The 144,179-nt window shown below is 42.0% G+C and overlaps 2 protein-coding genes across 3 annotated transcripts; both read left to right on the top strand.

Moving 5' to 3' along the window:
• Positions 1 to 42,137: 42,137 nt before the first annotated feature.
• CPB1 (carboxypeptidase B1) lies at positions 42,138 to 73,162 on the top strand. Its single transcript, XM_040974758.1, has 11 exons — positions 42,138 to 42,208; positions 42,315 to 42,390; positions 48,222 to 48,346; positions 54,514 to 54,613; positions 54,699 to 54,800; positions 55,645 to 55,746; positions 57,563 to 57,673; positions 57,765 to 57,855; positions 58,479 to 58,681; positions 69,977 to 70,061; positions 72,804 to 73,162. The coding sequence occupies exons 1-11, from the start codon at positions 42,138 to 42,140 to the stop codon at positions 72,989 to 72,991; spliced, it is 1,254 nt and encodes a 417-aa protein (XP_040830692.1). The 3' UTR covers positions 72,992 to 73,162.
• A 4,857-nt stretch (positions 73,163 to 78,019) lies between these two features.
• CPA3 (carboxypeptidase A3) lies at positions 78,020 to 106,666 on the top strand. 2 transcript variants are annotated; one of them, XM_040974759.1, is made up of 11 exons: positions 78,020 to 78,104; positions 78,188 to 78,263; positions 80,888 to 81,012; positions 92,481 to 92,583; positions 92,677 to 92,778; positions 93,760 to 93,861; positions 95,217 to 95,327; positions 96,640 to 96,730; positions 98,004 to 98,206; positions 100,163 to 100,247; positions 105,912 to 106,666. In XM_040974759.1, the coding sequence occupies exons 1-11, from the start codon at positions 78,037 to 78,039 to the stop codon at positions 106,097 to 106,099; spliced, it is 1,254 nt and encodes a 417-aa protein (XP_040830693.1). In that variant the 5' UTR covers positions 78,020 to 78,036; the 3' UTR covers positions 106,100 to 106,666. The 2 variants fall into 2 exon arrangements, with proteins under 2 accessions (XP_040830693.1, XP_040830694.1); XM_040974760.1 differs by lacking the exon at positions 100,163 to 100,247 and having other exon boundaries at positions 105,912 to 106,037.
• Positions 106,667 to 144,179: the final 37,513 nt, after the last annotated feature.

The raw sequence follows: 144,179 nt of genomic DNA on the forward strand, positions 1-144,179 counted from the left end.
GTCTCGCCAAAAGGGTCTTTTACAATTCATGCTGTCTCCCCTGACCCCATTGACCATTTGGCTGGGAGAGCTCGAGAATGTTTTTAAACTCACATTGTAAATCATGCTAATCTAGGCCGTTTAGTCCATGGGTGTAGTGGGAATCTATGTTTAGGGTTTTCTTTCCTTGATCTTTAGATTTCTCCTTCTTTGCTGCCTTTCTTCCCTTAACTGATTTAAGATTAAGTTGTAGAATGAGGGTTGTAGTAGGAATGTGTTTCTGATTGATATGAACTTCCTAATCTCAGGATCTGGATAGATAATGTCCTGACTTACCTTGAAAAAAAAAAAAATGGCAGAGTTATCTTTAGAGACGCCAGCTTGACCATGACAAGAAAAGTCTGTGCGAGAGTTTGTGACAGTTTCTGTACAAATAAAGAGGACAGCTTTCTTGCATGGTCCATTATGACCCTAAAATTGTACTGGTCCATTTCTTTTTACACCAACTCAACACACCCTTATCGAGTTCGTACTCGGCTGGAGCTAGCCTCCGACAAAGTGCTATAAAGGGCAGTAATCCAGGGAGAAGCAATCATGACCACTGAACTGAAGAGTGAGAGCAGGAATTCATTTGAATGTAGGATGGCATCAGGAAAGACTTCATTGACACAGTGAGCTTGAACAAAGATTTCATGTTATAAGAGTGAGCTATAGGACCCTGCACTATAGCCTCATGGCTAAAGCCCTCACCTTGACCTCATGGCTAAAACCCTCACCTTGAAAGTGCCAGCAGCCCATTTGGGCACCAGTTTGTGTCCTGGCCTCTCCACTTCCTTTCCAGCTCCCTGCTTGCAGCTTGGGAAAGTGGTCGAGGACAGCCCAAAGCCTTGGGGCCTTGCACCTGTGTGGGACATGCGACTCCTGGCTTTGGATCAACTCAGGGCTGTTGCAACCTGTTGGGGAGTCAATCAGTGGGGAGAAGATCTTTCTCTCTGTCACTCCTCTCTGTAAATCTGACTTTCCAATAAAAATGACAAATAGATCTTTTTTAAAAAGCTGTGAGTTGTAATAATATCTGAAGGTGAGAGAGGAGTTAGACTGGGTAGTAAACAGGGTATTCTGGGTCCCCAAGTCATCATTTTTTTTTCTCAAATACAAAAGGGTATTTTCCCTACCATATCTTGGATCCACCAGAGCACATTTCTCCAGAGACAAGTGCATATTTTAACATATCAAGAACATGCTTCACCAAGAGACAAGGGCAACATTAACATACCAACTGTGGTTGGCTTTCAGATAAAAATATTTGTGAAAGAGAATTGCTAAATTAGATCTTCTATTTTGATTTAAATAAATCTTTGAGATTAGGACCACAGAGAAATCTCCCAGCTTCTTAAAATGCTTGAGGAATGACTCTGAGTATATTTCATTAGATTCTATGTGGAGAAGAATGGGTGATGTATAGATAACAGATTCTTAACTGCCCTGGACATTAGGATAGAACTTTAGAGACTTACAAATGGGACCTGAAATTACCCTGATATCCTCTTAAAGGGGTCACCATGGTCTTTTACCTCAGAAACCAGGAGGGCATCCCATGGCAAAGCAGGATGAGAGAGGTGTGTGCTCCTGGTTCCAGCGAGACCCCTGGAGGCCTCCCAAGTGCTCTTCATTGCAGAAGCAATGGACATACTTCACCAAGGATCATCAGAAAGGACACCATGTCCCAATACCTAGGAGGCCATTGGAGATTTGACTGTCCTCGAAGGCCAAGTACTTCAGGTCAATCATTTCCCATTGGATCACCCCCATGAGATGGAAGCAACCCAGGAATTTCCACAGCCTCAAGGCTATCCACAGGCTTTGGTGACACCTCAGAACAGCACCCAAGGGCCCTGGGTGATTCTCACGATGGAAGAGAAAACTGTAAGATTCCTTCCGGAAACTATCTTCTCTGTCCTAGCTAGATTTGGCTTCTTCCCTCTCTTACAGCGACCATCAGGGTCTCTCAGGAACCCCAAATTAGCTTAGGTGACAGAATGACTAATCTAGAAGCTCAGAAAAGAAGCTTTACTAGGGAAAAGTTAGTTAGCCTGTAACTGCTCAGCCTGCAGCACTGACCAGGCTCCCAACATGGCATGTTTGCCACCTCCCTTGTCAGTTTTTACTAGACATCACTAGGTAGGGCACCATCACTATTCTGAGGCAGGGTTCACGTCTTCCTCATTTACTAAATTATTCAGAATTTCTCTGTCTATTAGAGACTCTTCTGTTCTTCAATTGTCAACTATAGGACTAGTTCATTGCGTGCCTTTGCCTTAAGGTGTAAAGTTTTATGAATTCTTACTAGAATGCCATAAACTGCTGGGTTATTGTAACCCACAACTAGTTTAATCTCTTGCCATCTATGCCATGACCCAGATAAGTCTTGTAATAAAATGTTTTCAGTGTTGTGCTTTATGTTCTAGGCTCAATGTCTCCTGAGACTCTTAGGATTTCCAGCATCTGGTAACCTACAATTGTTATTCTAAAAAAAAATTCAACACTTGTATACAAAACTGTAGCATTTTCAAACGTCAGGTAAGTTTAAATCTTAATTCAAAATTGTCAATGCTAGACAAAATTGTAACTCTATGTACAATTAACATTTACCTGTCCTGTATGGGTTTATGTCCTAATGCCATATGTTAATCCTTTTATTGTTTCTGTGCCTTCTAATGGACCTAGATAACAATTTCATATAGCTCTATTGTTCTATTATGTTCATTGAGTTTAACTGTTTCAAAACTTGAGCTTAAAACAGATAATTTAAACTAATAAATCTAGTTCATAGCCTTAAACTAAACTGCTCAAGTCCAACATTTACTCTGAAAAAGTGCTTCTCTTATCCAAGTTCTAAAACTCAAGTATTCAAATTGGTGTTTCCAATTGATCACATTACACACTAGGATAAGAGATTATAATTGTCTTTGTTTTGCCATCTAGACTTCAACAAGAAGGAACACTCAGAGCCCAATCAACCTGCCAGGCACCTCTGATGACTTCTGCATTCTACTGGAAACCTCTAGACCACCCCCTACAGAACCCCCTACTGCTGGGGTTCCACAACAATGCCCCCTGTCAGCAGGAAGTAGCCAAGAGCAGTTGCCCTTCCATTTCCCCTAACAGCAGTTAGGGTTCCTTCTTCTGGGAGGTGGAATGAGAGAGGAGACAAGAGACAAGGGCGACATTAACATATCAATCCCTCACCTGAAATGTCAGCCCAGTTCTGTCTCTGGCCACTGCCAAGGGGGAGGGCCTCAGACTGTCTCCTTATCATTAGAAAGGGACCAAGGAAGTTAGCTCGTGACATCTTTCTGGGCCTTTTGTCCCAAGACTAGGTACCATGGAAACCAGAATTCTCCTTTGTTTATGGAGAAACATCTTTGAGGGGAACCTTTAAAAGATGCTTTCCCCATCATTAATACGGGTCTTCCTTTTCCACTTTTCCTGCTGCCACTATGGCAGAGGTCTAGGGTTTTTCCTCTCTTTCCTCCTCCTGCCACTATGGCAGGAGGTATGGGTCTTTTCTATCTCAGACCACCCTCCCATCACTAGGATGGGAGCCTTTTTTCTCAGCTTTTCTAATAAATCTTGCTTTAAAACTAAACTGTGTCCACATGAAAATGTTTCTTTCCTGTGAGACAAGAATTGAGGTTGCTGCCATATTCGGGGTCAAAAACCCTACAACAATATGACGGGTACCAAAACAATGTTTTCAGAATATTTTAAAGTTTCACATTTAGCAAAGTGGTTTTTAAAAGAACAAGAAAATTCAGTAACTGTATTATTCAAAAGACAATGGCATAATTTATGAACATATCGATTTAGGTTGTACCCCAAAGGATCCAGTAATAGAACACAGGGCAATCTGTATTTGAGTGAATTTTTCATGAAGCCTATCTCAATATATGTGACCATATCCATAATCCTTTTTAGAAATAATAGTACAGATCTGCATCCAAGAACCTGCAGATCAGGAAACATGAAATGAACCACCAATTTCTCTACCCTAATTTTCTGTGCCAAATGCCCAACCAATAATTAGCCAGTGTGGATCACATTTTTCTTCCTTTTGTTATGGAATATTGCAAATCTGCATTGAGCCAAGAGTTCCTTTTGTGGTACTATTGTAAAGCTATATTCTGAAATTGCATCAGTCTTCTTGAATATGACAGTCACATCTGATACACATAAAAAAGTCAGTAAGCCTCTGTTATGCAAATTGAACAGATAAGCACCCAATTACCCAATACATTTGCACAAAGCACAGGTTTTGCATATAAAAACACTACCAAAGTGTCCTAGAGGTCTGGAAGGAGGAGTTCCCTGGCAGAATTGTCTTGAAGGGAAGCCCAAGGCAGCCTGCTACATGCACACCCCATGTTGCCTCTGTCTCAGCTGCCATTGGTTACCTTCGAGGTAAGCAGTTCCCATGGAGACCACCTTCCCTGTCAGTCCCTCATGCTCCAGAATGACATGGGAACAAATTAAATGGATAAGGGTAAAAAGCTGCTATGGGATTAGAAGTGTGCCTTTCAAAATGACCTGTATCAGTTAAGTGCCCTCTGTCTGTCATGTCCCACTCAGATTCTCAGCCAAGAGGGCAGGTTGGTCTATTTCAAGCTAATATCAATGACAAAAGTTCCATTTTTTCCTGTTGTGATATGCCCAACCAGATAGATGCTAGCCCTGTGTGGGTGCCTTGAGAGGTTCATGTTTAGGTCACAGCAGGAAATGATGATACAGTCATTCAGTCATTGTTCTGTAGTTCATGAACCACCCAACCTCTATCAAATAGGGATATAGCAAAGCCTCAGATTTATCAGGGATGTGAGGAATTAGACAGACAGTAGGCAGTCAGGGTCTCTGCAGTTACCTTTAAAATGTAAGAATGGGGTTTTTCCCCATTTTCATACTTGCTGGAGTACTTTCTCCCTCTGGGGAGGAAAGAAAGGGAGGCTGGTCCACTTTGGTCGCTGTCAAAGCAGTGACACCCTAGTCATCTTCAGGAGGAAGCTACAGGTCTCACCTTCTGTTTCAGGGCGAGGGTGTAGACTCTGCTGCCCACCCAAATAAGTTTTTTTCCTTTCTGTCCTTAGGGTGATTCATATAACCCCCTCCCTGAGATGGTGCATTAAAGACCCCATCTCCACCCTTTCCTCAGGTCTTTCCTACCTTGGAGCTCCCTCTTGACACTAAGAGAGGAGTTCTCTGTCTTTCTTCCTAAATAAATCATACTTTGCAAACTAGAGTTTGTCTGCATGGAAATTCTTCTTTTGTATGAGATAAGAAAGTGGGTTGCTGCTGCATTTGTGTCAAATTCCCTACAACATTAGGAAAACAGAGTGAGGTATTGCCAAGTGCCTGGCTCATATTGGTTCTCTTAGTAAATACTGATGGTGTTGATGAGACTTGCTGGTTTCAAGTAAGAGTCAGAGGAGAGCATTTTCCTGGATGTGCAGTTTGTAAAACATCCATACATGGGTGGATCTAGAGAATGGTAAATATGTCTTTTAAACTTTCCACTCACACTCACTGAGACTTCCTGGTTGAGTTACTATCTTACCATACTTTCCTAATTTCAGAAAAAATGGAATTACCTCCTCATAAATTTCCCACCACTGTGCTAAGTCAGGAGGTAATTTGACCCTCACAACCAATCACTGTAACAGGTAAAAACAGACAAAACCTTGAACCTCTGAATGGGTGGAAAACAGTCAAACCTTGTGTTTTACTTGGTGGAATATAAAACCTCACGTCCCTTTTCTTCTATACCACACTGCCTCACATTTCATACTGTTACCAACAGCCCCCTACAGGCAGCTCAAGAATCACTAGTATGTAAAATGCACTATATATGTGTAATTTTTGTGTCTCTTATCTATATTAAACTATATAATTTCTATAACAACCCGATTCATATGTAATAACGTGATATAAGTGAATCTTGTCCTCATAACTGAAATTTGTAAATTGAGCCCAAAAATTCACACAAAAAAAATCACAAATAAAAGATATATTCTTTTGGCAGAGAATCAAGATGACAGAATAGGGTAAGGACACATTTAAATGGACAGAGAAACATTGCCCAGTGTGAAGCGGAAAGGGCACATTCCAGGAAATAGGAGAAAATAAAACAACACCAGAGGGGAACCTGGAGACTGATAGACCAGAAAGCAGTGGACACAACAGTGTGGCATTGCAGTAACTGATACTCCAGCAACATTTAGCAAGTGGCAATCTGAATTGTAGCAGCAGCCAGAAATCCACCAGCACAAAGGTGGGAAGGGACGTTCACTGGGAGATCAGGAGGTGAACCCAGACAAAGAGCTACATGTCCTGCTGGTCTGTTTTATCTGACCAGGAGCAGAGACAGAGCAGCAGATCCCAGACAGGCATTGAAGAAAGAAGGTGGATTTCACAGCCCAGTCTGCCCCCAATATCCGAATCAGGTGCCATTTTGTTTAAGAAGGCATGGGCTATGAGGCAGGACTGCCCATGCACTGAGCTGGGAGTGAACTCATTTCTGGTTCAGTCAACTGCAGTAACATGACATCCTATATGTTCTACCCAAGATAGGTCTGGGTAGCCCTCAGAATTGATGGCCAGCAGATCAAGAACTAGTAGTGGCACATCAAGCACCATTTTGTACGTTGTGGCAAAAGCTTTAATACTGCAGGGGCAGTATTAAAGTGAGCTCAGTGGGAAAATAATACAGACTTTGTCATTTTATGGATCCAAATAGGTCCATGTGACCCTCAGACCCAGTAACCAATAGGTTCCTACAAGATTACCAACAACAACAACCTAGCTATATAGGACACCTAGTGTCTCCTTAATCTTCAGACCTGCTCCAACCAGAAGTGGGAGGAAGGTTGTACAGACAATGGTGCAGCCTCAGCACAGTATCACAGGAGGTAGAAACTGGTGAGTCAGGAGCTGAGGCTGTGGAGACCATGGTGGAAATCTAACATAAGAACCCAGACATGGAACTCACTGGAGGGAGTAGCACAATTGACTGCAAACAAATAGCTATGTGCCAGCTACAATAAGTAAAATTGAACTGTAGACCTGTGGGTAATAGAGTTTAGAAACCTGCCACAAAGAGAAGACCCTGATAATCAGAAGTACAATGATCAAGAGCAAAAGAAGAGACAAAGACACAATGAATATTACTGAAAACTCCCCTGCAAAGGAACAAAAGCCTTTACCAACCTCAGAGTTCACTGAGGAAGACATCTAGAAAATGGGAGATACAGAATTCAAAACACTTGTTATAAAACTTCTTATCAACGAGAAGCACACAAAGCAGGTGTTCAAGGAATGTAAGGAATAGTTGCAAGGAAATGAACCAAATAAAAGTGGATACATTAGAAATAATACAGTGTAACAAATTGAAAGTAAAGTGGAGAGTCTCCAAAATAGAATGAAGGAGGCAGGAAAAAAAATCACAAAATTGGAAGATATTTCCGGTCACCAGAGGGAAACAAACAAAAAGCTGGAAGCAGAGCTGGGTAAAACTTAAAAAAAGTATTCAAGAACTGAAAGACACTATTAAAAGGCCAAATATAAGAGCTATGGGAGGCACAGAAGGTGCAGAAAGAGCAGCTGGTATTAAAGGTGTATTCAATGAAATAATAAGGAGAAAGAATTGGGAAACAACATCAAGGAGGGGCACAGCACTCTCAACAGGCTTGATCAAAAGAGATCTCCACCACAACATATGATCATCAAGCTCTCTTCAATTGAACATAAGGAAAAGATCCTTATATGTGCACGTGAAAAAAATCAACTGACATATAAGGGAATGCCAATTAAACTCACAGGAGACCTCTCACGGGAAACTCTATAGGCAAGAAGAGCATGCAGTGACATATTCCAGATTCTAAAAACAAAAACTTGTCAGGCCAGGATAGCATACCCAGCAAAGCTTTCCTTTGTCTTTGAAAATGAAATAAAATTCTTCCAAAATAAGGAAAAGTTGAAATAAGAATACTTCAAGATGTTCTCTTAACAGAGAAGAGGAATAGCAACCACCAATACCAAAGGTAAATGTGGAGAACATTCCAGGAAAATGACAACAGAAAACTAAACCAAAGAACAAACCATTCCTAAAATGACAGGACCAAAGTACCACCCATACAGATTAACCCTGAATGTAAATGGCTTAAGCTCAAACAAACATCACAGATTAGTAGACTGGATTAAAAAACAAAACCCATCTATTTGTTGTCTACAGGAGATACATTTCGTCCATAGCCTCCAATCCATCCCAGCCTGATCGACTAAGTAAATATTATCAAAAATTTTAAAAATTTAAATAAATTTACAACCTTGGGCCCAGCGTGATGGCCTGGTCGTTAAATCCTCACCTCGTATATGGTGGGATCACATATGGGTACCAGTTTGTGTCCCAATTGTTCCATTTTCCATCCAACTTCCTGCTTGTGGCCTGGAAAAGCAGTTGAGGATGGCCCACAGCCTTGGGACCCTGTACTCAAGACCAAGAAAAACCTCCTGGTTCCTGATTTCCAGATCAGCTCAGCTCCAGCCATTGTGGCCACTTGGGGAGTGAACCAACTGATGGAAGACCTTTCTCTTCTGTAAATCTGCCTTTCCAACATAAATAAATAACTTAAAAAAAATAGAAACAAAATAATTTATGTCCTTGATCTTATCACAGATACAGCTTTTCCATTCATTAGCAAGCAAATTGAAGTTGTACCTAATTTATTGTATTATTTAAAACTAAAATCTCATGCCATGTTCCACTTACAGATACTCCTTTTACTCGTCCTCCCCTTTCCCATGTCTGGTTTGCTTTCCGATTTCCCCAGAGCTACCCTTCATAAACTGGTCTGTTTAGTTCTTCCAAGAATTCCAGTTTAGGAGTAGCCCTTGCCGGGAGAGCACCTGCTGAGGAGTACACAATCGCACCCTGTGTAGAAAACTTTTCATGAGTTACTCTCCTAACACTGAGGAGTTTTAGTATCACCTTAGCATTAATATAAGCATATTTTCTCTCTTGACACACTGTATTTGATTTTTTCTTTTATAAATCAAGCTGTTAAGAGCTAATACAACACCTAATAAAAAGATTAACAGGTTCTGTATTCATCTTAAACACTGCTGTCTGTAGTATAGATTTTAAAGCTATATTCTCAAACTCTATAAGCCCATGGGACTAGCAGTCAATGCCTTTTGTACATAAGAAATCCTCATAGTGTCTCTTCTATAACTTAGAATCTGCTTTCTTTTGAAAAGCAACGACAAAAACTTCTCTACTGGTCTTTGTGAGGTTGATTCTGGTGAAAGGAGCCACACATCAAGACTGCTCGTGACCTCAGCTTCATAATGGGGTGGGGAAAAAAAATTCTTATATCATGGGTATACCTCACGTTCACCTCCAGAATTTGACATAAGCAATCCTCTACCTTTGGAAAGGTATTCAGCATGGAGTGACCTTGGCCCTCACGATGCAATTGCTGAGAGGTGTCTGGTGGCAGCCTCTGAGCTTGAGCTTGTGAGTTTTGAAAGCTATTAGCCATGTCTGTAGCATTTAGGATCTACAGCGTGTCTTACACGACTTTTTCTTCATCATAATTCCTAGCACTGCTGAAGGAGGCAGTTGCTGCCATCCTCGCTTTACAGCATGGCTGCTAATCCCTGCAAAGGTTATATAGCGTTTCCAGTGCACAGTGAGTGTTCCTGCCAGCCCTGCTTCAACATTTCACCTCCGCTGGCAGCGAGCTCCAGGGAGAAGCAGAGGAGGAGAAGAGAAGCCCTAAGCTGCGACGGGAACACCACATCAGAAACACGTCACCGCGTATAACCTTTCTCACATGTCACAAAGGATGATGCCACCACCAAATGCCTGACTATATCTGATTCTGGCTAACGTTAAGTAACGTCATCCTCAAATGCCTGGGACACAACAAGGCTTCCGACTGGCCCAACATGAAAGCTGGAGGCACAATGTCTTTGTTCTTAGGCTTATATCATGTTGATGCTTACACTTGTAGCTTGTACTTGCAAACACTCATGGAGCCCTGTCACATGTGCTAGGAGCATTCAGAATTGTTTGATATTTCTGTGTGTCACAAATAGGATTTTATTTTCCAGGAAATGCTCTCGCTATTCGGAGTAGTGGACAGGGCACCAAAAGGTTAAGCAACACAGGGAACATCACTCAGCTAGCAAGTGCGCTTTGTCCCCAGCTTCTGCTGCTCTTCCCCAAGCCCATGTTTTCTTCTAGGCATTGTCTGGTGGGCACTACTTGTCTCTGTGTCCATGAGAAAATGTTAATTCAGCGGAAGGCATGAGTGTAAGATATCAGCAACAAGAGTTACGTATCAACTGCAGGGGATTGGGACAAATATTGAAAACACGTGATCTGAAGACTTTAAAAGAAAGGAATTCATTGCTCAGTAATCGCCAATCCCAGTCTGCTACTTATCCTAAAGAACATGAACAAAGAGGAGGCTGGAAATGCAGATTAGCTCTGGAAGCTGGCTGTGACTCCAATTCCAGGCTCCCATCCTTTCAACCATTCGTTTAATCAGACTGCCTTGTGCACATGCAAGGGTGCACTAATGGCTATTTCTCAGCAAGAAAGCAGAGTAGTCAAGTACAAAATAGATCACTAGCTTTTCCTCTGCTTGCTGCAAATACCGATGTATCTCCATTACAGAATGGTTCGTGAGCACATTCGTCATAACAACTTGGCAGATCCAGGAGCTCATGTTGTCTGACCTGGAGTAGAATGTGTGGCATTCAACAAACTCCTTTTAATCACACCGTTCTCCAGGAAGGGGCTAAGCCTCTAATGTCAGCAGCTACGTTCAGGAACAAGCCAAAGCTTTGCCACTGTAGCCTATTGGGGTTTGATTGTTTTTTTCTTTGCCCAATGAATATGATTTTCCTTGCATGTAACAGAGCCGGTTGTCTTCCTGTCGTGCTCCCCAGTTGGTCCCCACAGAATAGATTTGGCACCCATGATAACATAAGCAGACCACAAAGTCTACAGAATGAGGAAATGTCGCAAGCAAATAATACATTCAGCTGAGCTATCTTCCTAGCAGTGAGAATGAGAACCCAATTTGGACCCTGAAAACCTTAGTGGCAACAACAAAAGGGCATTGGCCTGGCAAATTCGCTTCCTCTTAGGCCAAATAAGACAGGTGATGTAAAAAAAAAAATCTGAGATATTTACAAAATGTCACTATATTAAAGAAAAAATGGCCACAGCCCCATACAGGTCTTTCTCATAGACTCAGTCAGTATGCATCCCTTGGGTATCATTCAGAGTTCTTTGCATCTTTGACTGCCTCCCAGCACCTGAGGGTCATGTATCCCACTGAGAGCTTGGAAAGAGATGCCAAGAAGATTTGGAGCTGATGCGGACGACTGTCGAGCACAGATGGCCACTTATCGACGTAATCTGTGTGTCTGGGAGGCATGTGCTATAAGGAGGCAGCTGCTAAACCAAATGAATCAAACCACAGTTTTTAAGAAGGGACAGAGTATGCACTGGGAAAGGACACAAATTTAGAATGTATGCAGCTGTATAGGGCTATGGTGGATGGCTAGAAAATCTGGACTCTAGACACTGATTGATTGAGGGTTTTTCTCAAATTGCAGCTCTAGGGTGGATCACAGAAACAGTCCTTTCCATTGGAAGGGGAAAGCAGAGGGAGTAACTTGGCAAGGTCAGCTTTCACAATGCTTTCCTGGCATGCCAGGTACTCCTGTGTTACAGTCCTACTGGCATTCTGGTGTTTTGGAATAAGGTAGAGATCCAAACTTCAAAGAAGGCATTGGTCTGTCATTCTTCCTATGGAGGAGGAACAGAGAATACTTTTACTCCAGGTGTTATCTAGGTGTCTGCAAGGCTGGATAAATCCTGAATCTCCTATCTACCAATGGTGTAACCCACAATGGTACTGCAAAACAAGTCAACATTGCTTTGTTCTGCTGTGTACACAGCGCTGGATTCTAATTGTGTTTCTCTATCTAAACCCAGACATGGAAACTGCCAAGATCAATTCATTTTGATAAATCAACTGTTTCTGATGGCTATCTACCCTGAACTGCAGCTGCTCTGTTTTTTTTTCTAACAGAATGATTATGAAGTATCTGTGTTCCAACTACTGCTCTCATTGTTTTATTGAACAAATGAATTGCTCTGGGAAGCCTATTATGAAGAGTTGTGATCAATTGTTGTATATAAATTGTTTAAAGGAAATGCATCATAATTAGGCTAACCAATCTACTGTAATACTGCCTCTCCTGATGCATGAATTCCTTGGAGGAGAGGCAAGGGGGGAGCAGACACATAAGAGTATTTTGCATTTTTCTGCTTATTGATTTTCATACACAGTAATATGATGGACTCACAATTGCTCTTTGTCCAGCATTTAATAGACGGGAAAAAATAGCACTTTTTGATCTCCTCAGAAACTCTCCTTGAAGTGTGGGAGGGATAAACATATGGTCATCAGGCAATACTACTGAGAACATTCACCTAGATCAAAATGAGGAAATGCATTTCAGCTGTCATTACCATGTCATTACAGCCCCTCCTCGGCGGCATGGACGTTGCCAACAAGAATCCTCACCAGATCAAAACGATTGGAATCAGGCCCAAGACAGCTGTGGCCTAGATAAAGAAAACCAAATCATTTCCAGTCTCCTAGATACCAACAAACAGGCTGTGTTGTCGATGGCCAGTTAGTGACCGTGTTCCGCACGTCACTTCTGCTTATCTGAGTGTGACACTTTTCATGAGAGTCTTTGGACTATCATTGCTCATTACAGTTTAGAGGGAAAAGAATTTCATTTCCTTGAAGACCTTCTGCAAAGGTTCGGACTGATGGAGTCAGAGAAGGCTTCAGAAGTCTATTCTGAAACAACATCAACCCAATCAATTATAGAAACCTTTTTCCATTTTGTTGCTGAAAAGCAAGAGAAACTGGCGTGCCTGTGGATTGCTGGGTGGTAATTTGTGAATCTGGATTTATTAAAATTTAACTATATAGTATATAAAGGTGGGAAATGACAGAGAGAGAGAAGTTATTAGTCAAAAATTGCACAAGAGGTTTGGGACATTGATAAGAAATCAGCCCTTCATAGTTTCCTGTATTTAATGCTTTATCAATTGAAATTGTATCCATTAGAGAAGTGCCAACTTGAACAAAAGGATGTGAGAGTTTTTGCCCAAATAGGAGCGCCTGGACTCTGGGGTATTTTTCAGGAAGAATAAGCTTATCATCTCCCCTGTCACATGGAAGAAGATGGAAAGAGCCCCCTTTCCTTTTATTTTTTAAGATTTATTTTATTTTATTATTGGAAAGGCAGATCTACAGAGAGAATGAGACATAGAGAGAAAGGTCCTTTACCTGCTAGTCCACTTCCCAAGTGGCACCAACTAGAGCTCACCAATCCAAGGCTGGGAGCTATGAGTTACCTGCAAGTTTCCCACACAGGTGCAGGGTCCCAAATCCCTGGACTGTCCTCTATTACTTACCCAGGCCACCAACAGGGAGCTAGACTGGAAGTGGAACAGCCAGGATATGAACTAGCACCTATATGGGATCCTGGCAGATGCAAGACAAGGATTTAGCCACTGGGCTATCATACCAGTCCCAAGAGTCCCCTTTGAATCCCCAGGTATCCTGGCCAGTGAATGGTATTGTCAAAACAGATGTTTCTGTCAAGTCTGCTAGAGTTTCTGATTTCTCTATGCATTATTCTTTTCTGTAATACAGCTTCTCTCTCCTGAAAATAAATCTAACACCTTCAAATATATACTAACAAGAAACAGTGTTGTGGCTTAGCAAGTAAAACTACCACCTGTGACCCTGGTGTCCGCTGGTGTGGGCTGCTCCGGGTCCAGGCAGATCCACTTCTTTTTTTTTTTACATTATTATTATTATTATTTTATGATACAGTTCCATAGGCTCCTGGTATTTCCCTAATCCCAGCCCCAATTCCCCCACCCCTGCTACCTAGTTCCTCTATATCATTACTAAAGTATAGTTCTTCATACACAGGCATATGTCCATCATTACAGGCATGGACAATGGCAGAGTCCAGCATCTTATTGTCAAGATATAGTAAACAGTTTCATCGTAAGTCCATCTCTGTCTGGAAGTAGAAATGCATAACTACATTGTATACCCCCATCTGGATATGTCAGTCTCCATTTCACAGTTACCGTACATCCCCTCAAATGAAAAGTCATGACAAAAAAAATCAACAACAGGAGGAAAAATAGAAATTTACAATGCCATGAAGTTAAATGACATGTTACTAGATATGACAATCTCCATTACACAGCTACTATACATCCCCTTAAATGAAAAGCCACCAAACAAAATCAACATCAGGAAGAAAAAAAGAAATTAACACCACCATGAGTTAAACAGCATGCTACTAAATGACTAACGTGTAGCTGAAGAAATGAAAATCAAGAACGTTCTTGCAGAAAATGATGCTACTGTATGATCTATGAGTCACTGAAGAATTTAATGAGAAGAAAGTGTTTTGAAGAGGTGAAATTAACAGAAAACATCAAAATCCATGCAAGATATAATTCCAGCTGATTTTTGCTAGTGAAATGTGTCTCTTCAAGACAACAAATAAATGGAATTTGTGTTTTGATCCAGTCTACTAATCTATGATGTTTGAGCTTAAGCCATTTACATTCATGGGTGGTACTTTGGTCCTGTCATTTTAGGAATGGGTTATTCATTGGTTTAGTCTTCTGTTGTTTTTCTGGGATGTTCTTTTCATTTGCCTTTGGTTTTGTTTGGTGCTATTCCTCTTCTCTGTCAAGAGAACATCTTGAAGTATCATTTGTAAGGCAGGTTTGGAAAAGACAAATTCCTTGAACTTTTCTTTACTGTGGAAGAATTTTATTTCATTTTCAAAGACAAAAGAAAGCTTTGCTGGATATGTTATCCTAGGCCGACAATTTTTTTCTTTTAGAATCTGGAATATGTCATTCCATTCTCTTCTTGCCTGTAGTTTCCTATGAGAGATCTCCTGTGAGTTTAGTTGGCATTCCTTTATATGTCAACTGATCTTTTTCACGTGCACATTTAAGGATCTTTTCCTTATGTTCAATTGAAGAGAGCTTGATGATCACGTGTTGTGGTGAAGACCTCTTTTGATCAAGCCTGTTGGGAGTCTGTGCCCCTCCTGGATGGCAGGTCCATTTCTAATCGAACTGCCTGCTCATGGTTTGAGAAAAGCAGCAGAGGAAGACCAACATGTTTGGGCCCCGGCTACCCCGTGAGAGACCTGACTTAAGCACCTGCTCCTGGCTCTGGTCTGGCCCAGCCCTGGCCATTTTGGCCACCTAGGGAGCAAACCAGTAGGTACAAGATCTCTCTCATTCTCTCTCTACTCCTCCCTCTTTTTCTCCCTTTGTAACTCTTTCAAAATAAATAAATAAAATATTTTATTTTTTTAAAGTATACTACATAAAGTGAGTCATAGATTCAGTGCAATCCTCATTAAAATTCCAAATGTTACTCTTCCGAAAAATAGAAAAAAAGGATCCTGAAAACTGAGCAGAAAAGGAAATCTGAAACAAAATAGATAAATAATCTGGAGCATCACACTACTTGGTTTTAAAATATGGCACAAAGCTAAACTTGCCAAAACAGTGCTCATATGGAATGGTGATATTACAGGCAGAGGTTTAACCCACTACACCAAAAGGCCAGCCATTTATTTTTAGGTATTTTTTTAATAGATGCTAACTGCAATTAACTTGTGAAAAAGAAATAATATTTCAAGATACCTACAGTAATTACATTGTGCTATGTAAAGGTTCATTGCTTCTTGCAAAGACAAATTCATGAGTGTTAACAATACTACAAATTTGGTCAAAAATATCAAATTTCAGTTAAGAATGAGCAAAAGCAAGGATATCGTTTTTTCCAGATTCCAATGAAGCAATCCCTTTATTTTTCTCCTTGCGTCCCAGTTTACGAACATAACTGCAGAAGAGAGAAACCTCAGCAAAAAGTTTTTGACTGGGAATTTCTGTTTTTCCCCCTTTCCAAACTTTTCTGGAGTCATTTGTAATTCCCTTTCCTTATCCCTACATTCTGCAATTTGCGTTTCTTATTTCTGAATCAGTCTTTCCATAATTCTAGCCTTGTTTCTTCATTCTCTTCCTTGACTTTGTGCTCCTTTTCTTTGTCCATTATCTACGCAGTGCATGCAGGGGTGAGTGGGCAGCCCCAGTAGGGAGCTGACCCATGAGTAGGTTTGTTCATGACAAATGATGAGGATTTGGGCAATGAGGGGAGCACAGCAGAAATGCAGCCATGGTGTGGGTTAGAACCAGCTGGTCCAGGACAGGAGTGTCCTAACCACAAGGAAGGCAGCTTTCAGGTTCACAATGAAAGCAGACAATTGTCCACTAAGCTTAGTCAGGGCACAGTGAGTAAAGTTACTCCATTTCCAAAATAGAATATTTACACACCTAATTTCTGTCACTTAAATATCAAACATAGAATTAAGCTTCTATTACTGATCCCATATCTTAAGTGAAATTAGTGTCAACAAAACCCTAAAAATCTTTATAGTCAAGAAAATAGTAGGAAAGTTCAAGTTCAAAATCCTTATCCACATCCCTCAAATATAACAACCATACTCAAGGATGTGACAGCATTTCACACACCTGCCTACTGCCCTTCTATTCTTCATGCAACTTATGCAATTCCTGATACAGCCTAAACAAAAATTACACCCACTTAAGCTATAACATTGTTTCTTTTAGGAAGAACAAATCAAAATTTTGCAATTTATTTACTTTGAAATCCAACTTTAAAAGAAAAAAAAGAAGGAAGTCAAATACAAGGTCTTTACCTGGGAGCTTCCAGAAATAGTTTTTGAAAGTAGCAATGATTTTTAAAACTTGAAATATGATTAAAACTCCATCTCCTTTATGTAGCCCGTTCAAATGTCATACCTGGAAGACTTTGTGTCATAGTAATAATCTTTCATTATGTTCTTTCTGTCTCTCGTCTTGTTCTTTTCATTTATTCATTTCCCATCAATCATGAAATTGAAATAAAAAGAGATTGCATCTTTCAGTCACTTTTCATTCTGGGTGTTTGTTAATTTCTTCTAAGTGAACTTTAGTACTAATCAATTTGTATTGAGGGATAGTGTGCTGTTATTGTACTATTTGCTTATTTCTCCAGAAAGAAGCAAGTAGCCTGGCTAGCCAAATCGTACACCTGGCCGCCTGGCACGGCACTAGGAGGAAATAGGAGGCTAATGTTCCTTTGGGAATGCTTCCTTTGGGATTCAAAATTGTCACTTCCTCCAGGGGGCCTGTTGAAGGGTAGTCTAAACTAAGGAATATATCCAAAACACCTGTTTTACGACAAACCAACATGCATCCCTATGTTCATTGCAGCACAATCAGTAATTCCGAAAACATGGAAGCAACCGAAATGCCCATCAGCAGAAGATTGGATAAGAAAGCTTTGGTTCATCTACTCCATGGAATACTACTCAGCTATTAAAAAAAACAAAATGCAGTTCTTTGTGGCTAAATGGGCACAACTGGAAACTATAATGCTAAGGGAAATGAGCGAATCCCAAAAGATTAGATACCACATGTTTGCCTTGATTTAACCTGTAATTTTTTGTTTGGTTGTTTGTTATTTTTTGAACCTGTCATTGATACTGTCTCAACCCAGATGTTTCGAAGAATGGAACTTGCATTATTTTTAACATATTGTTTACCCAATACTATGTCAATTAATTCCATAATGTTGTATAATGATACTGAGGCCTTGTTGGGGCTTTTAACTGACTGGATCTTTACTCTGTTAGACCTATCTTCAGACCATAGAAGGTCTCCCCAAGAGGCCACTGAACTTAACTGGACAATAAGACGCTGAACTTTATGCTAGGCATGTGTTTGCAAGCAATGAATCTCAACTGAACTTGAACTATGGTTATGCAACAAGGTGGAGGAATCCACCATGGGGGGAGGGGTATGAGAGGGGTGGGGGGGATCCCCAGCGCCTATAAAACTGTACTACATAATATAATGTAAGCAACAATAAACTAAGGAACTTAGATCACTGCAGTTTCACCCAGGCAGGCAACAAATGTAGCTGTTTCCAATCTGATATTTTAATTATAAATTACACCCTATTTAAAAGCCATTGCAGTAACAAATAAGGAATCACTAAAGTACAAGTCCCAGTCCTGCATTGGTTGGTACCAAAACTGAACGTTTTGTAAATGTAATATAAGAAAAATCTGATCAGAAATTAGAATGATCTTAGTGTGGTTCAACCAGGATTATGAACACAACACTTTAGAAAATGCACACAAATTAGTCCAAGTTGATACCGACTTTTTAGAGTCACTGGACAATATCCCTGTAGGTCAGTGAAATTTGATAAATATTCACATTCAAAATGGTTTTGGGGGAGCTGGTGCAGTGTGGCTCTGGTTCCAGTCCTGGCTACTCCACTTCCCATCCAGCTCTCTACTTTCGGCCTAGGAAGGGAGCGAGAAAAGGACCAAGTCCTTGGGTCCCTGCACCCGTGTGGGAGACCAGGAAGAAACCCCTGGATCCCTGCTTTGGACTGGGCTAGCTCTGGCCTTCACAGCCACTTGGAGAGTGAAGCCATGGATGGAAGATCCACTGTGACTCTCAGTAATACTAATTTTCAATTAGATACATATTTAAAAAAGAAAGAAAATGACTTTTCTCAAGCCTATGCTTGTTTCCACCCGTGGTTTCAGCATCCCATGTGGGCACCATTTAAAGTCCGATCTGTCACCCTGCTACTGCGCCCAAAAAAAGCATCAGAAGATGCTCCAAACACCTGCATCAGATGCAGCTCCTAGCCTCTGGCTTCAGCCTGACCCAGCCTCAGCTGTTGGGGCCACTGGGACAGTCAATCAGCGAAAGGAAGATCTCTCTTTCTCCCTCTCTTTATGTAACTCTGCCTTTCAAACAGATAAAATAAATAAATCCCACTTTAAAAAAAAAAAAAGAAAATGGCTTTCCCTTTGATTGCTAGCATCAGTACTTTCTAACTTCTCTTCCCAAAACTTACCAGAGCATATTTTCTAATATATAAGTTTCAAACCCCCCAAAGGAGAAATGTCCCCTTTTCTTTGTTTTACAACTAATATATAGACTGGAAAAATGTAAGGTATATGAGTAAAACTGACATCCGGAGGTTTGATTATTGTTTATAGTTCTTGTCTATATTCTTGGGGAATCGTGATCTTTCTACTTTGTACTTGTTACTTGTGGAATTCTTCACTTAGTGGCAGATTAACATGTGACTATAAAGTAAATTCAAAGTATGTTACTGTCGAACTTAGAAGAATGAAAAAGAAAGGAAAGGAGAAGGGAGAGAGGATAGTAAATATCACCATGGGCTTGAAATTTTATATGTGAAATATATGAAATCAGTTCTCTTTAAATTTTAAAATTAAAAAGGACTTTCATTCTCTAAATGTCAAAATACACAGGATTGTTCAACACAGAAGAGTTTAGATTTAAAAATCAAGTCATTGGGCCCTGACCTTGCACATGCCGGGGTCCCATATGGGCACCAGTTCTAACCCCAGTGACCCTTCTTCCCTTCCAGCTCTCAGCTTGCAGCCTGGGAAAGCAGTGGAGGACGGCCCAAAGCCTTGGGACCCTGCACCTGTGTGGGATACCCGGAAGAGGTTCTGGGTTCCTGGCTTCGGAACAGAGCAGCTCCGGCTGTTGCAGCTACTTGTGGAGTGAATCAATGGACAGAAGATCTTCTCTGTCTCTCCTTCACTCTGTATATCTGACTTTCCAATAAAAATAAAATAAATCTTTAAAAAAAATCAGGTAATTATTAGTGATGTGAGGCAATATGTGACGAGTTTAAATGAATCGGGCACTGTAAGTACTTGTAATTACCCTTGTACTTTTATTTGTGAAGTAGGCTTACATGTCTTCCTTTATGTGAAATTGAACAAGAAATGTAGGATCTGGAGGACCTCTCCCCCACCCCCCTGGGAGGTTTGGGAACTTTGATCTTACAGAAGGATTCTTGTCCCTGCTTATGTTTCTCCAGCTAAGAGCAGAGGCGAATCAGCAGAGATGTCAAACCAGCATCGAAGTGTGAGAGTAAGTATCAGTTAGCCAAAGTCACAAAGGTCTTTTTTCTAAAGGAAAGGAACTCTTTTTCATAACTAGATGGGAAATCCACCTCCGTTCTTGCTTCGCTGCATAAATCAAACAGCTATTCACAGTTGCACTTAAGGTGCCTCGCACAGTGCCTGACACAGAAAAGGGACGAAGCAGCCATCCTGAAAACAAGTGGCTAGTTTAGTGCATTAGTTGATGGCTGAGCTCTGAAATTGAATCTATCACCACTGATTCGGCAAAAATCCCTCAGACACGCTCCTGATATAATTCTTACATTCCTCATTATCACGTTCTTCCTTGCAAAGTATTAGGAATTTTCAACTAGAGAATTACATTCTAGGTTCCCTTATAGGTCAAGGAGCAGCACAAATCAAGACAGGGGAAAGACCCGGCATTGTTACATTCTCTGGCAAATGAGAACGAGTCCTGCCTAGTGTCCTGGGTTTGACAATTTTAAGACAAATGACTTTGTTCCTCTTGGCTCCTTTAAAACTCAACCACAGTCCCACTTTCCAAATATGAAATTTCTACCAAATTTTTAGAAAAGGCCAGAAAAGGAGGGGAGGAAGTGCTATATTCAAGGACAGACTTTTGGAGAAGGAGATTGCTACATTGCCTCCCAAAAGAGTCTGGAAATGAAGACTGCTAGCTTTTCGCCGATATTAGCAAAGTAGGAGGTAAAATGGATATGTCATTCTCATTCCAGACAAGGAGAGTAGAGACAGCTATCAATGAATGGCAGTAAATTGTACCAGATGCCAAGTAAATTTTAACAGCTTTTTATCTGCACTTTCCATATTCCCATACTCATTAGTAGTTTAATTTTTTAGACATAGAATTCATGGTTCGCTACAATGCAATACAGTGTAATATGATACAATGTAATACCACATAAAAACGGCATTTCAAAGTGTCTGTGTAAGAACATCTTTTTCTTGAGAAAGAATACATAGTTTGACCAAGAAAGTATCCTACACCATGCTCCAAAAATAAAAACACATATTTACACACATACTTAAGTGTGAGTGCTCATAGAAGCATTATTCATAATAATCAAAAATTTGAAACAATTCAAATACCAATGAACTGGAGAACAAATCAAAATGTGGTCCACCCAGGCAATGAAATATTACTATATGAAATGAAGGAAGAACGTCACAAGCGTGATGTTAAACGATATAACCCAAATAAAGAAGATTACACATTGTTTTATATCATCTATATAAAATGTTTAGAAAGCAGAAATCGAAAGAGAGAAAACAGATTGGCAATTTTCTGGAGCTGTAGACAGAGGTGCAAAAACACATGAAAAATCTTTTTGAGTGATAAGTTTCTAAAAGTGGGTTTAGAAAAAGTTACACAACTTACAACTTCTTAAAAGCAATTCATTTATTTTTACTGGAAACTCAGATTTGCAGAGACAAGGAGAGACACAGAAGAAGACCTTCCATCTGCTGGTTCACTCCCAGGTGGTCTCAACATCTGGAGCTGAGCCAATCCAAAGCCAGGAGACAAAAGTTTCTTCTGAGTCTCCCATGTGGGTGCAGGGTCCCAAGGCTTTGGGCCGTCCTCCACTGCTTTCACAGGTCGTAGGATGGAAGCTGGATGGGAAGTGGGGCTCCTGGGATTAGAACTGGAGCTCCTATGGGATCCCAGCATGTTCAAGGCAAAGATTTTAGACGCTAGGCCACCATATCAGGTGCCCTGTGTCTTAAACATGCTAAATTATTAATACATGAAAATGAATAAAACAGCTGAGATCATCAAGGCCTCTTTTCTCTTGAGCTTTTCCATCACACTTCTCTGCCCTCACTGATTCAGACTGTTCCCCAGGGTGTGCACCAGCTCACGGTAACTTTGGGCTTCCTAACTCCTGTCCTCACATCAGTGTGGGTCCTCACCCCTTCTACACACCGCACTCTACCAGCTCCCTTCCAACCACATCCCCCATTGTGTGCGGCAAGACTCATTCTACTTCAAAGAGAAAACAGACTACGCTACAGAGATCTCTTCAGTTCTCTCAGCATTGCTCTGCGGACAAACCCTCCTGCTTCCCTCCGCTTCGCCCTCAGCCAATCCCTCAGAGACCAGCACTGTTTGCTCTAACACCTTCAGCCTCTTGCTAATTCGTCCATGTCCCTTGTAATTCTGACATGTCTTTCATCAGTTTGAAAGCAAACTTGCAACTTCACAAACGCTTTAGCTGCTTCCCGCTTTCCTTCCATGTGGCCACTTGCTCGAAAGCTCCAAGACTCCTCCTTCTGTTGGAATTCTGCATGAGGTCTGCAGTGACATCGTGGCTGCACTGTCATGGGCTCCAATCACTCCTTCGCTTATGTGGTCCCTTCACGGTACGACCTTTAATCTTTGAGCTTACACTGCGATGTGTGCAGGTTTGGAGAGTGCTGGGATGCTGCCCGTTGTTTTAAACCTCCCCATCTCAAAGACCAAGATTGTCCTCAGTTTGTGCACATGAACACTTGGAAAACATGTTGGCAATGTCAATTTTTATGTTATCTTGCCAAATCTAAATCTCCATCAATTATAAGATAAACCATGACTTTATGTATTGTCAGGCAATAGTCCCTAATTGAATTATGCTACTTCTATTCATTATAAGAATGATGGCAGACAGAGTTATTAAACATGGAGAAAACAAAACACACCTTGTAGTGGGTGAATTGCAAAAAGGAAGTGGAGGAGTCCACTAGCTCAACTCCCAAAAGGAGGATGTTTTAAGCAGCTGACAAACATAAGCAAAAGCATTCAGATATTTGGAATGGCTGGATCTGCTTGAGCAGCCATGACATCACATAAGGAAAGACCCAGCCAAGCATGAGACAGTCTGCTATTCCAATAAATAAGGGAATGATCAGCCTCCAACATGTAGGAGAAGGAAGAATGGGCATAATTTCCAAGTTGCAGCAGGACTGTAAAAAGATTAGCAAGAAGGGACCAGCACCGTGGCATAGTAAGTTAGGACTCTGCCTGAAGAGCTAGCATTCCATATACGAACAGCTTCCATTTCCAGCTGCCCCACTTCCAACCGAGATCCCTGCTAATGTGCCTAGGAACACAGCAAAAGGTGGTCCAAGTCCTTGGGCCCCTACACTCAGATGCAGAAGAAACTCCAGGCTCCTGGCTTACAAACCAACAAGCCCCAGACATCTGGGGAGTGAACAGCGTTTAAATCTCTCTCCCTCTGTCTCTCCTTTTCTTTCTGTAAACCTGTCTTTCAAATAAAATTGAATAAAAAATTTTAAAATACTATTTAAAACACAGAGGTTACTAACATGTCTATTTAATATTCAGGGAGTGAGTAGTTCTCAAATGGGTGGTCTCGACTCATAGTTTATAGAAGCATCTTCAACCACCAAAAAAAAAAAGTGCATTTTTCAACAAGTGACAATGAAAAAGAATTTGGAGTCTCTCAGGGCAACAACTTGACAGAAAGTAAATAACTAAATTAAGATTTAGTCAAGCTTATTAATAGAAACTCCTCCAGACCCACTTCAGGATGATGAATGTCTCCAGCAGTCCTCGTGCGCTAACCTCTGCTCTCCCTGTTGGATGGGGAGTTGAGAACAGCTATGTTTTTTTTTTTCTTTGTATATCTATGTCCTATTTTTAGGCAAACAGAACAAAGGCAGAGAGCTTGCCTGTATTGCTTCTTAATTGCCTTCAGATCAATTTTTAATATTTTAGAGCAGTATATACTGATCTCTCACAGTCCTTCCTTGTAAACTTTATAGAACTTAAAAAGAATTTTTATAAAAACGGGGTCTGGAGGGAGAAACTGTGAGTACTTGGGGCATACCTTACGAATCCATTTCTTGGTCCTGATAATTGGTGAGTTCTGTTTGACAGTGACAGCTCATCTCAGGAAGCAGTGTTGTATGTGGCATTGATTCAGGTGTAAGAGAAAGATGAATAGTAACAGCAAATTATAAACCTATTTCTGGGACCAGAGGGCAGTCACTGAAGAAATTTCTAGATGCTGAGCTCAAAACATCTTTGGCAGTTTGAACACCTCCAGCAACAGCTGAGTCACCCCCAGGCAGCTGGCATGAAAAAGGTCTGCATATCAACAGCTTACTTTGCCTTGGCTAACAGTTTCATCAAATTATGCTTTCTTGTAAGAGTTCTGGAAATTCTTACTCAGTTCAATGGTAAAATCGTATAACCAAAAAGAAATGTGTACTTGTCAAAGTCATTTCCACAAATTTCCTTGAAGATGAAACAATGTAGAAATAGTTACCTGCTAAAATACCTTCAGGAAAATACCATAGTAAAACAATTAAATTTCTATTGATGAAAAAACAAAAAATGGCACGATGTGTGGGCATATAGCTCATGCTTAATTCATCACTCTGGACATTTGCGTTCACATTTCAGAGTGGCTGGTTTCCACGCTTGCCTCAGTTCCCTGTGTCAGTTTCAGGATGGTGTGCAGCTGGAGAACACCAGGTGGTGGCTCAAGTAACCGGGTCCCTGCTGCCCATGCGCAACTCTGGTTGGAGCTCCGATCTCCTGATTTCACCCTGGCCTATCCCCAGCAATGGTGCGCGTTCAGGAAATTGAATAAGCAATAAAACATCTGTTCTCTCTCTCCCCTTCACTCTCTATCTCGTGTGTGTGTGTGTCTGAGTGTGTCTGTGGTTATGTCTCTCTGTGTGTATGTTTGTGTGTGTGTTCTTCTGCCTTTATAAATAAACTCTAGATCTTTTTTTCCAAAGGAGTCTGGGAGCATACTTGCCTCCAGCCAGGAGTCAAGTGTGTGGCCTATACTTTAGTTGCAACTGCTTTTCCTTTACAGCTTCCGGGAGGTGCTTTCAGGGGATCCCTAAGCTCGGGAGCTCAAAGGACTGAGCAGGATTGTGAAAAGGCCAGCAGGTCAGAAGAGGTAAATGTATTTGTTTGTATTTGAAAGATTTAAGGAGAGAGAGATCTTACATTTATCTGCTGGTTCACTCCTCAAAGGGCCATAACCGCCAGGGTTCAGCCAGGTCAGTCAGGAGTTTAAAGCTCCATGTGGCTGTCCCGTACAGTTGGCAGGAGGCCAACCACTTGGGCTATCTTCTGCTTTCACAAATACATTAGTAGGGCTGTCTTTCTATTCAGAAGTCAGATTTACAGAGACTGGAGACTCAGAGATAAGGATCTCCCATCATCTGGTTCGCTCCCCAAGTGGCCATATTGGCCGGAGCTTGGCTGATCCGAAGTCAGGAGCCAGGAGTTTCTTCCAGGTCTCCCATGCAGGTGCAGGGTCCCAAGGCATAGGGCCATCTTCTACTGCTTTCCAAGGCCACAGTCCAAGGAGCTGGAAGGGAAGCGGAGCCACTAGGATACAAACCTGAGCTAATATGGGAATCTCAGCCTGTACAATGCCAGGACTTTAGCCACTAGGGTACCGTGCCAGGCCCAAGCCAAACATTTTTAAATCATACTTTTTAAAATTTTATTTTTGATGATGTTTACATAGTTGATTAGGGTGGGAAGGGTCCAGTATCAGGGCAAAGTTGGCGAGACCATTGTTTCCACGTTTTCTTTCCTTCTTCCTGTGTCGGGGGAAGGGGAGAGATAACAGAGAAGTCACACCCAGCCTCCGAATCGTCTCAGTACCCAGGGATGGGGAATGGCCACCTGGTGTCATCCCCAGGTCCCCGATGTGCAGCATGCTCCGAGGGTTCTGCTCACGTGGTTGCAATAGTTATAAAATGCTGTTGATCTCACAGATGCAAGGATGAATAAATCCTTCCAAGATCCACTGGCTGACACAGTCCACCGTAGAGACTCCACTCACCCAGATACTTGCTGTCAACACTTGGCTGGGAGAGTTGTCCAATTCGTTCTGCTTTCCTTCCCCTCCTATGGCACTAGATGCCCCCTGCAGTTTCCAATGGTCTGACATATTCTCCATGCTAAAAGTGTGTACTTTTTAACTTCAGATATTCCTACTACGTAACTCTTGAGTAAAGATCAATTAGCCTTTTCTGACTTAACCATAGAGGAATCCCCAAAGACATGCTAAAACATTGTCCCACAGTCCTGAAGTTCATTCCCAGAGATAACCTTTAAAAAAAAAACACACTTTTTGTTTTTAAAAAATCGCCACCAGTTATTAAAGACAATATTGGTGTAACGGAAGTCATAGTAACCAGTATACCCAGTATTTTCCTAGCACTAACCAAAAGAAATAAAGAGTTGGACAATGAAAGCTCTTCCTATACTGAAATCTTTAATTAAGACAAACTCTCCTACAAGCTGGCACAGTCAAGGAGCAGTTGGCGTCTTAGTTCTAGCATGTCAGATTGGCCACCCAACACAAACCGACATTTGCTCCCCTAGGCTAGAGACCAAAGAGAACTTTTTCACTCTTCACAAAAGTGAGCTCTCAGGACATAATCAAGATAATAAGAAAAACAATGGCTATGCTTGGAGAAGAAATACTTTTTAACAAATGCATACCCTAAGACAAAAAGAAGTTCACAGTTCGAACTAATTCTTATGAATTTTATTCTCCTACTAATCTTAATTTGGAAAGAAAAGAATTAGGAGAAAATGTCACTTCATCTCTCAATTGGACACCTCAGAGATCCAAAAAAGCTATCTTAAAAAAAGGAAAGAAACCTTATTCTTTTCCCAGCTTCCCTTTGTTTTTTTCAGAATCCCACTTGGAGCAACTGGAAAATCCAGATAATTCCATTGTCAGAATAGCAGACTCTATGGGTTTTTAGTTACAAAAAACTCACTACAAAACAGAGTAAGAAGAGAAAATCAGGAGACAGCACTGTGGCTCACAGACTAGTCCTCCACCTGCTAGCTCCTGGATCACACCGGTTCGTGTCCTGGCTGCTCTACTTCCCATCTCGCTTCCTTCCTGTGGCCTGGGAAAGCAGAAGATGATGACCCAAGTTTTTGGACCCCTCATCCGCATGGAAGACCTGGAAGAAGATCTTGGTTGACTCAGCTCTGGTCATTGTGGCCGTTTATGGAGTTAACCAGCAGACAGAAGATGGTTCTCTCTGCTTCTTCTCTCTGTAACACATGCTCAGGGTTAGACCAGGCAGAAGGCAAGAGCACAGAATTCTGTCCAGGTTCCCCTGTGAGTGTTAGGGATGTGAGTGACTGCTTCCCAGGATCACTTCGCAAGAAAACAGATCTGAAGCAATGGGGACTCAATCCTGCACCCTGATGTGGGATGCAGGCATCTCAAGCAGTTTAACCTGCCGTATTACAGCGTCCACCCCTTCAGTCTCATTTTAAACAAGGATGTATCATTCACTGAGCAGTTGCACATTTTTGAAATTTCTGTAACTACAGAAACATGGCTCCGTAGAATTCAAAAGATATTTCTATTTTACAAGATGCTTTAAAGAAGGGGGAAATATAAATAAGGACATTATTTAATGCTTGCACTTATTTTCACTAGTAACATCAGGCAGATCAATATGCCAGGTGTATTAACATCTATAGAAAATGTCAGGCATCACAAAACCATTTAGATGGGTAAAAAGAAAGCACAGCAAGGAAAAAGATGGGTCTCTCCTCCTCTTCATTTCATCTGGAAAATATGGCATCATAACTAAAACAGGAAGATAATAGGACTAGTTGTCCCTGCCCAGTTTACTCAGTCTTGGAAAAGGAAAAGGGAATTGAACCCAAGAGGGATGTGGAATAGTAAGAAAGTGTCTAGTCCCATTAACCATGGTCACAGCTTCTGGGCCCAGCTGGACTGTGCAGGCAACTCACATATCATAGGAAAAAGGAAGCTTCTACAGATGGTCAGAAAAGCAAATGCCAAGGAATGGTAAAGAAATCAAGTCAGGGCTATTCAGAGAAAGCCTCCCACTCATTAATGGCTGCCCTCTTAGTAGGCCATCTCAACTCCTCAGGTAGTGCTCCAGCACTTCTTGCGTCCTGGGTACAGTGGTTCCACTACACCTCATAAAACCAGAACTGCCTTCCAGGCTGCCAACCTCTGCTCTGCACAGTTCCAGACAATCTATTGCAGCAAGCGTTGTTTTCATGCTGGCATTTCACTACCTCGCTCTCTCTGATGCTGTCTTCTTAGCCAGCACCTTCTTAGTTTTGTTAGGTTCCTACGAATGCTAATGGAGCCACTCAAAGAACCATGGTTAGTGTCTATTATAAATACTCCACCTAAACCTTTCTCCCTCATCTCTCTCTTACTTTGGGTTCACAATCTTAACAAGAATGGAATCCATAATTTGATTGGAAAGCAAGATGATTCAGTCAGCAGAGAAGTGGATCAATGGTTCCCAACAGGAAAGAGACAGTCCCATGGAAATGTCTGACCATGTCTAAACACAAATTGATTATCCCAACTTCAGCAGGATTTAGTACAGGACTTGTGATACTGCAGGCACCTAATTGGTAGAGTTTACGGATAAAGCTAAACGCCCTACAGTGCACATGGCAACCACCACAATGATGGATAATCTAGGCCAAGCTATCAATGGTGCTAATGCTGATGCATTCTACAGGAAACTAATAAATGTTAAGGAATTCCATGGAAACAATCTGCTTTCTCATTTAACACAAATTGTTGGTGTATAGAATTACAGTACCTGTCCTTAACATAGCGTCAGACACAGTAGCCTAGTGGCTAAATCCTCTCCTTGCATGCTCCAGGATCCCATAGGGACACCAGTTTGTGTCTCAGCTTCTCCACTTCCCTTCCAGCTCCACACTTGTGGCCTGGAAAAGCAGTGGAGGATGGGCCTAAGCCTTGGGACCCTGCACCCACGTGGGAGACCCAGGAGGCTCCTGGCTTTAGATCGACTTAGCTCTGGCCATTGCAGCTGCTTGGGGAGTGAAGCAGCTGACGGAAGATCTCTCTCTCTGTCTCTCCTTCTCTCTGTATATCTGCCTTTCCAATAAAAATAAATCTTAAAAACAAGGTTTAACATAAAACAGCTAGAATATAAGCCTGTTCTGCATACCTACAGGCATACATTTAAATTATTTGGAGTTCACCAGCATCGGTAAAATAATGTTTATCAAAAACATTGCCATAAGCTATTAATATGCATAAACTAATAACAGTTCATTTCAAAGGTGCATAAAAAGGCAAGGCCACTGACAGTTCTAGCCATTCTTTACTTTTGAACCATTCTCCAGATTGTTTTTCAGCCTTATTAAAAGCTCATCTGGGCCAAGCACAGTAGCCTAGCTGCTAAAGTTTTTGCTTGCACATGCAGGGATCCATAGGAGTGCCAGTTCTAATCTCAGCGGCCCCGCTTTCCATTCAGCTCCCTGCCTGTGGCCTGGGAAAGCAGTGGAGGATGGACCAAGGCCTTGGGACCCTGCACCTGCCTGGGAGACCCAGAAGAGGTTCCTGACTGCTAGCTCCTGGCTCAGTTCGGGTCAGCTCCAACTGTTGCTGCCACTTGGGGGACAGAAGATCTTCCATCAGACGGAAGATCTTCCTCTCTGTCTCTCCTGCTCTCTGTATATCTGAGTTTCCAATAAAAATTTTTAAAAATAAACTTTATAAAGTTTATTTGCATTAAACATAAAATTGATTCTCCATAAGCAGAGAGAATCTATGGAATCTCTCCTTGGCCTCAGCATAGCCTACTCCTGTGTAACCAGGAGGGACATCATATCCCAGAACTTTCTGGCATTCTATGCAATTCCTCCACTGCAGTATTAACTGCCATGGACATTTTAATTTGCAGACATTTGCTAGACAAAATGCTAAGAAAACACATGTATAAACAGACAGTTCTAAATACAGGCATGAAAGGACCTATGTTCAGAAACAGAACAGTAAACTTAGTTCGGGACTAGGGAGAGGAGCTTTCTCTGGTCCTAAATTAGTTCCAACTTTGCATCCCCACACTCTCTTGCAATAACCATCAGGGTCACGCCAGAGCCCCCCAACCCAAAACACACACACACACACACACACACACACACACACACACACACACACATTAGAATAGATAGGCAGAGAACAACAAGGAAAGCTTAGAACCAGACAGAAAATGGTCAGCATGGACTCACACATACCTTACTAGGTAGCACACAAATATTAATTACTCCTCACCAAGGTATTGAAGATTTCTCTGCATACCCTCCTAAAGCTGTTCTGTACCTCAACTGTTGACATATACCTTGTTAGAGTTACAAGCCAGTTTGGACTATCCTAAAATCTACCAAGTTCAGCAAAATTATGCTCCAACACTATAAAGTGCTAAATATAAAAATGAAAATAGACACAAGACAGCTGAATAGTACCCTATAACCATTCTAAGGTGTATAGCAACTGGTTGTATATAAACTAAAATTGAAAAGTCAATGAAATAGCCACAGGACATGGTTAAGAACTTGCATTTTTTTAACATATTGATTACTCTATACCATGTCAATTAATTCCATAATGTTATAAATTGTTGTTGATGTCACGTAGTGGCTTTTCATTGAAGGTGATGATATTCTGCCAGTTCTGCCTTCAGACCAGAGATGGTCTCCCCAAGAAACCGTTCAATTTATCTGGACAATAAGATGCTGGACTCAATGCTTGGTATACTCTTGCAATGAAAGAATCTTGACTGAATTTGAAATGTAATAGAGCAACAATGTGGAAGAATCCACCATGGGGGAGTGTACTGGGAGGGGTTGGGGGATCCCCAGAGCCTATGAAACTGTATCACATAATGCAATGTAATTTATAAAAAATACATAAATTAAAAAATAAAAAATAAATTGAAAAAAAAAAGGACCTGTGTTGCAGCACAGTGAGCTAAGCCACTGCTTCAGGCATCAGCATTCCACATCAGAGCACCAGTTCCAGTCCCAACTACTCCTCTTCCAATCCAGCCTCCTGCCAATGTGTATGGGAAGGCAGTGGAAAAGGGCCCACGTCCTGGGTTACCTGCCACTGTGAAGGAGACCAGGTAGAGGTTCCCAACTTCAGGCTTCGGCCTGGCACAGACCTGCTTGCTGCAGCCCTTTGAGCAAACCAGCAAATGGTGGAATTCTGGGGCAGGGGGAGGGTGTCTGTGTGTCACTCTGCTTGGCAAGTATCTAAATATCTAACTAATAGTATCTAAATATCTAATTAAATATCTAATTAAAAAATAATAAAGGAATGCAATGCTGGCTTGAGGGTAGAAAGGGGAAAAAAAACAGGAATAGGAACAGTAAGACATGCTCTTGTTTTCTTTGTTAATTATCAAGGCCATGCCAGAGTTGGCAAAAGGAACTTCAGCTGATCCCCCACCCTGCCCCCGAAGCCTGCCGTTGTCCACCATTTATGATTTGGTCTGATGTTTCCTTTGGTCAACCTGTTAAAATCTGCCATCAAACACAGCTTTACCAACTGCTACCCTTCTGCCCACTGGACTTACACCAGCTACTCTTTTCCCAATATTTTATACTCTGAACTAAACCATGCGTGAAAATTACCTTATATTGACTTTAGTGAGTGCCTTATACAAACAACTAAAGGCCAGTTTCAACTTCTCCCTGCCAGAATAGCCCTCTGTCCCATCTGTTGGATGCATACACCATTCAAACTTTTATTAGCCTCAGACATGGAGGATTCATTTGACAGTGCTAGCTCAAAACCCATCACAGGCTCTAAAAGGCAGCTTTGCTAGTCCTGGTGAGTTACCACCATGACTGTGATCCAGGTGGATCTCACTAACGTCACCATTAAAAGGCAAATTTCCTCAAACTGAGGGCATCACAGTAGCTTCACAACCACAACTGTCTATTTTATGTTAAAATTCCTCCAAAAAGTATAACTATTACTTCTCAAAACATACAGACCTATTATAATATAGGTTTAGAAATAAGAATAAGATCTTCCAGCTCTACCTTCAGAACAGAGATGGCCTCCCCAAGAAACTGTTGAATTTATCTGGACAATAAGATGCTGGACTCTATGCATGCTACATGCTTACAATGAAAGAATCATGACTGGATTTGAACTGTACTACTGTAACAATGTGAAGGAATCCACCATGGGGGGAGGGTAGGAGGGGTTGGGGGAATCCTGGAGCCTATGAAACTGTCATGAAACGAAATGAAATTGCTGTTTTCACACACACACACACACACACACACACAAAACAATAAGAAACATCTCTTCTAATAATCCTGACTTAATAAGAAAACTGCCAAAGGGCACAAAATTTCAATTAGACCAAAGAAAGAGGTTGGAGAAACTTGTTGCACATCAAGGTAATGGCAGTCATGAACAATATATTGCCCGCCTGAATTGTTAAGGGGGCTACTGCTATGACGTGGCAGGTTAGGATGCCATTTAGGATACCAGCTACCCAGCACCAGTTACAGTCCTGACTACTCCATGTCTCGGCCAGCTCCCTGCTAATGCACATGGGAAAGTGCCAGGAAGGAGCGCAAATGCTCCAGCACCTGTTGCCTGTTGTGGTAGACTGGACACAATTGCAGGTTCTCGTCTTCATCATCGTCCATTGTGACAGCTGTTGTGAGAATCTAGGGTGTGGACAAGTGGATGGGAGATATTCTCTCTCCCTCCTTCCCTCCCTCCCTCCTTCACTCTACTTCCCCCTCACCACCACATAACTCTTTCAAATAAACAGATAAATCTTTTTTAAAAAAAATTAAAATTTGCTGAAAGTCCATCTTAAGTGTTCTCATCACAAAAAGAGATATGATGTTAAACAACCATATTTAGCCCATCCACTAATGTACTTCACATTGTAAACCATAAAAATATACAGTTTTTACCAGTCAATTAAAAATCAATGAGGGGAAAGAATTCCATAGAATCCTCTTAAGGAAAGCATTGTGCAGAATAAGCAGAGGTCACCATCAGGAGAACATCCATGGAAAAGCAGTAGGAGGCTTTTCTAGGGGCCCCAAAAGAAGTAATGCACTTCTACCACAGGAAGAGACGAAGTCGTGGCAGCCTAATATGGCTTATTGCAGTTCTGTTTACAATTACACATTAAACAATTTACCCCTTGTGGATGAGTTCCTGAAGCCTGCTGAGCTGCTGCACTCGGAGAGACGAGTACATGCTGTTTTTCTTCTGTTGTGGCTTATTTTTATTAAAACACAGAAACTTAAAAAACAACTTTAAGAAAAATACATACACAATTCACCTCTGCTGCATTTTACTCTCTCCAAGAAGACTGACAGCCCAGAAGAGCATTTGTCCAATGTGCGTAGCAAGCCCAGCCATAAAAGACAATGGCTTACACATTCATGCCCAGTCAATGTCCTGTGGTCTAGAATTCATAAAATAGACACGGCAGATGGCATACCTAAATTTAATTTGCTATTTGATTTACCCCTTGTGTTACCATTCTGAAATGCAGAGAGTGAATGTTTAATGCTGTTAGAAAATGCAGGACTGTGCTTTGAGCATGTAACCTGATGCTAAATTATCGGTGCAGGGTGGGAAGACAGCCCATCCACGCCCGGCTGTGCTCTCCTCTAAGTGGGACTCGTCAACAGCCAATAATCCTTGTCTCAGGGATGGCGTGTCCCATGCTTCAGGCCACTCCTCGTGGCAGGAAAGCAATAACAGAGGCCACGAAGAGGAAGGATGTGCCTCTGATTCCTTTGTATTAATAAGACCTTCGAGGGGCTCTGTGGACATGTTTCAGCCTACCTTCCCTCCACGCCCTGGGAAAGCTGAGGTTCTATTTCAGTGTGCTGATCACAGTGAGCAACACTGTGCACCTTTGATTGAACTCTGTGTGTCTTGATTGTTGTGCATCTTTCATTGTTCATTAGCATGAATACATCGAGCCAATATTCTGGACCACCACATGCTACAATGGAAACTTCTTAAGTCCCTCTTACTGCTCCTGGCAGCTGTCAAAACAGTTCCTGCTGACATCACGTTTAACAGCCTTGCCTCTGAGTCAGATCAATGGCAGGGAGCAACACGCAGTGCTGCAAAATTAGGTCATTAATTGTGAAGCAAGCTCAAGTCCTCTTTTACTTGGAGACCAAAACTCTGAAGTTAAAGGGAATTGCACAATCAAGGATTCTGAAATCATCTTTTTAAATCTCAAACAAGGTGTCAATTTAGCAATTTAATTCTCAGAGTTCTTCAGAAGGATTTTATTACTTAAAAGCAGAGTGATATAATAGCCTGTCTCCCAAAGCAATGGAACATTCCAATGTTAAAAGAAAATGCTCTCTTCGAAACAGTGAAAATGCAAGCCTTACCACCACCCATTACACTGATCAGCTCCAAGCACTTACATGTCATCTTATTCAAACAACCCCAGGAGGGTCTACTGTCAACTTATTTAAAGTATGAGCCTAGGATTCGCCTATATAATTACCACATGGCAATCGAGGAGGCAGAACACAAGAATCTCAATGATTTAGAATCTGGGGACAAAAAAAAAAGGGCCAATTTGGTGGTCAGAACCAGATTGTCAAGTGACAGCATCACTGTGTTTCTGCGTGCCTGGAGGCTGCCCTTCCAAATGAATTTGAAGAACAAATGGAGGTTGAACTAGAGCCACACAAAGCAGAACGCAGCCCTTTTAGGAGACTCCCATCAGGTAAACAATAAACAGGTTGTCAGAAAACAGCAACATTTGAGTTCATTTTATGCTTTTATTTCCCTACCATATGGCACTTTGTATTATCAGCATTTTTTCATTAAAAACCTAACCATTCTTCAAAAGATTTTCAGAGGCTTTAATGTTCTTCTGTAGCATTTTAGGAATAAAACAATACCCTGTGATCTTATAAACTTGAAGAAAACAAAAATTGTTCCTATTCAAATTAAGGGTAGCATTATTGATTTTGTTATCATTGATTTCCAATGAAAATGTAAAACTAAGTCATTTATTTATCCTTAAAAAATCAAAATATCTCAGTCATGCTCCTAAGATCCATCATGTCAAGCACAAATCAAAGATCAGAATATTAAGATGGCTTATGAGAATTCACAAAGATAAATGTAGGAACAAAACCAGGTTGATGTGTTTGGCACCACTCCAACTTTCCTCCTTACTCTTCCGTCCTGATTAATTGCCCTCAGCAAGGGGCTGCGGACCAGTTATGCTGTTTCCCTAATTCCTGTTGATGGAGCGTTGATAAAAGGATAGAACCAAAACCAACTGCCTTTTTACTAACTCATTCTTCATGTGCTCATCCATCATAACTTGTCCATTTTAATTATCCCCCAAATTCCAAATAAAGATACGCTTGCAGTTTCCAAATATTTGCGTGATAAAAGATGTTTTCCTTGTTTCAACAAAGAAGCTCAAATTGATGACTCAGATGGTAAGATTTATGAGACGAAGTAGTTGCGTTTATCTTCCAGCTTTCAAACACTGGTCTGCAACTCAAGAACAGCCCACGTTCCCTCCAGAGACACGCCGACTACGCTCATTAATAATGATGAGCATGTTAAAAAAAAACCATAAAAACATATACCTGCATCAGGAAACGCCAGAACGAAAAGCCAGCCAAGGAGAGGTGTACTAGCATCTTCCTTCAAGTCCATAGCAACCAAGTTTTTTTTTCAAGTAGTAAATGTAACTGCAGAAAGCTAGTAGGCCATAGGTGCACCTGCCGAGCATTTTCAGGTTCTCTTGCTCCTCCTGGAGCACACTGGGCTATCAATCAGTTATACTCACCAAGTTAAAGGGAAATTTTGGCTGCTTCATGAATAACTTCAGTTAGGAAAAGGTGGTGAGAATTTTCATAGACTTGATTGAACCAATCAGTTACTGTGATTGGAAGCTAACAAATGCACAAAGTGACTCTTTGGAAACACCTGCCCCATCTAAGAGAGGCTTCCTTTAGCAGCATACAAAATCTGCATTTAACATCAGCATTGCAGCCATGGGGCAGGTGTTGTGCTGCGTGTTTAGATCGTCGATTGAGACACACGCATCCCAGGTGAGAATGTCTGGGTTTGGATCCTGCTTCTGTTCCTGATTTCATGTTCCAGTCAGTGAGGAACCTGAAGGCAGGGACAGTGGCTCAAGCAGTTGGCTCCCTGCCACCTTCGTGGGACAGCTTTGTTGAATTCCTGGCCCCCAGATTCAGCCTGACCAAGCCCTAGTTGTTTAGTGAGTGTACCAATGAATGCAAGCTCTCTGTTTTACTACCAAATAAATAAATAAATACCAGAACGATGATGAAAATAGTCTAGCAACTGATTACTGATGAGGAACCTGCAAAGGAAACCAATGTTTCTGTTTGAGAAGAAGTAAAAAATCTATAAAGAGTAAACTAGAGACGTGTGTTCAAATGGTCACCTCATGCACACACAGGAGACACCCATGGTAAAATAAACAAATCTCTAAGAGATGGTTTTAATACCATCATCTGCTGAAACCGAGGAAGAAGGCTATGGAGGAGACTTAGTTACGATAGGGTGACGGAGAACACGGTCATCAAGGGTAAGGTTTATTGTGTAGATCCAAGTCTATGCCTTCTCTCCTAACGAGTTCTGAATGGCGTAAGGTCTTCGTTCTCCTGGTACACGCGAGGACATCATCACAGGAGGAGCCTTCCCCCACACTGGACGTAAATTTTTCTCAGCAAAGGACATATGTGCGCTTTTGCCGAGTTTCTCCTGTTGCTTCTGCGAAGCAGTCTGACTGTATTTTCTGTTCTCCCACAGTCGTGTTTGAGGGTGGTGACTCCCTCAATGGCAAGAATGATGATACAGAATTTCTGAGGCAATCATTTTTATACAAAATTTTTTCCATTCAATATCCAACAAACACAAATGCAAGCACAAAGTACTTGAACGGCTTCCTTTTGCTTCCCTTTTACCTCTCTGATCTTTCAACCCTGAGAAGGAGGAGCTTCTACAGAATTCTTCAAAAAGTCCGTAGAAATTAGCATTGAATCTATGAATTTGTGTTGGTATAAAATATTTTTTAAACGCATGTATAGTTTTTCACATAATATTATGTGGAAAAATATGCCAAAATAAATTTGCTTTTGATTCTGTTTTTTGATGAAAAAATTTTAAAGATTTATTTAATTTTATTTGAAAGTCAGAATTTACAGTGAGAATGAGAGACAGCCTTCCATTCCGTGGTTCACTCTCCAAATGGCTGCAACAGCCAGAGCCAAGCTGATCCAAAGCTGAGCCAGGAGCCTGTTCAGGTCTCCCACGTCGGGCCCCAGGACTTGAATCATCTCCCATTGCTTTCCTAGAGAGCTGGATGGGAAGTGGAGCAGCTGAGCCAGGAACCAGAACCCATATGGGATGTGCCAGGTGAAGGATTATCCTGTTGAGCCATCACATTGGCCATTTCCGGAACTTTTTGAAGTACCCTGCATTACCTCTCACCCATCAATTTCACATATCATTCAAGTTGAGACTACGTTTTATCCAGAATCGCCATTTGATCCAAATGTTAAACTCATATGCCAAAACAATTAGAAAAAATGTCAAGGAAATGGCTCACTTAGTAATTTGGCTTATTTGCATGCCTGGCAAAGCAGAGCTTTTCATCTATGAATACCCTTATGGCTCTTAGCCCAACAGCTTTAACATAAAAATCCAATACATACATACATACATACACCACCATACATAAATAAATTACAACAAATAAATCACAAAACAGACCAGGGATCCTGAGAGTCAAATCTTCAGATGAATGTCATTCCAGAGCAGACATTGTGGCACAGTGGGTTAAGTCACTGTTTGAGATACATATAGCTAGACCAATTCCCTGTTTACTTACAGTCCAGTTTCTGAGTAACATGCACTCTGACTTGAGTCCTTGGGTAGCTGCCACTCACTTAGGAGACTTAGGTGGAGTTCCTACTACAGGTGTGGCCTAGCCCAAGCCTAACTATCGCAGGCCTTTGAGAAGAAAGGCAGTAGATGAAGGACCTCTCGTGTGCTCTCTCTCCTGCTCTCTCTTCCATCCAGTGTGGTTGTGTGTTTGACTCTGCCTTTCAAATAACTGAACTTCTAAATTAGTGTAATTCCAGCCATGAACTCAGTCTACAGCTTCCCAAAATGCACTCGCAAGAATTGCTGTTCAAAATGGTGTTTTCAAAAAATAATATCCCCTAGCCAAAGTCATGGGAAATGTCAAAGTGGCCCAAAGTCTTCTCATTGTTAACCGGACCTTTACTGTGACATGTGTTGGGCAATACTGTGTGATAGAGCCCATTTTTCATAGCTTACGACACACAGCAAAGTCTTCAAGAAACCCTATTCCAAAGCAACCCTTCTTAAAGCAAGCATATTTGACCTCAGGATCATTTTCCACTCAGTTCTTTGGCAAAATTCTCTTATAGGAACTGAGATATTATATGCATGAATTGTTACACGACAGAGCAGTTTACACTCTTCAAAATCTCACACTGTTACATGGAACACCGATGCAAGAGCCCATTTGCGTAGCTCATCACCAAAGCTATGCAGAATAAAGGCAAGCTTCAAAGCATAAATGGTAGACAGTAGAAATCACAAAACCTAATAAAAACTATTGTATATAACCAAAACAAATCTTAATTACTAGCCAAAAATCCTAATTACCTTCCACTTGAATTTACAAAGCATCATTTGAGAAAAACCCTCCAGTATGCTTCTAGTTCCGGGTATACCACAACGCATCTAGTACAAGTGATAACATCTTTCTTCAGGTAATATTTGTCATTCTTGTTAGGTATCCATGTTTAAATTCCTTTAAGAGGAAGAGACCCTGCCTAATACTAACACTAAAAGTCAGGCTCTCGGACACAGCCTGAAGTTTGAGAGCTGAGAGGCGCATGTCTCTTATCAGAATGCTTGTTGCTGACACCAATTCCCTGCCGATGCATCCCCTGGGAAGTCATCTGTGATCAGTCAAGTAGTAGAATCCCTGCTACCTGCGTGGGAGTTCTCTACTGACTTCCCAGTTCTCACCTTTGACCTGCTCAATACTAGTCATCGAGGGCATTTGGGGAGTGAATCAGTATATGGGAATGCTACCTCTCTTTCTCTTTCTCTCTCTATCTCTGTCTTTCTTTCTCTCTCTTTCTTTCTCCCTCCCTCTTTCCCAAATTATAACATTTTTTTTTTAAAGTTTGACAATCACTTTCTTAACCACTCTTGTAACAGAGGCACTGGTCAATGAACTTGACTTTGACTTAACAAGTGACAACTACACAAGACAAGTCCTGAAAAGAGTGGCAATAATTATATTAAGTGTTTTTATGGACCTTATGTATCCTAGGGGTCGGCAGCATAACCCAGGCTTAGTTAATCAGCGCATCCCATCATCTTGGTGCATGTCTCAACTCAATGCACTAAGATTCAAGTTGAAGATTTGAATTAGAATTCTTTGGGAGAAGACATTATTCTTCCAATCGGGGCACTAGCCAACCAGGCTGCAAAATTGTCTCCATTAGTGACTATCCTATTACCACAAGCCAGGCTTAACAAGTACCATCAATAAAGCCGTGAAGCCAGCCCTAATGTCGAATTTTTTCAGCTGCACAAATAACAAATTTCCACTTCCGTTTAACTAGTTCAGTTTTATTTTTAGTCACAATCAAGAAGGAATTTAGGACAACCTAGAGGAAGTGCAGAAAGAATCCAAGTCGGGATGGATGGGCTACAAAGGTTGAGGTTAGGGAGAAATCAATAAGGGTCAAATTCAAAAGGCAAGGTCAGTGGGGAGAGGAGCCGGTGGAAACAAAACAGCAAGCCATGAGATCCAAACTTGGAAGAATCAGAAGCAAAACAAAATGTGGTGTATATATAGAAGATTGGATTAGGACAGTTTATAATAAATCCACGAATGAGGATTTGCCACATATGTGATCCCCATAATGTGGAAAGGGTTTCGTGCAGTATTCAAAAAGCTGTCTGATTCAGACATCACTTGAACATTCATTCTTTTTTTTAAAAAAGATTTGTTTATTTATTTTAACTGAGAGATGAGATTTACAAAGAGAAGGAGATTCAGAGAAAAAGATCTTCCATCTGCTGACTCATCCCCCAAGTAGCAGCAACAGCCAGAGCTGAGCTGAGCTGATCCAAAGCCAGGAGCCAGGAGCTTCTTCCAGGTCCCTCATGCAGGTGCAGGGTCCCAAGGCTTTGGGCCATCCTCAACTGCTTTCCCAGGCCACAAGCAAGGAACTGGGCAGGAAATGGGGCAGCCGGGACACAAAGCAGTGGCCATAAGGGATCCCACTACATGCGAGGCAAGGACTTTAGCTATTAGGCTACCGTGCTGGGCCCAAGCATTCATTCTTAATCTAAGCAGGATATGAGAAGCAAGAGTTCCCTCAGAAGAAACTGATGATTGTAACAACACCATGGGGAGGGAAGGAAATGTTATGATTTTAGATGAGTTTATAGCCTTTTTACATGAATTATAGACATAAAAGGGAATTGTAGGGGGTCTTTTTGTCATTAAACCAAGGGAAGAATAAAATTTAACCTCCGCAAGAAAATATTATCTTAATACTAATCTCACCATAAGGTAGTTATTGAGCAATGCCAAAAAACAAACAAATAAACAAAAAAAAACCCCACCTGGGCATTCATGTGAAAATGACAGGTTGTCATTATGTCTTTGTCCTTCTACCCTATATGCCAGCTATAAGACAAATAAAAATTAATATGGCACAGTTTGATAGCATAAAGAGCTAGCAATCCTAGCAAAAGGAGAAAGATTCACAAATATTAAGCTAGACTAGAATACAAAAAAAAAAACCTTCAGCAATAAAAACAAAGCATTCTTAGAGATTCAGAGTTGAGAATAATTGACAACACACACAAAAGAGCTAGTCTAGGCAAGGTCAAAGTTGAAGAACTTCCTAAAAGTTCATCTTACTAATCAGTTGTGTTGTTGAAGCTTTGTAGACTATGCATACCCTTTATATTCAGAAGGTTATGTAATTGGGCTCTGTTTTCTTAAAAGCATTTTAATGGAACTGTGAGGAAATAGGAAGATGAACTAAATTGAAGAACATTCTACACCACAATGAATTTAAATGTTTTAAAATTTATGATGAAAGCTAATTAAAAGTTGAGGTGCAAGTCCAGATCAAAGGAGACTTAAAATAATACAAGGACAATGATAAAATCTTGGGCTGGGTCTCACGATGTCAAGCTCCCGGCAGATACTTACCTCCATTCAAATGATAATATATGTAAACCAAAAAAAAAAAAAAAGTTCAAAAATGTTCAAAGCAGCCTTATCCATAATAACACAAAATTGGAAACAATATAAACATCTATTAGCAGGAAAATGGCTAAACAAATTATAGCGGATTAATAAAACAAAGTATGGCTTGTGAATAAAAAAGGCACAAAGTAATATTGCCAACAAAAATGCTGACAAATCTCAAAAAACATTACCTTAAATGAAAGAACCCAGACACAAAGGAATCTATAGTACATTTAAATGGACTACAGTAAGGGAATCTATAGACCCCATATAAATGAAATGTGTGCAAGCAATAATAGTGTATAAATTTAGAAATTAAAACGGAAGTTGCCTGAAGAGGGTACAGAAATAGATCCATAAGCTTCTCAAGAAGATTTCCTATGGTAAGACACGTTCTTTCTTGTAATGGAATGTTTATGATATGAAGACAGAGATTTGTTAAGATTTTTCAAACTTTACATTGAAATCTGCATAAACAATTGCATAGAATTCTCAGTTGAACTGGAAATAAAAAGACTATAAACAGGTTTCATTTAAAGGTTATTTACCCATAGACTAGCCAAGGTCTGATATCCAAAACAAATAGGTTGAACTTGAGATTATTTGGTATTTCCACAGGTGTTGAGAACGATATTGTCTCAGACTTTACATAGCTACTAAGGCAACAATGCCAGGAAAAGCACGAAATCTCTATCAAGGTGTGATAGTGCCTATTTGCAGTCGGAAAAGTGAACAAAGAACAGTTGGGATTATAAAAGCAGGTGAGACCAAGCCAGCACAACTGGTCAGACACCATGTTGGCCATCCTGGTTCTGGCGGCCGTGGCCCTGGCCTCTGCTCACCATTCTCATGAGCATTTTGAAGGGTAAGTCAGCTTTTCCTGAAAAAAAAAAAAAAACAGGTCATTCCTCCCAAGCGTGCACACTTTGCCAATTTTAAATTTTCTGTTGTTCTGCTATTTCACTTTTCAGTGAGAAGGTGTTACGTGTCAATGTTGAAGATGAAACTCACATCAACTTAATCCAAGAGTTGGCCAGCGTCAACCAGGTAAGGAATGCTTATTTTAAAATTTTTGTATTGTGATTCCATCAAGGTAAGAAAGACATGAAAGATAAACTCTACTGATAACACTTTGGGCAATAGGAAATAAGAACTTGAGAACCATTTAGAAGCACCATATTTTCTTTTTCTGCCTCCATTAAATTGCCATAAACCCTATAGCATTATAAATCTGTGCTGACTTTTAAAAGAATTGGCAGAGCGTAACAACTGGATGAGTTGTAACTGTTACAAAGAATGTAGAGGCACTCACTTGCCTACCAAAGCAAAAGATAAAAATGATCAACATGGATATTCCTGAGAAACTGGGCTTTTGTCCAACTTCAAACTCATTTTCACATCCCATGTATCATCTGTTCTCTTTGATTTTCTTTCATTCCAAATCAAACAGCTTGAGTTTTCATGACCTTGATTTTGAGTTCCATTAATGATACCATAGTGGGGGAGGGGGATAAGAAAAAGGGATACAAGGTAAGTTTGTTTTTAAGACTCTGAAATCTCTGTGTTCCTTAAGAAAAAAAAAAAATCACTAAATGTGGAATGAGAACTGGCATTTCTAATTATATATGTAATGTGTGGCAGCAAAATATTATTGACCACAAATGGCTTCACTTGGGCTAATGCTGTTACTTCAGGAACCTAGAAATTAAAATACTTTTAGCTCATATATACGTAATTTCTCATGTCTAAGGTGTGGGGAAAAGAAAAAGGAAGGAAGATCGTAGGAAGCATCGTAATTTCAGGGTCAGAAGGTTAGCCTTGCAGCAGTCTATTCCAACCTTCCAACCCATTCTGGGAATTTCATATTCCTCCCTCGAAGCAGCATCCTCAGTTGCTGATCCTGACAAAGCCTGCTGGGGTATTCCCAGAAGTAATAGATATGCTACTTCTCAGGACAGGCCATTGCCTTCGAGTTTTCTTTCTCGCCCTGAGTATTTTGAACATTGCCCTCCCTAACCTACCTAAACCAAGGACTGTGTTCATCCTCTGGCCTCCCTGATGTTCCTTAACTCTGATTTCAGACTCTTGATCATTCTAGTCATTTCTAGATACAGCCTGATCTTTCCATTTCTGGTTCTGCTCTCAGTGCATAGTTACTGGAATTGATGGTCAAGTCTAGTGTTCTCTGATTAATACATTCTACAGAGCCATCGCTTGCCTTCATCTGTAAAGCAGACACTTATTAACAAAGATCTAAGATTGTTCTTAGCATCTTTAGAAATCATAGGACACTTATAGCTAACATGAAATCTGTATTCCATCAGGTTTTACTTCTTGACAAGAACCTCCCTCAAACAAGTGATCATTCCCATATGCTTGCCCAATTCATGTTTCAAGCTAATACATTTTAAGTGTCTGCTGTTAAAATGTATCTTACTAGGCTTTTTCAGCATGTTGAGATCTTATTCAGCTATCTAGAAAAGTAATTATTTCCTATAACTTTAGAACATCAGCAAATCTGGTAGGCATCACTGCCAAACAGCTACCTTTGTCACAGATAAGGAAACATTTGAAGTGACTCAGGGGTCAGCACAAACCCGAATTCTGCTTCATGGTTCATTCATTCAGTATTTAGTCATCGTGAATCTTCAAACGCCCAGAACCAATGCTAAGCTCTGAAAGAGATTCATTAACCTGTGCGCCTCAGCCACATGGTTTTCAACAACTCTAAGGTAGAGGGCTAATCCCACAGAGTTGACACTGGGCCACTTTCTGGCTTATTCAAAAGGATGCCAGTGCAGACACTTCATCAGATGCTTTGCTGGGATCAAGACTCAGCATTCTCCGAAGTTAGCAGTCTCTTCCAATACGGTGACACTAATTGAGCCTGACTTACTCTTGCTCTGAACCGTGCTGGCTCCCAGAGATCACAGCTTCGTTTTCTGAGCATTCACAACCCATCTGCTTCGAGTTTACTCTGCAGCTTTGCTCACTCCACGCCAGGGCCCCAGAGCTCCAGCTCCTGGGCTTCACCTGTTCTACCACTTACAGGATCCAAGACTTGCCCCCTCCATTCCAGAGTGAGCTCTTCAGGCTTTGATTCTTCCAAGATTGCTAAGACAGTTCCGCTACCACATCTGTGGCATTTTTAAAAGTTCCCTAGAATTCAGCACTTTATGATCATCGGAGAGGAATCTAGACTGATGCTCTCTGAGTTCAATTCCTGGCCTTATCTTCTGGCAAATGAAACAGGGACACCTTGTAGGATGGTTGGCATATTTTAAAAGGGTTAATGTAAGTCAAGTATTTATAAATAATAACAAAGCTAAGTAAGCTTTTGTTACTATTAGCGCCATTAGTTCTGGGATTTTTAAATCCTATTTACATGGACTAGAATCCTCTTCATGCCTTGGACCTCAGTATTTTCTTTCCAGAGAAGGTGTTTTGTTTAAATTATAACACGTGAAACATTCTTTGCTTATCTTGCTGATAAATTCACCTCTCAGCACAAGAAGAAGCAAGAGACAGCGCAATTCCTTCTTGGGAAAGGCAGCAGACAAACAAGAGCGACCTCTCTGTCTTCCTGTGGCTTTATTCTTTTCTCTTTCCAACAGAATTGAAGAGTTTCATTCTCCTTAGCAGTTGTGAGGTTGCAGCATGATCTAGGCCATAGCCTTCCTGATAAGATCAGTGCAAGGCCATCCCGTCTTTGTATTCATCCTTGGCCATGTGTCCTTCCTCCTAGCTTTTGAACATGTCCTTTTGAGAGCTAAATGTACTGATGAGACCTGCGACCACGTTGTATTCTACCAGCCTCTCCTTTGTCATCTACATTTGGACAGCAGGGATTTTTTTCATTGTTATTATTATTTTCTATGATGCAATTGGGTTGATATAGGGGTTCCTCTGTCACCCCTATCTTCCTCTCTTGCTATCTTCCCCTCCCATCATTTTGCCCCATATTATCATAGTAGTAGTATCTTTTAGAAATAGTTACAAGTCCAACATTCTGCTATTTATGTGTATCATGACAATGTGGTTGTAGGCAAAGGAGAAAATCCAAAATTATACTATCTAGGTATATTTAACTGACTCATTGAGAGCCCTCCTTTTATTCAGGAGTAGAGATGCACACTGCCATGTATCTTCACTTCTTGGCATGCTTGTCTCGTTTATATAACTCATCTATTTCTTTTGTATTTTGTATGAAGGTTGTCTTGTATCAGAGAACATACGATATTTGTCCTTTAGAGACTGGTTATTTCTCCAAGTGTAATGGTCTCCAGTTGAGACCACTTGGTTCATTCTTTTATGGCTGTGTAGTATTCCGTGAAGTAGATGTACCACGGTTTCTTTATCCATTCCTCTTTCAATAGGTCTCTGGGTTGTTTCCATGTCTTCACTATTGTGAATTGTGCTGCCATGAAAGTAGGATGGCAGTCACGTTCTCATATGCAGATTTCATTTATTTGGAAATATTTCCAGGAGCAGGATAGCTGGGTCATATGATATCCCAATTTTCAATTGTCTGAACACTCTCCCTACTGACTTCCATAGTGGTTGCACTAGTCTGCACTCCCACCAACTACAGAGTAGAGAACCTTTCTCCCCACGTCCTTGCGAGCAGTTGCTGTTGGTTGACTTCTTTACGTAGGCCATTCTCATTGGAGTTAAGATCAATGTCAGCTTTTGTTTGCATTTCCTTAATATAGAGAAAATCTGAGCATGTTTTCATATGCCTATTAGCCATCTGAATTTGGAAAACACCTGCTCGTTTTCTTCAACCATTTCTTAACAGGGTTGTTTGCTTTGCTGTTATTGAGTTTTTGAAGCTCTTCGTAAATCCTAGGTATTAGTCCCCTATCAGTTGTGTAGTATGCAAAGGTTTTCTGCCATTCTGTTGGCTGTGTCTTCACTTTGTTGATTGCCTCCTTTGCTGTGTGGGGTTTCTTCGTTTGATATGGTTCCCTTTGTTTCTTTTGACTTTCTCTGCCTGTACCTTGGTGACCTTTCTCCTTGTAATCAGGGTTGTACTTGTCTTGTCTCACCGCACACATTCCCTATGGCCTTGTCTCACAGCCCAGCACCCACTGGACAGCCTCAACAATTGGAAGATTATCAAGACTGGAAATAGGATTCTGGATTTGGGCATCTGAAACTGAGTTTTCTTAAAATTTTACTTCATCAGCTTTTGCTGTACAGTTTTCTAATTCTGTCCTAACTCTTTTCCAAATTTCCAATCCATGATCACAAACATCATCACCACTACCTGAAGTTAGCTCCCAGCTAGTCAAAGAACCAATGTTGGATGGGCCCAGCAAAATAGCCTAGTGGCTAACATCCTTGCCTTGCACATGCCAGAATCTCATATGGGAACCAGTTCTAATCCTGGCAGCCCCACTTCCCATCCAACTCCCTGATTGTGGCCTGGGAAAGTGGTGGAGGATGGCCCAAAGCCTTGGGACCCTGCACCCATGTGGGATACGCGGAAGAGACTCCTGGTTTCAGATGGGCACAACTCCTGCCATTGTGGTCACTTGGGGAGTGAATCAATGGGCAGAAGATCTTCCTCTCTGTCTCTCCTCCTCTCTGTAGTCTTTTCAATAAAAATCAATAAATCTTTTTAAAAAGGAAAAGACCCAATGTTGGGCTCATCTCAGCCTCCTAGACCCTACTCAACAGAAGGCCCAGGAAAACAGATATCCCTACAGGATCAGCATACTCTGGCTGGAATTTATGAAAAGAGGATTTTTAAAAAGATTTTTTTATTTTTATTACAAAGTCAGATATACAGAGAGGAGAAGAGACAGAAAGGAAGATCTTCCATCTGATGATTCACTCCCCAAGTGAGCGCAACGGCCGATGCTATGCCGATCCAGAGCCAGGAGCCAGGAACTTCTTCCGGGTCTCCCACACAGATGCAGGGTCCCAAAGCTTTGGGCCATCCTCAACTGCTTTCCCAGGCCACAAGTAGGGAGCTGGATGGGAAGTGGAGTTGCCGGGATTAGAACCAGCACCCATATGGGATCCCAGCGCATTCAAGGCGAGAGGACTTTAGCCACTAGGCCACGCCACCAGGCCCGAAAAGAGGATTTTAAAGACCACATATCCACAAACAAAACTGATAGAATCACCAAATATGGCATCCTGTTATGCTGCGTTTAACTTTATCCAAAGCCCCCTAAGTACCCCCTAAGGACAGTAGCCAGGTTTTGATTTCCCACTAGCAGATCTTCGGCACAGGCTCAGAGCCCAGCTAGTATGAAACAGGTCCTCAAACACACTGAATGAATGCATGAACATGGCAGTTCATGGTTAGACTCCCAAGAGTATTTGGTTTCCAGGCACAGGGCAAGAATCTGTATTTTGGAAAATATCTTTTTTCTTCCTTACTGACCACATTTCAGGACTGCAACTTGCACAGATTAAGTTGCAAGAAAAAATTAATAAAACACAGTAGTTAAAACAAAAAGGGAAAACAGAATTTCCCACTGTTCCATTTTGTGTCTTTAGTTAGTTCAACAGCATTTACCCAGAACATTGTTGCACTACCACAAACTCTACAAGTCCTCCAGAAAAACCAATACATATACCAAAGCAGTTGTGGATTACCATATAGTTAACTAAAAACATGAGGAAAGATGATATATTCTTCATATATTTTCTTGCTGGTAACCAATCAATGTCATATGTATAAGCATTTCCATGAATATCTGTTTGGTCCTAACCCTTGTTCACTCAAAGGAGGTATTTTAAAGAAATCGCTTGGATAACTTGATTTAGAAAACAAAAGGAGTAGAGCATTCATGTGCTTTCAGATGATAATTCACCCACACAGTTACCAGAGTCCCATGTGATGTATTTTAATTTTTATACAGATTGACTTCTGGAAACCAGATTCTGCCTCACAAATCAGCCCTCACAGTGCTGTTGACTTCCGTGTTAAAGCAGAAGATATTGACTCTGTCGAGAACTTTCTGAATCAGAATGAACTTCAATACGAGTAAGCTCATGTTTTACAGCTGTTGAAATTCTCTCCCATGCGGCTATGCCATTCTTAACCTCAGAGACTTTGAATAACTTTAGGAAGCAAAAAAAAAAATAGACCACGATCATGACCCCAGTAGGGTTTCACAGACAGTGGCACAGTAAGGCCTCAGCTCCAAACATGAAGACTTCAATCCTGACGATGTTTGGGCTTCATTATTCCTAACGTAAAGATGGAGTTCAGTTTTGAACCCCAATTTTCAGCCAGATATCTACCCTGCTTCTGTCTTGTATGATAGATAGAGAATGAGCCAAAACAATGGAAAGATACTTGGACGCAGTGTCTGGTCAAGATCGTACCAGCTCTGCTTCGTAGGTGATCAACAAGCCCATGAAGAGCATAACTTAAGTTGGCCCGATTTACCCCACTGATTGGGTTTTGGGTTTCTGTTTTGTTTTTTTTTCATAGCCAGGTCCCATCACTATCTCTAGTGATAGGAAACAGAGAGAAGAAGTCAGAAAAAGCATGATCTGCCAAAACCTGGAGTCAAGCTGTTTAAGCAGGTGATCCCACATAAACTCTCCCCAAGTACTCTGCTCGTCTAGCTAGTCCTTTCAAGATGATCAGTACAGGCAGTAGTTCATTTGTTAATCCAACAAATAGATCATGGATGCCCACATGGATTAAACACTGAAAGGGCTAAAAATGGTCCATCTTCTTAAGGAGACAATAGATTGGGGATTAAGAATTTGGGAGAATAGACCAAACGTAGCAGAGAGTTCTGTGCTAGGAAATGAAGCTTCAGCTGAGAACTCCAGGCAGGGAGGAGTCAGCCGGGGTGAGAAAGCCTACTCTGGTCAAAGAACAAAGCTTAGAAGTGTGAGAGACCATGCTGACCTGGAGGCACAGGCACTGGGGGATAGAAATGCCTGAAGCCCTCAGTGTAAAGTGCAGGTCCTCCTTGAGCAGTAGACAGGGAGCACTAAAGAGCACATTTGGGTTCCAGTTCTGAATATTCAAATATTTATCCAAAATCTTCAATATGTGTTCAGAAAATATGACCTAGAAAATTTTTCAAAGAGTTATTTATTTTTAGTGGTAAGGCAGAGCAGATTTGCAGACCCAAGCCAATCCAAGCCAGGAGCTTCTTCCAGGCCTCCCATGCAGGAGTCCATAGTTTTGAGCCATCCTTTGCTGCTTTCCCAGGTGATATGCAGGGAGCTGGGTGGGAAGTGAACCAGCCAGGACACAAATCAGTGCTCCTTGAAGATAACTGTAAGAATTGTCACCTGTAATGTCTTAATTTCCATCAAGAGAAGTAGTGTAGCATTATGCAACTTCTAAATGCGTTGGAAGGAAAATTAAGACTGAATCCCAACCCTGGCTCCGAATCCTCCTGACTGTCACATGCAGTAATAATGGTCGTCATCCTTCCAAGCTAAGGTTTCAAAGAGTTGTAGTGATACTGAAATTTAAAAATGTGAAAATAAATTGCAGCTGACACTCTTACTGCTGACAATGTTGCTATGGTTGACAATCGCAGAAACAGAAACTATTTGGGTGGGTTTTTTAGTTCTTAAATTGTTTTATTACTTACCTTGATACAGCTTGATAGGTATGGGAAATTCTCCTCCTCTTCCCTTTCTTCCCTCCTCATGCCCCCCGCCCACTTATATACTGTTTTCCTCTGTATTATTGCAATAGTATGGTCCTTCAGCAACCGTTACAAGTCCAACATTCTGCTATTTTTGTGTATCATGGCATTGTAGGAATACACAAAAGTAGAAAATCTAGTATCATATTGTCAAGGTATATTTAACAGTTTCACTGGGAGTCTTTCTTTTATTTGGAAGTAGAGATGCATACTGCCATGTATCTTCACTTCTTGGCATGCTTGTCTCGTTTATATAACTCATCTATTTCTTTTGTATTTTGTATGAAGGTTGTCTTGTATCAGAGAACATACGATATTTGTGCTTTAGAGACTGGTTATTTCTCCAAGTGTAATGGTCTCCAGTTGAGACCACTTGGTTCATTCTTTTATGGCTGTGTAGTATTCCGTGAAGTAAATGTACCACGGTTTCTTTATCCATTCCTCTTTCAATGGGTCTCTGGGTTGTTTCCATGTCTTCACTATTGTGGATTGTGCTGCCATGAAAGTAGGATGGCAGGTCACTTTCTCATATGCAGACTTCACTTTATTTGGAAATATTTCCAGGAGCAGGATAGCTGGGTCATATGGCTTCTCAATTTTCAATTGTCTGAACACTGACTTCCATATCCGTTTAGCCATTCTCATGCCTCACGTAGCTTAACTGTCTGCTTTTGCCTGGGATAAATATCAAAACATGACCTTAAGCACTGGCTGTCTTTAAAACAGAAAGATAACCTAGTCAATTTCAGAAAGTGATCAAGATGCATGCCTATGACATTTTGCTCTTCTTACACTGGGAAGAACTTCTAACATCTGAGCCTTTAGGAGCCTTCGGTAGCATTTACAAGATGGCTTCCTTATTATTCTTTTTTAAAAAGAGATCAGAAACCAACCCTAGCCACCTGGATGATGTCTTCATTGGACTCAAATCACAAAACAGTGAAAGGCTTTTCTGTCACCTGCCAATCACTCACAGAGCTAGCAGGAAATTCACCCTTTTTTCCAGTGGTAAACTTTCACAAAGTCTTGGATGAACATTGCCTCATCCAGAACGTAGGATCTTCCGTGAGGACTAAGATCTTGTTAATTTTTGCTTTTCTGTTCACTGCTGAGCTCATTTATACCCTATAACTTTCTAAATATTAAATAATAATAAGTCCCTGGAAATCTTGAAGAAACGCACAAGCAATATCCTTGCTTGGGCTGTGAACAGTCCCTGTGCATCCCATTATTACTTCAGATGGTAGCAAATTCGTATTTGGACAGTTCCCTGCTGTCAAGGACTTGCAGTTGTGTTTGCTATAGCCTGAACCACTCGCTGTACTGTGTCCACCAAAATAACGTTTAGGATCTTCCCTCGGTTCCTACTTCCTCAGCAAGACAAGTGTCATTTACTGTCAGCTTTTAAATCAGATCCTGAAGTATGGAAGAAATTTAAAGTGTTTGCAAAAGGGAAGGTAACTAGTTTTGAAGGTCTAAGTTGCACCCTTAGTTGCAGAAGTAGTAGAAATCTGCTGGTGTGATCTCCAGCTTTGAATTCTGAGCCTAAGTTGACTGGGCAGCCATAAGAATGCTTTCCTACAAATGGCAGAAAGATTGTCTTCGTGTTTTCCCGGAGAGAGACTGAGTGCTGCCAGCCATCAACACCATCATTCTTCTATGTATGTCAACAACATTGTTCTCTGTTACGCTGGCCCATGCCCTCCAGTAGCCATGGCTCTTAGAAGTGTCTTTCAATAGCACAGGGCCATATTATCCAGGAATTGGAAGTAAATCAAGTCTCCCCTCCCCTCTCAGACAGCCTATTCCAGCTTTGTGGGGAGTCTTGGTTATCTAATTTGCTTGCATGTTTAAAAAAGGAAAAGGGAAGAAGTTGGATGGCACCATAAAGGCAGCGATTGGAAGTATGAAATAATACACATGCCTCTGCACTTTGGAGCCATAATGCAATCCCTATTACATAAAGAGGCATTGTTTTAATCTTCTAGGAGAGAAGCTCATTATTTAGTAATAATATTCTATAATACAGCAGAAATAGCACTTTGTCCTAAATCTAATAAAATAAAATAATCATAAGGCTAGACAGGATCATCTGAGGTCAATTTCTTGCCTTCAAGCAAAAGTCAGCACCACAATTCAACATCATAATGGCGCTCTTTTGTAAGTTACCGAAGAAACTTACTCTTGGGTATCATCTTAAATTTAACTAACTGTGCTTTATGGTTCTTTGTCCTGGCTATTGATGAAAAATCTTTTAATATTTAACACAGCAGCAACTCTAACAGATTCTCTCAATATCAAACAAAACACTACCCTTCATATCATCGCTGATTCTCCTAAACAGCTTGAACTTGAGGGCAGATGTCATTAACTATTACCTCTTATGATGTTGTTGGTTTGGTTGGTTGATTGGTGGGTTGGTTCTATTTTTTGTCCTGTCGTTCAGAGAGTAAGGTAGAATGCTTTTGTTTTTGTTTTTTTGGATTAATGTGGAAATGTTGCTTTTTTTCAATGTGTGTTGAGTATTTTTTTCACAGGTCCAGGTTTTCGTTTCACTTGCTTTGCTGTACTTTTTGGCCTATTTCTATTTTTTTGTTATCCTTGAACGTGATTTTCCTTATCTTTATTCTGGCTTTAGTTCCTGCATGTTCTCTGTCCTTTATGAAGGTGTTCACTGGCAAATTTTTTATTTTTTCATAAAAACCTTAGAAAACAATTGTATGAATTATTAAGGCCACCGAGTTTAAGTCAAGTCACTGCATTTGAGAAATGAAGACGTTGATTCTCTACTAAGCAAATGGCCCTATTCCATTTATGAAATTAAGGAAGAGGGATAAATGACTTTTTTACATCAATTTATGAATCACATAAAACTATTTTTTGACCTTTTAGTTCCTAGTTCATAATTCTTTTTGCTTCTGACCTATCTTATAACAACCTATTTCATGTGTTAAATACAGGACCTACTCTAACCACTGAGCAGGCCAAACAAGAGTCTCCTGAAAATATCTACATCCTAAACTGAATGTTACATTGCAAACAGGCCTTGTGATTATAGGTGGAATTAAATTCCCTGATCACCTGGTTTAAAGTAGGGAGATGATTCTAGGTTATTCAGATAGGTACAAGAGAAACACCAAAGTCTTTAAAAGTGAAGAGCGAACAGCGCTGTGGTGCAAGAGGCTAAGCCACTGCTTGTGAGGTGAGCATCCTATATGGGAGTGCCGGTTGCTCCACTTCCAATTCAGGATCCTATTAATGTGTCAAGAACAGTGGAAGATGGCCACATGCCTGGGTCTCTGCTACTCACACGGGAGACCTGGAAGAAGCTACTGCCTCTTGGCTCCTGGCTTCAGCTAGGCCCATCCTGGCTATCTTACCCATTTGCCAGCAAATGGAGGGTCTCGGTCTCTCTCTCTCTCTCTCTCTCTCTCTCTTCCTTTCCAGTAAGTAAATAAACCTTTTTTTTTTTTTTTTTTTTTACTGTTTTAAAGAAAAATCATCAGTGCAGAAGGAAGCAGAGAACAGTCGGACTGACTGGCTCGGAGAGGGAAGGCGTGTGCTCCTGCTAGCTTGGAAGCTGGAGGGGAAAGGCTGCAACTGAGGACAGCAGGCAGCCATAAGGAGCCAGTGAGGTCAAGGAAGCACTCTACCTGGAGCCTGCAGAAAGGCCCCAGATTCCCTGCTCCCAGCCCAGGGAGACCTGCCTTGGTCTTCTCGTCTAGAGAATTGTAAAATGATTCACGCTGTACTAAACCACTGAGTTTGTGGCCTTTTGCAACATCCACAGAAAGCTTACAAAGTACTGATGACTGCCCCAAAGAAACTTTTCTTTCTAACAAAATAAACATTCAAATCGGCTCCCTTTTAAAAATACTCTCTTAAAACAGTTAAGCGATTAAGACAGTGTTTGCATTTAGTGAGAGGCAGATATCACTTTTTAGCAATTTATCCCATTTTCCATAAATGGACACAAGTTCATACTCAAGTCCACCAAAAGAAGGCGTGACCAGAAGGGGGAATCACAGGATGTCCCTGGCAGATGACATCAGAGTGGCCTTGGGGCAGCTGGATGAAAAGCAGACTTTTGATGTTTGGCTGCTGTTCCCTGTGTGTCCGATAAAACCTTTTCAAGGCTTGGCTCTATGTAGTACAAGTTTCTGCAAGCTAGTCTGTACTGTTCATTGTTGTCTTCGAGGCTGTGGGTGCCCAAATTGTCCGTCCCTTCCACACACACTCCCATCTCACAGTAACAGTGGAAAATCAAGTCTTGCACATTCTCACCTTCAAGCATGCCTCAGAAAATTATTTTAAAGTTCTTCAGAAACTTTGAATCATGCATTTAGTGACTAACTCTCTGCCCTGAGCAGCTCAGGTTGAAGGTCATCAGGCACGCTCCGAGGTCAGCATGGGAATCCTTGGAGAATGCCCTCTACCAGCTACTGAAGCCCTGGTTTGGGGGTCACCTGTGTGTTCACTGGAAAACTGCTCTCTTGTTTATAGCAGCCCCCACTTTGATTCCTCGCAGGGTACTGATAGATAACCTGAAGCATGTGTTGGAGGAGCAATTCGACAGCCAGGTCCGAGCTACTGGACACAGCTACGTGAAGTACAACAACTGGGACACGGTATGACACACACATTTAGAAAGATGTTGCTTTGAAAATTGGACCACGATTATCCCATTAATCCAAGAACGTTTCTGCTTGGTAGATAGAGGCTTGGACCAAAGAAGTGGCCGCTCAGAATCCAAACCTCGTCACTCGCAGTGTCCTCGGAACCACATTTGAAGGGCGCTCTATTTACGTCCTCAAGGTAATTGTTTTTTTAACCATGACCTTGCCACGTCTGAGGGCTTTAAATCAACGGACTTGAACACATTAACATCTGTTTCACAGGCATGCTAATCCCAAGCACCGTTATAACTCTTTCCCAGCCCATCTCCCCCAGGGACTCAAACTGAGTCTCCAGCTTCTCCCATCATACGTGGATTTTTAAATCATTATTTTGATTTATTCAAAAGAAAAGAATGCAATAAAATAAGAGCAGTCCTATAAATTTCACCACATTCCTGTAAGCAATGTAAATGATCATCTACCTTGATGAAATTCTTCTCTCCCAGCTGTTGTTTGCAAATCCATTTGCTAAAGAGGTTCATAAACTTCACGTCTATCAGACAACATTACACCACGTATCAACAATTTGTTTCTGTCATCTAACACCATTTTTGTCACGTAATTCTAATGAAGGAAATAAAAAGACGAATAAGCAGAGAGAAGGAAAAACTCTTACAGGATTAGCAACAATCATGATTACTTCTAATTACTCATCCAGTTGTCTTGGTCATGTCACCCAATAATAGCAGCTGGAAATAACCTCCACGTGAGTACAATTAAGCTGGGTAATCAAGCATCTTTTGAAAATATGAGCTTGTCAGGCTTAATAAAAATAATAAACAGCCATGTAAGCCCTGAGCTCCAACTTTGTGTCTAGAGGCAAGAACACGCTGTGCTGGTGTAGGATTTTAATTTAATCATGGGCTGTATCTCTTGCTGGTGTCAAGTTTCGCCTGTTGAGTACAACACCCAGAAGGTAGTGAGTGTTAACCCCTGAGTGCTACATGATAAATCAGTTTCCCTTTTCCTTTTGTTTGCAATAGGTTGGCAAAAGCAAATCAAACAAGCCTGCTATTTTCCTCGACTGCGGCTTTCATGCCAGAGAATGGATTTCTCCTGCATTTTGCCAGTGGTTTGTGAAGGAGGTCAGTATGTACAAGCGGTCGTTGGCAAAGAGAAGTAGAAAGCGGTTTTAATTTCCTTTCATTTCTGATAATCTGGCGAAAACAAAGGAAAATAACACAGAAAAAAAAAAACATGTACACAATTCCAAGTTCCCATTTGTTTGTTTATAAACAAACAAGATTTTTAAAAGGAAACTTCCTTTATTTGAATCTCGCCTATTGAATAGCTTTGTCACCCACATTTTAGAGGAGAAACGGACAGTGACTATAGTGAGTTAGCCATCCTAATGCTTGCTGGTCTAGTAGCTGAGGCATTCCTCAAGACACCCGCACCCCACACTGGAGTGTCGGGATCCGGTTCCTATATCTTGCTCCCAATTACATCTTCATGCTGATGCAACTGCTGTTCAAGGAACTGAGTCCCTGACAATCACATGGGAGAACTACCTTGAGTTCTTGATGACCTTCTGTGTCCTGGCCCAGTCTTGAGCCATTGCACATATTTGAGACTAAGCCAATGAGCAGAAGACACTAGCTTGTCCATCTATTCCCATGTGTGTTTGTGTGTATCTCTGTCTCAAATTTTAAAATTAAAAAAAGGTAAACAGCTGTGAATAAATCATCAACTGGACCATGATAATATATTCCAGAGTAAAAGAAGAAGTACGTCATGGTCTCTACTGCAAATGATAGGATTTTTCATTCTGTATTAATTCCAATGATATAGCAGGTGTAAATCCCTTTAAAAATGAAATTTTAAAATATCCATGAGTTCACACTGATCTAAACAGATAATACAATCACTTTTCTCTTATAAAATAATTACAGCTAATACATGTACAAAGAATGAGTGAGATATAAAATCACCAATAGAATTTCTCAGTAATTAGCATTTCAGGTAAATCCAGAGATGACTGCAAAATGAGCAAGTGAAAGTTTAAAGAGAAACAAGATATTTGCATAGTCAGAAAGTCAGTCCCATCAAAGTATAGTAACTATAAAGGAAAGACTGAACAGTAGAGACACCTGGCAGAAATTCCCTTAACCAAATATTCAGGGTCAACATCACCAATACAAAACAAGACATACTTGGGTCACTGCCACCTGTGTGTAAGAGCTCAATGCTTGCTCCTGGCTTCCAGCTAGCCCAACTCTGGCTGTTGCTCACATTTGAAAAGTGAAGCAGTGATGAGAGATTTCTCTCTGTGTCCCTCTGCCACTAAACATAAATAAATGTATGAAAAAGTTGAAGTATATAGATGGTGCTATAGCTCCCCAGCAGGACAAGCACAGGCTCCATTGTGTGCAACTGTAACAGATACACACATGTGTGAGTGCAGAGTCACAAAGAAAACAGAAGAACTCTTCACACGTAGAAGACCTACACATTGTAAAGATTATTCCAACCAGCTCATAAAAGGCTTGATTGTTATTCAACATGGTTCCAGAACAGAAAAACTCTAACTAAGAAAGTAGAGCTAATGAGGTGATTGATAGATAAGTGACCACATTGCTTAGCAGAAGGAATTGGTCCCGTAGAGTTCCTTCTTAAGAAAGGGGATGCAGACAGAGATTCCCACCATTGGACTGCTTGAAGAGTTGGCTACAGCAAATCCCAAATCCACTGGTGTGAGTTCATGTAACGTCAGGGGCATCCTCACTCTTCTCGCAGGCTGGAAATTCCTCTTAACCAAAGCTCTAGTTTTTAAATAGTGAAGTTGCCTACCTCAACAGGGGACACTGGTCTCATTATACAAGTCAACATCCACCTCTGCTAAGTTTTTCAATGTTGTAAATTCCGTCTTCCATGAAATTCTGTTTTGTAATTTACGTACAGGCTGTTAACAACTATGGAAAAGATACGGTCACGACAAAACTTCTTGACGGGTTAGACTTTTATGTTGTCCCTGTGGTCAATATCGATGGCTACATTTACACCTGGACCAAGGTAAATGGAGCAATATTTCTGAGCAGGCCTAATGAGATTCAAATCAACCACTTTCTATTAGATATGTCCTAACTCCATAATCCACTTTCAGAACCGGATGTGGAGAAAAACTCGCTCTACTAAATCGGGGACATCCTGTGTTGGGGTGGATCCCAATCGAAACTTTAATGCCGGTTGGTGCCGTAAGTATCAGAACAAATATTTTGTCAATGTTAGCTGAAAAATGTGAGGGAAAATACATTAAAAGCAATAGGATCTACAAACAACAAATGTCCATAGTTTTAGAGTTCTAACTTTCTAAAGGCACACGACAGTTTGCTAACACATGCAGTCAAAATATATTGAACACTCAGCAGTGCCACATGATGGAAATAAACTGAATGAACAAGATGTAACCCTATAATTCACAGGATGTACAATCCAGAAAATCTAGTCTAATGACTGTCTAGAGATAGCTGTGATATTAGCAATTACTTAAATAAAACTCTGATAAGAATAATCAAAGTAAAATAATAAATATATTTTTATAAAGAAAAATTGCCCCTTAGTATTAATTTTCTTAGCCTGCAATGATCCCATTGTGTAATATTATACAAGGACTCATGGGTGATTTTACATGCAGCTTCTTACCATGTTAGGCAAAACATATAATCCTAATAGTGTGACTAAAACGTATACACACTTTAAAACACGGTGTCGTTGAGAATGATGACAAGGACTCCTATGAAAAGCAGCTTACTCCTTAACTTGAAAGTTTGCCAAGTTTCCTGAGAGAACTGCTACAGGTCATCACTTGTCTTTCCAGAATTGGGAGCCTCCAGTAGCGCTTGTGATGAAACTTACTGTGGATCTGCCCCCGAGTCTGAAAAAGAGACCAAGGCCCTGGCCAATTTCATCCGCAAAAATCTCTCTTCCATCAAGGCGTATCTGACAATCCACTCCTACTCCCAGCTGCTGCTCTACCCTTACTCCTATTCTTACAAACTGCCTTCAAACAACGCAGAGTTGGTAAGTAGCCATGATAGCCCTCATGGCAAGTTGCTGGTGGGACGGTTCTAAATTCTAATCTAGAAAAAAGTGTGAGGATAACAACTTCTAGCAGTTCCTTCATTTATTTTTGACAGTAGGAGTGAAATACGTACTAAAGATTTTAAGAATAGCTGTATATTTTGGCTAAAAGAAATGGGATTTTGAAGAAAGGACTGGACCTTCCTCTGGTTTATTCAATGATCTTCAAAAATGACGGTCATTGCATTCCCTCTGGGCTCATCACAGCACTGACTCACAGGTCAGTTTCAGGTGATTGGGGTAACTGACAAAGTATCAGCTGCATCCATAATCCTTAGCACGGTCCATTTGGTCAAGTCATCACGAGCTGTCTTTGATGATTTGTAGAGCATAGATGCTGTCGTTAGAAAGTTGGTTCATTTGATTCATATGGAATACAACCTTGTCATCATGAGGCCTAAAATCATTCCACTGTTTGAGCTGATGGGTCACAGAAAGACGACAGTGACCACAAGACGTGACTCAGTCCTTACCAGATAGAGAGAAGAACACCAAGAGATTTAAGTACCCCTGACAAAACAATTAGCAATCTTGTTTGGTAACCAAGATCACCAAAATTACATGAGCAACTAAATAATAGGAGCTTGGCACTAGTCCGCATGAAAATATACCACACACATCAACACCCACATTTTTAAAAAGCAGATCTGAATCCTTCAAACAATTTTTTTTTTTTAATTTATGAAACATCTGACTGCCAGAAGTTAAGTCCAGGAATATAAAAGAACAAACAAGACTTAAAATATTTCAGCTATGTCACCAAAAAAAACAAAAATTCTTTCACGTAGCCAAGCCAGTGACATAGCCATGTGCCTGCCTAGATGCATGAATCTGAAGATCCAGTAACCTTAAGCTCTGAAACTTATTTTGTGGTCTCACATTCAGTTTTTCGGAGATCAAATAAAATAGGCAATGCTTTTACAATTTTGTGAAGAACTAAATCAGAAAAATACCAAACTCTGCTAGAAAATCAATAGCTCATAGCTGGTCAAAAATATTCAAAAAGCTTCCATTTTCCTTATCTGTATCTAAAACATAAAGAAAATACAGTTAGCTAGAACCACTAAACATTTGCACTTTCCAGTTACACTGAGTGTTTGTGCATTCGCAGTGGGCACTCCTAGCCCTGCTACCACCACCGCATGGGCTTGGTCAATATCTCCTTTCTGTCCCAGATTTTAACCATCATAAATGAACAGGAGAGAGTATGTGGCTTGCTTAATGTCTATGGGCATATTTAAATAGTATCACATCAGGAGCGAAAAAGTCAGCCATAATAACTAAAGGCTAATGAGTTAGTGATGTAAATGTCAAGGCTAAAATTGTAAAATACATGAAACACAGCTACAATGAATACAACCAGTGTGTGAGAGCTAGTCCTAAACATGAATATTAACAGCTCAAATGAAAAGAAAAGCTTAAAGTGCTCTTTTGAATTGAGCCATTCCACTAGGTTCGGTACATTTTCTATATGGGGAAAAAGTTAATATCCCATGCCTTACATAAGTTAGGGTATATTATGAAACAGCTTTTTGACCACTGGCTGCATGCAACAATACCCTTGTATTATAATCCCCTACACGTCTACAAACTACCCATTAAAAAGCCAGTAAGTTCTGCCTTTGGAACTTCATGGATAATTTTTGCTCTCTCCTGTAGAAGTTTTGTCCAGGAGAAGACTCAAAACTCAAAGTCAGACAATTTACTGAACCAATTTGTTTGTGCCTCAACTGATGTGAAAATGTTCCAAGTACAACCTGAGTCACCAAGACATTTCCCTAATAATCTCTTCGTTATTTAAAAACAAGGAAAGGAAACTGGAGAAAAGAGGGTGCTGTTCAAAATCTTGTCCTTCAAATTTGTGTTTCAATTATTTATTTATTTATTCATTTATTTGAAAGTCAGAGTTACAGAGAAAGAGAGAAGGGAGATGGACAGAGAGAAAGAGATGGTGGTTGACAGAGAAAGATCTTCCACCACTGATAAATTCCCGAATGACCTCAGGGGGCAGGACTACATAAGGCTGAAGCCAGGAGCCAGGAACTCCAGCTCTGTCTCCCACAAAGATCCAAGGATTTCAGCCATCTCCCATTGCTTTCCTGGAGGACTCAAACTAGCACCCATATATGATGCCTGCGTTGGAAGTGGTGGTTCCAACCCATTCTGCCATAATGCCAGGCCTTGTTTTGATTTCTAGGTAATAAAACAATAGTAAATCAATATTTTCATAAATCAAAGAATTACATTCATAGTATTATCACAAAACAAAAGCACAAACCACAACATAATCTTTTATTTAGTTAGTTATTTAGTTATTGTTGTTTGTATTGCAATGGCAGATTTACAGAGAAGAGAGACAGAGAAAGATCTTCCACCTGCTGGTTCACTCCCCAAGTGGCCACAATGGCTGGAGCTGAGCTGATCCAAAATCAGAGATCAGTAGCCTATTCCAGGTCTCCCACTTCAGTGCAGGGTCCCAAGGCTTTGGGCCATCCTCCACTGCCTCTCCAGGCCACAGAGAGCTGGATGGGAAGTGGAACAGTCAGGACACTAACTGGTCCCATATGGGATTCCAGCACCCACATGTAAGGAAAGGACTTAGCCACTAGGTAATTACACTGGGCCCACAAAGTGATCTTACTCTAGATTTTTTTTTTAAGATTTATATTTATTTTTATTAGAAAGGCAGATCAGATTTGTGGAGAGGAGAGACAGAAAGAAAGATCTTCAGTACTCTGGCTCACTCACCAAAATGGTGACAACAGTTGGAGCCCAGCTGATCCTAAGCTTCTGCCAGGTCTCCCATGTGGGTACAGAGTTCCGAGGCTCTGGGCCATCCTTGCCTTTCCAGGCCACAGGAAAGGAGATGATAGGGAAGGGACTAGCCAGGACATGAACCAAATGTTTATTTTAATACAAAACTGATAAATGCAGGGGGAAAGTGCATGACATTTTTTGTCTTTTCTAAACATGATAAAAAAATTTCACATGACTAAAATGCAAAATTTAATTAGACTTACAATCGCTGACTTAAAAGTTACTTTAATTTCCAATCATCTTTTCTTTAAATTTTTTGTCTGCTCTCTTAAAAGAAATATTTAAATGTCACTAGTAGAGCCTAAAGTGAATGTTATTTGATGACTTAATTCACTCCATGTTTGAATTTAGTTTGGCACCCCAAAGCAACTTTTATCTTTTCAGTTCCTAGAAATCCTTTCAACTTTTTCTTATTTTGTGTAATTCCAGTTCACTTACTTCCAGAGCACATTTTGGTATAATAAGCTTATAATTATGGCGCAATTACAAATACATGTAGAATCAAAAGGGAATCTGAGTCTCTCAAAGACAAGATATTGACATTTTCATAGTTTTCATTTGCAATAAGAATTCCAAGGAGGAAATTAAATCTTCATCTAAAAAAGATGAATGTTTGATCCAAATCTAATGCCTCTATATTAATTCTTAGATAGAGAAATGTGTGCCTACTTCAGAAGTTAAATGTAGTAAAGGATTAATAAAATAAATTCTTGTATCTTACTCCAATATAGATAACTCAGAATTTCCTTATAAGATACAATGATGATGCTATCATACACAGAATTTGGCCTAATCAAATTTGGCCAAATCAAAGATATGCTTTTTATTTCTCCTTATACTCATAAATCTATAATGTTAAATTTATAGCAAAAAAAAAGATTCTTCAAAGAGAATAAAATTGTAGACTCAAGGAAATTGATTTGTACTTATATTAGCATTCTCAGCCAATTTAGGACATATTCTAAGTAGCAATCCTTTGATATCCAAGTCCTGATAAAAATTTATGTGGCTTCATTTCCAAAAGATCTTACATGTACACAGCTTCGTAATTGCTCGTATCAGGAGACAACCTTCAGAGGAGAGAAAGGCAGAGATGGGGGTAACAAAAGACCAATGGAAAAAAAAGAACAGGAAAAATAATGACATGGATTACAAAGATGACTCCCAGAAAATACAGCTTTAGCCAGGCAGTGCAAGCCCGAAATGATAAGGATATCTAATACACATAATGCTTTTTGCAAATTGCTTGTAGCAGTTTTGTATTGTCTAAAGAAATAGAAACAAAGTACACGAGGAGTTTCCAATGGCTTCCTAAGCCTGCACAGTTCCTCAGTGCAGACTTCCAAAATCTACTACCACCACAGAATTTCAAGGAAATCATACAGCTCAGAGTGAGAGCAGTAGGATTTCAACATTTCCAAACACCTAAAGCATAATAAAATGCTGAATTGTGAGACTTCTTTATTGTCAGAGGAAATAGGAGACAGCAAGGTCCCCAAACCTAGTCATACTGCTATGAAGCCCCATCTTCGGCTCATTTTCCTTCCCGCCAGTCAGCTCCAGGACTCTGTTAATGATGCTAATACTGTAATAGTGCCACAGTGATGTAAAAAGCAGGAGACAAGCAGAATATCCAGCCAAGTAGCATGCCCCACTTCCCAGACAGATCAAACAAGAAAGAGTGCGCTGCGTAAGAATGCCAACCAAGAGCCTGAGTCTTGCCTTGCTTCTCTGCCTTAGTTACTTAGAACTTTGTAGCTGGGAAGAGCTCAGAAATTCTCTGGTTCTGTTTCTCCTTTTCCAGCCGAAACAAGGAGGCTTTGGCTAAGCCAAAACCAGTAGACTCATAGCTCTGAGTCAAGAGCTATGGCTTCTAAAGAATGTTCTAGTTTGCCTGTTTTCAAACACACACACACGCACGCACCCATTCATGTGGCCATATACTTGTCATGGGACTTCAGTAACCACCTTTCAGAGGAGCATTTATCAGAAAACATCTTGAACTGCACAGAGTGCATTATGATGACCTCTGCCTCTAGATTTTGCTAAGGATTTCCTGCTCGGTTTCCAGTCTTTTCTGATTCCAGTCCATTCTCATGAGAACATACTCATCAAGAGAAAGAAGACAGCAACCACAACAAATGCAACAGTTTCAGAATGTGACCAAAAGACAGAAACACATTTTTTTTTTAAATTCTAACACCTTCCAGTCAGGTGGCACTTCACGCATTAGCTCTTAATGAAAGTTCTAGTTAATGAGTCATCACGATAGAAGTCACATGGCCACAATCGACGATAAAGATCAAAGGGAAGAGATGTTGTGATTGGTAATGAACCAGTGTAGAGCCACGCACGGCCATCACAACTGTCACCAAGCCCTTGCCTCATAGCAAGCGTAGCAAGGCCTCAGTCCAGTAGCACACAGCAGCTCACTAGTCACTCGGTATTGCAAGCAACCTACCAGCGCTGCTCAAAGCACAACATGGCTGCCTTAGGAGTTTCCTCGGAATTTTTCATCTCCCTGAAAAGGCAACCATTTTAGGTGACAATAGGAGAGCACCTTTGGTTAAAGGAACTGGTTGCTGATTTACATACCCTGATTTGCTGGCCTATTCAAAATCTCCTGAGCACCTGGTCAGGACATGGCTTCTTGGGTAATCATCAGAAATTTTTTGTGGGCACCTATTGAGTATTCAGTATAATCCCCAATCCCTCACCCTGAGAATTGTTACATAAACCCATACAAGGGAAGTATAGAACCAAGAGTTTTCGATTATTTTCCATTGTAGGAATTCAGGAGAGGGATATATGGCAATAAGGACTGGGACTATTCCATGAAGGCCATGGGCGGAAGATGCAGTTTGTTCCAAACCATGCAATGTGGGTGAGAGTTGGGGGGGGGGGGTAGGGTGGGGACAGAGACTGAGGACTAAGTACTTTAGCAAAAAAAACAAGAACCCACAAATGTACAATGGAGGCACTGGACAAAAGAGCTGAGCGAGAAGTGGCAAAGGAGCCACCTGCTGTAAATATTGTGAGGAAAGTCGGGATGAGGTTTGGTCACCATGATGATGCAAGGACTTGAACGTGAGACTGGACACTGTGGTCACCAGCATTGCCAGGTCCAATACAGCACCCTCAGCCTAACTTTCTTTCTGGAGGAGTAACAGATAGATTTTACGGTAAGCATGTTGTAAATATTTCATGGCATGGACTTAAGCTGAGAACAAACTCTTTGATTATCTGATATGGGCATCTTGTTGCTTTTGGTTTTTGGTTTTTAGTTTTTTTTGCTGGTAACTCTAACTAGTAACATATATTTCTGGCAAGAAGGACTTAGCAGAGATGTTTATAAACAGTTGTCTTATCTACTTAAAAGTAGCTCTGTCACCATAATCACACACTTTGTATTTTTCTTCAGCGAACTTAACTCCCCTTTCTCCCTGTTTCCTCCCATCCCTGTCCTGAGAGAACACTTGGCAATGTTTGGGAGATGGTTTTGATTGTCCTGTGTGGGAGTTCTCCTGGCATCTTGTGGGTAAAGGTCAGGAGATGCAGATGAACACCCCGCAAAACACAGGACCCTCTTCCAAACTCCCTCCTTCACCACCCACCACAAAGAATTTTCTGGCCCAAAATGTCCACACAGAGGTTGAGAAACAGTGCTTAAAATAAAGATAAGAACAAAGTTACATTCCAGGCCAGAGCCTTGAATTTCATAGCATTGCACACCCTCCTCACTAATACAGTGCAGAGCCCCAGCACAACCCTGTACGCAGTGCTCATTTGTAATGTTTATTTGAGAGAAGCACCACTCTCACCCCAAAGAAAACAAAGCAGAGCTCCTCTGGCCAGTGCAGCTGCTGCTGCTGACTCATGCTTCTCATTTGCCTTGAATTTTTAAAGAGCTTAAAAACATGTACGCAGATCAGCCAAAGGAAAAAAAAAATGTGGTTCATCTCAAGTGAGAACATTCTGGCATCCCCACCCTGCTGATGGGCTCTCCTAAACCAAGTGCTTCTCTAACCCCTGTCTTGCACTCCCATGCCAGAACCTCATTTTCACCAGACACACTTAGGTTGTTCCCAGTCCCAAATGCTTTCTCCTCCGAGCTGGTGTATAGTCCCTAAGTGGGGCTCCTTTTGCACCAGTTATAAAAGTTTGCTTTCTCATCGGTCCCTTGGTGTAAGTTCCCCATTATCACAGAACAGAAGGAAGGAGCCTGCAGTTAAAGATCATTCTGAGGCTTCCATTAGCACGCGTTTCCCCCCACAGGGATGGTTAAACTCACACACTTCCAATGAGAAACTAAATACTTCCTTTAAATTCTTTCCTATGTCTTAGTACAAGTCTATGTTATCTTGTACTTGAATCGGAGGTCATTGGAAGACTGGCAGAAGCAGCCCCCTCCATGCCGGCTGTGTGCATACAGGTAGAATGGGGAGCCTGTGCACATTCAAGGGACAGGGGCCATTTTATCCTATGTTCCCTGGGAGTACAGGTCAAGGAGAAAGAACACCCCTTCCTTTTTCATCTCACCAGGCCCCTGGAGGCCAGAGCTTGGAGAAACATGGCGTTAGTTTAGTCTCTGTCTCCAGCTTTCAGCTAAAAAAAGTGACATTTTAGGCTCTGATTTTTGCTGTAGGACCAAGGCCTCTTTTTAAGGAAACAGATGACAAAAGACAACATGCATAAGATGTGTCAGGAATCTCATATCTAAGGATTCATAAAGGCTGGTCATGTTTGGCCTTGACTGAAAGCAAAGTTTTCTCCGAGGCTTCTCTATATTTAGCTTCCTTCTGTTCTTTACAATTGCTAAAGCCAGCTCCAGCAACACTTCTTTTGAAGTGTTCCAAGGCCACAAGGAGAAGCGAGAAAGAGCACAGGATTTGAAGACAGAAGAACTTAGCCCAAGTCAGCCACTTACGTGGCTGTGTGTGCCCTTGAGCAAGTTCTTTTATCCTGAGTTTCAATTCTTTTATCTGTAAAATGGGGATAAAAATATCTAGCTCTTATCAACAGTCCTTTGTAAAGTCTAAGGTTTTATGTAAATGCTAGGGGAGGTTTTTTGAACACACTGAGCAAGGATATAAAATGGCCCTCAAATGACAGCTAGTACAGAAAGTGTCATTGATGGAAGATGCAAGACAAGAACCATGCCCTCCGCTGTGTTGTTCTTGGGTCTCCTGTCATTTGCCTTAGTCCCTTTATACAGAAATGCACAGGGGAAAAGGAGTTACCACTAGAGCATCTTAGCAAATGCAAGAACACCTTTTTCTCTATCGTTCCTGGCAGGGGTCAGTCTTCCAGCTTGATTGGAATGTACCCACTGTGCATGCTGCCCCATATGGCATTCCATTCTGCTAGAAGATTCTATGGTGATGAAATGTGGACAGATAATGTTGGGAAGATAAATGAGTAACATTTGTGAAGTTGTTTGAACTCCTCAAAAGAAAAGGCCCACGCCGTTTCCAGGGATTTTTGTTAAGATGATTGGAATTCTTAAAATGATACTTTAGTTGCTTAATGTCTACTCCTTTCTTTTCTTCTTTTATTATATTTCTTTATTTGATCTCTTGGTCTTGAAAGGGCTGAGACAAAGAATCCATAGATCTCTTTGTTAATGAAGGTAGCTAAGTAATGTACACAGAAGGTGTCAGTGTGTCCACGCACAGCCCATCACCCATCAGTGCATGGTACCACTGCTTCCCCACGAGGAGTCCCAATCCACACTCAGGTGAGTCACGGGCCAACCATTGCAGATCTTGGCACTCAGCATCCCATCCAAGTCTCTCCTGTTTACAATGCCTCTAGGCCTAGCATAGGACTCAGGCCAGCAGCCTTGTGCTAGGTGGGTGTTGTCCAGCGTGCTGAGGATGCAAAATGAATAGGGAAAGATTCCTTCTCACGAGGAGTTCACAGGGTGGGGTGGGGCAGCAGAGGAAATAGATACAAAAACCACTGAAGACTTGTGAGCTACTACAAAGGAATGGGGCTCCATGCTTCCTAGGCAGTGTCCCGTACACAGTTACAATGAAACTAAATCTGATAGAACTATCACGACCCTTCATGTGAGGAGAGTCGCAGAGGTAAGAGAAGTAGGCAGGGCCAACAGGGAAGCAGTGCAGTACATCAGAGAGAGCAGGAAGCGCACACCTGAAGAGAAGGCTGGAACGGTGAGTGCATTGTGACTCTTGGCCAAAAGAGGAGGTTGGACTTGAATCAAAGGCTTAGAGCTGCTGAAGGTGCGATGATGAGGTGACCCTCAGAAGATGAGGGAGATATCAAGATAAGGGGGCAAATGAGTACCAGAAGAGGCAACCGCTGAAGTACAAACTAAATGGTCCTGTTGCGTACACCAACCACAGGAACCAAGCCGCAGCCCTCCCAGGCTAGCATCAACCTTCCATACTGCCTCAAAGACAGCAACTTTTTCAAAGCTACATCCTAGGAAGGCTTGGAAAGCACTTGGGTGTCACTTCACATGCTTGATTTGAGGAAATGAAAACAGAGGTTTTTGTGGGGGGCCTAAGAGCAGTCAGGAGTTACTGGTGAATAGATGACTCAGAATAGATACCAGATTACCAATCTCCCTTTGGTTTTGCCTGGAAACTCATTTTATCACTCCAGTAAATATGCCAGGGGAGCAGCAGGACAAGCGGGCGCCAGGCTCACAGGCAATGGTCATGTCTGTAAAGTATCTCTTTCCTTTATAACCTTTCACTTTTGTAAATTTGCATATTTAAGACTTTCACCTTTGGAACAAGACCTGAGGCATTAGATTTCTTGTAACTAAACGTAATGATTCAAAACTGAAAGAAAATAACAGATCGGAAGTGAAGGCTGAAGAGCACAGCAAGGGAAGGAATAAAAGATGAGAGGGACAGAGGTCCTGCCTCCCAGAAAAATGATCAGCTTCCCACAGCTGAATAGCAGCTTTCAGAAGCTGTACAACAGTAGAAATCAGAGCATGATTCACATCTCAGAAGGATGGTTTTAAATCTATTCTCAGTGTTAACACAATGTTGGTAAGTTGTCCTGGTCATAGCTGAAAACAAGAGTCAAGAGGCAGTTGAGGTCTAGTTTCTTAGGGTAAGATGAAGCAATGGGGGCAATGCATTTAGACCACAACAGGAAAGACTGCACACGGAAGGAGGAAGCATGCTTCCGCTTCCCAGTTGGAAAATGGAGAAATGGAATCCTTACTTTTCAAATGACTGGCCCAAAGCTGAGAAGGCAGCGTTTGTTCCAGAAAACTAGCTGCATCATTTCATTGGTGCCGAACAGAACATCATCAGTGAGATGTTTTCTGTTTTCAATGTTTCTAATTGGCCACTTGACTGTTGAAGCATGGGCACTCGAGTCTTACAATCTCATCCTGATCAATTTGACCTAAAATTCTGCGAGGCTGGTTTTAATAGCAGAATAACAAGGAAGGGAAGTTGCTACTTTGTAAACTTGGATGATCCTGTTTTCAACATCACCGTTTTCCAGGCAAATGCACAAGATGGAACTATGGTGCCCAAGTATGAAATAAGACCAGTTTCATAACCAGAATGAGTTATGGCTGATTCTCCAATAGTAAACAACTCACTTTTCAAATCTGTATTCCTGAGACGACCGAGTCGGGCCTTGCTTTACGAGAGCTGATTTAAACAGGCAGTATGTCAGTGAGGTTTACAGGGCAGGGTTTCTGGGTGCAGGGATGCCTCTGGCAGTTTGGTGCAGGGGGTTAGTGGGCAACGATTCTAAGAAATGGATGCTGCTTCTAAGAGAATACTTGGAAGGTAGCACTTGCTACTTCCCGCCCCCCCCCCCCATTCTGGAATGCACAAGGGTCTGCATTTTGAAACAGGATGAATGTTCTCTAACTTTTCGGCTTAAAAAGTCTTTCAAGCTGGAACTCTCACTCAGCCTTGGAACTGCCGATTGCAGTGCACTTCCATGTTGGCATTGAGTCCCCGATTATTCATCTGTGGAGTCTCTGACACTGCTGTGCTAATTCACAAAAGCCTATCATGAGTTCATCTTGGCTTTACAACCTACCACAGTGCCAAATGGCTTTTGCTATGTTTTGTTTGGATTGGGTGTGTGTGTGTGTGCGCGTGCTTGCTTTTGGTCTGTTTGCCTGCAAAGATGTAGACTCAATCTGAACTTTCCACCCAGCCATGAGGCCTCTTAACAAGTTCCAAAGACAAGAACGACAGAAGCTCGGGGTGAGTGTTAAGGAATACACATTAGGAATGCCAGACTTCTTTGGATCTCATGACTCCGTTAGCTATAAAAACTGAATGCTGAAGTGTAGACAACTAGCCCAAACTGTGACATAAACAGCTTCAAGGTCTGAAATTAATAGAAGGGTGGGTGTGTGTTTGGCAGTGTCTGCCATTTACTTACTCATTGCTGGTTCTTTTGCAGAATGCTCTGGCTAAAGCGGCTGTACAAAAGCTCACGGCCCTGTACGGCACCAAGTACACATACGGCCCAGGAGCTACAACAATCTGTGAGTCCTGGCTTTAGAATGGCATCCAGAAACTGTACAACTAAAAAGCCAACAAACACTTCCCAGAACTTGGCTTTTCTGTATATTTAAAGCATATGGCTTTTGCCTCCAGGCACTTTTGCCCGCCTGCCTTCCTCCCTTCCTTCCTCCTTCCCTTCTTCTTCATCTCCCTCCCTTCTTCCCTTCCTTCCTCCCTTCCTTTCTTTCTTTCTTCTTTCCTTTCTTTTCTGAAATAAGCACTCAGAAAGGGGGTGTGGCTTGGAGGGAAGGATATTTACTTTCTTTCAACCTCGGAAACATTTAACCTCTGCATAGTGAGCATCTAGCACATGGAAGGCTCCCACTAAATGCTGAGAGGGAAAAGCAGGCTGGAGGCCAGAATAGTATTCAAAGATCCCAGGGGAAAAAAACAGTCCATGGTGACGCAGTGGCTGAGGTTCTACGCATATGGAGCAAACAAGTTCAAGGACAAACCCAGCCACTGCCCCCACCCCAGTGTGACTGACAACTGATGTGGAAGGACGGTGACTGGGAAACAGAAAGGGAGTGTCTTCCAGGCTGATGGGGTCAGACACGGCCACCTTCCCATGGGCAGGCATCAGTCTCTCTGACCTGCCCACCAGTGTGTGCAAGCAAATGGCAGAAAGGAAGTTACTCCCTGGAGCCGTGGATATGGCAGATCCACTTCCCAGCCTTCAAAAGATTTCTTTCTGTCCTAGTTCTGTGGTTTTATCATCCAGGACCCTCTAGCACAGCTGTGAAGACTCCAAGTCTAAGTGACTGGATTGTTTTGGTTTTGTTTCTTTTTTTATAGTTCTGTGTAGAATGCAATTTTCTGCATTCTTGTCATTTAAAGGATGTGATTTATTTGAAGTTATTTGAAAGATGCAAAAAGAGAGAAAAGTCTTCCCTCCACTGGTTCTTTCCCTGTATAGGTACAATGGCTGGGGCTGGGACAGAACAAAGCCAAGAACCAGCAGCTTCATCAGGGTCTCTCACATGGGTAACAAGGGCCTAAGAACTACTACTGCACATGAGCAGGGAGCTGGATTGGAAGCTGAGCAGCTGGAATTCCAAATGGTGCCCAAATGGGCTGCTGCTGTCACAGGCAATGGCTTTACCTGACCTCAAAATTCACAACAACACTTGCATCTCTCATCATGTTTTAAACTACTCTAAAGCACAGGGCTATAGTGTCTTCCTAAAGATGTTCTAGTAGAAATAACCTTTCTAGTTATATATTGTCCTGTCCTGTACACTTTATTCAAACTAGTTCAACAAGGTGTCTATTTCATCATGCCGACCAGGCGAGCAGGGCAGCAGCAGTGTCTCCCCTTGCACCTGGCCTGTCCAGAGTTGAGCCCACGGCCTGCTGTCCATGGGGGCTGTACAATCATTGCTTGAATACATAAAAGAGAAATTCATAACAGTACACAGCCTAAAGGTTAGTAACAACAGGCTTTTTTTTTAACTGAACAATTGCCATGTATGCCAGTATCGACACTGAAGATACAAATTGATGTCTTAGGACTGCATGCCAGCTGCTCCAATTTCTCCTTCTCCCATGATTCCATGCAGCTTTCCTTGTTTTCCTGGACGGTAGACTTCCATGAACTTTTCACAAGGAAATACCACAAGGCTTACGGTAGTGCGTGACTGCAAAGGTCAACAGTAATGATGAAGTAGCCCGGTTATTTTGCATCTTGGAATAGTGCTTTGGCTAACAGAGCGACAAGGTGGGGCAGAGCGTGACGTGGCAAAAGGGGTGTTTGTCTGCATCTCTCCTTACAAGGCCATCATGATTCAATCCTGCCACCACAGCAACTTTATCCAATCTTCTCTCTCTCAAAGGCCACACCTCTAAACATCATAATTAAATTAAGTCTCCACCTTCTTAGCACTAACACGAGACCCTGGAGACTAAGCCTTTAACAGGAAGCCTTTGGGGGAACATTCCACCTTCAAACTAATATCCAAATTACAGCATGAGTGTACTTCCAAAAGTTCATGGAAAATGTCTTACATGCATATTACAAAAAAAATGCATGCTTTTAAAATTTTTTTTGCAGTAAAATAAACACTTTTAAATCTTTTTTCCCCTGAAATTTGAAGTATCTTCATCAATTTTTATCAAGTTATATAGTAAGAGACCATCACAATGACTCAATTGTCCAATCTTCTGCCTACAAGTGCCAGGATCCCATATGGTTGCTGGTTCTAGTCCCGGCTGCTCCACTTCTCATCCAGCTCCCTGCTTCTGCTGGGAAAGCAATAAAGGAAGGCCCAAAGTCAGAAGAGGCTCTTGGCTCCTGGCTTTGGATCAGCTCAGCTCTGGCCATTGGAATCATTTGAGGAGCGACCCAGCAGACAGAAGATCTTTCTCTTTGTCTCTTTCTGTAAATCTGCCTTTTGGATAAAAATCAACAAATCTTATTAAGAAAATTACATGCTATGTACTGTCATTTTGCATAACAGGTAAGCACTCTACTAATTTTATAATACAAATTACATTCTTTCTCAAGTGTTAAATACATCATTTCTACAAAGTAGGTCTACAGGTAAGATTAAGTTAATTTCTTATATAGCCCTCCAAATTCTTTAATGATCCAGTGTACTAGAAAATTGGCCTGCTCAGACCATTTGGCATAGTCAAACATTTGTAATCATAAAAGGAAACACAATTTTTCTAGATTTCAACATTTTAAACTTTTTTTGTATGTCTCTGCTCATTGCCCATTTCAGATCCTGCTGCAGGAGGTTCTGACGACTGGGCCTATGACCAAGGTATCAAATATTCCTTCACCTTTGAGCTCCGGGACACAGGCAGATATGGCTTTGCACTTCCTGAATCCCAGATCCAAGCCACCTGTGAGGAAACATTGGTGGCAGTCAATCACATCGCCAGCTACGTCCTGGACAATCTGTACTAGTGGAAGATGCCACAAAACTTGCTTCAAAATGCTTACTGTGCATCTCTTTCCTATCCTGAATTTTTTGCTCAGGCGCTTTGCAGATTCCAATCTTTTGTTTAAGCTTTCTGGGTCTGTTAGCTATGTGGATCTTTTAATACTGATCATAATAAAATCAAATCATTCTAATGGGATACCCCAGAGGTTGTCTACTTATTTGGTGATGGGGAGGAAGTGGTGAGAACAAATGACGGAGCAAGCTGTGCACAGGTAATCATGTGGTCATTCACACAGGAGTCAAACCCCTTGGAGCCTCGGGCAGCACTGGCCAAGTGCAGAGACTTTATAAAGGGATACATACAAGTAACAAGAAACATAATGGAAAATTTAAGGTTGTGAAATCTAGCATAGATGAAAAGACATCATCTTGATTTAGTTTTCACAGTAGCTCATTCACATTGTTTTATGAGCTGTAGACCATATGCCAAGGACTTTGCTATGCATCTGAAGACATAACAAAGAAAAACAGAGATAGCATGCATGCCTTCATTGGATGTATAGGTTGTCAGGAAAACAGACATTAAAATGATATTTAATTCTGTTAATAATTAGCTATTTAATTTAGATTAAACAAATAAGTCCTGAGTGTCCTACACAGAAAGAACATATAAAAAGTCTACAAAAAAATGAGCACAATTAGCTGGACAAAGGCAAAAGTCTGTTCAAACATAGGATATGTTTGTCCCATGTAAGAAGAAACACAGTGAGGACAGAGCTTGGAGAAATGAAGAATGATATGGTTCCAAAGGCTCTGGGTCTTCCTTTGCCCCCTCCTCAAGTCCCTCTCCCATCACTGATCTGCCCTATATTACAATAGTATACTTCTTCATAAACAGTCATAAGTCCATCGTTGAAGGCATGGACAATGACAGGATCCAGCATCCTATTGTCAAGATATAGTAAACAGTTTTACTGGGAGTCCATCTTTGTCTTGAAGTAGAGATACATGCGTATTGTATCCTCAATCATCTGGATATGATAGTCTCCATTACACAGTTACGGTACATCCCCTTAAATGAACAGCCATGATAGAAAATCAACAACAGGAAGAAAAATAGAAATTTACAACGCCATGAAGTTAAATAACATGCTACTGAATAACAGTTATACAAAGAAAGGAAGAGACAAAGAATCTTCAAGAAAAAAAAAAAAGAAAAGAGAGAATCTTCCATCTGCTGTTTCACTCCCCTAATGGCTACAACACCCGGGGTTGGGACAGATGGCAGTCAGCAGCCAGGAGACAGCAGCCAAGAGCTTGCTCTGGGTGTGGGAGCCAAAGGATTTGGGCCATCTTCTGCTGCTTTTTTCAGGCCATTAGCAGGTTGCTGGATCAGAAATGGAGCTGGCATCACAGGCAACAACTACAACCAACACTGGCACCAGTTTTGTTTGTTTGTTAATTTGTTTTGTTTTATTTAAATGCCAACCAATTCATGGTTTAGAAAGCAGATTGCAAGTGGGAAAGGAAGGAACCAGTGACAATGCCTAGGCAATTGGGACTAAGGAAAGATTAAAAAGTCATTCTTGTACAGCACACATAGCTTGATGTTTTCTAGATTTAGAACTGTACAACTTAATGATGGAAAGTATTGTTCTGATTTCAAGATTTCAGGTAAAATAGTATTATTTGGGTTATAAAATAGGGGCATCTCTTGGCTTAAAATCACAAATTCTTAGTATATCATTTTCTATGTGGCTTCTAGTAAAAATAGGGTTCCATAGAGAAAATAATGTGTTAAGATACCTATAACAGTCCCACCTCTGCTTCTAATCTAGCTTACTGATGACACACACTTTAGGGACAGCTTACAGTAGCTCAAAGACTTGGGTCCCTGTCCATCCACGTGGGAGATCCCAATTGGATTTCCCAGCTCCTGGTGATTTTTCTGATCCAGTCCTGAATGTTGTAGGCATCTGGGAATGAATCACAGACAGAAGACTGAGCTTTCTATGTCTCACAAAGGAATATAAAATACATATACATATATTTTTTACTTCTTTTTTTAATTTCATTTTATGACATAGTTTCATAGGCTCTGGGATTCCCCTAACCCCTCCTCTTGCCCTCCCCTCATGGTGGATTCCTCTACATTGTTGCAGTACTACAGTTCAAATCCAGTCATGATTCCTTCATTGCAAGCATGTACCATGCATAGAGTCCAGCATCTTATTGTCCAGATCAATTCAACAGTTTCTTGGGGAGACTGTCCCTGGCCTGAGAGTAGAGCTGGCAGAATATCATCCCCTCCAATGAAAAGCCACTATATAACATCAACAACAATTTACAACATCATGGAATTAACTGACATGGTATTGAGTGATCAATATGTTAGAAAATGCAAGCTCTTAACCACATCCTGTGACTATTTCATTGACTTTTCAATTTTTGTTTATATACAACCGGCTGCTAAACACCTTAGAATGATTATAGGGTACTATTCAGCTGCCTCGTGTCTATTTTCATTTTTATATTTAGCAGTTAATAATATTGAAGCATAATTTTTACTGAACTTGATGAATTTTAGGATACTCCAAACCGGCTTATAACTCTAACAAGGCATATGTTAACAATTGAGACGCAGAACAGTTTTAGGAGTGGTGTGCAGAGAAATCTTCAATACCTTGGTGAGGAATAACTAATCTTTGTGTCCTACCTAGTAAGGTATATGTGAGTCCAAGCTGACTGTTTCCTGTCTAGTTCTGAGCTTTCCTTATTGGTCTCTGTCTATCTAATCTAATTTTTTTGGTTGGGGGAACCTGGAGCGACCTTGATGGTCATTGCAAGAGAGGGGTGGAGATCCAAAGTTGGAACTAAGTAAGGACCAGAGCAACTCCCCTCCTGAGTCCTGAAGGAAGTTTACTGTTCTGTTTCTGAGGACTGCTCAGGGTTCCCGGCTGTTGTTCCAATGACATTACATCCTGTGAGGGAGGATATGGTCTTCTTCCATCCTGACAACCTCTTAACAGGAGGTCTTACACAAAGAGCAGCGGGGGCACCCCAGAGTGGAGCAGGAGGACAGGAGGCGGCTTGTATCCCAACCCTGGAGACTCCCAGATCTTCACCTAGGACTATCCGTACAGGCACCAAGGGCTATATTCCAACTGCCAAGGAGGCCACGGGGAATTGGAGTGCCTTCGGAAGCCGAGAACTCTGAGGTCATCGACTCCCTTTCCGATCTCCCACATGGGATGGAAGAAGCCCAGATCCTTCCTCATATGTATATTTTAAATATGATGACATATGCCTTGAAGCCACAACCATCCATCACATTTCCAAGAATGATCAATTCACTAACTGACCACTAGATGGTAGCAGTGCAAGTGCTTCAATTTATCAAGCAAACTGCAAAATCATCTAATATTGCTTCGTTTCAATGGAGATCATTGCATATAAAAAAGAAAAATTCCTATCACTGTTTCAATGATTTTGCTGATAATTTAAGAAAATAAATTTAATTTATATAATTTATTTCCTCCAATGACTACCACTCTATTTAAGTAATGTCCATGTTACAAGCTAGAGGACTAACTCACCCGTCGTGACCCAAGTGTCCTGACCAAGGTGCACTGTGAAGTCTCAGTGCCATGCGATGCTCTCTTGTCCTGCTCTGGAAGATAACATCAACCCCTAACTCAGAGATCCTGTGCTCCAAAGATAGAACTCACGTAGGTGACCCTAAGAACGTGCCAAAGTCCCTTAGTTAAGTGCTTTATGTAGAGATTGGATAAATGTGAGGTTTTGGTTTTTTTTTTAAATAAGAAACTAGGAAACAAAGATACAAATATGTTTTTGTGAAATTTCATGTGTGTGAAATTTCCTACACCTGAAACAGCTTGCTGTCATTCCTGCCTACTGAAACAGCTAACCAGCTGAGAGTTCCACTTACCCAAGCTAACCCCAGGAAAACAGGAAAGGGGCTGTCTTAGTCCTTGCTGCCCAGGTGACCAGGGTCAGCTGAGACTCCTCTCCCAGCCTTGGTGTTGGCCCCAAGCTGTTGAGGGTTCCTTCATTCCTTAACTTCCACCAGCTCTGAGAACCCAGGACAGCTCCTGGCCCCTTCTTTCAGCTCCAGCTCTCTTATGTCCCAAAGCATCATTTAACCAACAGCACAGACTAACCATTGGAGACTTCCTTTCCCCAATGATGTGGCCAAGAAATACCAAGAGTACTTTTCTGGACTGAATTGCAGAATTCTTATGGGTCTAGAATCACATTCTCAGGGCTCAGCTTGTCTTTACTAGTTGATCCCAAGTTGAGTCCATTGGCTGACACAGTCCACCCTTCCTTCTCAGTCACTCTGTGTTACAAATGAATTCATTAATATAAGCAGAATCAAAGTTGCCTCTGACAGAAAAGAGAATGGGGAAAGGAATTTGGATGTATGTGCTGTCACTCGTCCTAGAATGCTTGGTAGGAGAAAATGTGGCAAAGTGTAACCACCGTAAAATCTACATGCAAACACATGTATGCCTTGTAGAACTCATAGCATCTTTAATACACACATTCTTTGTATTTTAAAAATTCATAATCTGACTGCAAAGATAGAATTTTTACATTCAAGAACCACTGTCCACAATTTTGTGGCCAGATGGCTAAACCATTCTGGAGTCCAAATGCAAACTTAAGGCCGATTTAGTCCACCCGTCCCTACAAGCACAGTGGTGGGTGCAGGCCCTTCGAACACGAGGAACTGGTTCCCAGTGCCAGCTCTGTGCACACACCAGACCCTTTCATCTGAGCAAAGTATTTGCTACCATGACTTGCCTCCCCTCCTTTGTAAATGGCATTCCCTTCTGGAAAAGGTGCGGAGGACTAGCATGGGCATTCAGTGCTAGTGTTCTGTGCTTTCCCTCCCCAACTGACAGAATCCCCAGAAGGGGAAGAATAGGAGGAAGGGACAGTGCACGCACAGAACCCTCAGAGGAAATCAGCTACCGCCCAAGATAAAGGCTGAGGCATAAAAGCAAAATCGGCAGAGGGCTCTCACGGCAGGTACAGGAGAATCATGAGGTTCATTCTGCACGTGGCTTTGATCACAACCACTTTGGCCATGGCCCCTGTCCGCTTTGACAGGTAAATCTCACCGTCTGGTGTTCCAGGACTGGGGAATGTTTCTTTGCAGCTCACAGAGCTTTTTCTCTTTTGCCTTCTTAAAGGGACAAGATACTCCGCGTGGAGCTCCAGGATGAGAAGCAAGCAAACATCATCAAAGACTTAGCCAAAACCCATGAGGTAAGAGTATTTAGAAGAAAGTTGTGTCTTTTTTTTTTCTGTTCTCTAAAAGTTGCTTTGCTTTAGATTTTATTTTTTGCCCATGGGGTGACCAGGGATAGCCAAGTAAAAGGGAAATGAAAGGGTGGGTGCTATTAGGTCATTCAGCGCCTCACCCACAAAGCGCACCTGCCTCCTAGACTACGCTCCTGTTTTCTGTCCTAAAAGCTTTGCAGATTTTTCTAGGTAAAATTGTGAACTAAAGGAACACTCTAACACCACCATCAGGACCGCTTTTCTCTCCCTGCTGTGCCTCGCCCAACCTTACACACTTCATCCTACTCCCACCACAGTCTCCTCTGGTGACACAGTACCTGTTCAAGTCCCAGCTAGAATGCTAAGGTATGCCAATGTAACAGCCAATCTTGAGGCTTGACTTTCTCCAAATTCAGGCCCACTTTAAAAGAGCTTTCTTAAAATTAGACCAGTCTTTTAAAAATCCCACAAGCTAAAACAATCATTTGATCATTATTCAGTGGTTCCTATACCCAAGGCATGCTGTGTGAGCCACCTTACGTATGCTATTTCAAATTCTCTTAACAGATGTTCACTAAATTATGAAATTTAGTCTTTTAAAAATCCTAAGGTTCAAAAACAGTACAGCAAATGATCAAGAGGCCGTGGTTCTGGTCTTAACTTTTACAAAACCAAGTTTGCATGCAGTCTGATTGCTCTCTCTACAGCTTCACAATGTTCTTTTTCCAACTGGAGCTGATTGTTTATCGAAGAGCAGCCTAGAAGAGACAGAGCATGTTCTTCAGAGTCAAGTGCTTAGGCTCAAATCCCAGCTCTTGTGGGCCTTGGGTAAATGATGGAACCACACCACATCTCACTGTTTCTCCTTTGCTAATAAGGGCTAATACTCCTGCTTAATCCCTATGGTTGCATTAAGGACTAAATTAGCTTCAGGTGGAACCTAGCACATGCTTCTCTCCTTAACCCGGCTAGCTCCTCCGTGGTCTCCAAGGCCCTGCCCAGGCAGCCTCTGAGACAGTATTCTATCAGTTCTCACTGAGTCAGTCTAGGTTGGTTGTTGTGTTCCCAGAACGCTCTTCTTCCCCTAGCATGAGCTGACATGCCGGCAGCATGCATACATGGTTCTATCTACCACATCAAACTCGCCTCTACAATCATGGCAACCGAGCTCTGTGCTGGTGCTTAATAAATGCTCATTAAAATCACTAAGCCCTAAATTCCTGCTCCACCAGAACAAAGAAATTGCTTTTACAATTAAACCACAGGCCCACCTTGACTTTAAATCATTCTGCATCTCTGATGCCCAGCTCACCTTGTAGTTGTTAAAGTAAACACACATATTGGTTGGTTCATAACAACCTCTTTCTGTCCCATAATTGAGTGAGCCAGTGGGTGCTACTAAGAGAGCCATGCAAACTTGGACATGCCCACAATGTTGGTGTGGTAGAAACAGCAATTTCTTCACTTCTACCAGGTTGGTAATCTCTACTTTATTTACTTGGTTCACGCTCAATATCATTTTTCTTTTTTTTAGGTGTATTTATTTTTATTGGAAAGTCAGATATACAGAGAGGAGGAGGAACAGAGAGAAAGATCTTTCATCCACTGATTCACTCCCAAGTGGCCCAACAGCCAGAGCTGAACTGATCCTAAGCCAAGAACTTCCTCCAGGTCTCCCACGCAGGTGCAGGGTTCCAAGGCTTTGGGCCATCCTCAACTGCTTTCCCAAACCACAAAGCAGAGAGCTGGATGGGAAGCGGGGCTGCCAGGACATGAATCAGCACCCATATGGGATCCTGGCACATCCAAGGCAGGGACTTTAGCACCTAGTATAGCACACCGAGCCCTCAGTATGATTTTTTGAACAGCTACAAGAATTAGAATCTTCTCAAAGTCATTCTAATCTGAATGTTTTCCTTCTGGGCTCATTTAAGCTAATTTCCAAAAGTTAGTGAAAGATGATAGAAGGAAATTAACACTTGTTAAATGTCTGTGATGCCCCAGACCTTAACTTCATTTCACCATCTTCACAACACCCCTTAGCTATTAGGCCCATTTTACAGGGGAGGGAAATGAAACACAAAAAAATGTTTTACTCATTTTCTCAAGAACATATTTCTAAAATAATAACAGAGCTTGGAGACTACCCCTTCTGTTGGATACAAACCTTCCAGGAATTCTTGAGTTTACAGGGACATCTGGTTTTGAGGGCTGGCCACGAAGAAAGGGAGACAGATGTTTAATATAAATCCCAATTAGATCCAGATGCTATAGTTAAATCAATTGTGAAATAATCCTATTCAACCTCAAAATGTTGGAAGCAAACAGATTCTCCAAAAGAGCTATTCAGCCTTTTTGCTTCCATGGATGCAATTTACAAAGTCCTGAAAAGAAGTGATCAGCACAAATAATTTCTATCCAAGTCCCTACTAGTCAACTGTTGTTAAACATTTGCAAAAAGCTCATAAGCCTATAGGAAGAAGGGTCCATATCTTAATTACACTGAACCCCAAATTCCTTTCATGAAGTATAATATGATCATTCTCTTATCAACATATACTGGATAAGCAGATGTACAATGATGCCTAACACTGAATTCATCTCTGTAGCTGGACTTCTGGCATCCAGACGCTTCCCACCACGTGGCTGCTAACATGACAGTGGATTTCCGAGTTAGAGAGAAGGACTCCCAGCCTGTCCAGTCCGCCCTGGATCAAAATGACATGCATTATGAGTAAGTCCTATGCCAATATTCAAATGTCATGGATACTTAAAATCTGGGGACCCTTGAATTTAAAAACAAAGTATTAAAATAGAACTGCTGTCATTGAGTCTTCCCCAGAATAAAGCTCTTTGTACAATAATGTTCACACCCACTTCCCGTCTGTCAGTGCACACCTTACTGAAAAGGCAAGATCAAGCCTTGTGGCTCGCCCCAACACCTAACATTCTCTCTGATCTGCAAGAGTGACAGTTACCTACAGCTGCCCACTCCAAGGCCAGCAAGCCTCTCTTTAAAAATCAAGCCCCTGTGAACAGGCAGGGGTAGGCTTAGCCATCAGCACAACCAGTGTATCATCAACACAGACTTCATGAGTGCCCACTTCTGACCAGCACCCAATTCTTTGTATTTGAATTCTCCTGACCCAGACCAGGAGACCAAAAAAGAAGTGCTCTCCTATAAACCAGAAGTATTGTCATATAAAATATATAATGAAGAACTGCTTCTCTATGAAAGAAATTCTCCCTCAGAGAAGGCAATAAAAACAGGTTTAGATCAAAACAGAGAATCTCAAACAGCCAAAGATGCAGAAATGAATCCTTCTGGCCCTACAGAGAGATAAGAGGAAATTGGAATCTTTTGGGCACCAACATGTAGATCTGTACAATCCAGGCTCAAGGCAGTGAACAAGAAATCTTTCAGAAATGCACCTCCCAGACTGCAGGAATTCATAACACATTATGGACTCATTGCTGGTGATATCTTGCCGCTTGCCCCTGAAAGCACCTGCTCCTTCCCCATCCTGAAGCCCTGCTTACAGTCTCCTGCCAGTTGAGAAGCCAGTGCCCTAGTTACCACGTGGCTCTCTTCATTTCATTTAAACAGACCCATCTAGACCCTTGTCAAAGCCAACACCCAGAGAGATGGCTGAAATCCTTCTCTTTCATCAAATAGCTCACACAGACCCTGTCCCCCCTTTGGTCCTCCACATCGCTCCCACTTTGAAATGATTCTAACCAAATCCAGACATTGACAAATGTGTATTTTTCACTTTGCCACATACCAGGATGATTTCCTGCTAGCTACATCAGAAACCGAGGTGGTAAACTACCTATAAAAATTAGTTTTGCCTAATTAAAACATGATTTTTTTAAATTGACCCAAATTAGCCACAGTTGTGGGAAAGCCACATAATTAGATAGTTACCTTCCTCAAAAATATAAATATGTAAAGTGATCTGTGCAGACAAGAACTATTTAAAATCTTGTCTCAGAGTACTAATTATACAGATAATTTTATTTGCATATTAATTACATGTGCTCTTTGGTGTCAGTCAGCAACAGAAGAGGGATTCCCAGCACAGAAACATCTGGCCGGACCCAGGCACCCGGCTGAATGAAACCAGATTAAGAGGTTGGTTTGACACAGCAATTTATCTCGACACCCTTCATTAGATGGTGCATATAAACTACTACTTAGTTTAAATCATCCATGTGTGATGTTTTTTCAGTTTTAAGAAAATTAAATTAGGAACCAAGATTTTATTTTTTTTTTAAACAGCCTACTTGCTTCATTCGTATTTACATTTTCATGAAAATCATGAGAGGCGAAGCCCAAAAGCTAGTAGGGGATCTCACAATTTCAGGCTGGTGGACAGAGGTCAAAAGGAAAACGCAGCCACTGGACCACATCTCAGGGGCAAACAGCTTATTTTTTTCAGGAGTTGAAACCCCTAGTGTTAGCACTACATATTTTTTTTGCACTTCAAATAGTCTGTATTTGCTTTGATCAAAAGGTAAAATCAGAAAATAAAGGTTTAATGAAAGGTGATTTGGGAGACAATCATTGACACAATAAAAGTGCAAATGGTACAATTAAATAAAATCTTATTAAGATCCATATAAGATTATGTGAGAAATGCAAAGGAGATATATACCAAAGTAACACCACAATCATCAATACTTAGTATTGATATGTAATTGCCTAACAATGTTCAGTCATATCTAAGTCTACACCCAATCATATTAAATAAATCACGACAGTGTGTCATTGCATTCATTTTTTTTCTTCTTCTTCACATTTTCTGTATTGCTTGCCCAACACTGTGACATGTCTGTACTGCTGCTGTAATGTTGAAGAAGAATTGGTTTTCATGGAAAACACAAGAATGGAGTAGGAAAGAGTGTGACTTCTGTAGCAGGGCTGATTGGGTCAAGCACCATTCAACTCATATAGCGGGAAGTTAACAAACACCTTCCCACTTCATTGACCTCATATGCAAGATGCAGATAAGTAAAAGAGTGAGTTAGGAGCCAGCTTTGTGGTTGAAATGGTTTAAGCTGCTGCCTGGTATGCCGGCAGCTCATATGATCACCAGCTCAAGTCCTGGCTGCCCTGCTTCTGCTGCAGCACCCTGTTTTTGCACCCAGGAAGGCACCAGATGATGGCCCGTGGTTTTAGATTGTTGTCACACATATAGGAAGCTTCTGACTTTGGTCTGGCCTGGACTGACCATTGCAACCATTTGAGGATTGAACCAGCAGATAGAGGATCTTTTTCATTTTCTCCCTTCCCCTGTCCTCTCATTCTCCCTCTCTGATACTCTGCCTTTCAGATAAATAAATCTTGTTAAAAATCAAAGTGTGTTTCTTTGAGGTTAACTGGGACCATAAAATTGCCCCTTGCATCAATCCTTTACTGTACCAATACTGATACAGGAAAGGCAATGCAACACAATAGTCGATAACCACAAAATGTTGCCATGTTCTCTCCTTTCTAACTAGCAAAGGTGTTACCGCCTTAAAGTTTCTAATCCAACACATAATGTGTGCCTTACATTTTAGGAAATCCATGCCACCTAGTGTGGCATTTGATGCACAGCAACCCAGAGAGAAAGTAACTAGGGGCACACTGGATGGAGCAGAAACATGAGCTCATGCTTCATGAGTAGCCCCTGTTCGATTGCACTGCACCAAGAGCCCAGACCAGCTTATCAGGCACCCTGGCTATGAGTCGGCCTCCCTGACATGCCCTACCACTGCGCGCACACACACACACACACACACACACACACACACACACACACACACACACAGTCTATGGCCATCATCTCCACTGCACTACACATTGTCAAGGGAAATATCCTGGACAATGTCAAACGCCTCTTCTCTGAACTTCTTGTCTGCTTCCTGATCTTGGCAGACAGGTTTCTGCAAGACTTGGCCAATACTGCAAATCTCACACAAGCTACTGAAGACAAGGGTCTCCCTTTCGTTATACGGCGTTCCTATAAGGGCTCCTTTTAATGCACCAAAGTCACATGTGTCTAGGTTTCCATTCCAAGTCCTCTCTTTTAGTAGTGGTGACAATTACCTCCAAAAAAAAAAAAAAAAACCAGCAGCTAAGGCATGGTATTGACAGGACAAAACGTAAATATAGAGCTGAGCAGAATGCCTGGCACCTAAGAAAGTCTCAATAAACATTCGCCACTCACATGATTAAATCCCTAGTGACAATTATTAACCCTCCCACCTATATTGGGGGACTTTTTAAGCAAATTAAGCTAATCTTCCAGTACTAAAATAATATTTGAGAAAAAGTAATTTGGTTTCATCTGCTCAGCCTTGCTGCTGGTTAGTGGAAGAGCTCATGAAAATAACATCTGGCCCTAGATCTTAATTTCCAGCCTTAGGCTTAATTTTCAGTCCCTATCAGCAACAATCTGGCACCATTCTGATGCTCTCATGCAGCTGCATTTGTGGAAAGGTTGTATTTTAGCTCACGCATTTCTTTTTTTTTTTTTCTTTTGCTGCTGCTGTTATCATGAGAGCTAAATTGATATGTGTAAGTCTAAAAATATTCTTAGACACAAGCTTCCTGTGACTAATTAATAATACCTCGTGGTGCAAATCAAGCTCTGGGATCACAGAGATTTCTCTTTTGCCTAGCTCCTCTACTTCCATCAGTGCAGGTGGAGCAAAAGCCATATGCCGTCCTTAGAGATGAAGGCAGTTAGTTATGTCTGTAGTGACCACCCAAAATATAAATCCAAAGCTTTTCAGGCTCCGAGTGAGTTTTCGTGCAATATGCCCTATCTGATCCCCCAAATTGCTATCACAAATATATTTTCACAAAAAATTTCAGATTCAGAAGTCCAAATCTAAACATCCAATGAGTTAGATATAATGTGCATAATAATGTGCTTGTCAGTGCTGTTAATGGGAATCAATATTCATGAGCAGCGCTTGGTCCCATGTGCTAAATAAACTCTAATTAGGAGATAGTACATTTGTGCTGCGCATCAGAACTCGGAGCAGTCAGTCAAGCTGCAAGGGGAAACTGAGATGAGTGGAGCTCTGCACTGTCACTGTCCATTATCATAAACAACAGAAAAAAGCAAGGGGCGAACAACCACAAGAAACCAAAGTCCTGTTGAGAAGTATATTATGTCCCCAAATGTCAATTCTGGGATTGAAGTTCACAGTTATTCCAAGGTTCAGTGGACGCCCAAGGCAGGTCAACCACTTCTCATTTGGCACTGTTTTGTCCTTACTCCAATCCTGAGTGGTATAATTTGTCCATTGTAGTCGTGAGAAAATTGATGCTTAGATAAATCATTGAACAGCTCCAGATCATATTAAAGGACCCAGCACAATGGCTCATATTAATGGCTCAACAGCTAAATCCTCATCTTGCTAGCCCTGTGAACCCATATGAGTGCCTGTTCCTGTCCCAGCTGATCCACTTCCCATCCTGCTCCCTGATGGTGGACTGAAAAGCAGTAGAGGCTGACCCAAAGCCTTGGGACTCTGCACTCACGTAAGGGACCTGAAGAAGCTCCTGGCTCCTGGGTTCAGATTGGCTCAGTTCTAACCGTTGCAGCCATCTGGAGAGTGAACCAATAGATGGGAGATTTTTCTCTGTCTCTCCTTCTCTCTGTAAATCTGATCTACCTTTCCAATAAAAACCAATAATTCTTTAAAAGAAATTATGGATTTTTTAAAAAACCACATCAAGTAGTAAAAAGCAGAACTGAGGTTGGAACCCAAGAATATCTGACTACATGTGGTAGAAAGAATGCCTCATGCTATTTTAAATAACTAGATTGAACATCAAAAAATAGACAGCACCTTCCTGCATACAGAACTCACAACCAACAGAAGAAAAACACACATAAAGTGCATTATCAAAACTAGAGTAATAACTTTACACATATGGAGTTGATGGGAAATGAGATACACCAAATAGGAAAGATGTTCGCATAAATGCAACTTCAAAACAAAGTTTCCTTTTTAAAAAATTTCTTTCTTTTTTCTATTTCTTTGAAATACTGACATGATATGCTAACATTCTCTGTCCTGAAAAATAGAGTATATTGAAAATAGCTTGTTTTTGGGTAAAAAAAAAAAATGTTTTAAACACAAATTTTCATTCTCTATTACAAGAAAATCCTGACTCCGAGCTATGGAAGCTTCAAAGCGGCTTGGGCCATTTGGACCTACGTCACGTGACCTCTGTGCCTGCTAAGCCCTGCTTCTGGGTAGTTTCCTTTCCTTTAACAATGTTATTATTTCTGTCAGCTACCAACCACTGATGACCATGCTTGCTCCCAGCAAGCCATTTCACCAACATCCAATGTCTCCCTTCAAAGTTAAACACAGTTTTGGGGGCTGTATCAAAATAAGAGGAACTTATTTTGCTCTTTCTGAGGAAGTTTGTAAATCCTTGTCATTGTAACATATTTAACCTACTAAGAAATTTGGTAAGACTTTAATGCAAACATACATGAACAGGTTTATGTAATTTGATCATATAAATATACACTGGTACATTTATGTCAAAATGACATTCAACACCATACATAATAGAGAAAAAGAATTTTCCTAATCTAAGAAAGTGTAAAAAAAGAATGTTTTCTTTCACTACTTTTATTTTTATTTTACAGAGTTTATCCAATGCAAAAAGAATTAATTACTAAAAAGAGGAGTATGTATTTACAGAAAAAATAATAATACAAAACTTTAAAGAAAATTAAAAATTAAAAATTCCCCTTGTAGTGGGGAAAAAGCCAATCACATGACTAACAAAAATATGTGAATGAAAAATAAAAGTAGATAATATTTATTAAAGAATAAAAATATTAGTTGAAATATTATCATTATTAATATTAAGATTCTTCTCAAATGTATTCATAATTTACTTTATGGCTATTTTCCTAAGTTTCTTAATTTTAAAAAATTTTAACAAACACAAAAATTGCACATTGTTATGGAGTATTATAAATTTTTTGTTACATGTACACAATGTGTAATACCAAGTCGGGGAGCTATATTATTATTTCAAGCATTTGCAATTTCTCCATAGTGAAGGATACAGTCCTAATAGAGTTTTAATAAAGAAACATACAGCACATTAGCATTAGCTATAGTAACTCCACTGTGCAACAGACCGGCAGACATTGTTATTCCTATCTAGCTACACCTGGCACACCAATCACCCTTTCCCCAATCTGTCCACCTAACTTCCCTCCCTAGCCTTCATAGCCATCATTATAGATATATTTCTTAAGATTTATCTACCTTTATTGGAAAGACAGATTTACAGAGAGAAGGAGAGAGAGAAAAAGAGAGAGAGAGAGAGAGAGAGAGAGAGAGCTCTTCCATCCGCTGTTCACTCCCCAAATGGCCACAACGGTCAGAGTTGGGTGGTCTCAAGGCAGGAGTTAAGAACTCCTTCCAGATCTCCCACATGGGCTGACCTCCACTGTTTTCCCAGGCCATAAGCAGAGAGCAGGATCAGAAGTGGAACAGCTCAGATCAGTGCCCATATGGGATCCCCGGGCTTAGCAAGAGGATTAGGCTGCTGTGCCACCATGCTAACCCCAACAGCATTTTATTTTTAACTTCTGTAATATCACAATTTTATAGGTTCCATATCTAAATGAGAGCATATGGTATTTGTCCTTTTGTGCTTGGCTTATTTTAACATAATGACCTCTAGTCCAGCCATTGCAAATTATTTCATTCTTTGTATGACTAAACAATATTTCGTGTTCTTTAAGTATATATATATACTTGTTGTTTTCATTTCTTAATTACTGTAACTAGTACTGCAATAAGCTTGGAGGTGTAGATGTCTTTTCAAAAGATGGGTTTCATTTACATTAAATATATAGCCTGGAACGGAATTGCAGATCATGTGGTAATTTTAGCTTCTTTGAAGGATTTCCACCCTGTTTGCAACATTGGCTGCGCTCACTTCTATCCTCAACAGTAATGTAAACCATTCCCTTTGCTTCACACCTTCCCCAGCGTCTGCTATCTTTGGTCTTTCTGGTAATAGACTTACTAGTGGAAGATGATTTCTCATAGTTGCTTTGCTTTGCATTGCACTGATAATAATGTCAGGCATCTTTCACTTACCCACTGGCCATCTGTGTGCCTGTGTTCAAGAAGTGTCTATTTACATCTACTGTTGCTTTTAGCGGATGAATTATTTTGCTATTGACTTGTCTGAGATCCTTATATAGTCTGTATAGTAAGTCCTTGTCAGATATACAGCATGTAAAAAGATCCTCTCATTCTTGACGTTGTCTCTTCATCCTTATTGTTGCCTCTCTCATACAAAAACTTCGCAGCTTGATTGAAATCCAATTCGTCTATTTTTGCTTTTATTTCCTATGCGTTAGGGGTCTAGTCTGTAAACCCTTGCCAGTCCCAATGTCCTGAAGTATTTTTTCCTTTGTTTTCTTCTGCTAGTCTTGGTTTCAAGTCTCATATTTAGATGTTTCATATATTTGGAGTTTGTTTTTGTAAAGGTTAGAGGAATTTAGCTTCACTCTTCTGCATGTGAATATCCAATTTTCCTAACACTGTTTATTTTTGAAAAGCTACCCTTTTTCAAAGCATGTTCTTAGCACCTTTGTCAGGATCAATTGGCTATAAGATAAGTGAGTTTATGTCTAAGATCTCTCTTCTGTTCCACTGGTCTATTCACTGTTTTTATGCCAGTACCATGCTGTTTAACTTACTATCATTTTGTAATAATTTTACAATCAGGTAGTTCTATGCCTCCCGTTTAGTTCTTTTTGCTCAAGATCACTATGGCTATTAAGGATCATTTGTGGTGCCATATTTAGGATGTTCATCTCTAATTCGGGGAAGCATGTCATTAAGATTTTGGTAGAGATTGTATTAAGCCTGTATATCCCTTTGGTGAGTAAACACAGTTTAATGAGACTGATTCTTCCAGTCCATGGAAAGGAGATGTGTTTCTGTTTCTTTGTGTCCTCTTCAATTTCTTTCATCATTGATTTCCAGTTTTCATTGACGACTTTCAACTCTTTGGTTCAATTTATTCTCAAATACGTTAGTTTGCTTGTGTAGCTCTTTGAAATGGAAATGTTTTCTTGATTTCTTTTTCAGATAATTGATTCACTATTAGTGTACAAAAACATGACTTACTGAGTTCTGTACTTTGGCTTTATATTTTGCAACTTGCTAAGTTTAATAGCTCAAGCAACTTTTTGAGGGAGTGGTTTAATTTTCTTTAAGATCACTCCATTCGCCAACAGTGATAAGTTGACTTTCTCCTCTACAATTTGGATGCTGTTCATTTATTTTTCTTTGATAGCTAGTCCAAACAAGACTTCCAGCAATTTCTTGAATGAAAGCAGACATCTTTGTCTTGTTTCAAGATCTTGCAAAAAAATCTTCAGTTTTTCCTTATTGAGCATGATAGTAACTGAAGGCGTACATATAGCCTGAATTGTGGTGAGGGCCATTTAGCACTTCTCTTTTCTAAATTATTATAATGCATTGAATCACACATCCCCAGAATGAATCCCACTTAATCAAGGTAAATGATAGCTTTAATGTATTATTGGGTTCAATTTGCTAATAGGATGATTTTTCCATTTATGTTCATCAAGGATATTGGTCCATAGTCGTCGTCTTCCTTTTTTGTTTTCTTCTGTTTTGCTTTGGACCATGTGCTTGCCTTGTCCTGGTGGCAGCAAGATAAAGCAGGAATGGCTTATGCAGAATTCCCTCCTCTGCTATTTTTGAGAAATTTTGAGAAATTTTAAGAAAGATTGATGTTAATTCTTTAAAAGTCTAAGAGAATTCTTCAGTGAAGCCATCTGGTCCTGAACTTCTTTAATGAGATTTTTTAAATTACTGATTCAATCTCATTACCTGTTGTTGGTTTTTAATTATTTTATTTCCTTATGATTAAAACTCGGTAAGGTGTATCTCACCAAGAATTTGTTTATTTCTTTCAGGCTAATAAATCGGTTGCTATATAATTTTTCAGAGCAAATTTTTTAAAAGCTTTCTTTATTGTTATTGGGAAGGCAGATCTACAGAAAAGAGATATAGAAAGATCATCTGTCCACTTATTTACTCTCCCTGGAGGCCATAATAGGAACTGAACTAATCCAAACCCAGGAGACTGGAACTTTCTCTGGTACAGAGTCTCAAGGTTTTGGGGCATCCTCAGCTGCTTTCCCAGACCACAGCTGGGAGCTGATTGGGAACTGGAGCAGCCAGGACATGAACTTGTGCCCATATGGATTCCAGACATGCAAACAAAAGATTTAGCTACGAGGCTATCGTGCCAAGCTCTTTTCATAGCCAGTTTAGCAATCCTTTGTATTGTTTGTGACAGCTGTCATTCTACATATTTGAGTTATCTTTATTATACCGTTTATTGATTTTCTTGTCTTTTTAAAGAATTGGCTCTTTATTGATTTTTCATATTTTTCGGTTTTGATGTCACTTAGTTGTACTCTGGGTCTCCCACATGGGTGATAATAGCACAGGCAGTTGTACCATCTCCCATTGCTTTCCCAGGTACATCAGCACGGGACTGGATGGGAAGTGGAGCAGCTGAGGCAACTCATTTGCAATGCCAGTGTTGCAAGTGAGAGCTTAAGCTACTATGCCACCAAGCAAGGCCCCCACATCAATATTAAAGTCAAGTATCTTCCATTCAGATTCCACTATACACAACCCATAGTTAGTCTAACTGAGCAACTATTTCCCCCTCTGTAAAACTGATAATGTTGACAAGGTTAAATAAAATAATGTGTATAGAGCAGTACATCTAATCCATTTCAAAGAAAGTAAAGTCTGAGCTGAAGTGAAAATGATAGGCAGGCACTCAAATTGGTCCTACTGGGCAAGGCAGAGACTAAACCTGAAAATTCAAGTGGAGGTAGCTGTCAGGTGACCATTAGAGCCGTGGTTGGCAGCAGTGACAAGCTGAGGTGAGAGAGAAAAGGATGAGAGTGGGAAGAAGGTGGTGGGATCAACCTTTGGACCACAACATTAGCCTTCTCACAATTTTTCCTTGCTCTTCTTTTACCCCTCCACACTAGCCTAGGCCTTATCTAGGCAACTTGTTTAAATAGTTTCTGCCTCAGTTTTCTCGTCTGTAAGATCAAAAATTAATCTTCTATGAAGAGTAAATTAATTAACATTCATCAAGAGATTAGGTCAATGGCTGGCGCACCGCAAGTGATGAGCATTTGATGAAGATTCTTATTAGAATCATTAGCAGCACTGCTAATCGTGTTTCTCCTGATTGCCAGGGTACGGAACGATGACGGATGGCAGCTAAAGTTGTGCCCAGGTTGTTGAATTTGTGAATGTGTGTGTGCTTTGGAAAATAAGCAGTAGTGTTACAGCAATATGACAGAAATTATACATGTAATTGTAAATATGCTAGAGGCCATACGACAAAAGTAACATGCCACAGGTGAAAATAATTTTAGCACTGTTTTTTTTAACTTAATAAATCTGAAATACTATTTCAACACATGATCAACATAAACATTTTTAGTGAAATAGTTTATACAAATTTCATACTAAGTCTTCAAAAATTCAGTATATATTTTTTTAAAGAGCTAATTTATTTATTTGAAAGGCAGAGTGACAAGAAAAACAAAGATTTATTATCCATGGGTCACACCCCAGTAACCAAAACAGGGGACAGGGACAAGCAAAAAGTGGGGTCTTGGAACTCAATTCAGGTCTACTATCTGGGTGACAAGGACACAAGAAAGTGAACCACCACCTGCTGCTTCCCAAGATGCTCAATGTCAAGAAGCCAGATTGGAGCAAAGAGTAGGACACACACTCAGGTACTTGATGTGGGATGTGGGAGAGCCAACCTGTGTCTTCATCTCTAAGCCAAAATCCCCAACCATATCCACATCACATACCCAGAATCTCTTTTCCAGCAAGCACCCCCCTTTTAAGTGCTCCATAGCCACTAGTGAGTATAGATTATCAGAGTGGACAGGATAACTAGATAAATGAGATCAGAAGACAGACACAGGATACATCTGAAGGGAAAAAAAGGAAGAAACAGCTAACCAGATAAAGACAGAAACGGATAAGAGGCTTTCTGTAAGTGAATGATAACCCTGCCGCTGTTCCCCGTGATAAAACAGCATGTTGCCATCCTCTGCCAAACAGGATCCTGATTCCCGATCTGCAACGGGAGATTGAGAAACAGTTTGATGTTAAAGAAGATACCGTGGGCAGCCACAGCTATGCTAAATACAACAACTGGGACAAGGTACCTATAAAATGCTTGTGCTTCAAAGAAAAACATGACCTCAACCTTTGCTTTCATTTGCTGTAACTGCCCAAAACTTGTTTTATTCTTAAGATCATGGCTTGGACTGAAAAAATGGCACGCAAGCATCCCAAAATGGTCTCTCGCATTAAAATCGGATCTACTGTTGAAGACAATCCAATCTATGTCCTCAAGGTAATAATAGTTCAGAAACTATTGGTTCTTGTTTGAAAGTGAGTTTAAAAGTTAGCTTATACCACCACTGAGCTAATTCTCAGAAAACAAAGAACTCCAAATAGTTCAAAAATAGAATAAAAACACCAGGTGATTTTCAGGGGAATACTTTTTTTAAAAATCTGAAAAAACACTTGTCAAGACATCTCAGCAGAAAAACCAAGAGAGACACTTCATCCCACTGCTTTATTGAGAGTTTGTAATGTCCTTGTTGTATAAAACACTTGTCCACCTTTTGAATTCAATGAAACTGTTGCATGAATGAGCAAAAGTAAGCATCATGGGCTCAAGGGACCCAGAACAGTATCGTCTCAATGTCAAGTTGAAAGGCAATTCCTTCTTATAACACACAAGTTGACCATTCGCAGTCAACTACGCAAGCTTTTGTGCAAAGAAATGATTCCTAGAGCATCTCCTTGGTTACTAGGAAGCCTATTTTCATCCTGAACCCCCTATCCATTCACTGTCTTCAACCACTCAAAACAAATCAAAACTCTCTAAAATGATAGACCTTTAAATACGCCTCATTATTGCTCCTTTGCTCTCTAAACACAACATAAGGCCTTCTCCATGCCACGAGAAAATCTCCAGTACATGAAACCAGGAAAGAAAAGGGAAATGACTCGTTATTTTATAATCTATTTCTCAAAACATGTCAACATTAAAATAAGAAAAATAAGATTATGCTATTTTTTTTTAAATTCTAAAAGCCACTCTGACAATAAGAATGTTTGAGAGCTATCCAGTATAATGGGTGATGAATTATGTATGGACACTGAAGGACAGGTGGCTTGGACCTGTCTGAGACCAACACATGCGTAAATGGTTCCCCTGTGATAGACAGGGAGGGAATTGCTATGAGAATATGAATGAGCCATTGGGCGACAAGCGATCAGTGTGTGAGTTCGTGCAAAATAATGGCTTATGTTTATTTTTAAATAGATTGGGAAAAACGAGGGAAAAAGAAAGGCTATTTTTATGGACTGTGGCATTCATGCACGAGAATGGGTGTCCCCGGCATTCTGCCAGTGGTTTGTCTATCAGGTAAGTGAATCGGAACAGGAGTACTCACAGCCTCATCCACCTGTCAGGCCTGAAGTACCTCACTGAGCGGCGACACCCCCTCTAAGCAAGCGCAGTTCCACTTAACCAGGAGACCCACACTTGATGCTGTCAGGGAATAAATGCGCTGGCTATTACTCATTGCCGCAGCTTTTATAACATCGGCACCTCCCTTCAAACTTCTTGAACTCCAGCTGAGAGTTGACTAGACTCAAAACAGTTTCTTGGCTATAATTTGAAAGTTTTTCCAATGTTTGAATATGGGAAAGCTAAAAAAAAAGACCTCCATTTACAACTGCAAATTTCATGTTTCTTTGGTGAGTTTAAGATACAGACCATCTTATCCTTGGCCACATACGTACGTACTTAAAACTTTTTATATTTAGTATTCCTTTCCAGGTACAAAATAACTTTTTAAGGCAGAACTAGTTTATATGTGTATTATTCTCACTCTACTAATAATGTGTTCTGATTCCTGTTTTAATTTTCTTATGCTGTTAGCTTTTGCATACCTAACACACTGATGGTGTTGGGGTGACAATGATTTTCTAGGCATGATTATTTTCACCAAAAAGAACCTGTCCAAAGAAGTGACCTGTCCTCCGACTGCCTTAGCTCTCCTACCAAGGCCCCAGGGCTCCACGAAGGGACACATATGCACATCTGAAATCAATATAAATATCCCATGTCAGCCAAGATTAAAAATAAAATATAGGATCACAAGAAATCTCTAAGGCAGACCAGCCTTGTGGTAAGGCAAGCTAAGATGCCATGTGGAGTACCCACATCCCCTGGTTCAGGATGCCCTGGTTCAGCCTTGCCTCCTTTTCCAGTCCATATCCCTGTGAATGTGAACCCTAAAAGAGAGTAATGACTCACGTGCTTCATTGCCTGGCACATATGTGGGAGATCCTGTGGAGCTCCTGGCTCCTGGCTTCAGCCTGGCCCAGCCCTGACTGTTGTGGGTAATTGGAGCATAAACTTGGGGCTGGAAGATAGTATCACCTCTGTTTCCTCTATCCCTTTTAAAATAAAATAATGTCTTTATGTATTGATATAATATAGATGATATAAAAATTATATATATGTTATATGTATATAAATTATATATACATATATATATAATGCCATTGGTCTGACAATTATTTCTGTTTTACCCTGTAATCTGTGTGTATTATTTGAAGGAAAATATTGAGAGGATATATTTTTAAAATCATAGGGCCATGGGCCAATGACTCAAGAAATAAGTTATTACAATAGTTATTACAATTATAGCTACAATTCTTTACCCAGCAGCTGAACTTCACACAATAGCTTAATTTCTCTTACCTCTACAGGCAACCAAAAGTTATGGAAAAGACAGAATTATGACCAAACTTTTGGATCAAATGAATTTTTATGTTCTTCCAGTGTTTAATGTTGACGGATATATTTGGTCATGGACACAGGTACTGCTCAACAGTCCCTTATTGGTTTTAATCCACATTGATTGTCAAGCATTAATTTTTTATTAATATAAAGAGAACAGATTTTATGTAGATTGTAGATAAAATTCTGAGAATCTAATGATACTTCTGTTCATCCCTCCCTCTCTCCCTTTCTCCTCTTTATTTCCTTTCTTTTTGTCCTTAGGTATTTATTTTAAGGTTGGGCAACTGCTTCATACCAATTCAAAACAAAAATTTCTTTAAAATTCTATTTCAGACTGCATCAAGTAGCATTTCCTGGCTTGCAGATGTCCTTAAGTAATACCATATCTCTTCTACACAAGCTAATAACGTGGAATGGAATAGCACAACAATTATACAGGAAACGTGTGGTTATATGATATGGACATGTGTATTCTGACTGAGAATAAACATCGTTTGGGGTTAGGCCTCGTAGCACAGTAGGTGAAGCTGTTGCTTGGGGTGCCCTCCCCGCAAGTGCCTGGGATCAAGTCCTGCCTCTGCTACTGACCCAGGGTCATGTTAATGCCGGTGCCGGTGACAGCCCAAGGACCTGGGTTCCTGTCACCCATGTGGGACCCTTGGATGGAATTCCTGGCTCCTACTTTCAGCCTGGCCCTGGCAGGCTTTTGCAGACATGTTGGGAGTAAACCAGCAGTTGGAGAATCGCTTTCCCAAAAAGCTTTCCCACATCACTCTGCGTTTCAAATAAATGTAGCTTTAAATAAGAATAGACATTATTTAAACGCATGATAAACTCATTGTTTTCAAAGCAAAAAATCATTGTATTCCATCAGTTAGAAATAGAATCCAGATGAGCCATTATATGAAAAAATACAAGAGACAGATATCTTTGCCTTTTTGCCAGATGTTTTATTGCCCTGCTGTTGCTAAATAAAATTAGTCTGAATTTCCAGATACATATCACATCAAGTTCTTTTCTGAAAATTTGATCCAGCAGTCACAAGTTTGTTTTTTATCTGAATTTATAAATGATGAAAATTTAACAAAATTATAATTAATATGAGCAATTTCTGAGCATTGTTGATCATTTTCTAATTAGAGACTTAACCAATGGTTTTTAAAGCTAAGTGAGTTATGTCAAGACCTAAAAATATTACTATTAAAATCCATGTTTTTGAAAACATGACAAATTCTAAGAAAATATTTTTTCTTCCTGTTAAAGGGCTTCTATATAACTGGATGGATTTTAAATAAAGCTTTCAGTAACTGCACAGGGAGAGTGTGAGATGATCAATTTGAAAAGTACAAACTGATCATGGGTTAACACTTCTATGATTTAATCTGGCAGGACCGCATGTGGAGAAAAAATCGTTCTAAGAACCCAAATTCCAACTGCACTGGAACTGACCTCAACCGGAACTTTAATATCTCGTGGAATGGTGAGTGGCTGACACAGTCTCCTGGAAAGTTGTTGGAACACTGATACACCAAATTTAAGTAAAGCACCAATTTGTTTTGGTAAAATAAGGTATTCCCGGAGTATTAATTTTCACAAAATGGAAGATAATTGTTATTACTACTGAGGGGCCATGAATGGTTCATTGCAGAAGGATGTGTGAAAGAGAGAGGGCTGCTGACCCAAAATAACATATGTAGCTTACTAAAAATCAGGCATTATCCAGATGCACACAAATTCAGATAATCTAAAGAGATAGCTCAGGCATATCTTCTTCCTGGTCTGATAAATATTGAGAACCCAAAGAGGTGCTGTGTCACAGAAGATTAAACCACTGCTTGCAATACCAGCGTCCCACATCAGAGCTCTATTTCCTGGCTGCTACAGTTTCAACAGCACCCTGATGAAGTGCCAGGCAAAGCAACAGATGGTGTGTTTCAGCCTCTGCACCATCCATGGGAGATGTGGATGGAGTCCCGAACTTCCAGCTTTGGTATGACCTAGCCCTGGCTGTTGGGGTCATCTGGAAAGTGAACGAGCAGGTGCAAGATTCTCTTACTCTCTTTGTCAGTCTGACCTTCAGATAAGTAAATCTAAGTTTTGCTAAACTTTAGAAAACAGATGTTAAAATCAATGTCCGTGGCAGGTATCACATGTTTAGCAAACAGAAATATCTCAGGCAAAGAAACTGTAAAGGCAATGCAAAGCCGAGGAGAGACCCAACACTGCAGCTGTTGGTGCGGCAAGGTCTTAGCTCACCATCGCCTACCCTCAAGGGGATATTACCACTGCTCCTTGTTGTGTTGAAAATACTGTTTCAGTTTTTTACCACTATTCTTTCATAACAGATATGACAATAATTGCAGGTGTGCCTAACTGAAAAAATTTTTTATGAAACTGGCAGAACATTTGGTCTGCGAGAAGCTAACTTAACATCAGTTCCCAGGCAATGAGAGCCAGAGTTGAATTGGAACCGGGTCTGTCTGCTCCAACTCCTAGGTAGCTTCCTCTAAAAAACTCATTCCTGGGCCCTACAAAAGGAAGGGAAATGAACACTTCAGTGGGCTAAGTCTGTTACCAACTGGAGTGTGTGGACAGAGTTGCTGTGCAGTAGCTGTGACAAGAGAAACTTTGAGGCAGCCCTGTCAAGACGAGCAGCCAAATGTTTTAAAGTTGTTTTAGAGTCTGTGTTAGGAGAGGCAGAGCCTGGCGTGAATGGGAGCAGATTATAATCTCATCCACTGTGTCTTCTGCAGCTTTTCCTAGTACCGATAACCCTTGTAAAAGTATCTACCGGGGCCCTGCACCAGAGTCTGAGAAAGAGACAAAAGCTGTTGCTGACTTCATCCGAAGCCACCTGAACTCTATCCAGGCTTATCTCACCTTCCACTCATATTCCCAGATGCTGTTGTTTCCTTACGGGTTTACATCAAAACTGCCACCTAACCACAAAGACCTGGTAGGTACAAAGAGACGTGAGTTTATTATGGACACCATGGTTGTCTTTTGATCTGTTCATTAACACTTGGGTGATGTTGAAAAAAGTTCACATAGTAATGACAAAGAAAAGAACTAACAAAGCTTGTCTCAGAGTTAAAACCATGATTTTTAGATTTAAAAAATACTAGCAATACAATCTTTCAATATGATGCTGAGAAAAATTTAGACAAAATGTCTAGATCTGTTGCCACCCAGCTCCTGGTATCTTAGTGTCTACTGTGGATCCTCCTCTGACTTCATACACAGCAAATCTCTAAAGAAAAGCAAAGACAGGTGCAAATTCTACCCCCAGACTCCTGATTTGAGAAGATCCACTGTATCCTTATCCTCCTGATCAACTTCTAATTGACTTCAATTTTTGTACTATCTGAAAAAAATAAAATTGTAAGTGTTTGTATAGTTTCTGAATTCAGGATAAACTTCTTTCAAAACTACATTCCTTTCTATAAAACAGATCTAAACATGTGAACTTTAAAAAATCATAAGCCCTCCTACCGGTTCAGTGACAGTGTAGATGAGTGACTAAAGAAGAAATGTTTTGAATTAGGAGATGAAACACAGGAAAAAAGCCCCCCAGATACCAGAGTGGTCGGCAATAAATCATATCCAGTGAAAGGTGTGGTTAAGTACTAGTCTACGCAATTAAGATGTTTTGCTTAAAACGAAGTCACAGGTTTCATTTCCACTTTAGTCAACTGCATTCACCACGACAAAATTTAGTTATATTTCTATCAGAGACTTGAATCAGTCATTAAAACTGTATAGGTTCAAGGGCATTCCAAAAGCAGATACTTGGCCTAGCAGCTGACAGGCCCACTTCCTTTATCAGGCTGTCTGAGTTCAATTCTTTCTCCCGCTTTTGATACCTTTCTCGGCCAGGCAGGTCCTGGAAGGCAGCAGTTTTGGCTCAAGTCCTCGGATGCCCATCTCTCATGGAGAAGGCCTGAATTGTAATCGAAGTCATTATTGACATCTACAGAGTGAGCCACACCGGATGAGAGCACACTCTCTCTGTTTCTCTTCCTCGCTGTTTCTTGATTTCTCTGTCTCTCTGCTTCTCAAATAAATTTTTTTAGTTAAAAAAGGTTTTAGATAGGGCCACGCCAATGGCTCAACTGGCTAATCCTCTGCTTGCAAGTATCAGAATCCCAGTTGGGCACCAGTTGGAGTCCCCTCTGCTCCATTTCCCATCCAACTCCCTGCTTATGGCCTGGGAAAGAATTTACAGTTAAAGAATGTATAGTTAAAATAATTTATAGTTAAAGGAAAAACACAGGAAAATGAGCAATGGCTTTATCATTTTTGTACATCATTTAATTTTCATTGAGAAGAGTTTTTACAATGATAACATATCTTACTAAAAATAAGTTTCCTCATTTAACTGTTATAGTTTTGATCTTTAAATGACAAACAAGGAGAGCCAGTGCAGTGACTCCCAGGCTAATCCTCTGTTTGCAAGTGTCAGGATCCCATACAGGCACTGGTTCTAGTCCTTGCTGTTCCACATCCCATCCAGCTCCCTGCTTGTAGTCTGGGAAAGCTCTAGTCCTTGAGCTCCTGCAACCCATGTGGGAGACCCAGAAAGAAGAAGCTCCTGGCTCCTAACTTTGGATCGGCTCAGCTCCAGCTGTCATAGCAGTTTGGGGAGTGAATTGGCAGATGGAAGATTCTCTGTCTCTCTCTCTCTCTTTCCCCATATCTCCTCACTACTAATCTGCCCCTCCAATAAAAACAAGGAAAATATTTTAAAATAAATAAATAAAATAAATGCTAAATAACCAGTAAAATTGACTTTTTTTAAAAAAAACCACTCTATAAGGCCACGTAGAGGTATTAACTATACCCCGTGTACTGCAAATGATGCAAGTATTTACATGGTGTTCTCTTTTCCCACTCTAACCTCCCTCCTCTCTAGGCCAAGGTTGCAAAAATGGGCACCGAAGCTCTGTCAACTCTATATGAAACCCGCTACATCTACGGCCCAATAGCATCAATACTTTGTAAGTTTTTCCTGTTAGGTATTGTATTCTTTGCTCTGTGACCTCTTTTTTTTATCAATAGTTTTATTATCATATTTGCAAATTAGAATTAAACATCTAAAATTGCTCATTTGAACTCTAGATCTCATAGAAAATTCTGGGTCTATTGGAATTTTTTCCCTTTTTTTAAGATTTTATTGCTATTTTTTATTGGAAAAGCAGATATACAGACAGGAGAAGATACAGACAGAAAATAAGCTTCCGTCTGCTGCTCTGCTCCACAAGTAGCTGCAATGGCCAAAGCTGAACCAACCCAAAGCCAGGAGCTTCCTCCAATTCACCTACGTGGGTCCAGGGTCCCAAGGCATTGGGCCGTCCTCCATTGCTTTCCCAGGCTACAAGCAGGGAGCTGGATGGGAAGCGGAGCAACTGGGCTACCAGCCAGCACCCATTTGGGATCTTGGCGGATGCAAGGCAAGATTTTAGCTATTAGGTTATCTCACTGGCCCAGAGTTCTTTCTTTGGAGTAAGACTTGACCAAGAGCAAATTACACCTGTCTTTTACAACATTACAATGCCCACATAAATTACTAAGTTAAGAAAAGTTTATAGTTTAATTAATCTATGTCCCATCCCCTACCTCCACCAATATCTATACTCTCATTAACTATCAAAACAATGTAGGGAGAGAGTCTACATCATTTTTTTTTAATGTCAGATATACAGAGAGGAAGACCTTCCATCTGTTGATTCACGCCCCAAGTGACCACAGTGGCCAGAGCTAAGCTGATCTGAAGCCACAAGCCTGGAGCCTCTGTCGGGTCTCTCACATGGGTGCAGGGTTCCAAGCCTTTGGACCATCCTCAACTGCTTTCCAGGGCCACAAGCAGGGAGCTTGGTGGGAAGCGAGGCTGCCAGGATTAGAACCAGAGCCCGTACAGGATCCCAGCATGTGCGAAGCAAGGACTTTAACCACTAGGCTACTGTGCAGGGCCCATCCTACACCACTTTTATTAAACGATTTAGCTTGAACTATACTCTTCTTTGGCATTGTCCTCACGCAAATGCAGTCTTTTCCCTAAATCCTGGTAGGAAGTGTGTGTACAATCAGGTCCAACCATTTGTTTATATGGAACCAGTTTCTGGTTCCTCTCACACATCCCTTCCCATTGTGCTCAACTGAAATCCACATGGTGGACTAAAAACGTGTATCACAAGGTTCTTGATTGATTGCGTTTGCTTCTTGTTCTTTCCTATTGGGATTTCTTTGTGTTTCTGAACTATTGACTTAGATTTCTTGGTCTTGATATTCTTGTCTCTTATTCTCTACACAAGGAACCAACACTCTGTGTAAATGACCACGTAGTAAATCATTTTGGCTTTGCTGAAGGGAACAGCTTCTGTTGCAGCTACTCAATGGCGGCACTGTGGATTGAAAGCAGTCAAGGACAGTGAGTTGACCAATAGACATGGCTGCCTGCCAATAAAATCCCATTCACAAACATAGGAAATCGGCCATAGTTTGTACAGAATGAACAGTATGTGTAATTGTTTGGGTATTTTTTTTTCTTACAAGTTAGGCAATGTGTCTAGACCTTGGCTTTCATATTCTCAATTAATCTTCATAAAAACCACATAGCACTATTTCCCAGCTGCTGGCAACTGCTAACGTTGGGACTCAACTGCACATTTCAAATAGAAGTCTATGGTCTTCCATTGTGCACGTAACTCTCTCACTTGGCTGGGAAGCTGCCATCATCAGGCTTTTCTGGATTGAAGCAATAATAGCAGCAAAAACTATTCATTACTTCTCACCAAAAAACATTAATTCAGACCTTGGTTAGAGAGAGCATTTCTCTCTTTACGGCAAACCCCCATCATCTTTAGTTTGGGATCATTTTAACAAAAATTATCTCTTTTTCATAAACAAGTCTAATCTTTCATTCCGAGTACCAAACATTACACAAGATTTCTGATGAAATCATTTCCAAAACCTTAATTTTGCAACCAAAACGAACTTCCTCTAAAGAACAAACCATAATTCAGTCTACTGGGGCAGACATTGCAGTACAGTGAGCAAAGCCGCTGCTTGCACCAATGGCATCCCATATCAGTGCCATTTCAAGGCATGGCTGCTCTACTTCCCATCCAGCTCTCTGCTAACATGCCAGGAAAGGCAGTGGAGAATGACCCAAGTATCTAGGCCCCTGCACCCACATGGGAAACTCAGCTGGAATTTCTGGTTCCTGGTTTTCATTTGGCTTTGCTGTGAACTCTTCAGCCATCTGAGGAGTGAACCAGTAAATGAAAGAAATCTCTCTCTCTCTCTCTCTCTCTCTCTCTCTCTCTCTGTGTGTGTGTGTGTGTGTGTGTCCCTTTTTCTCTGTAATTCTGCCTTTCAAGTAAAAATAAAATAAATCTTTTAAAAGAAGTATTAGGATTAGGGAAGAATTTTCTCTTTTACACTGGGCCACAGCAGCTTGACAAATGCTTGACATTTCTAGGAATGACTGCTTTAATACTGAATTTGATTGAATGTTAATCAAACATGCATGAGAAGCAGAGGGGAGTAAAGTGGTTTAACTTGGTAAGAATACAAAATAAATGTACCCCCATGATTAAAGTTGAGTTGTTCCAATAGCCTGACACTTAATAAGTCTCAAGATTTAGGGGAAGTCATTTGTATTAGCCAGTAGTTGCCTTTCTTTGCTTTGCTGAAGATAATAGAAAAGGGATAGAGGGAGACTTTTCAAACTTAAATCATGGAAAGATCTCTGGCCTTCAGAAAACAATAAATATAAATTTGCAATTTTAAACCTAGGAGAAAAAGCTATTGGGTTAGTTACTAATACTTTTTAAGATTTATTTTATTTTTATTTAAGTTATGAAAAAGGAAAGACAGAGATAGAGCTTTCCCATCTGTTGGGTTTTTTTCTCAAATGGCTTCCAAGAGGGATCCAGCTGGAGTTGGATGGATCCAAAGGCAGAAGCCAAGAGCCTCTTCCAGGTGCCCACATGGGTGCAGGAGCCAAATGATTTGAGCCCAACTCTGCTGCTTTTCCACATCATTAGCAAGAAGCTGGATGAGAATGGAACAGCCTTGACTCCAGCAGGAGCCATATGGGATGCTGGTGCAATACGCCTAGCCCACTACTTCCCAGTGCCAGCCCCTAAATGATATATTTTGAAACCTGGTGAAAACCTAGCACCTGACAGAAACCATGACTTTAAATCCAATTTCCTATTGAATCATGGAAGAGCTTCTAAAATACATGGATGATCAGACCCCATTCTGGGGTTCTGTTGTTCTCAGGGGGGTAGAGCCCAGACACTCTCACTTTTATAAGTAGCCAACGGGAGGGGTGGGCATTTAGCCTGGTGGCTAATTTGCCCAGATTCCACATAAAAATACCTGGTTCAACTCCTGACTCCAGCATCCTCTCCTTGCAGATCCTGAGAGGAAAATGTGATGATTCAAGTATTTGGGCCCCAGCCACCCAAGCGAGAGACCTGGACTGAATTCCAGGCTCTGTGCTTTGGCTGGCCCAGCCGTACCCACTGCAGATATTTGGGGTTTGAAGCAATAGAAGAAAGATCTCTTTATGCCTCTCTGCCTTTTAAATAAAATAAAAATAATTGAAGAAAAATCTTTTAAATTATCAGTCCACTAAGAAGACATCTTTAATGTGTGCACTCCAATCTTACCTGTAATACTACTGCCAATAACTTCAAGCTTCATTTCTCTCAAATCTTTCTGAGTGATTGGAGCTAAATACATGCTTTAGTCTCCCTTTACTGGATCTTTTCCCTAGCCAAAGCCTCTCTGAGTTTGTCTTCCTGTTAACACCAATTTTTTTTTAAGCACCTAGATTTAAATTTTAATCATGTTTATCAAATTCTGTGCCATTTCCATTCCACTGTTTGTTACATGGAGCCCATCAGTTCTGCTTTCAATGTGATGACCAATCCCTGGTCCATCTTTCACTTGATAAAACGTCCTAACCGGGACAATAATGTGGCAGAGCTGGTTAAGCCACTTATTATCAGACCACAGCTACTCCACTTCCAATTCTACTTCCTGCTAGTGTATCTGGAAAGGCAGTAGAATACAATCCAAGTACATAAACTCCTGCCAGCCATGGGAGACCAGCAAGGAGCTCCTGGATCCTGGCTTTAGCCTGGCTCAAACGTGGCTGTTACAGTGGGATGTAAACCAGAAAATAAAAAATCTGTGTGTGTGTGTGTGTGCATTATTTTGCCTTTAATATAAATAAATAATTGCTTTTTCAAAACTTGTGAACTAGTATACTCATTCCTATTCAGGTTAGCCATCCTAAAGTGCTGAAGTGTTTTTAATCTCCCTCCAAACAAAATCTCAGCTCCCTTTAAGTCTGACTTAAAAGGTTTGTCAGTTTGCCCTTACAAACTCTCATTTGATTCCTCTACTTCAACCCAACTAGATCTCACTGGGTTCTTAGACAGCCTTCATGCTTTCCTTGCAACTCTGGAACCAGAATGTCTTTCTCCATCTCCATCTGGGAAAATGCCACTTTTCCTTAAGTCTTGTCCTCAAATTGCACCTTCATGATGGAGGCAGTATTAGAGTAAGAAATGAGCACAAAATGCCAGCCTCCTTAGCAGGTGTAGTCTTTTTCCCTTCCAATCTTCTGAAACTTTTGTTGAATATTTTATTCCTACAGAACTTAATGGACTCTGTTCTGAGCCTTTTAGGCTGCACTTCAGCATCTCTCCCTTAAGTTGTAAATTCTAGAAGACACTTCTAACATCTTCCTCTGCACCACTCACCCTCTCCAGTGCCAGGTCAAGTGTATGGCACAGACTGAAAGCTTAGTAAATTATTTGTTGAACAACTCAAGAGCCAATTTTTCCACCAAAGTATTCCTCCCTTCCCTTGTACCACTCTTCCTTCCTTCTTTCTTTTTTATCACAGTTGTGGATTCTTACCTTTCAAACATAGAATATTAATGCCAGTTAACTCCTGATTTATCCCAAAACACAAACAATTCTGTGTGCCAATAACCCTTTTCTATTATATAAAGCGAACTACCTGACATGCGTTTGTAGTGTGTGAATGCGCTTACATAGTAAATAACTTCTAGATGTGTGTGTATAATCCCGATCTTTCACTAACACTATGTTCAGTAAAATTTCTTGCAATCTAACATGGAAATTTAAATTTGGAGTTTAAATATTTTCTTAGCAAAAACCGATGTCAGCATTCTTGCTCTTTTAGGCATAAAATCAGTTTGCCCTAACAACTGATTAGCAGTAAATTTAATGTTTTAATCTTGTACATGTGTCTGTATGGATATTCCTTAGTTCTTTGAACCACCAGTGACTCCTTGTCCTTTACTTTCCTCGGCTGCTGGACTTTGCTCACAGCGCCTCAGTCTGGAAGCACATACACCTAGGAAACAGTTTATTCCTGATTCAACCAAAATGCAGTTTATTTAAGTGCATCACAACTTTAAAGTGGATGTTGGGTTCTAAAATCATGATGATGTTTATTATTTACTCTATTCTACTAGACCACTCCTCACATTCAATACTGCAAATTAACTACTCCCATCGTTATTTTTGGCTAACTTTATAACCTGTGATTTCCATTTTAGGAAAAGTGCTAGCTTTATCTCTAATTAAAAATTGGCTGCTTCTGTTTTGCAGACCCAACATCAGGCAACTCTTTAGACTGGGCTTACAAGATGGGCATCAAATACACATTTGCCTTTGAGCTCCGAGACAGAGAAAGATTCGGTTTTCTCCTTCCAGAATCTCAACTGAAACCAACCTGTAAAGAGACCATGCTCGCTGTCAAACTCATTGCCAAGTATGTCCTCAAGCATGCCACCTAGAGACCTGCCCTCACACTGGATAAGCCAAGTCATCCCTGCTGTCCCTTCTGCCCACTCATCCATGTCCACAGGACACAGCTTTCATGTCACCAGAACAGGCCTCTCTAGCTCACTGGTATCCTGTGTGACTTCTTCCCTTGAGTATGCTCAGCAGCAGCTTAACAAACCAGCATGAACTGATAGCTTTTAACTGCCCTTCTTTGCTCCAAATGAATTCTGATCCAGGAAGAGAACATTACTTCCATTATTTTTGAAAGATGATGCAGTATCTCTAAAACTAGGTTTCCCAGAAATCACATTTCATCAGAATCCTCTAATTCTCCAGGAACAGAGTCTCACCATGTAGCTTCTTCGTGCCATATGCTAATGCAGTAACAACTAATGGGCACCACTATACTTTAAAATGCATATGTAGACTTACATATCAATAAAAAATGAAATAAATATGCAAAGGCGCATCTCCTGTTTTTGATCAACTACATTCTCTACATTTGTCTGCTAGTTAATAAAAATGAATGCCTCTCCAGCAATCCAGAACTCTTGAACTATCAAAACTGCTTGAGCAGGGCCCTCGGAGCATGCCTCACATCAGGGACCTGGGATGGGTGGGAGGCTGGGTGGGTGGGGCTTCTCCCTTTGTTTCTCCCCCAACCCCAGATACAGGAGGAGAAAAAGTGATGATACTAGTGTGGAAACAATACTATTACCCACTTTCCTGTAGCCCTTGACCCTTTGTACCTTAATCAACTAAGTAAGATTATTAAAAAAGAAAAAAAGAAGAAAAAAAAAAAGAATGCCTCTCACCTAAGCTGTTAACTACAAAGAAGTTATCCGGGCCCAGCGGCATGGCCTCGCGGCTAAAATCCTGCCTTGAATGCCCCGGGATCCCATATGGGTGCTGGTTCTAATCCCGGCAGCTCCACTTCCCATCCAGCTCCCTGCCTGTGGCCTGGAAAAGCAGTCAAGGACGGCCCAAAGCTCTGGGACCCTGCACCCGTGTGGGATACACGGAAGAGGTTCCCAGTTCCCGGCTTCAGTTGCGGTCACTAGGGGAGTGAATCATCGGACAGAAGATCTTCCTCTCTCTCTCCTCCTCTCTGTATATCTGACTTTGTAATAAAAACAAATAAATCTTTTAAAAAAAAAGAAAGAAGTTATCCAACTTTTTTAAAATGTCATTTGCCTAAATATATATATTTTTTCTTTCCTAGCAGGAAATAAGAGACTGTATACAGATGGGTCTCAGAGTGTTAAACAACCAAACTAGTTCTCATCAACAGAATGTAGACTAGGTTCAAAACAGACTGTGATCCAAGGAAACTACCTACTGAAAAATCTCTGGGCAAGTGCAAACACAGCCAAGACAATCCGGTCCGCTGTAGCACCTGTGTCCTGATGCATGGGGAAGAAGGCTGGCAATTATTACAGGTAGAGGAGAGAAAAGTCTGCTGGCCAAAGGCAACTTTGTTCGTTTCCTGTTGTCTTTGTCCTACTTTTTAAGACGATGTTACCAAAGCCTGGGCCCCAACATCCATCCCTCCGTGTCTGATTAGTTAAACTACAACAGTGCTGTGTACATTCAGGAAATCCAGAACAGGTAATCTCAGCACACGCCTTGCAAAAACTTGAGGGACACATCGACAGCTCCTTGATTTGACCAAAACGTACTTCCCAGAATACCCTTGGGTACTGTCATTGAGAATCCTGAAAGGCCCTTGAACTTGTCCATAAGTAACTGGGGACCTTTCTTGATGAATTATGTACGGACACAAGAAGTATGCATCAAACCTACAAGGTGATGGTGTGTATGACAGCCATGAGGTACGCAAAAGTTCCCCTAGCAAATCACACACACACACACACACACACACACACACACACACACACACACACACACACATATATAAATATTTAACTTCCCAGTCTGGTTCAGAACATAAGAGTGTAAATTTTTTCCATCCATGGGAATGCAAAATTTTTATACACACTCATACTTACTCACCTGAGAAAGAGGTGGACTAAACTCTCACCCTAAAATTCATGTAAATATCTCTACCCCCACTGGGACTTAGGGTGAAGGAGAGAGAGAGATGATCTCAATTTCTCAGTATTATCCTGCGTCCATCCAACATTCAATTTACAAAAGACATACATTTTACACACCATTTGTCTGAGATATTATGTACTTAAATATTTCTTTTTCTTGATGAGAAAAAAAATTACCTGAATGGCTGAATGCCGAAAACAGCAACAAGGCCATTTCTTATGCTAATTGGATAGTCTCTGATTGGCACCCCAACTGTTCCGTTGCTTTGATTTTGTTGGGATCCCATATGGACACTAGTTCCCATTCAGCTCCCTGCCTGTGGCCTGGGAAAGCAGTCGAGGACGGCCTAAGGCCTTGGAACCCTGCACCCACATGGGAGACCCAGAAGAAGCTCCTTGCTCCTAGCGTTTAGATCGGTTCCGCTTTGGCCATTTTGGCTACTTGGTGAGTGAATCAGCAGATAGAAGATCCTTCTCACTGTCTTCCTTCCTCTCTGTATATCTGACTTTCCAATAAAAATAAATATACCTTTAAAAAAAAAAGGTGCCAGTTGGAATGTCTGTGATCATGAGTGCCCATGTGTGATGTGTAACTCCAGCTCCTGACTCCAGTGTAATCCTGGAAGGCGGTAGTGATAGCCCAGGTAATTGAGTCCCTGCAACCCATGTGGGAAACAGCTTGAGTTCATCCAGCCCCAGCCCCAACCAAAGCTGGCTGGAAGGTCTCTGCCACCTGTCTCCTTTCCCTAACCCCTCCTTGCTCTGTCTCCAGAGTCTTCTAAAAATACATGGACAATGTGTATTCGGAAGAAATCATACATGAAACAACACAAATCAGCAGCAGGAAACAATTTCAGCTCAACGCTAGTTTATTTGAGCATCTACAAGCAGTGGAATCCAGAAATTAGGCCTGGCCACATACTGCTCCTGAAAATTGATCCCCTCTGCCTCTACCCTTCCCTGTATCTTCATTCCATCTTCCTCAGGAATAGATCTTCCTTGTTTTGAACTAGGTGCATCTTTCAAAACTCTCTTTCGAGGCTCTCTTAACAATAGAATTACTGTTAGACGGTTCTAGCCTGAAATATCACACAATGCTATCTAACTCAATGAAGCGGGCAAGGAAGAAATATTCTATCACCTAGCAAGGAAAAACCTTGAGAAAATAACAGCAAGTTGAGATGTCCTCTGCTTGCAGAAGGATGCCTCGTCATCATTCAAATGATGACTTGCAGAAAATTATTAGTGGAACTCAAATTAAGGGACACAAATACTTGGGCTTTCCTAAGCTAGGGTATTTCACTGTGTAAAAACACATGAAAAGAACAGTTTCTAAACAGTGAGATTAGCGTGAATACCGGGCAATATTTCAATGATTATACCTTTCTATTTCTTTCTCGTTTTTAACACAATTCTGTTTCATGATTAACATATCAAGGCTCTTTTCTATAATGAGTCATAATGGTACCTTGAAAATTTCGGCGGCATATAGGCTACTGTCAGAATTTCCCTAGGCAGAGCTTTTGGGAGACTAGCTTGCATTTCATTGTCACAAAATCCATTATGCCAGGACAGATCTCAGGCTGCCTGAGTAATATCTATCTGAGAGTTATAATTTTGTCATAAAAATTTACTCTCACATGAACTTAGCATAAAAGGTCTCCGTCCAGGAAAAAAAAAAGGAATTGAAATGGATATATTATCACTTGAACTGCTTTTCTGCACACTTATCCTTCAATTACAAGCCTTAAGTTCACTGGTGTCAAGAGAGGTTAAACCAGAAAAAAACGTAAAACAATTTTTGAAATATGTGAAGGAAATTTGACACTTAACGTTCCAAATGCGTTATTATTGCCATGGTATCACTGAAGTGTGCTAGCAGTTCATTTTACAGTGTGGGTTAGAGGCTTAAAAGACGGCTTGTGAAACAAAGAAAAAATCCATATGTATCAGTTCATATACAAAATAATTTACCAGGGCTTTTACCAAAAGTTCCACTTTACACAACTTGCATTTCAACAAGTAATTAAATTGTAATGGGGCAAAGAGGGGGGGAGGTGAGAAGGGCAAATTTTGAGCATTGTAATTACACTGGCAGAAATGAGCATAAGAAATGCAACATTTGCATACTACTGGATGACACAAAATTGCCCTCACGTGAAGATCTGCATCTCATCACGAGTTTATAAGACTCAGTTGGAGAAGGTTATTCTTATGCCCATTTTTACCATAAGACCTGTAGTTCACAGTACAACCATGGCTCACATATGTAAAGCTGAAAATTGAAAGCTAGACCTTTACACTTTGAAATTCCAGTTTAAATCAAACTGTCCAATGGTTATTGGTTCTCTACGTGGCAGAGAGAGAGAGAGAGACAGACAGAGAAAGAGACAGAGAGAGAATGAAATCATCTTACATGCAAGTCACTGCTGTAGGCTTAAGATTCTTGATGATGATGACACATCAGATGCTACTGTGGCAGGTGCAGGGTAGGGTGCAGTGAAATCTCCAGAGAGGCTGTGACACCAGATTGCTGAGGCCCAAGCCCAGAGTTTCTGATGTGATAGGTCAGGGCTGGGGCTGAAAACTCATGTGTTTACAAGTTCTTAGTGATATGGATGCTGGCGTTCCAGGCAACACATTTTGAGAATCAACAGTCCAGAACACTTCTAAAATTCTCTCCTATTTTTTCAATTGTTGTTTTTAAAATAATTGTAGTGCTATTTATGCACTGTGTCATTCATCTGCCAACAATAATTTACTCATGTGCTTTATTTTAATTAAAGTTACATGCAAATCAAATAGATAAATATGGGGCAGGATTTTAGTACAAGGGCGATAGTACCACTTGTGACATCACATTCCATAACAAAGTGCCTGAGTTGGATTCCCAGGTCAGTTTCAGTTCTAGCACAGCAGGCGATGGCCAGGTGCCTACCACCCACCCACCCGGGAGACCTGGATTAACTATTCGGAACCTGGTGTTGGCCTGGCCCAGTTCCAGCTCTTGAGAAAATATGAGGAATGAACCAGCAGATGAAGACCCCTGCCTTTCAAATAAGTGGGAAAAAATCAAAACAGGAAGGAAAATATTACCATTCTAATTCTTCTGCAAAAATGTTTGTAAATAATCTCTTTCTTTGTCTTTTCCTCTGTCTGCCATTTTGGCTTTCAAATAAATATTACAGACCTTTTAAAAACATTTTAAATTTGTAAAGAAAATCCAGGTGCTTAAACACAGATTTTTGTATTATAAATCCATTGCACATTAAAATCATCCATAAATATATAGGAATAAGGATCTCTACTCTGATATTTACTGATTCTATATATTGTAACAACTATTATGAATTGACTTTATTATTCATATTTATATTTTATGCACTGCATTTATTGAAATTTAACATATTTTAACTTGTAAGTGAAATACTGTGTCCAAATTCTTTTTCTTTCTGTTTTATTTTTAATTTTGTGGTATAATTCCATATGCTCTGGGATTTCACCTACCCCCTCCCGAAGTTGTCTCCCACAAACTTATTTTCCCCATATTATTACAATAGTATAATACTTCATAAGCAATCATAAGTCCCTCAATATGCTATGTAAGTGTGCCCTGACATTGCTGGTACGGAAAATGTCAGACAGTCCAGCATCCTAGTGTCAAGATGTATCCAACAGTTTCATTGGGAGTCTGTCTTTGATTTGGAAGTAGAGATGCATACTGCTTTGTATCTTCACAACTGGATATGATAGTCTCTATTACACCATCACTACCCATTCCCTTAAATGAAACAAGGAGAGGCAGAAAGATCTTTCGTCCTCTTGTTCACTCCTCAAATGGCCACATGGCCAGAGCTGGGCTGATCCAAAGCCAGGAGTCCGGAGCTTCTTTTTTTTTTTTGCCTCCCATATGGCAGGCAGGGACCCAAGGAGTTAGGCCCTCCTCCACTGCTTTCCTAAGACCTTTGCAGAGGGCTGGATCTGTGAGGCAGCTGAGACTTGAACCAACACCCACATGGGATGCCAGCATCGTAGGCAGAAGTTTAGCCTGTAATTTCATGGCATCATCCCCCAAATTCAGTTCTGGAATATTAAAAGTGTACTCTGCCAAGGCTTGGGTTCACTCTGAGTGCATGAAGTTGAGGAAACCCTCTGATTTGGAAAACATTGTAAAAATTCTTTGGCAGTGAATAGCAGCTTTCTTAATAAGAAAACTGAGCACATTCTTTGAGAACATGTGTTAGGTATTTGCAGAATTGACTACATTTGAAGAGTAAGGAGTGAATCCCATCTTATCCAACTCTTCAGCTGGTACAGGGACAGGGCAGTAGGGTCATCTGAAGGCACTTCTATGGGCAGGCATCTCTGACATTGCCACTAGACAAAGCTCAATTAAGTCTGCTCAAATCAATCTATCACTCAAAGATCCAGAAACAAAGAAAAAAGAAAGAATGTGTATTGAGTCATCTGGCAGAAGACTAGAAAAAACGATCAAGAATAAAAAAAGTAACAAATCAGTTCTTCCTTTTTTCTCCCTACACCTCCCCTGTCCCCCAGAATTACCTAAAAACTTCTCTAATCTCAACAGAAATCAAAAGCCCAGTGTGTTTCACCACAGAGAGCAGGTGTTCAAGAGGGCCTCCAGTCTGGGCAGCCTTATTATTCTGGCATGTTGAGCATAATCCACAGGGACATAGTTGTCTAACAAAAGAAGTCTATAAGGTAAAGATCCTTCTGTTCCTTTGTCTTTCTCTAAACTGATTATGTTTCTCATACAATGATTGCAAGACTAAGAATACAGGAAGGACAGGTGAATACACAGCAGATGTGACAGAGTGTGCAAGGGTGTTGAGGTCAGTTAGAGGCAGCTTTGCACAGAGTCTTTGCACTGACTGGTGTGGACCATCAGCCCATGTGTGAAGCTCAGATCATGATCCCTAAGACTAGAGATGAGTGTGAGGATTTTCCCAGGAGTGCACCAAACATGTGGATGACCAAGTCTTCCACTTGGATCTGAACTGAGAGGGTCCCAGTTTCTGAGACTTGAAATGATCAGCCAAGATAGCCCATGACATATGAGATTATTGGTCACTGTGTTGCACTGAAATGTTTCTCAAGAAAAAATACAAATATTGGAACTTGTCCCTTTCCCTTGCAATTTTCCAGGAGCTACTTCATCAGATAAAACACACGTTCACCTTTGTCAGTAGCAATCCTCTGCTATTACAAGTTGCACATCTTACACAGATTGCATCACTTAACACCCTCATTTTCATTTATTTTCACTCAATTTTGGAAGGCAGAGAGAGGCAGATCTGCCAGTCTACTCTTTAATCAATCCCATCTGACAGATATCCACATGGAGGCACAGAGAAGCCAAACGCCTTCCTCCAGGTTGCATAGCTGATAAAAGGGAGAACAGGCATTCAAGACCATGCATGCAGATTTTACAGTTTAGGTTGTGAGCATAAACGCTGCAGAAGCCTAGGTCAATTGAGATGCTGCCCATGCTGCGAAAATGCTGTGCAGCAGGTTCTCAGGAACACAAGTTTGCAACGAACCTCAAGCCAGCACCAAAAAAAAAACCTTAGCTGCCGCAAAGGAGCGGCAGCTGTACCTGTACAGACACAGGGCTTTTGTTGTAGGGTCACTGTAGGAAGAGCCACTAATGACCCCATTCTTTGTCTCTCCTTCTATCTACATCACATCCAGTGTGGGAATACAAGGCACCTCTTTAATCAGTCATCAAGTCTGTTAGCTATGACCTGGTGTGCCTCGATTTTCAATAAAGTATTCTTTGATTTTCAGTGTCATTGATAACCACACATCAGTCTGTACTGTTTAAACTGGACCCAGTACATGTACTTAAACTGTAAGAAAAATATAAAACTAAACTCGGGTTTAGGGAACATCCAACTCAGGCAACTGACTGCTTATGTCCTGGTCTAAATCCTCAACCTGGCCAGCCAGATGAACTTCAACTTGGATTTGTCAGTTAACAGTGTGCTAGACTCTAAGTGTGATCCTCAGACTCTAAGACTGATTCCAAGTGGAAGTCTCTGGGGGATAGAGCAGCTCAGTGCAGAGGAATGAGGCAGCACCCATGCCGAGCCCCTGCGTCTCCTCACTTGAGCCATTCACACTGCAGTAATAGAGACACCAAAGTTATAGAGAATTAGCAAACCCAGCACTCCCTCCTCCTCATTTGAAGCTCACACATCATAGCTGACACTGTGGAACAGCAAGTACAACTGATGTCTGTAACACCAGCGTCCGCTATCAACACCAGTTTCACATCCCAGCTGCTCCGCTACAAATCCCGCTTATAGCAAACAGCTGGCAAAAAGCAGTAAAAATGGCCCAAGGGTTTGTGCCCCCCCACCACTCATGTCGCAAATCTGAAAGAAGATTGTGGCTTCTGCCTGGCTCGGCCCTGACTCAGCCAACTGAAGAATGAACCAGCAGGTGGAAAAATCTCTCCTTGTATCTGATTCTCCTTCTCTTTGTAATTTTTGCTTTCAAATTAATTAGCTAATTAATTAAATAAAACAAAAACTCACAAGTCTAAAGCCCAGAATCTCTAAAAGTCAAACAGGAACTTTGGGAAGCAAATTGAACTAGGGCAAAAATAACTCAAGTATCCTAAAACTTATCCTGCTCTTAGCCCAAGAACTACAACACACAGGGTAAACTTGAAACCGGAATGAACCCAATAGTACTCTATTGAAAGATACATTTTTATTTTTCCTTCAAGAGATATCAGCTTTACAAAATGACCAAAACTATACCTTTTTTTTTTTTCTAATACAGGAGCATGAGGAACCAGAGAAAGACAGAAACCAAGACATTAGAGCATTTTTAAAAGAAACTTTGAGCTGATCTACTTTTTGTGTTGCTCAAGTTCGTGGCTTTCCTATAAAACCAGAAATATGAGAAAAATTCATAATTAGGAGACTTGTTTATAGTTTGCCAAGATTTAGTTTTAAATATATAAATATTAATAAGCAAGTATCAAATGGTCTTTAAAGCGGGATCTTAGCAGCGACTGTCTATAAAACACACCCCCCACCCCAAAAGCTGAAAGCACAGCAGTAAAATCTCATGCCAGGCTGAACCCAGACACCCCAAGTCAGGAGTGACGAAGTCATTAGCGTTTGCTAGATTAAAAACACTCAGTCTCAATAACAGCTCAGACCCAGTTTACAATAACAGCTTCAGTCTACCAGAGTAAATATTTTATGTGCCAAAATATGTTGGGTACACAGTCTGTACCAAATTATGTGTTTAATTAGCTGCATTTCATCAGATGCCATTATACCAAGGCTGGCTCTTCTGTATGACATCTATTTTTGCTGCATAAAGTGAATAAAATAATCGCTGCAAATTTCATTTAGGAAGTTAAGACTATAATTCCACCTTCAAGATTCCTCATTTTAAATCTAAATATTTACTCCTCAGAACATTCTCTTTAATTATTGATTTGTTTGCGCAGAGAGAGAGAGGCAGTGCCCATTTGCTGGTTGCCTCCCTAAGTGGGGCCAAAGCTGGGAACCAGGAAATCCAACCAGTTCCCCCGGGGTGAGTAGCAGAGACTCAGCATTAGCCATCCCCACTGCCTCCCAGAGCAGGTATCAGCAGAAAGCTTGGGCCTGTACAATCAACCCAAGCACTGCGATATGGGATCCCTGCAGCCGAGCAGACACGCTAGCCACCAGGCCAAACCCGGCGTGTTGCTCTTATTAAGCAAATCATGTGGGTCTCACTTCATTCATTCCCTGTGAACTGGATTTTTTAAAGTTTTAGCCTCAGGTGTCACAGCTGACATCCTGAAGCTGTATCCGAATCTAATGGGCTAGTGCTAGTGTTCTGAGCCAGGTGTTTCACATCATGATTTTACTCCACCTTCCAACCACAGCAGGTAAGTCACTATTATTTTTCAACCAAGGCTCAAGGAGCCCTAGAGTTCTCTCGTGATTTTCACCTAACCACTGCACTAAGAGTGAAACTTAGGTCTGAGACCAAGCACAAAGCCATCCAAAGGCCAAAATGAAAGCTTCTAAAACCGAAAGTGAACTGTTTGCCCTTGAGCCTGTGGGAAATCACAAACAGGAACTCACAGGGCTGAGTCAACAAAAGGGTCTAACGCCTCAGGCTACACTCACACCCCTACTTTCTCTCCAAAGGGAAGCAAGTAGCTGCCCTAATGCAAAAGAGGCAGGCGCGGCACCTGTGGGTGACAGTCCACCCAAGAGCTGACCAGCCTGATGCACCAGAGCCCTGCAGGTTCCAGGACACGTGGCACACACTACAGTCCATCCATGTGGCTGCTCAACATCTCTCTTCTCTGGAGCTGCCCAACATTCAAAGACTGAGCTGCCCATGCCCAAAGACGTTGCTAAGCGCCAGTCACCTCTAACTGTGTAAACAAAGGAGTTGGACCTACAGGCTTCAGCCAAGGTAACGGAGCATGCAGTCACCCCGGAAATGGAAGAGCACATTTTAAAATAGCAATTTGCTTGAAAGGCCCTTGCATGCTCCCTGCATTCAAACTCACACTCACTCCTCGGCACCGTGTAGACCTGGCCTCTTCAGGGTGCTTGACCGACGGCTTCTCATCCACGACACGCCCTCCTTCTCCATCACTCCCGGGGCTTGAGTCGTTGACTTTGGAAAACCGTTCCTCACATTCAGTTACTCCCAAGTACGCATCTACACTCCAGGAAATCCATCATTCTCACATCGGCTTCTTTAGTACTTCCCAAAGCACCCAACACGTCTCTGAAAGAGTACGAGTGAGACTTACTGGCAGGCGGCGTCAACAGGGCTTCCTGCGATGCCGACGCCGGGGTGGAGTGACCCTGGGCCAGAATTGGATGTGCAGAAACGTGCTTAGAGATGAGAAGACTGCCAAACGGCGGCCTATCAAGCAGACTCGTAAGGAGACTGACTCCCACCAGACACGGGCGAGTTATTCATGTTCTCTTGGAGTTTGGAGTGAACGGAAGATTGTGCAGTAGGTACAACTGAATAGGCAGAGAGCGTCGCAAGCAAATGTTCAAGAGGCAAAACTGCGAAGCAGCTAGAGAAATCAACACTGTACACATGACAGCTAACAATGAAAAACAACACGAGCACTCTCTAACTCTGTCAAAGAAAGAAAGAACGAACTTCAGGGTCTTTGTTTAAAGACAATAGCAAGTACGAGGTATTCTCTGGCCCTCACTATGGAAAACTCATGTTTCTCAGATTAAGCCTAGTGTGACTGCCAGGTGTTAGCTGCAAGAAGCCTGATGGTTGTCCTTTCGCCATACTCAGCCCTTACTTGCATAGCACAGATCCTGAGCCTTCGTTTCAAAGATGGGGGAGAAGCCCTCTTTTCAGACGATTTACAGACATAACATGGATTGCAGGAAGCATTTTGTACCTTTCCTGGGCACCTATGACCTCAAAATATGTGATTAACACATGCTCTCTAGATTGTTCGAGTATCAGAGAGTAAATGCCACCCATTGTCTTAATTTATATTTGTATTCCTAATTACTTAAATTAGAATTAGAATTAAGAGGATTATACAGGGCTATTTGGAAGTAATAGTTTAAAAAAAAAGCAAGAGATGGTCTATTACCATCTTAATTTAATGTATCCTTAAAAAATGTAATCAGAGTAGTGTAAAAATACAGAAGAGAATTTGTCTTAAGTGATATACAAGTTTGTGCATATGCAATTAAGTATATAAAGTGTATTGAAAACCATTCAGAGAAGAGCATCATTCTTTGAGGGCAATTTGGCAATACTTATCAAGAGCCATAAAGGGTTTACATGCATAGACCTTGCAATCTCATTCTTGGGAATAAATCTAAGTTAATAAATCTTTTAATGATACATTTATAAAGATATTATAGCCATCTCTACTAATGAGAAGTAGAAATAATCTGAACATTCTAGAACAAGAGGTACTTGGTTAGTTTGGATATATATTTTTAGAATATCGTACAGAATATTAAAAATAAGCATTGCAGAACCATTTAAAGAAAAAGTACACTGCAAATAATGAGCTAAAACCCTTAAGGCAAAAATGTGATTGCCTGTGGCTATAGGCTGCAAAAAAACACAAAGGGGTTGAGTGTGACATTTTATATTTCACGTTTTTAGTTATTTTATAGGCACCCTTTGTAAAAAATAAAATCATCAGACAAAACTGTGTCTTACTTTGTATTGAAAAAAAAAAATGTTAGCCCCTAAAAATAGTAGTAAATCATGGAGGAATGCCCTTCCAGGCCCTACAAAGAAGCTGAGCCAGCTGGTACCGGCTCTCGGCCCCAGATCAGCCCCAGAGACCAAGAGGTAGGGGAAATCTCTGGAATAAAGATGGGGCTGCTCCGAACTGACACGGAGTGGAAGATCTAGCTTTGTCCAGCACAGGGATCAGATCAGTAGAAGAGAGAGAGAGGATGAAATGCAAAACTAAGGTTGAAAGTTCAGGGTTGCAAATCAAGCCACTACTAGTGACACCTGACATTCCATGTGTGGGTTCGAGTCCCGGCGGCTCTGTTTCCAATCCAGCTTCCTACTAATATGCCTAGGAAGGTACCAGTGCCTGAGACCACAGACGAGGGAGAGCAGGGTGGATTTCTCGGTTTCTGGCTTCATCCTGGCCAGCCAGATCTGGCTATTGTAACCCTCTGCGAAGTGAACCAACATATCCAAAACATATCTTTCCTGGGAGTATGGCGTAGCAGGCTGAACCTCTAGCTGCGATACAGAATCTCATATCAACACTGGTTCAAGTCCTGTCAGCTCCTCCTCTGATCTAACTCCCTGATAATCTTCCTGGAGAAAACAGAGACTGATACACCAAGTTCTTTAGGCTTTGCACCCACATGGGAGACCCATATGAGGCTCCAGACTCCTGACTCCAACCTAACACAGAACCAGCCATTCGAGTCATTTGGGGAGTGAAGCAGCACATGGAAGATCCCTCTCTGTGTCTCCATCTCTCTCTAACTCTATCTTTCAAACGAATAAATCTTTTAAATAAACATGCTGTGTGGGCCCGGCGCTGCAGCCTAGTGCCTAAACCCCTTGCCTTGCATGCCCGGGATCTCATATGGGCACTGGTTCACATTCCGGCTGCTCTATTTTCCATTCCAGCTCCCTTCTTGTGGCCTGAGAAAGCAGTCAAGGACAGCCCAAGGATTTGGTACCCTGCACCCATGTAGGAGACCTGGAGAAAGCTCCTGGCTTCAGATCAGCTCAGCTCCAGCTATTGAGGCTACATGGGGAATGAACCAATAGACGGAAGATCTTTCTCTCTGTCTCTCCTTCACTCTGTAAACATGTAAATTTTATTTCTAATAAAAATAATAAATCAATCTTTAATAAAAGATGTGTATGTTGTGCATATGTTACAGCGAACAGCGCCCACGGCACACCTGTACTAACTCTGAGCTCAGATAGAAGCTAGCTAAAACAAAAACAAAGAATCGGGGGCAGAAGCAAGTGGCAGATGCTGTGGTCCCTGGTCTATTTCCAGCTCTGGCTCATAACTGCAGCTTCCCATGAGCGCAGACTCCAGAGGCAATGGCGCTGAGGTCCTGCCACTCACGCCAGAGACCTCGACACCAGGCCTGACGCCAGGCTTTAGCCCCAGATCGCCCTGGCTGTTGCAGGGCCTTTGGGTAGTAAATCAGCAAGTGGGAAATGTCTCTATGTCTCTACTTCTCTCAATTCAAAATTATACTAATTGTTTTAAACATTATCGTCTCAATTTAGCAGCAAACAATGTCTCAGGTTGCTAATGAATGATGCCAGAAAACTACTATCCATTCTGCGGGGGGAAAAACCAAAGGTCACTATAAGAAGACTATGGAAGTAGACTTTCCAATGTCCTAAAGGAGAGAACTTAGAATTTAGAATTTTATATCCAATCCAAGTTTCAGTAAAATCTACAGGCTTGATAGTCACAGGCACATAAGATCTAGTAAGATCTGCCATACAAAGGCCTTTTTGAGAAACAATATAGGGACAGAAATTCTTCCAAAAGGAAATAAACCAACGGCATAGTGAGTACAGGTGCAGATTCGTGTCTTGGCTATTCCACTTCTGCCTCAGCATCTTGGGTAAAGCAGCAGATGATGCAAGTGTTAGACCTCTGCCACACACGGGGGACTCGGATGAAACTTGGAGTTCAGCCTGGAGCAGCTCTGGCTATTGCAATCAACAGAGGAATCAACCAGCAAGTGGAACATTCCCTCTCTCTCTTTACTCTCTCTCCCTCCCTCCTTACAATTTGTTCAAATAAATAAATCTGTTTTTAGAAAGTGGGGGCGGGTCGGTGCAGTAGCCTAGAGGCTACTTGTCTTGCTTGTGCCAGGATCCCTTGTGGGTACCAGTTCTAATCTCTGTGACCCAACTTCCCATCCAGCTCCCTGCTTGTGGCCTGGGAAAGCAGTGGAGGACAGCCCAAAGCCTTGGGACCCTGCATCCACGTGGGAGACCTGGAAGAAACTCCTGGCTCCTAATTCGGATTGGCTCAGCTCCAGCCGATGCGGCCGCTTGGGAAGTGAATCAGTAGACGGAAGATCTTCCTCTCTGTCTCTCCTCCTGCCTGTATATCTGATTTTCTTATAAAAAATAAATAAATCTTAAAAAAAAAAAAGTGAGAAAAATCCACTGATTGACATAGTCCATCATAGCTGAGATGGTTGGTTGACCTGTTCTGTCTTCTCTCTTTTCTTCATTAGGGTTCTGAGTCCAGCATTTAGATTAGGAAGACCTCCAAAGAAACTTCTTGTATGTGCTAACAAGTACAGGGTGACAGCAATTCATAACTGTTGCAATATCAAAACCACTTGAGCAAGAACCTCAGAGCATGCCCTACATCCGGGACCTGGGGAGGGTGGGAAAACGGTGGGCCTTCTCCCTTCATACCCCCCTTTAAACATGAAGGTAACAATATGGAAAACATACTAGTCTTATCCACTTTCCTGTAGCCCTTGAACCTTCTTACCCTAATTAACTATGTAAAGAATGTCAAAATAAAAATTAAAAAAAAAAATGAGAGCCAAAAAAGGAGATGCTACAGGTGATGCAATAGCATGAATAAAAGAAATCCAATACCTTGATGGAGCTCATTCCCTTGTGAACACACAGAGAAAGAGAGAAAAAGAGAGAGTGATAAACGAGATTGCTCTCTTGTCAGTACCAATGTACTTGTAATACCCCCTAGACAGGTTTGGATGCAGTCGGAGCGTGGACAGTTGGGTTCCCACAGGGGATGCGAGAACATTCTAAAACAGTATGGTCAACCAAACTAGACAAGGACTAGTGTTCATGGGTCCAGTACAATGGCTCAGTGACTAAATCCTCACCTTGCATATGCTGGGATCCCACATGCTTGCTGATTCATGTCCCAGCTGCTCTACTTCCCATCCGATTTCCTGCCTATAGCCTGGGAAAGCAGTAGAGGACAGCCCAAAGCCTTGGGACCTTGCAGTAGCATGAGACATCTGGAAGAAGCTCCTGGTTGTTAGCTTTGGGCTGGCTCAGCTTCAGCCATTTTAGCCCCTTGGGGAATGAATGAGCAGACAGAAGACCTTTCTGTAATTCCTTCTTTCTGTATATCTGCCTTTCCAATACAATAAATAAATCTTTTTTTAATGTTCATGGCAGCGTTGTTCATAGCAGCACAAACCTGGATATGTCATAAGTTTCCATCCATGTGAGAAGAGATGGGCTGACTAAGGCACGTACAGCAAGCAGTCGAGTCTGATGAACTAGACAGGAACCCATTGCCAAACACTCAGCCCCAGGCAAAACGATACTGATGTGAAAATGGAAAATCCCTAAGGAGAATTTGGAATGATACACGTTGGCCAAGATAAAAGCAAGTAAAATAAAAATTACAGAAGAATAAAGATGCAGTTAATCTATTATCAAAAAAAAAAAATTGAAAGTAGCCTGAGCTTGTATTTGCAGAAGATTGGAGCAGGCGTGTACATCCCCGCATTCCTCTCACCAAGTGTGAGAAATCCTCGCTACAAAACAAACAGGAGGATCTGAACAATGGAAAGGCAGCACAGGCAGGCTGTGGATACTGGGCTCATGAAAAGATTGGATGGGGCCCGGCGCAGTGGCGCAAGTGGTTAAGGTCCTCGCCTTGCATGCCCGGGATCCCATATGGGCACCGGTTCTATCCCAGCAGCCCTGCTTCCCTTCCAGCTCCCTGCCTGTGGCCTGGGAAAGCAGTCGAGGACGGCCCAAAGCTTTGGGACCCTGCACCCGCATAGGAGACCCGGAAGAGGCTCCTGGCTTCAGATGGGCATAGCATCGGCTGTTGCGCTCACTTGGAGAGTGAATCATTGGACGGAAGATCTTCCTCTCTGTCTCTCCTCTCTGTATATCCGCCTTTCCAATTAAAAAAATAATAATAAAAATAAAATCTTTAAAAAAAAAAGAAAAGATTGGATGCTTAAGTGCTTTGCTTTCTCTTATTGTGTCCTACACACAAGGCAAAAGACATTGTGATTGGGGGTTTATTAAAGCAGCACAGGCTAGCCAACCCTGAACAACATAGATGATTTAAAAAAAAAAATCTTCGTCCCAAAACGATGCCAAGATAGAATGGGGAAGACTGGAAATGCAGTTAATGGGGAAATCTTGGGAGAAGCAGCCACTATTTGCAGAGCCCTTGAGCTGGGTGGAGAAGCTCTTTCATCAGTGATAAGTCATGAATGAGCTGGCACTCGGTTACAGCAAACCCGATGGCTGAAAAGAAGGTAGCAAGATGCTCTGCCCCTCCCCACTGTCTGTCCTGGCTCAGAAATGCCAAGAGCGTGCCAACCAAAATCTGGGGCAGCCATCTCTCTGCTCATGCAGATCTGCTTTCCAAACTGCTTCTGCCTTGTGCTGCACCCTCCCTCTCCACCTCCATCCCAGTCCCAGCAGACTTTAAGAAACACAATGATAGGGCCCTGTGCTGTAGCCTAGTGACTAAAGTCCTTGCATGCACCAGGCACTGGTTCATATCCAGACGGCCCCACTACCCATCCAGCTCCCTGCTTGTGGCCTGGGAAATAAGTAGAGGAAGACTCAAAGCCTTGGGACCCTGCACCCACGTGGGAGACCCAGAAGAAGCTCCTGGTTTTGGATTGGCTCAGCTTTGGCCATTTCTGCCACTTGGGGAGTGAACTAGCAGATGAAAGATCTTCTCAATCTCTCCTTTTCTTTGTGTATCTGACTTTCCAATAAAAATAATAAATCTTAAAAAAAAGAAATATGATAGTTAGATACTTTAGTTTTTTTATTCATTTCATTTATTTGAGAGGCAGAGGCAAAGATAGTACTGTCATCCACTAATTCATTCCTCAGATGCCCACAACAGCTGGAGTCTGAGCTGGGCAAGCCAAAATCAGGAGCCTAGAACTGAATCTAGACCTGTCATAGGTGGCAGGTACCCAACCACCTGAGCCCTCACTTGCTGTCTTCTAGATGTGCAAATCCAGTCAGGATTTGAACCCAGGCACTTATCTGGCTATGCCAAAGACCAGCTCCTTATAGCTTTATGTGAAACCCTCTTTGTAAAGCCCAATCCTTCACACTTCCTCTTATACTGCTTCGAGTATCACGCCTGTGGTTTGTGACCATTATCAAGCTCTCTTCAGCTGAACATAAGAAAAAGATCCTTAAATGTGCACGTGAAAAAAATCAGTGGACCAATAGAGGAATGGAAATCAGACTCACAACCGACCTCTCAGAGGAAACTCTACAGGCCAGAGAGAATGGAACAACATATTCCAGATTCTAAAAGGGAAAAAAAATTCAGCCCAGGATAACATACCCAGCAAAGCCCTTCTTCATCTTCAAAAATGAAATAAGATTTTTCCACAGTACAGAAAAACTCCAAGAATTTGTCTTTCCAAAATCTGCCCCACAAAAGACACTTAAAGATGTTCTCTTGACAGGAAACAGGAAAATAACTACCAAAACCAAAGGCAAATGTGGAGAGCATCCCAGTAAAGTAACAGCAGAAGACTAAATCAAAGAACAATCTATTGCTAAAATGACAGGAACAAACTGCCATCCATCTATAATAACATTCAATGTAAATGGCTTAAACTCATCAATCAATTGCCATAGATTAGAGAAACGGATCAAAAAAACAAAACCCATCTATCTGTTGCTGACAGGAGGCTCTATGGAATTATATCATAAAATTCAAAAATTTTAAATAATGATGATAAAATTATAAATATAAAAAGCCATTGTAGGCTAACACTGTAGAATAGCAGGTAAAGCTGTTACATTTTCGTATCTCATTTGGGTGCCAGTTTGTGTCCTGGCTGCTTCACTGCTAATCCAGCTCTCTGCTAATGTGCCTGGGAAGGGTGGTAAAAGGGCTTGGGCTCCTGAACTCCTGTGGGAGATCTAGAACAAGCTTCTGGCTCCTGGCTTCAGGCTGGCCCAGCTGTGGCCCTTATCGCCATTCAGGGAGTGAACCACTGGATGGAAGATCTCTCTCACTCACTGTTGCTTTATCTTTCTCTGGCTCTAATTCTGTCTTTCCAATAAATAAATAAATCTATTTAAAATTTTTTAAAATACCTGAAATTGACGCATAGGTTCTACAGAGAACAGAATAGAGACGTAGGTGATACTTACTCCAGCTATTGGCTAATGAGATTGTGGCAAGTCTGAGCTGCAACTTTCAGATATGCATAAACATAGAAAACAGGGAGGGCATTTCACACAGCAGTTGAGTCACTACTTGGGACACTTGTATCTCATCGCAGTGCCCGAGTCTGAGTCCCAGCTCCCCTCCCAACTCAGCTCTGCTGAAGTGCATCCTTGGAGGTGGCAGGTGATGGCTGCCAGCGAGGAGACCTGAATAGAGTTCAAGGCTTCTGCCTTCAGGCTTGACCCAGCCTGGACTGTTGTCAACATTGCAAGAGTGAACCAATAAATGAATATCTATCTCTCCATGTTAAATGAAAACTGAAGCCGAGAAAGATTCCTAACACAGTCTTGGTTGGGCAAAGCAAACCTAGATAGCTGGGAACAAATTACCTCTGGGCCCGCCCATAGAGGTATCACTGGTCAGCCACGTAAAGGACCCTCCCCACACTGGGTGACCCTATCAACTCCATTGAGGGCCCAGATAACACAGGAAGGCAAAGGAAACCCAAAGTCGGTGTCTGTGCTCACACTAAGAAACCCATCGTTGGCCCTCAGACCTCAGCGGGCCTGGTCTAAAAGCCCTGAACTCAGTCCAGATGTCATGCCCTCGGCCTCTCGGGCCTCGGGCCCTACAACCAGACCGAGTCATGTCAGCAGCTGTCCTGGTTCACTGGCTTTCAGAAAGCTGATCATGGGACTTCTCAGCCTCCGTAACACCCCAACCCAGTCCCCATTGTAACCTTCTTGTGAAACAGATACATACATACATAGGTAGAAACATGGAGTTTTTCTGTTTCTCAGGAAAACTCCAATAAAGCACAAGACTACCTTCCTATCCACAAACAATTATCTCTCTACCTGTTTAGATATTCTCACTTCTTTTCATTATTTGAAAATTTTTCTCCTTCACTATTTTTAGGCTGCCCTTTTGTTTTGTTTTGTTAATACTGCTATGGTGGATGGCAGCTACTATTTAAACACAGCTCTGGAGTGAAATGCACCTTTGACCTGTTCAATCTCTTCTGCATTAATTTGGGGCCAGTTCTCAATAGTCAACAGAATAGAGAGGAAATGATGCCAGGTAACTTCCAAGGCCGAGACATAAGGAAGCTAGTAATAATTCCTACTTACTTTGCTGCAATGTTCTTATTATTACATTTTCGTACAGAAGCCCAAGGCACAGAAAAAGATGGTATGCAGGTGTTTCAGAAAATGGTCCCAGTTCAACATCCATCCATCAGTTGCCAATCTTATGAATGAGCCATCTTGAACAACACTGTTCATCTTAGTCTGCTCAGTCTGCTATTTTAAAAACACCACAAACTATATACATTAAAAAAAAAATAGGAATTTGGGCCTGGTACGGTGACCTAGTGGCTAAAGTCCTTACTTTGAATGCACCGGATCCCATATGGGTGCCAGTTCTAATCTTGGCTGCCCCACTTCCCGTCCAGCTCCCTGCTTATGACCTGGGAAGGCAGTTGACAACAGCCCAAGACCCTGGGAACCTATACCCGCGTGGGAGACCTGGAAGAAGCTCCTGGCTCCTGGCTCCTGACTTCGGATCAGCTCAGCTTTGGCTGTTGTGGCCACTTGGGGAGTAAATTAACAGATGCAAGATCTTCCTCTCTGTCTCCCCTCTTTGTATATCTGACTTTACAATAAAAATAAATAAATCATTTTTTTTTAAGTAGGAATTTATTTCTCACTGCTCTGGAGGCTGGTAAGTCCAAAGTCAAGTTCCCGCTGAGGTCTAGTTCCTGGTTCGCAGCCGGCTCCAGTTCTCTCTCTGTCTCTCCTCTTGGCAGAGTAAGATGCAGGAGTGCTCTGGGATTATTTCTAAAGGGTGCTAATTCCACTTAGGAGGGCCCTGCCTCTGGTCTCAGCGCCATCCCCTGACAGCGTCACACCAGGGCGTAGGTTTCAACATGTAAATTTTGAGAGGACAGAACATTGAGACATAGCTGCTCTGACTTACATAGGATTTGGTTCCTGAGCTCATGCAGATGTTTAATCCCCTCAAATCACTAGTTGGGGGTGCTGAGAGAGTGAGAACTTGCTGCAGTTGCAGCTTTTAGGAGATAGTCCTAATGGTTGGTCGCTTCATTTGAAGTTCTTCATAGGGAACGTGGGATGGCCAGATGCGACTTTATCTTGATGAATCCCAGAGATCAGAAAACTATGAAAAAGTTATAATATTTCAAAGCACCAATGTAGTTATCATTAAATAAGTATGTGTGTGATAGAGCAAAAGCAGTAAACCACGTAGGTTCCTCCAAGGCACTGAATAGCACATTGTGATGCACTCTGTGGATCATAATTGATTTTCATTTTCCTGAGCCAAGTTCAAAAGGAAATAAACTTCCTCCAATCATCTGTCATTGGAAGAACTTAGATATTATATACACACGACTGAGGAAAAAAAAGATATATGTATGTGTGTGCAAAGAGACTGATAGTAAGGAATTGGATACCACTATGATGGAGGCTGGCAAGTCCAAAATCTGCAAGATGGATCAGCAGTCGGGAGACCCAGGGAAGAATCATCGTTCAACTCCAGAGCCAAGACAAGCTCATTTTGCTCAAAATAACTCTTAAACCCTCATACAAAAACACATGAATCTTCCACAATCTTCCCAGGAGTCCCTCTACGCCTGCTTTCTCTCACTGCAAAAGGAATTAGTCTGCAACAATACATCCAACATCTCCCTGCTTCTCCTGCCAATTGTCTAATTGACAATAACTACGCTCGATTAGCTCTGCAGACGATGCCAAATTCTCAGACCAGTTAGTGGAGAACTGAACTAGCCCCTATTCTGCAGGGTGCTACTGGAAGAAGAGGGACGCTCACTGTCAAGTTCGCCCAAAAGGAGAGGCTTTCTTCCCACTGCTCTGCTGTGCCACAGGTTAGACGAACACAGCCTGCGTGTTTACTGCTCACGGGAATGGCTGCCTACCTTCTCGGCCCTTTGCCCCGCAGAACAGTTTCCTATTAATGGAAGTTTCTCAGGCACTATTTCAACCTGTGCAACGATTTTCACTCACATACTTCGAATCTTTCCTCACTTTTGTCTCTCCTTACAAGTTTGGTTTCCATTTTCTTTGGAAGGCATTTTTTCATAACTGTTTTGTTCTTTGAAAATATTTTAATATTCAGTTATATTTCAATTCCTTTTCTTAACCCTTAACCCTCTCTGCTTTTTCTTTTTTTTTTAGGATTTATTTATTTTTATGGAAAAGACAGATTTTTACAGAGAGAAGGAGAGACAAGAGGAAGATCTTCCGTTTGCTGACTCACTCCCCAAGTGGCTGCAATGGTTGCAACTGAGCCATTCTGAAGCCAGGAGCCTCCTGGGTCTCCCACGCGAGTGCAGGGTCCCAAGGCTCTGGGTCGTCCTTGTCTACTTTCCCAGGCCACATCAGAGAGCTGGAGAGGAAGCCAGGGCTGCGGGGATTTGTACCGGCACCCATATGGGGTCCCAAAGCGTGGAAGGAGAGGACTTTAGCCACTAGGCTACCAGGCCGGCCCCCTCTCTGCTTTTGTATGCTAAGTTTTATATCCTATGTTTTAGTTTAGCTTTGTTTCTTTACTATCATAGTTTTACCCTCCAATTCTTTGTTTTTATTTTAAATCTATCTTAGCTATAATTTTATTTCCCAATAGTTTGTCTTTGTCAGAATGTAATTATATGTGAATATTTTCCTTTTTAATTTCCTCCTACTTTTGAAATCTTGGCTGTAGGCTCTGTAGGAGGTAGGAATACTTCCTGGACAGAAGCCCTCGCTGAAAACGACTGCGCAGAATAAAGCGTTGCATGCGGGTGGATCTAATTAACTCAGATTTCTGAAAATACAATCCTCCAGATTTTAGGTATAGCTAAATTACAAATTGCAAGATTCTTCACTGGGACCGTTCTCTCGGCTTCCTCAGTAGGTTTCTCCAGCGCCACCTACAGGGTGGAAGAGGCTTAGAACATCTTTCTTGGTTCAACTGCCTCAAGAGAAAGACACTGCACCTGCGCATGCAGGCCCACATAGGACTAGAGGTTCACTGGGACTGCACCAGGGGAACCCCACGTCTCCTCCTGAAGTCTGAATCAATCACAGGCTGGGGTGAGTCAAGGGAGTGACTTAGTCACTCATGAAGTGTCTCCTGGAGGTAAGAATGGATCCATCTCAGTGGAGTGGCTTGATTAATGCTGTAGAGGAAGATTCCTTCCAATGAGTATATGAATGGTGCATAAGCAGATGGTGACCAGTATCAGCTCATTTTCTCTTTCTCAAAGGCACAGATAGAAAGATCTTCCATGTACGGCTCATACTCCAAATGGCCATGTTGGCCAGGGCATGGCCAGGTTGAAGACAGGTGATGGGAATTCAGGATTGATCTCCTACATGGGTGCCAGGGACATGAGTACTTGGGCAATCTTTCACTACTATCCTACAGGCGCTGGCATAGAGCTGAGTCTAAAGCAGAGCAGCCCACACTCCCATTGACCCTCTGATATAGGATGCCCGCATGGCGGGTTATACCACAATGGCACACCGTTATACCACAATGCCAGCTCTGGCCTTTCTGCCGATGATTCCCAAAACCATAAATCCAATGAAAAAGCTGAAATCCTCTGTTTAGTACAAGAGTGGCTCCCTGATATCTCAGACCATTCCAGCTCCATATAAGCAAGCAAGTTTCTAACAGAAATCCAGGAATAACAGAGTGCAGATGAGCCAAGAAGGATTGATACTTGAGCCTTGCCTTCAGGAGATGCCTCTGCATGCAACACCATTGATAGAAAGAACCTCAGCTCCAGTGACCAGGATAAGTGACAAGCAGCAAGACCAAGCCAGTGATGGGAGCAGGCATTTGGTGTAGCTTGAGACACCTGCAGCCCACAGCTCAGTGCCTGAGTTAAAGTCTGACTTCCACCTCTAATTCCAGCTTTCCACTAGGGCTCACTTGGGTCCCTGCCACCTAGTGTGAGATCAGGATTGAATTCTAGGTGCCTGACTTCCACCGGAACCAGACCTGTTAGCTTTTAGGGAATGAACCAACATTTGGCAGATTTCATTTGTCTCTCTCTTCTTGCCTTTCAAATAAAATGAAAATAAGTAAATGTTTTTAAGCATCAACAGTGGTGTCTCTCAGATCCAACATACAAACATCATCCCTCACCCCGAACAAGGCAGAGACTGTATTTTCGGCTACGCATATTGTCATTTTATAATTTTCTTCCTTTTATCTTTCAGTGTAACAGGGACAGGAACGGTGACTGGCAGAAGTGTGAAGTGGTCACTTTCACTGTTTCCACACAGCTTTCCGGTTGCACACCTCGTCTCATTAGCAATCCTTCATGTCTGATTCAGGAAGAGGGACGGGATTACAGCTCCCCTCTCGAGTCGCTGACATCCCTGTGTGATGATTTTCAGGTTTTCTTGTTCAACACCAGTGAGAACAGTACCAGTCATGTACAGAGAAAAGAGAGTTACAGGAACAAACTTAATGCATACACGGACTATAATGGCCTCTCCCTTTTTCCCCTATTTTTCTGGAATCTTTTCCTGATATTTTAGGGATGATTTCCATTGCTTAAATATGTCTATGAAGGATTATATCAAATGCCATGGGCCAAATCATTATACAGCTCCTCTTGACTTTAATGCCTTCTACAATGCTGTAAATTCCAAACCCCGTGGTTCTGTGCTAAGCCAAAAACATGCCACAGCTACATGACACAGAAGAGTTTAACCTTGAAATGCATCACACCAAATGGAACGTCATTCCTTGCCAAAATTGTTCAGGCATCTGTCACAACATTTATTTCCCTCAAGCAACAGCATCCGCAGTTCACAATGGCTTCTCACATGTCAGCCCGAGTCCAAGCCTCTCCCATTCCATCATCCTCTGGTCTTCATCCAAATTTGCAGAATAACTTCACACCTCAGAACCATGAAACTCTGTCTTCTCTCCATTATAGAGTTCCCCTACAACATATTTTAGAGTTCATCCTCCAACATATTTTTCCACTAATAGGAACCCCCTTTAACATACTTGGAATTGGAGTGTGGGCTGCTCTGCTTTCAGGGTTCTTTCTTTTTTCCTTTCTTTCTTTGCAACTCTATGAACTACCCTTCTTTTTTAAAATGTATGATTCTATTTCATCTACTTCAAAGATGGAGCAACAGAGGGACACACAGACAGAGACCTTGTGTCCACCAGTTTACAAGAGCCAAGGCTGGGCTAGGCCAAGGCCAGGGGCCAGTAACTCCTTCCACGTCACCCACATGGGTGGCAGGAGCCAGAAGTACTTGGGCCATTACCTGTTTCCTTCCCAGGATGCATTCCCAGAAAACCAGATGGGAAATGGAGCACCTGAAACTCAAAACAGGCACTCCGATTTGGGATGTGGGCATTCCAAGGGGGGTCTTAGCCAACTGGACTCCTACCCCAAGGCTGTTTCGTAACTCAGCCTTCTCTGCCAACATTATATCATTTTTAGTTCATTTTTAAATTTTACAAGTTTTTTTGAGGTAATATGTCCACTTGGTAACTTGTCAACATTCAAAAAGATTAGAAATGAAAATAATATTTTCTTTCCAAAGCAATCTCTATCCATAACTCTCTACTCCTTAGATAACTCCTAAAAAACAATTCACTGTGTTTTTCATTGCCAGCATATTTAAGTGCACATAGAGAAAGATCCGGTTTCTTGAGAAGTACCAATTAGAGTTGATATAACATTTTTAAAAGATGTATTTATTTTCATTGGAAAGGCAGAATTAGAGAGAGGGGAAGAGAAGGAAGAGACAGAAATCTTCCATCCATTGGTTTGCTCTCTCTTTAAACGGCAGCAAAGAACGACAACCAATTCAATCCAAAGCCAGGAGCCAGGAGCTTCTTGTGGGTCTCCCATGTGGTTGCAGGAACCCAAGGACTTGAGCCATCCTCCTCCTTTCTAGATCAAGCATTGCAGATGGGGGGCAGGGAGTGTGAGGAAGGAGAGAAGCAGAGGTCCTCTCACCTAACAGGCAGCCGCTAAGTGCACCTGCTACCAGGAGTTTCTGCTGATGGGGGACTCCACAAGGGTGAGGTTCTGGGTTGGTACTCAGTTTCATCATGCATTCCTCTCTGGTCAAAAGATGCCTCAGCTCTAGGGCTAAGTTGCATCCTGCAAAATGGACATGTTGAAGTCTCAACCTCGGTATCTCTGAACGTGGCTATCTTTGCAAACGAAGCTGTTATGATGAATCCTGATGCAATGTGACGGATGTCCTTATAAAAAAGGAAATGTGAATACACAGATTGAGATGGGGGTTGTGCACACCTTCTTCTGAGAACCCTCAGAAGAAATAAGGTGAGGTAGGAATGGGGAGCTCTTCCAGTTGCAGGTTTGCTCCCCCGATGGCCACAGTGGTCAGTACTGGGTCAAGCCGAAGCCAAGAGACAGACACTTCTGGATCTCCTACAGAGATGGCAGCGGCCCCATTGGCCATTAGCAGGGAGCAGGGAAGGGGAGCCGCTGGGCTTTGCTCCAGCACCTACATGGGCTGCTGTGGCACTGCAGGTGGTGGCATCACCCACTCTGCCCACAGTACTGGCTCTGTTGATTTATGTAAGAAGCCAGCAGAGATCACCAAGAGCAGAGAGACAAAAGAGAAGTGGACTAACTGACACAGGAAGAAGGCAGCCTCATATACACCTACCAATGTCCTTCAGGAAAAATGGGATATTCATAAAAATGGAATACTAATGCAATGGAATATGAACTCATGGGGACTGGATCTCTATGTAATGACCATGACCATGAGAGAACAGACCATAAGGTTGTCCATGCAGCCTCTAAACAAGTACATGTGTAGGTTCTGGGAACTGTATTAACTTGTTAGGGTTGCAGTTGCTGCTACAACAGACTTTTGTGGCTTAAACAATAGAATGTTTTTTCCCTCCAGTTACAGAGGCTGGAAATCCAAGCCTAAGTTGTCAGTGGGTTTGGTTTCTTTCTGTTTGCCTTGCTGATGACACCCCTCTCAGTGTGTCCTTAGGTGGTCTTTCCTTAGTACCACACTATCTGGGTTCAAACCCTTATCCAGGGCTGAGCGTCTGGCACAACAGCTAAAGCTTTGGCTCAAAGTCTGCCCCTCCATCCTTCCGCAAGATGTTAGAAGGTTCTTACCCTAAAATGTTTCAAAGAGCAAGGTCCTGGAGAATGCTAACAGGCCTGCTAATCCCTCCTCCCACTGTGCTAGCTGCAAGATCTTATTCCTTATCCAAGGGTAAAATATGCCTCGGGAATTTGTTTCACGTGAGAAGCAGCTATCTCGAGAGGCAGCATGAAAAAGCAGAAGTTCAAGTTGTTTTTCAAAGAAGGCTGAACACAGTCTGATGTTGGAGCTGCTGTGGTAGTCACTTGTTCTTTGGAAAATTAACTTCTCAGGAGGTTTAAGAAAACCTGATGAAAACCTTTCTACAATAATTGGGATGAACAAAGTGTGTGGCAGGCTTGAAGCAGACTGGTTGAAATGACCACAAGCTAAATCTCTGTTCTGGGCAGAATCCTCTCTCCCCCACTCTCTCTCTCTCATGGTTTTCCTTTCATCATAACCCAGAGAATTTCCTTGTTTTCCCCAGCCAGCTAAGCATTCATCCTTGTCTGTCCTGGCTCAAAATAGGGAAACACAGGGCATCTGTTTCAGGGCTGAGTGGTACAGTAGCTGTGAGTCCATCTTGGCGCTGTCACAAATGTCCCCAGCAGGGCTTTCCCTCCTCGGTGGCATCACAAGCAAAGAGCCAGCATTGTGTATGCAATGGCTGCGGAAGAGATATGTGACTCTTTTTCCCCTCTCTGCATCTGTTCTATAAGCAGTGGAAACAAAAGCAGAGCGGGGTGGGCAGCCACGTCAACAGAGTTGAATGGAGCAGGAAGATGGGGCCAGAAGAGAGGAGGTAGAGGAAACCCAGAAAAGAAAGAAGGAGAAATAAGCGACTTCTTAGGGCCTGCACTGTGGCTCAACAGGCTAATCCTCTACCTTCAAGCCAAGGTCTGGCATCTCATATCAGCACCAGTTCAAGTCCCAGCTGCTCCATTTCCAATCCACCTGCCTACTTAAGGTAGAGAAAGATGACCCAGGTCCTTGGGACCCTGAACCCACACGGGAGACCCAGAGGAAGCTCTGCTCCAGCTGTTGAGGTCATCTGAGGAATGGACCAGCGGATGGAAGATTTCTTTCTCTGTATCTCCTTTCTCACTGTAAGTCTGCCTTTCAAATAAAAACAAATCTTAAAAAGTAATAATAATAAGCTGAGTCCTCCAGCCACACCCTCAGAATACAATATCACCCAAATCTGAAGGAAGAGGGATTTTCCATTTTTTACACTTGAATGACAAATTCTAAATAATGAGCCCTAATTCTAAGACAAACTCCACTAGGATACCCAGCTGAAACATCTTTTTTTTTCCTCCAAAGTCTGTTAAAATCTCTGAAAGCCAAAATTTAAATCTGTCTTGGAAAAGCTAGAATCAATCTCTCTCTCTCTCTATCTCAGTACTTCAGGACTGGGAGGAGTTCAACAGCGGGGGGGGGGGGGGGGAGGAGACCTGGACCAGAATATAGAATACAAATCAAGAACCCATTAGGCAAAATTTAAGGAGGCACTGGGGCCTAGGCAGCCAACCTTGAGCTCACAGCAACCCAACAGTGCACACCTCCTTAACTTTTTTTTTTACTTTTTTTTTTTTTACCCCCATGCCTGCGAGCTTCCTGTGATCTGCAGCTCCACACCACCTGTGACAGCTGGCTTACAATCCGATGGGCGTCAAACGGCTACAACGGCCCACCCCGCAACACACACAAACCCCCATACCCCCTGCCACGCACTTCTTTGGCAACTGCTTGCTACTCCAGGAATCCAAGATGCACGACAGCTTCTGACATGGATCTGTCCCCCTTAGGTGGACCTCGCTGAGCAGGGGACCACTTCATAGAAGGGACAGCCCCAACGCTGTGTCAAACCATTCTTGTGGGTCCCTATTCTACCTAGACAAATGTGGTCTCCGTAGTGGCTCAAGGACTCTCCATTGTGGCACAGGGCTATGGCCATCCTCTGCCAATGTGACTCTAAAGAGAATAACAATGAAACCACAACCCAGGAGAAACACTTTCCTAGTAACGGTGTTGCAAAAGCCTTGGGCTTCATGACGTTTTCAGCATATTGGCACACTCCCACTAGGTAGACACCCAAGCCCCATACACTCACGGTCAGCTGGCTTCCACGGAGGCTGGACATCCTTCCTGGTGGGGCCTGTGGGGCTGTATGGGGGGTATGGGGGAGGCGTGTTGTGGGGAAGACCACAGAAAGCAGAGCTTGAGTCACTCGCCTGCTTTCTGCACCAGGCCAAAAGGGGCCTGTCTGTCGCCATGGCTTTTCTAGAATGTTGAGGCTGTAGCATTCCGGCCGGTTATGACCAGGAGACTGCTGATTGGATGGCTGGTACAGTCACAGGGCCCTGTGAGGTCACAGAAAGGCAGCCAATCGGGATGCTCCCTATACCGGGACAGCCACATGGGCTTAGGTGAGTGAAGCAAGAGTGAGGGCTGAGGTCACAGTCCACCCAAGTTGGTGTGCTGTCACCTGCCTGTTGGTCCAAATCATCCACCCCCATGCCTGCGAGCTGGAACTTCCACACCTCCTTAACTTCAGCGCCCACTGCACCTCACTGGCCCAGCCTGAACCCACAGCAGGTGGTAATCTAAGTGCTCTTTCTTTTACAGGGACACCCCACTGTATGTATGTATGACTCCTCATATTAACACCTGCACCCCAGGCTGCATTCCTTCCTACACCTTCCCCGGGCTCTCCTCTCCCTCACCCAAGCCTCTTCCGACTCTAGGAACCTACGGCTGAGTCAAACAGGCCACCAAGATCTTGTGAGATCAGTACGGACTTCCTATGCCTCATTTCAAGAAAAAGCAAGGGAAAAAGCAAAAACCATGACCCGCTCCTCTAAGAAACCACATTTTATGGCATCCTGCCATACGAATGCAAGCCAGATGAAGTTCCCGCAAAAACAGACGGCTTCTCTAGGGGTGAGAACAAGCTTAAGAAGCCGGCCTTTCTAGTGAGGCCCTAATTCTGGAAGGGGGAGCTGAGATCAGCCAAGGCTTTCCAGAGCCAACTTGGGGTGACGCGGCAGAAACACCTGCTAGCACCTTCGCTTCAATCCCTGGGTCTTTCCTCCCTAGCCCGTTCTCTTCCTTCCCTACAGGAAGTAATATCCCTGCCCCTCTTTGGCAGAAGGGAGAACGGCGCCCTCTGATGTGCAGAAAAGCTCCGTTGGTTCTGGAGATGGCGGCGGATGACTGCGGACCAGGAAGACACATTGCTTCCAAAGCAGCCGCAAGGCAGAGAGGCGGAGCTGCCTCCTCTCCCAGGGTCTTCCCTCTGCAGCCCCCCACAATCCACCACAGTGGGCAGTCAGCGCTTTCCCACTTCCTCCGGCAGCTTGTGGATCCTGAACTCTATCCTTCATTGAATTCTTTTGATGACAGAGCAAGAGAAAAAATGCTGTGGCCATCAAAACTGCCTGCAAACAGCAGATTAGCCATTCGGAGTTGTAATTGAATTAATCAGAAAACTGCCAGCCCAGATGCCGGCTGGGGCTGTGAGATCGCGACGCTGTGTCCTTGAGACTTCTCCCCCTTCTTGTTGGGAATTCATGTTCCCTACAGGACTTCGAGGGTCACAGGAGCCACTTCAACGTGCGCGAATATATGGCAGGACTGAAGACGTGTGGGACATCCACGCCACCAACTCACTTAATGTTCCCAAGAGCCCTGCCTGATGCCTCCCAGTGTCAGGCCTCGCTAAGGTCACTGTGTCACTGCAGGAACCTAAATCCTGGAGGGCTCCTGCTCCAGGTTCAATGTCAGGCCAGGAACGCACAGAGCTAAATCCAAGCCTGTGAGTCCACAAGCACTGGGGGGCATGGCCGGAACACACAGGTGTGCTCCCTGGGGTGATCTGTAAGCCCAGTGGCCACAGGGCTTACCCCATCTCCCTGCCCCATCCTGAGATGTCCACCATGGGCGGCAGGGGACACAAGCCTGTCCCAGATGCCACCCCAGAGGGACAGACTGCTCCTGATGGAGATAGGGCAGTGCCGTGAGCCTTCCCTTCAGTCACTGGATGGGGAAAAGGTTGGAGTAGAAGTGGACACGTAAGTGACACCCCCATTCCCTGTTGTCTCCCACACACGGCTTAGTTGGCACATGGGCCGTGAGTACAACCTGGACTTTGGTGCTCCTGCCTGAGCATGAGTACAAGGAATGTAGCTTCTTCTGAGGCTGCCTCCCGTCATCTCTGTATATTACCAAAGGAAAACTAAAGGGCATCTGATTGAATGTGCTCTAGCGAGCTGGTGCCACTGCCAGCACTGAGACTGGCACAGCATGCCAGCACCTTACAGGGCACCAAGACCTGTGGGAAGAGAGATCCACGTTCCAGAGATGGTGAGCCAAGTCTGGCAAGCGCCCCATTTTTTCTGGGACACACAACCAGGTAGAATTAAAATTGGAACCCATGTCCAACCTTAGTAGTCTGTAGAGCTTACAGGATTATCTGGGTGTGACAGCAAGGGGCAGCACCCCCTCTCCTCATGTGTAACTCCAGAACTCAGTGCCGCCTCTGAGCAGGGCAGTGCCAGCCACTGCAGCCCAGAGAGAAAGCAGACCTCAGATGGCGCAGGCAAGGCAGATTCTCCAGCAGGTGGTCTGGCCAGTTCTTCCATCATTTCCTCCTTAGAATGCCTGTTTCTCCCACGCCGGGGCAGCGCCAGGTCTAAACGACCCTTTCCGCTGCCACCACTGCCCTCAGTTCCTTGGTAACCGTTTTCTCGTCTTTCTTTCTTAAAGATTTATTGATTTTTATTGGAAAAGCAGATATACAAATGAGAAGAGACAGAGAGGAAGATCTGCCGTTCGATGTTTCACTCCCCAGGTGACCACAATGACTGGAACTGAGCCAATCCAAAACCAGGAACCAGGAACTTCTTCCAGGTCTCCCACATGGGTACAGGATCCCGGGGCTTTGGGCTGTCCTCGACTGCTTTCCCAGGTCACAAGCAGGGAGCTGGATGGGAAGTGGGGCCGCTACCATGCCAGGCTCTGGTACCCGTTTTCTAACACAGCCCCTTAGCCTGTGTCATCCATACACACCCTTTGTACCTGACTCCTGTTCCCAATTCCAGCATGAAACATGCCATCTCTGACTCCCTCCTATACCCCCATTAGTTCCTAAGCCAGGGATTTCACTTGCAAATGCCTTTGGGAGCTGGGAAGTAGAAGCTGCGTTGGCAGTAGTGTAAGGCAATGGTAGGGAGCATCACAAGCTAGAAAGTGTATGTTCCAGCTGAAGAATTTCCCTCTGGGCCAGCACTGGATCAGGCTGTGTTACAGACTCAGCCTGAAGCCATGGGATCCCATACAGGTACCAGCTTGAGGCCCAGTTGCTTCTCATCCAACCCAACTCCCTGCCAACGTGCCTGGGAAAGCAGCAGAGGACCGCCCATGTCTCTGGGCCTCTGCACCCACGGGGGGAGACGCAGAAGGGGCTTCTGGCTTCTGGATTTGACCTGACCAAGTCTCAGCTATTGCAGACAGCAGATGGAAGATCTCTCTCTCTCTCTCTCTCTCTCTCTCTCTCTCTCTCTCTCTGTTCCCCCATCTCTGTATCACTGCCTTTCAAATAAAATAATCTTTTGTTTAACAAAATTGAACTGTGCAAATCCCATTAAACAAAAGATTTTCAGATTTTAAAAATATGAAGAGTTCTGAGTGAAGGTTCTCATTTCCACAGCCTGACTTCCTTGGGTGCCAGCTTTTCATCTCCCCAGATCCCTTCTTCAATCTGTAAATGTTACATCTGTTAAGCCCCAGCTCCAGGTCAAATCTGTTTTCCCAGTGTATCTTTTGTATACTGGAACCACCATTCACATCATCTTGACTCACAATGCTTGGGTCCAGAAGTGTTTCAATTTTCAGAGTTTCCAAACCTCAGAATGTTTGCAAATGCACCATAAGCTATCTTGGCAATGAGAGTAAAATCTTCCACTTGTGGTATTATGTCTGCACTCAAGAATTTTTAAGTTTTGAGCATCTCAAATTCTGAATTTTTAGATTCAAAGTGCTTAACCTGAAAATTCCACTTGTGCTACAATATCTGGCCTGTTTGCATGCTGCGTGTCTTGAGGGAAAAAAGAAAAAAACAGCTTAAGTTTCTTTATGTTTTAACTTAATACCAGCCCCACTTCCAATTCAGTTAACTGAAGCCCCTGTGTATATATGTAGTGTACACTGCACAGTTTATAAAAGGCCATCATGTGGTACAAGTTCTATTCCTGAGAGTATAGACTAGTGTCATTGGCAGCTTCAGAAACTCGTAACAATGGGGCAGAAGTTAATTTTCTGCATCCCTGTAGTTCAGAGGAAAGGAAACATTCTGTTGTTAATTTGCACGATTACAAATAAACCATATGGCCTGCTGAATGACTGAGTCACGGTGGCACCCATTTCTCTTGTCTCCTAGAAAGCTCCCATCCAACACAGCCAGTCAACCCTAACAGGAGTCCTGCTAGCGTCTGCTGCCCTCTACTGGAATGAATGGGCATAGCCCACAGCAAGGCCAGATCAGACGGAAACCAGCCTGCCGTGGTCGCAAAGTCACAGAAAAATCATGCCTGCTCCGTGGCTCTGGTGCAGACCATCACATATGACAGATAATGCAACGTTCCCTTATTGGAAGGAAAGTGTGTTCAGGTAAAATAGACTGGAATCATGGTGGGCGTTTGGCCCGGGGGGTTAAGGAAGATGCTGAGATGCCCACACACCGTGTCTGAGAGCCATCTCCACTTACAGTTCAGCTCCTTGCTAATGCAGCCCTTGGCACCTGCCACCCATGTGGGAAACCCAGATGGATTCACTGCCACCTGTCTTCAGTGTGATTCCCCCGTGACCACTGTGGCCAGTTGCAGACTCAACCAACAGGAAGAAAATTCTCTTTCGGTCTCTCTGCTGGTCAAATAAGGTCAATATTAAAAAAAAAAAAAAAAAAAAAACAGAAGGAAGCAATAATGGGGGGGAGTTTAATAGAAGAAAAATGAGTTTAGGAATAAACCAAGATGTAACTTTTATGCCTCATTTTTTCTTTAAAGTCATTTTTCAAAAATTACTTTTCTGGGTGCTTTTTGTACAGCAGAAAAATATATCAGGTTTATTGTATGTGTTTTTATGACTTGAAACTTTATTCATAAGCAAGCAACAAAATAGAAAGCACCCTCTCTTAAAGGAATCCCATGGTAATATTATTACAAGCACATCATTCTGGATACTGGTCAACCCGTGGTTTGTCCCCCGTTCGAAACAGCACAAGAAAACCAACAGCAGCCACTCATGGGAAAGCCCTGTGCAGCACGAGAGACAACATGACCAGAGTTCATCTTAAAGCAAAGCTGCAGACTCCAGGATGGGACTTAAGGGAGCGTGATAGGAACGGATTGTTTCCTTATAATGATTTTAAATGGAAATTACAATCCAATCACAAATAAAAGCAAATTGTAGACAGTGAGGCAAACAAATCTGTTTCACTCGGATTCACGGCGATTATCAAATTAGCAGCTACTCATTCACCACTAAGCATTTCCACTCTTCCTGGTCTCCCTAACAGCTCTCAACTGCAACTTCACAGCGGTGCAGGGAGGCGGCTGCTCCCCGGGCTGCGTTTACCCTGCCTGTCTCTCCCTCTCATCCTTTGGCCAGGTGAGCCACAGAAAGGGCATGGTGGCCCATCTGGTCTGGTGGAGGCCGGGGCGGGCTTGGGCTGCACCTGCTCTCATGGCGGCAGTGCCACCGAGCCACCCTCCTGACCCCTTCTCCGGCTTCACTCCGGCCGCACCGGTCTCCTGGCTGTTCCAGACACCACACACACTACAGGTCCTTTGCTCCTGAGTTCCCTCCGCTCAAACCCCCTTCCCACTCAGCATCCGCAGAGCGCACTGCACCCCTTCACCCCGTGTCCACACACGCCCTCCTCGGATGTGCCTTCCCCAACTGGCTCATTCAAAACTGTGCCACCTAGCATTGGATACTCACGGGGAAAAAATCCATCATTGCCCGAAGGGAACACAGGCATGGATCTGACACAAGCTCCTAAACTGGAGGGCGTTATAAAAATATTCGTTTCAATAACAGTGCCCTATCTGTTCCCCGAACGTGAACTCCTTATATTTTTGGAAAAAGAGGGAAAAAAATGCAAATAATAATACAGTTTATTTTTAATGGGAGCCTCAGACAAGAGTTGTGTGTAGGCTCATCTGAGCAGTTGTCCGTCCGCTAGCATCCCTGAAGACAGCACAAGAGGGCAGCGGGCTCCAACACACAACCAGAAATGCTAGCAGAGACCCCCGTGGCCCCTCCTGGCCAGCCTGCTGCCTGCCTGGCCGGGAAGTGCATCCTGCGCGGTCCGAGGTTGATGCGCAAAGACAAGGAGACCATGGGGGCGCCCTTAAGTGGAGGTAAGAGGACCGAGCCTGTGGGAAGCGTTAGTTAGCTCCCACCCCGGGAGGGATCGGGTCCTGGGAACGGCTCCTCCTGGGGCTGCCCCCACAATGCCGCTTCCAAAAACCAGTGTCTCCAGGACAGAAACTGCGGACCTTTCAGGACGGAGGTCGCCGGGTGAGGACAGAGAACGTTGTGCCATTCGCCTTGACCTAACCAGGTAATACTTCTCTTCTAGATGTGATCTTGAACAGAAACTCGGCAGGTGGGCTTCGTTGGATCAAGGGTGACACCTAGTGGAAAAGCACTGCTAAACTTACTGCTCAGAAAAAAAAAAAAAAATTAAATCAACTCTGTTAACGAAATCAACCCACAGTATTACCAAGGAGTCATAACATCAACGCCTTTGCCTCCCAAATCCGGCGGCTTGGGTCTCTGTAAGAACAGCAGCCAGCCCGAGAAGCAAACAGGAACCAGTAAACTAGCAGTCACGTGCGTGAATAAAGCTGCTCAGGAAACGGAAGCATGACACCAAGTTTTGCCCCAAGCCCCCCAACCATGATGGATTTTTATTGTGGTAGAACTTGGATTTCTTTTTATTTGAGTGGCAGATACACATCCATGCGTAGATCTCACCACCAAAGCCCGACCTCCATTCAGGTCTCCCATGTGGCTGGCGGGAACCCTGGTCCTCCGAGCCATCACCTGCAGCCTCCCAGGACACACACACTAGCAGGAAGCTGGAAGGACAGACATGCATACGGGCTGTGGATGCCTTAGCCAGTGGGCCACACACCCACCCATGGTGAAGCTTTTCCACCAGAGGGAGATAAAACACTTAGAATATGATGCAGGGGTCCAGTGCAATAGCCTAGCGGCTGAAGTCCTCGTCTTACAGGTGCGGGATCCCATATGGGTGCTGGTTCTAATCCCGCAGACCCACTTCCCATCCAGCTCCCTGCTTGTGGCCTGGGAAAGCAGTAGAGGACGGCTCAAAGTCTTGGGACCCTGTACCGGCGTGGGAGGCTGGGAAGAGGTTCCTGGCTCCTGGTTTTGGATTGGCTCAGTTCCAGCCGTTGTGGCTTCTTGAGGAGTGAATCAAAGAACAGAAGATCTTCCTGCCTCTCCTCCTCTCTGCATATCTGATTGTCCAATAAAAATAGATCTTAAGAAAGAATGATGAGTTTGTCATTTTCTGGATTGGGAACAACTGGAAGGCAGTGAGTAGGAGCCTTGGGAACCCTGCGTGTGTAGCTCTGGTAGGGGCGGCTGCCGCCTGTGGGGGGCTGGAGGCTCCAAACCCCCATTATTGGACTCCCACATCCCAGCTTACACCAGCCAGGACTAACCAGCCCACCAGGAGCTGCTCACCTTGGATTTTTTTTTTTTTCTGGCCTTAAAATCTGGACCTCTGAGGAGTCTTCAACAAGGTCATGGAAATGCATAGCATGAAACAAAAATCTACATGGATTCAGATTTTTTTCTTGCACCAGAATAAACGAAATATTTGATCCTATTTTTCCACAAGTTTATTCAAGTGTCTTCATGTAACCCGATACCCACTGGGGCCACTGCCCTGGGACCTGACCCCAAGATGTTCTAAACACTCACTGGCTGCGACCACACAGATGTGTGTGTCCGTTTTGTTCTTCATAGGGAATTTGGATTCTGTTCTTGTTCCTCTAGGAATAGCGCTCTGTGTTTGGTTGGGTTGAGGTTTTAGAGGTCTATGTTTTGGCTCTTTGTTTTTTTCTTGCAACCAGGCACAACCCTTTGCTAGGGGTTTTCAGGAGGAGAACTTGAGCAGCCCCTCAATGAAGCCGCTGAGACTGGCCCGGAGTCTGTGCTTAGCCACTTTGTAAATTGTGCAACCGTGCCTGCTGGGCCTGCAGCTTCCAGCTCTCCCACCTACTCTCAATCGCCTTGTCGCAGGACTCCCCAGGACCCCCCACATCCAAGGTTTCCAGCCTGACTGTTCCCACCAAAGAGACCTCCTATCCTGCTGCCTGACAATTCCTCTGAAACTCACTGAGCAAACGTCAGTTTGCCAGGAAGCGGCTCCCAGTCAAATATCTCCACTCCATTGAAAACATGTGCTGGATTACTCCTCTGTCGGGCCTGTACCACTGTGCTGCTTTGCTCTGACGGCCCACTTGAGCCTAAGTGGCATAATTCATTTCAGTTTGGTGAACTGCTTAAATCAATTAAAATGTGTTCGGGGCCAGGGCAGAGTGGACACATTTGTACATATTTTAACTTGCACACCTTCACTTGCTGCTGGAATCGGTGGCACAGTTCAAAAATTGAGTGCAGGTGGCAGGTGACAATAGTTAGTGACGTCACGGCCCCCTGATGCTTCACAAGTGTAATCACCACAAGCCATTGGTCTTCGAGGCCCAAGGAGGGGGCGTTCCCATCGTCAAGGTTCCCAAATGGAACTGCTCCAGGATCACTAGGTAAGACCCCCTACAGCAGCAGGTTCCTGGGCCCCCTCGCACATCCCTGAAGCAGACTCAAGGAGGAATAGCCCCCCACCCCGCCCCACCTGCAAGTTCTCAGCCAACCTGTGTTTGAAAGTGTTGCTCTCAATCACACGTCAAACCTCAGCTCTTTCCAATGAGGAGCGGACAGAGCAGCTTCCAGCAACGTTTCCCACACTGAGGTCTCACACATCACCTCCGTTTGTTGACAAACTCACTTCTCCCACTCAACTCCTCCACTCCCTACTGCAATTGACCTAATACTGTTTACCATCAGCTCATACGTTTGCATGAGTTGAATCCAGACTTTTAGAACCAGTACGTCTGTGAAATCA

This window comes from Ochotona curzoniae, unplaced genomic scaffold (assembly GCF_017591425.1).
Source record: "Ochotona curzoniae isolate NIBS_2020 unplaced genomic scaffold, NIBS_Ocur_1.0 contig_2599, whole genome shotgun sequence".
Taxonomy (NCBI): domain Eukaryota; kingdom Metazoa; phylum Chordata; class Mammalia; order Lagomorpha; family Ochotonidae; genus Ochotona; species Ochotona curzoniae.

Coding starts and splice junctions, on each gene's coding strand:
- CPB1 (XM_040974758.1), top strand. CDS start 42,138: ATGTTGGCCATCCTGGTTCTGGCGGCCGTGGCCCTGGCCTCTGCTCAC. Junction 54,614..54,698: donor AGTACAACAACTGGGACACG/GTATGACACACA, acceptor TCTGCTTGGTAG/ATAGAGGCTTGGACCAAAGA. Junction 58,682..69,976: donor CTTCAAACAACGCAGAGTTG/GTAAGTAGCCAT, acceptor GTTCTTTTGCAG/AATGCTCTGGCTAAAGCGGC.
- CPA3 (XM_040974759.1), top strand. CDS start 78,037: ATGAGGTTCATTCTGCACGTGGCTTTGATCACAACCACTTTGGCCATG. Junction 81,013..92,480: donor CAAAATGACATGCATTATGA/GTAAGTCCTATG, acceptor TCTGCCAAACAG/GATCCTGATTCCCGATCTGC. Junction 100,248..105,911: donor CCCAATAGCATCAATACTTT/GTAAGTTTTTCC, acceptor TCTGTTTTGCAG/ACCCAACATCAGGCAACTCT.